General features: G+C 44.4%; 2 protein-coding genes across 2 annotated transcripts; both read left to right on the forward strand.

The window, feature by feature from the left end:
- The first annotated feature begins 8,866 nt into the window (after window positions 1-8,866).
- Window positions 8,867-120,267, forward strand: LOC147692921 (uncharacterized). Its single transcript, XM_086939175.1, has 7 exons — window positions 8,867-8,986; window positions 30,772-30,949; window positions 36,067-36,106; window positions 69,630-69,780; window positions 89,941-90,617; window positions 115,768-115,876; window positions 119,872-120,267. Exons 1-7 carry the CDS (start codon window positions 8,965-8,967, stop codon window positions 119,907-119,909), a joined length of 1,215 nt encoding a protein of 404 aa, XP_086795301.1. The 5' UTR covers window positions 8,867-8,964; the 3' UTR covers window positions 119,910-120,267.
- Window positions 80,401-83,097, forward strand: LOC147692922 (uncharacterized). Its single transcript, XM_086937604.1, has 3 exons — window positions 80,401-80,430; window positions 81,487-81,736; window positions 82,075-83,097. The coding sequence occupies exons 1-3, from the start codon at window positions 80,401-80,403 to the stop codon at window positions 82,962-82,964; spliced, it is 1,170 nt and encodes a 389-aa protein (XP_086793730.1). The 3' UTR covers window positions 82,965-83,097.
- Window positions 120,268-121,896: the final 1,629 nt, after the last annotated feature.

The raw sequence follows: 121,896 nt of genomic DNA on the forward strand, positions 1-121,896 counted from the left end.
GGGGGCTGACAACATTACAGCGATACACTCACCGAAAACACACAGGCAGTCGAATATGTGGGGTTCCCTAGACATCTACCTATCATCGCATAAGCCCCCATAGGCGGCGAAGCTAGACAAATAGCGAAGCGGTACACCTCGCCAGTCTCTGTGCATACAACAGGAATGTAACCTGCAACGCTCCTTTCTGTTTTCATCTTCGACCTTTCTCTATCCTTTCTCTATCCTCCGGGGCATGGGACAAAGGATGTCAACCGAGCAACGCAAGGGGGCGGCAGAAGACATTGACAAGCAGAACTTGAAAGACTGGCAATCGGACTAACCCCAATAAGACTGGAAGCTGGCAGCGAACCCCCCTCCGGGCGTTTTTTCTTTTCCCTTTCCCTTTTCCACCACCCATGTATATTCTATGCTCCATGTAAATATATATTTTTCTACAATAAAAAATTACAGAAATAAAAAAATATATATATTTTATTAACCTTTTCAATATGAAAATGAATGTAACATTTATATGTATTAAAATAAATACAATACTGTTAAAAAAATTTTTTTTAAAAGAAACTAGCTTGACTCTTCCCAGGAAACCTCAGGCAACCTCAGGCTCCCACACTTCTACTTAACAGTAAATAGTATGGGTGGGAATTTGGGTAGTTAGTAGCTTGTTGTACAAGCAAACGTGCAGCACGACTGACTGCTGTATTGTAGCGAGGCGGTGTAATGTTCACACATGCATAGTTGGAGGCTGGGGCCCTAAAACTAAAATACACTTCCCAGCTTCCTAAACAGCGCATGTTTAAATGGGACCTAAAATCTGGAACTAAAACATAACAGGCAATCTGGAGGATAAAGAAACAAAGAAAGTTGCCAAATACTAAATAAGCCAATTAATATCACCATAGTATATTTACAGTTAATGCTCCGTTTGGAATTCCCTGCAGGGTAATTTTAGCATAAGTTTCTCCCACTACTTGTCATAATGTTGCACTAAAGTTGCAATCGTTTTCTCACTCTGCCACCGTTTTGTATTGACAGAATTTACTTGCGCTTCCCTAAAAGGTCACTAGATGGCGACACATGAAAAGGAAAGTAATTTCGAACACAGAGCACTGGACAAAATGAAATGTCCTTGAAATAATGTGTGTTATGAGGTAGGCAGAACGTTTCTATTAGATGACAGAAGTAAAAATATAACATTTTCTTCCCTAAGAGTGAATACTTAAGCACAGTCATTCGTCAAAGAGTATCTTAGAGTTTTACTAAAGCAAAAACGGGCTGCTCTGCGAATGGCGACTTAAGTTATTGGTGATATGAAGAGTGGGAAGCTGTCGCTCACTTCAGATCAAACCTTGACATTCCATTAAAAAAATAATGTTTATTGAAAATCGTTAGTCCATGTAAACAGCTGATTTTTATAGACCTCATATATGCTAAGGAAGGGTCTTCTGAGGCACCAGCCTGCTCAGTAACATGACATGTATTTGTAAAGCGCACGTTCACCCGTGGGCATCTTGCCGGTGAATAACATATGTTTATTATTTTCAAACTCAATGGTACTCATTTTATCTACCTCAGTTGGATGAAAGGCTGAGTAGACATGCAAGAATTTGAACCTGTGACCATGAGTTCGGACATAAGCCCGTCTAGTGGACATTTGTGCAATTGAGCCACCAGAACCTGCTCAGTCTGTGCATCTGGCCAAGTATAATCTTTCAACACAACACAGGTCATCTTCAAACAGCATAAACCGAAGAGCATCTTGTGCAGTTTGACTTTGCATTTTGTGTCTGATTCGATTTTTGTTCTGAGCTCATTAACGTTTCATCATCAAAAATCCTTATTTAGGCTAAAAGCCATAAAAGTACATTTAAACATAAATATAACATGTTTTAACATTGGGATTTAGACAAGCGAGCACCAACAATCCTTTCCCTTCTGAGATTGGCCTAAGACCCATATTGAGCCTGAGGGGCAGCAGAGGGGTACTAACATATAGGACTCTCAATTGCCGCAGGAATCGATTTTCAACTGTAGGGAGAGTCACTACATCCCTAAACATCTATACCATAAATGCCTACCCCCAAGGACTACTGTTTATAAATTTGAAGCGCTGGAGAGATTGGACATGATTGAGAGCCACCATGCACTATTGCCAACCCCACCCATCCCAGTGTGTTGTTCTAGTTTGAGCCTGCACCTGTCCAGTGGAGTGGTGTGGCTCACTCGTTAGAGACGGCAGACCCAGAAGCAGAGAACGGCCTGGGACCAGGGTTCAATTCCCGAGGCGGCAGGGTCGTGGACCAGGGTCAGCGGACTTGAAAATTCTCACCTTGGTGCCTACTCTAACCAGGGATCACACTCGGCAACTCTGGGCATTAGCTTGCCTAATCTCCACAATGGCCCCCCACATTCGCCAGGGATGCCTGGTTTCACCTTGGAGATACCCAGTAGGGACCATCTCACAGGGATAGCCAGGACGGGTTCCCCAGCGGTCTACAGCGCCACGATGCCTAAGGGCAGCAGTGCGCTTTACAAGACCACTTACATTACATATGACTTTGCCAGTCCAACTGCTCTATGAGAGTCAGTCCTAGATATTCAAATGTGTGCACACGCTCCGATGGGAAGCCTTTGAGCCTCGGGTTGAGTTTAGTGGTGAGGCAAGGATTGAGGACCACATATTTTGGTTTTGCAACATAAACTTACAGACCCCCTGACTGCAGAAGATTTGGATATTAATAAAGTGTCATCTGCAAATGTCGAGGAGGAAACCCTGATGCCTGCCAGACTTGGTGGATAACCCACACAGTGGTTTAAATGATCATAATTTGTAAAAAGAGTGGCGGCTAGAACACAACCCTGTCTAACCCCTCTAGTGGAGGGGAAGTTGTCTGTTGATCACCCAATTAATGTTTCAAACATATATGATTCTCAAAAATACAAGTAAAAACCATAGTTGCGAGGTTGCCCAATGTCGCTTGGGGAATACTTACCAATAATCTTCATTAGTCAGAGTCTAATTCTTCATCATCAGTGTTATCAATAATGACGTCTCACCCTCCCCACGGACAGGCACTGGTAAGATGAAACTAACTATAGCAAACCACACAGAGCAATACAAACTGACATGTTTTAATACAGACAAATTATTCATTGGTACTCTGAAACAGAAACAACCATCCCTTTAGACCTATTAGATGCTATGGACTCCTGAAGGTCCTGAGGAAAGTCCTGGACCTCTTGCCCCCCAGCTCCAGAAAAACTATGGTACATGCCTTGGTCACCTCCCACCTAGACTATGGGAACTCCCTTCTATGCGGACTTAGCAAAAAAGGCCTAGCACAGTTACAACGCGTCCAGAACGCAGCTGCTAGGCTGGTCCTTAACCTCCCTAGGAGAGCCTCTGGGAAACATGCATTACGCTCCCTCCACTGGCTCCCAATAAAGGAACGAATCAAATTTAAAACTATGTGTATAACCCACCGTATAGCTCACAAAAAAGCACCTCCATACCTCCAGGACCTGCTTCCTGTCTATCGTCCCTCACGTCCCCTGAGGTCGATGGGCAGCATGCTTTTAGTGGCGCCACGGATACATAGAGCTAGGATGGGAGGTCGTTCCTTTAGACACCTTGCCAGCAAAGACTGGAATAACCTACCCATCGATTTGAGGATGGAGCTGTCTGAAACCAGGTTCAGACAGAGGTTGAAAACCCACCTTTTCCCCAAGCTAACTTCAGCATAGGCGGCCAGGCACCCCCTCTGTGATTCAGCTGATGAGATGTAGATAGGGCTGTCAGCGCGGGGACGCACTGTTCTCTGTGCAACCATGCGCTTAACAAATGTCATTAACCTAACCTAACCTAACCTAACCTATTGAAGGGAGACAGAAAATAAAAGAAACCATCTGGAAAGGGGGGTAGAAGGAACTGTAATAGTATCTGTAACAGACCCCACCACAGCATTATGAACAGTAGAACCAAAATAAATTGAACCAACCTGAAGCTTGTAATGAGTAACAAAAGTGTCAGGAGGTGCCCCGGTAGCTGTCCTGAAATTTCCAACAAGGAAACTCCATGCTTTTGACCCATGTGACTGCAAACCCCCTTGCGGGGATGGGTTTAAGGGGTTAGAAACCCAGTACTTTTACCCAAAAGTGCCCTTGGTGTATGGGGGGCTTCAAAGCGGCTCTCTGGAGTACACAAAGATCCCATATAGCCTGTCTGCCAGGCTAACCCTGTGGGGTAAATCAGTGCTTTGTGTGCGGGCAGGACACTTCTTATTGAAGGGTAAGTGTCAGCCCCTCCCATTCCTCCCTGCCCAGAAAGACCCATCAGAATGCAGATGAGTACTCCGAATGCAGAGGGGCCTCACCTTCTTATGTTTGTGGCTGTCTAGAGGGAATACACAAAGTGTAGCTATCGCCTAGCCCAGACGTGTATTGGAGACAGGCTGTCGTGCTCATGGAGCAGTAAGTGTAGAGAAATGTCCATTTTCTAAAAGTAGCATTTCTAAGACAGTAATGCTAAATCCAACTCCAAGTAGTTTTGAATGCTATGTCGAAGTGGCAGTAAACTGCACACACAGGCACTTCAGTGGCAGGCCTGTGACAGGATTGAAAGACTACTTGTGTGGGTGGCACAATTAATGCTGCAGGCCCACCTAATAGCATTTGAAGTACAAACCCTGGGTATATGGTGTACGACTTTACAAGAGACTTACCAGTACAACAAATATTCCAATCAGGCATACAACGATGTCATCATGTTTAGGGGAGATGCTCACACAACCTTTGAACTGGTTAGCAGTGGTAAAGGGCTCAGAGTGCTATGGCCAACAAAACGAAACAGCAAAAATGTGAGACAAAAGGCAAAAAGTCCACCCTAAGGATAACAGATCTAAAAATGCCCACTATAGAAGTTGAAAAGTATCCCCTTGGAAGCAGTGTGTAATATTGCAGAGCATAAATCAGTAATTTTGAGAACATACAAAGTGTGAAGACTGAAGCATTGTGGAAAATTGCGCTAAATAACTAGAGTAAAAATGTTTTTATTCTCCCAGCCTTTCACAATATTACTGACCAGCTGTGCTATAAAATACATCTCATAGCACAGACCTTCCAACAAAATCCTTGGGGTCAACCCCAGCCGTTCTTCATATTCTGAAATACGTTGACCAAATGTACTAGCCTATCATATTGTTAATAGACTAATATATTGTTATCCTCTAGATTTACCTGCCATTTCTTAATGAGAAATCCCAGCTTCCTGCTCTTTCAATTCTACTAATGTATGGTCAACTTTGGAGGTATAATGTATTTGATATTTACTCTCTGCAACTATTTTTTTCAAATTGGTAGAATCTCTAAACCACCTTGTAAAATGGCATTAAATTACAGCAAGATTTTTTTAATGTCTTCACCATGCACTTTCTGTCAGTATTTATCAAAAATGTATGGGGAAACACCATATCCTTGTAAAATGGTCTTTAATTCCATGAAATTGTGACTGTTTTTTGCAGGGCCATGTAGTTTAAAATTCTTTGTTTGCTATTGTTTTTTAGATATTCATTGAGAAGAACCCACTCCTGCTCTAAATCGGTCTTTAAATTCTATCAGTTTTAAGCAGCTATCCCTGACCTAAATTGTACTTTGAAACTCACAATTTTACCACTTCAAATACTGTTACTCACAGCTTTATTACATATGATCTGTTTACTTGTTTCCGGTCCAGGGAGGACCTGGCCTGGCAGTTCGAGCTGGGCTGTTCCCATTGCAGGGTCAAGACTGATTTGCATATGGTTGGGTCCAAACTGGAAAGGCATGGTGAGCAATAAAACGATGGATTTAGGCCCAGATCTCTGTACTGGGGTGAATGTATGACATTGTTCTGCATTCTGTCCATAAATTGTTCTTTTTGCATTTCCCTTGGTAGTAAGGCTTTTAAGGTTTTTTGCTTAAGAGACCTCGGTTTCATTCTCCCTTACCTGCTTGGGATCTTCCTTTGTCGTTTGAGCATTTGGAGGTATTAGAGCTTAAATGATTACCGTTTATGGGGATTTTTTGGTGGCCATTTCATGTGCTAGAAGGGTGGGGGATTTGGAATCTTTTTTGTTTTCTTATCCTTTTTTGAGATTTTTCCAGACAAAGTCATTTTCTGTCCTAGCCCCGTCTTTATCCCGAAGGTGGTTTCTCAATTCAATTGTTCAGAAGATTTGGTGCTTCCAGTCCTTTGTCTGAATCCAGTCTCTGGGGAGACTAAGGCTCTGCATTTGCTGGATGTCAGTAAGGCATTATTGATTTTACAGGACAGGACAAAGATTTTCAGGAAGTCTGATTCCCTTATTGTGATGTTTGTTCTTGCCGGTCAGGGCCTGAAGCCTTCTACTGCTAATTAGGTAGATGGTTAAAGTTGGCTGTTATTTCAGCATATGGCTCAAAAGGAGAAAGTGTTTCAGGAGATGTCCATGGTCGGTCCACCAGAGGTATTGGGGCTTCCTCAGAGCAGTCAAGAGAGCTTCAGTGCAGGATAGCTGGAAGGCAGCCATGGGGGCGACCCCAAAAACGTTAGTAAATCACTATAGATTACTACTGGGAGGAAGTTCTTCAGCAGCATTTGGGGCTTCAGTTCTCGGCTAAGTACCTGATCATGATTAATTTTGTCATCATCATCATCAAAGCTTTATTTCGATATATATAATATCATAAAAGCACATTTCAAGTATAAAACACAATTCATTGACAATACATTTTCCTTAAAAAGTTGCTTATAAAAACCTTTGATATTACAATAAATATTTTAAAAAGTATTAAACGTTATCAACTTTGTGGATATTTGAGCATATAAAAAAGATACAGCTAAAATGTATTTCATCAAATAGCCTTCAGCCTAATCATCCAAGCCCAACTAAGAAATTTGGCCACCCCACACACTAAGGTTGTGCTAGCATCAGCCTTAAGTATTCTAAGTGCAATGGAGTGGTCCCTGGTTCCAAGCAACAGGCACACAGGTTTGAGCCATTTCTGCCTAGGTTTTATATAGGCTGGGCATACAAAAAGGACATGAGCAATATTTTCAGAAACACCTTCACAAATTGGGCAATCAGGAGAAGTTTGATGCGGTGGATTAATTTTGCATTTATATCTGGTTGATCATGCAAGCATTGAATAAAAGTAGCATTGTTCATATCTATTTTGCTCGTTCTGCTTGCTATATGGTGTATGATCACGGAGTAAGGACAATAACAGTGAAAAGGCACAAGGAAGTAATAGGCAGCTACTTACTGGTAATTTTAATTACTGCAAGTTCTACTCTTGGACGTCAAAGTACAAGTTTCCCATCGTCACTATCTTTGGGATTTGTTAGACTGAATTGAACTTGGTATGACAGGATGAGGTAGGCATTGCCTCTTTATATATCATGTGATGAGATGTGTGTATGGCACGAAGGCGGGATGGGAAACATTTCCTCTTTTGTTTGGTGGTACATCTGGTGGTAGGAGTTCTTTCTCACAGAGTTAGTACTGTGACCGGGAGAAGTAGAACTCGGAGTAATGAAGATTACTGGTAAGTAACTGGTCATTTCCTTTCACATACAAATATTACTCTGGGTCACTTGCACAAGAGCGACTCTGTACTAGTTTGCTTTGGAACAATAATCGTCCATGTTTAAAGTGTTTTTTTACCTTTCTGCTGCCAGATATGTCTAGTAAAGAAAGGGTGTGATCTTCCCCTCTGTGTCATAATCAAATCTAAAGCTTGTGTCATGCTAGTGCGAGAGATTTTTAAATGTCAATGATCGAAAATGTGTAGTTTGTATATATTTTTTTGGGTTATGCTAAATTTTCCAGAACGAACGTTTCCAATGTTCCCAGTCCTGGGCTTTCCTTTTGCAAATCTTTGTTTTCGAGTGTGTTTGGCCAATCAGTTCAATTTGAAGGAGTCATGACCAAAACTGATTTGTTAATTGCTAGACTATCACTGTAAACATGGTGCCCCGGGTGATGTGAAATCCTCTCTTGGCCTGAGGATCTTGCCAGGTCTTATGTGTTTTTTTAATGTAGGTATTCATGCTAGATGTCTTATATACGACTACATGTAACATAGAAACAACTAGGCTTAGATACACCATGGGTATCTGCATAGCTGCTCAATGGGACATATCAACTAGTACTGTGTTTTTTTATAACCAAAAGCACTAAGCTTGCCTGGACTTACATAGCTGCCAAGTTTCCCTATGTTTATGCATGAATGTCTATTCCAGTCGCCTTTTTTGCTTCTTGTGATTTGATAGTACTGGTTTATAATGGAATAAACAAGACTACAAGTCCCAGAATGCAAAGAAAAAAGCAGAAGTAGAGCAGCTTGGCAGGACTGGAGTTATATGCACTATAACAGACCAGTGGAAGCAGAAAAGCAGGTCTGACTCAAAATCATGCGTATGGCTAGTTGACATCTATGCTGTTCGTTAAGCACAGAGAAAGCATATAATAAAACGAAAAACACTCTATGATGTCACATTTCACCCTACAAGTACCAAAATGAATTTTATGACTGAAATGAGAACAGTCTTCCTTGTGCTCTGTGGTCAGTCTTGCAATATAATGTGGTCGAAAGAAAACCTGACGAATGCGAAAAGACACAGAGCCTGACATTTATTCGTGGCCCTTATTTCCAAGCAACCCCCAAGTGCCCTGCCATAATTGTCGAGCTTTTTCTTAAACTACCATGGAACCAAACATAGGTGTTAAAAAAAATCCGTGCAAGCCCATTGGGTAGCAGGAATCCATTTGGACCAATCAGAAATGACTATTCTTTGAGCGTTTGGTGATTGTGCCTTGCTACCCAGGTGTGCTCCATCTTGAACCGAGAACTAGGAGGGGTGTTTTTTTCTTCTTCTTCTTATGTGAAAAGAGTTAGGATACCCTCCGAGCAGAACATTTCTTTTAGCGGTGGTTTGCTTTAAAGATGGCGATTTTTCAACGTATTGGTAGGTACCCAAGTGAGAAGAGGCGGTCGAATCGCGTGTTTAGTGACATAGGCAAAGTAATTTATTTGATTCAAGAACATTGCACTGGTCTTCATCCCGAAAGTACTCCCTGTCCCCGCTTTCGGAGTTTTGTGTGGCCGCCCTAAAACGTTTCTCGAACGATCCCCCAACTACTGGCTTTTTGATGCCTGTCGTCTGCTTTGTTTTTTAGACGTAGTCGCGTACATCCGCTGGCTTCTGTAGAACAATGATTAGCAGATGAGAAGGTCAGGGCTGGTTACGGCGCCGTAATGGTGTGTAGTGAGGGGGTGGCTTATATTTTGGGCATGGGTATCAGGGCCGGACTGGGAACCAGAACCGGCCCTGGCAAAGTGCTCGGCCGGCCGGCCCCTCCCCCGGTGGGGGGGGTGAGTTTAGGGGTGTGACCGCACTCATTGCCAATGCCGGTTTTCGGCCGTTTTTGTTACAGGGCCGTTTTTGCAGCATAACGGCCCTGTAACAAAAACGGCCCCAGGGGCCCAAAACCGGCCCCCAACCATGCGGCCCACGGGGGAATTGCCCGGTGCCTTCAACGGCCAGTCCGGGCCTGATGGGTATCCGTATCAAACCATTTAGTACTTGACTGATAGAAAGCAGGCATTCCTTCGATCTTCTGGAGGTGTCTGACGACGAGACGAGTTTTGCGAAAAGGGTGCAAAGTGTGTCTTGCTCTCCTCGGTCATCATGGAGTTTCTAACGTTCAAACCAAGTTAATTTTTATTTTATCTCATGATTAGTATTCTACTCTGGGTGCGTCACTGGTACACGTGTGTCCTGACCATGCTTTGCTTTAACAAAATTGCGCATTCTGGGGGTTGTAGTCTTGGTTTCATGAAACTGAACTAATACAGTTGAAAATTTAAGGGTTGTGGTTGAGGCAAGGGTGACTTGCAAGTCTTGTGCATGTTTTTGATACTTAAATGCACCAATTTGAGTTTGAGAAATGGGTTCACATTTATAGGCACAGTAAGGAGTTCTAGGCGCATCTGGAGAAGACTCTATGCTAGGTAGCCAGTTTAGGGGTATGTGCTACCGCCAGAAACTACTGCAGTTGGACCCCCAGGCCATTGCAGCAAATGCCTAGCTCAGAGAATCTATGAAGCCTGATTCGCATTAAGCAGCATCCCCAATCAAGCATCAGCTGAAACGTTAGCAGTGTGCTGCAGCAGCAATCTACTCCTGAAGCTCATGCTTGCGTTGCTCACTCGACCAATTCAACACAGTCAGTGCAACTAGCCACACTGCATGCCCCTTTCTAAAGGAGGGGTTGCCACTGACATCTGACTGGGGCTGTGCCTCTCCTCACAATAAGCTGTGTCCACCACCTGTAATGTATGTGTCTGAAACCAGGTCAGGGAAAGGCAGGGACTTGTGCACTACAAAGTCTTTCCTTTTGAAGTTTGCCTACTTCATAGGCAAACACTGGTACTGGAGCTGTGACACCGTACGTTCAGAACAATTCTGGCTTAATGACTCTGGGGTGACACAACTCCTTGGGGGTCTTCTGACATCTGCCAAGAAAAAGAGCTGGATAAGCTGTATGAGGCGGAATTGCTTCTCTGCTTGTTGCTGTGTGGTGCTGGCCTACTGTCTACTGTTTTTTTCTTGGGCACTGAAAGGACTGGGCTTTATTTATTTATTTATTTATTTATTTATTTATTTATTTATTTATGAAACTTGTAGAGCGCACGGCTACCCCCAACGGGGGTGTCCCGGCGCTAAGACTGTAAGCTGTAAAAGAAAAGGAGTCTAACTACGCAGATGAGAACAACCAGGTCTTGAGACGGTTGCGAAAGAGTGCTTCAGAGGGGGTGAATCTGAGATCTAACGGTAGGCTGTTCCATAGTTTGGACGTGATGACTGCAAAGGCTCTGCCACCCATTCTAGAGAGGCGGAACCGTGGGACAACAATGAGGCGAAGATTGTTAGATCGTAAGGTTCTGACAGAGTGGGATAGAACTAGTCTCTTTCTTAAGTATTCTGGTCCTGCTCCATTAAGGGCCCGAAAAGCAAGAGTAAGTAGCTTGAACTTAATGCGACTGGCTATTGGGAGCCAGTGGAGCTTCTTGCGATAAATTGAGACCGAGTGCCTATAGGGAATATTGCCAATCAACCTCACAGCCGCGTTCTGAACGATTTGTAAGCGTTCAATCTGATATTGAGGGGCCCCTGCGTAGAGACTGTTGGCATAGTCCAGGTGTGAGGTGATCAGAGCCTGAGTAACAGATCTACGAGCATCTAGAGGCAGAAAGGGGAAGACCTTTCTCATCATCCGTAGTTTCCAGAAGCAGGCTGCAGTGACTTTATTAATTTGGGGGCCGCAGGAGAGGGTATCGTCAAACTGGAAGCCTAAGTTGCGAGCGGTATGAACAGGGGTAGGGGGGGGGGTCAAGTACCGTAGGCCACCACAAAGGGGATGGTATGCTCTGTTTTTGATTGAAAAACAAAACCTCAGTTTTGTCGGTATTGAGACGAAGATGGTTAGAAGCCATCCAGGAGCATATTTCACCCCGACAGTGTCGGAAGTTGGTGAGGCCGGAGTCAGAGTGATCTCTAAAAGAAAATATAAGCTGTGTATCATCAGCATAAGAGATCACCCTGACCCCAAAAGATTCCACCACCTTGGCCAACGGGGCCAGGTAGACATTAAAGAACAATGGGCTCAAGGCCGAGCCCTGCGGGACTCCGCATACAAGTGGTTTGCCTTCAGATTGAAACGGTTTAAGAAGAACCCTCTGAGTTCGTCCTTGAAGAAAGGAGCTAATCCATGACAGGGCAACACCGCCCAGTCCAATCTGCTCCAATCGATCTAGAAGTCTCTTATGTGACACCGTATCGAAAGCGGCGGATAGGTCGAGGAGGACCAACATGGCCTCCTCTCCCCTATCCACACATTCTCGAATGGTCTCAGAGACTTCCAGGAGCGCCGTGGGCTTTGCTTTCTGTATCCTGCTTGTCCATGTTCTCCAAGGGATTGTGTGTACTTGCCTCCTGTTAAGAAATCTCAAGACCATCAAAAGCTTCACCAGCAGCCCTGAACTCCTCTGCTGGGAGTTCTGACTTGCCAAGTGGTGCCAATTCCAGTTCTGGGTCAATGGAGGTGGTTTTGCTGAAAAGGACTGAAGAAAATCCACACATCGACCATTAGCACTTGTTTTCCCATTGCAGCAACACCGTACAGTTGAAAAATCAACGCATCACGCAGTGCAGGTGAAGAAGTGACGCAGCTGCCTGCTGTGCAGCTGAAAGACCACCGCAGCCCCAATCCAGAGCTCAGTGTCACAGAAGTCAGTGGCACCTGCTCCGATACTAACACAGGCGCTAAAGAAATTGTGGCTGAAGAAATTGACGCAACACCTGTTTCACGGCTGGAAAATCGATGCAGCGCCTGTTTTTCCAAATCAACCAAACTCATCCAGATTTTCGACGCATCGCACCTCGTGCCAAGTTCTTCGTTGTTGTCCAGCAGTAAGGAATCAAGGTAGCGCGCCTGGAAACCGACGCATCACCTCCCCTCGCAGTAAGGAGCCGACGCATCACCTCCCCTCGCAGTAAGGAGCCGACGCATCACCTCCCCTCGCAGTAAGGAGCCGACGCATCACCTCCCCTCGCAGTAAGGAGCCGACGCATCACCTCCCCTCGCAGTAAGGAGCTGACGCATCACCTCCCCTCGCAGTAAGGAGCCGACGCATCACCTCCCCTCGCAGTAAGGAGCCGACGCATCACCTCCCCTCGCAGTAAGGAGCCGACGCATCACCCCCCTTGCAGTAAGGAACTGACGCATCTCCTCCCCGCGCAATAAGGTACCAAAGCATCACTTTGCTTTTACGGCACCTCAACTCCCCTGTGCCCGTTTTTGTCTTTGATTTTGATGCATCCCAGTTACTTTGTGATAAAAATTACATGTCCGTAGTTTCCTATGGACTGAACTGTTTTAAACCTTTTTTTAAAGTAATATCTTGATTTCTGTATGTTGGATATTTTGTCCTTTTGGTCTTGTTTTACTCCAGCTAGATTGGTTATTTTTCTAAACTGGTGTGGGGTTCACTGTTCGGTGTGTTTTTATGTGCAAAAGCTTTTCACAGTGCCTCTGTGGTAAGCCTGACTGCTCATGCCAAGCTACCAAGGGGATCAGCATTGGATTATCTTGGGTGTATAACTCCCTTATCCTGACTAGAATAAGGGTCCTACTTGGACAGGGTGCAATCTACTGCTAACTAGAGATCCCCATTTCTTCAATATGACACAATAAGCAATGTGAACTATCTAGCCTGACTTCTTGCCTGATAGTATCACTTCTGATAAACTAGCTATGTGATTATTTTTTTTTCTTTTATATAGTATACAGCACTGTTTACAGACCAGATTAAGACTACATGCTCTTTGGGGTGATTAATCACTTAATATGCATTTACTTGTACTGTTTCAACATTGCTCTCTGGGGGTTATTTGTTATGCCAGGGCCACTAGAATTATGTGGCTGGAGAGGGCCAAATTATGCATCAGGGTTCAGTAAATTATTCAGCAAGAAAAGCCAAATTATGTGGCACATTTTGTAATAGTATTACGTTATTTCACTTTGTTTTCTTTGGAACACTGTAGGAGCATTGGATTCACCTCATTAGTACCAGTTTAATACCCAAATAGCAATAAGCAACGAAAAGGTGATCAGTCCAGCCTTGCAAAGGGCCTTTCACTGTGCGGCAACACGTGTCGCTACATTTTTAGTATCTTTTGAACCATTTGAGGTAGAAATTTTTGTTGTTAAAATGTGCAGATTATGCAGCAAATCTGTTGTGATAATCGCCGCAGCCGCACAATCGCATATTTCCAGTGTCACTTGCTATGACTGTTCTGCGGGGTGGGAGCAGAGGCATAGCTTACTCAATGTTCAGAGGGTTCGAGTCTGAGATTTTTCAATAACGAGTACCAAACTAAAAAGGATGGGGCTGGCTGGTGCCACTGGGTGGTAATAGACGGGGTTATGGGTTTAGGTTTTCAGTTATTAGTAAAGTAAGGTCAGCTAGTGTAGGGACTATGTAGGATAGTCTGAACCGAATATGAGATGTTATTTCGTAAGCCATTGCTTCGCATGCTATTACTACGCGGTTATTACTTAGCAATAACCTTTACTACGCAAGTTTTTACTTCACATACCATTACTTTGAAAGTGTTAATGTATGCTAAGTAAAAACTTGCCTAGTAATAAAAATGGTATGCGGAATAACATGTCATATATATTTTTTTAAAGTCTAAAACACAACACTATTTAAAATGCACTACCCTACACATCTAAAACAGTACTCTACCCTACACTACTGAAACACCACTACACTACCCCCTGCACTAACATACACATTCCCCTACTCCGCTCCCTACACTCATTCACTACCCATCCCAACCCCCGACACTACACTAAACACTAAAACCGTAAACTACACTACCCTAGACCCTAAAACACTACCCCCAGCACAACCCTGCCCCTAGCACCAGTGCTGTCCCTACCCCCAAATACTACCCTGCAAAACCCTGGACACTACCCTAAAACCCTACACTACACTAACCCCAAAACACTACCCCCAGCACGACACTGCCCCTACCCCCAGTCCTGTCCCTCCTCCCTAACACTACCCTTCACGACCCCCTACACTACTCTGCACAACCCCAGTCCTGTCCCTACACCGAAACACTACCCTGCACAACATCCCGACACTACCCAAAACCCTATAAAACTACCCTGCACTATACTATCCCCGCAACACTACCCTAAACTCTAACCTTACACTACCCCCTACACTACCTTACACCTTTGTACACTATTCAACACCTACACAACCGTCCCTACTCCCAAACACTACCCTGCACGACACCACCCTAAAACAGTACAACCCTTCACATGTACACAACCCTGCACGACCCTACACAGCCCCTACACGACTCTACACAGCCCCACTTACCTCTTTCCATGTGTGGTTCCAATCTTCTCCCCCTTCCTGCTTCCTACGTCCTCAGCAGCAGCAGCAGACCCTGGGAGCAAATGGCTGCAGTGACGACCTCCAAAAGCGGGACCCACCCGCTACGCATGCGTTGTTAGTACGCATGCGATGTAACAGCACGGGTACTAAAGGCGACGCGTTGTTACATCGCATGTGTACTGACGCGTGCGAAGTAATGGTACGCGAAGAAATGTCCGCGTACTAATGGATGTTTCCCGTCTGAACTATATTGTCAACATTTGTCCTGTTCTTTCTCAGCAATGTTGGGCAGACTAGTCCAGGAGAGCAGATTAGTATAACCCCATATCGAAATTCAGAAGACTAGGTTTAGGAGTGGCAGCGAAAGCAGGCTATTTAGTAGGCCAAGTTGTGCAGCAGGCCATACATGGAAGAGGAGGGGACAGTAGGTTATGTGAAAGCTGCAAAATAGTAGAAAAATGCTGCAAAGTACCTACCATAGGTTGAGGAAAGATACCTAAAACATCAGGGAAAGTAAGTTTGATGTGCCTAGACCATAAAACACTAGCACAGTGGTGAGCTGCACAGCAATGAATTGGTGATAACTCATTCTTTCTCCTTTTTAATAGAAATGGTATCACAGAATTAAAGATGTAAATATTGTGTGTAGATCTGAGTACTGAAGGACACTGCAGTTTTAGCTCTGCTGAGGTGTATAGTTGTCCATTGCTTGACTTCAAGTGGGCGGGGTTTTGGTTAGCTTTCCTACTTGTATGGATTGGATGCTATTCTAAGTGTGTGTGGGTGTAGTAGGTTTACTCAAACTGTTTCACAATGGATGTGCCAAATAAGGATGGGATATTTTATGTCAGTAGAACGTGAAAGGATGTACTACTGAAAGAGAAAACACTTGGAGACCGGTATGCCTCGGAGCTGTATTGTGCGTATGATGGTGACAAGAATTGTGACCAATGTGTACTGTTGTTGTAGAGTGGTGTCTCGTGTCTTGAGCTGGATGCACTACTGATCTAGCAAACACCGAACTATTTGAATGGCTTGTAGCTAATTGATTGTTCCAGGAGTTGTCTCTTCACCAGTTGGAATGTGGTGGGGCACCACGATTGATTAGACTGAACTACTCTGAGGAAGGAAGAGTATGGTAGAGTCAAACTCAACACCCTACTTCTACCCCGGTGCAGCAGAGGAGGGGCCTTCAGGTGAACGCAAAAGAAAGGGAGTCAGTGGGGCGAACACAGGATATCTGAAACAAAAGCACTTATCCACAAAACTATCTTAACTAGACTAAACATGTGGGATCAAACCTTACAAGCTGTGTTGCAGGTAAACCTTAATCGTTGAGGCCATTTTAAGAAAACAAACTGTGATAATTAGTTAGGCCCGTGTTTTTATGCCAAGTCAGACAAAATCGCTACAATCCCAGTATTTTTCCTCTTTGAATGTAACCATAAAAGACCAATTACAAGTCAAATATGATTCAAAAGTATTTTAGAGCTTAGACTATTCCTAAATAGTTAGCCAGATGCACCTCATGGCACCAAAGACAGGTACACATCAGTGGTGTGATTAATACTTCTGAAACTGGAGTATGAAGCTTTCCTCCCTCACAGAATAGGTACAGCACACAATCGGCAGTGCAAGCGTCGGGCATTGGCAGTGCTTGGTCATAGTGCCAACATCGGCCCATACCCCAAACCGCTCACAACAGTTTCCCAAATAACAGACACCACACAATGTTTTTGTTGGAGAAAGTTGTTGCAGCTTTATTTGCATAAACATTATGCCAACATGTTGTGTTATCTTACGGGCGATCCAGGGTCAGGCCGCCCCTCGCGACCTGCCCACCTGATGAGCCATAAACCCCCTGTGGTATTAACCCCGGGGGTGTTGTCAATATTGGGGGGGGAGGTCTTGCACCCTTACTGTGCTCCTGTAGAGTGTACCCTTCTGTACCTTCCAGCGTTGGATCGCCCTGTAACTCCGCCTGCAACACAAAGCAAAATAGTATTAGATAACTCCCCCCCCCCCCCCCCCTGCTGCCCGACAGCCGGGTTAGTGGTAGGGAGGGAAAACAGCGTCCGGGCAGCGCAGCTCGTCCGGGTCAAGGGGTGGAGAGGGTCCATCCATGCGGCTGGTCCGGGGTCAAAGGGAGCGCCAGGCCCGCAACCCCAGGCCATATACCTTCGGCCCAGCCCCTCCCCCGCCGGAAGTGACATCACTGGGGACTCTGAGTCCCAAACACTAGACCGCTCTTTGGGGTCTGTGCCATTATGTGTCACTAAGGGTGGCTGCCCTCTTAGGTGGCCCCCTTCGGTGGCCCGGGGCAGCCTGTCATAGTGCCAACATCGGCCCATACCCCAAACCGCTCACAACAGTTTCCCAAATAACAGACACCACACAATGTTTTGTTGGAGAAAGTTGTTGCAGCTTTATTTGCATAAACATTATGCCAACATGTTGGGTTTTCTTACGGGCGATCCAGGGTCAGGCCACCCCTAGCGACCTGCCCACCTGATGAGCCATAAACCCCCTGTGGTATTAACCCCGGGGGGTTTTGTCAACATTGGGGGGAGGTCTAACCCCCCTCCCCTCGGCGTACCTCCATTCCACACCTTACTCATGCTCCTCCCCTACGGGGGGCAGAGCGTTGCAGGCAACCCCCGGTTGCTCAGGTCCACAACCGCCCGAAGGACTAACAGGGCGCCGTCACTCCTCCAGGATCCCACCGAGGATATCCCTGGGGATATTTGGCTCTCGCACCCTTACTGTGCTCCTGTAGAGGATACCCTTTCGTATCTTCCAGCGTTGGATCGCCCTGTAACTCCGCCATGGCTTTGGGTGTGGCCGCCACTGCCCCAGAGTCCCCCCCACCTTCTAGTGTTCTTTTATTTACCACCTGCTGCTACTAGTGCTTCTGCTAAATCTAGCAGGAAGAGGGCCATCCCCACTTCTGATAGGTGTATACCATCTTCGTCAAAACACCCTCAACCCCTGTCTTATAACCAAATCCACGTTGCTCGGTGCATTTGCGCATAGCACTGTTGACCCGCCTGCGAGAGGTCTCTCTCGCCTCCCCTGACCTTGCGCCCGCCACTAACGCCTCGGGGTAATATCGGACCACCATAACTCACAAGTCCCCAGCAAGTTGCTCAATTTGCACAAGTGCTCCTCATCATGTGCAGCAGGCCCCTGCGCCCCAGGCAGATGTTTTCCACATTGTGTAAAACCAAATTCTTCAAACACTATAAAACATGACTACACCGACTCCTGGTCGCACAACAACGGCACATCAAAATTCGAGGTCTGTGCCTAAATCTGCCTCTTAAGGACGTATGTAATTCTTGTAGCAACTTGACTCTCAACGCCCCACTTGTTTTCTGAGTTCCACTGGCAAGCCTGTCTGGAAAGCTGTGGTTGCTACCCCTAATCCAAAGGAGTGGCTGCAAAAGCGCTTGCCCTGGACTTTGTTGCTTGCGAATTCCAAACACACCTCCATTATGCGCTGTACTTGGTGTTCGGTCAAAGGTTCCCATCAGCATGCATCAGGAGGCCCCTCGCTTGGGGGCGCGCAGCGCCGGGTATCTCGCAACTAGGCGCACTGGACAGTATTTGGCACTTCCAACCTGTTTAACAATATCACTTTTCTTGCCCCTTCCTGGTCCGTTTTAGATCTCCTCAACCTTGGAGTCATGACCTCGCCAATCAGGACAGCATCCCATCTGCACAAGGCTACTCCTGATGTTTCCTGTCTGGAACTCGCCACTAGCTCCCCCATTCTAAATGCACCACAGAAAGCCAGCGAAAAAGTTGCTGAAAAGAGAGCTGCTTCCATTTCAGCAGTGTCAAGACCAATTACACCCTCCTGGGAATGGCTCACTCGCGCCCCTTGCACACAGAAAGGCCCATTTATGTGTGGCCCATAACCTTGCATTTATTCCCAACAGTGTAACCGGGGTTTGTTGACACATAGTTTGCTTGACTGCCGAGTGCACATTGCTCCGTCCCGGATAAGATTCCTCTACTCAGTTTCCGGCTGCCAAGCTGCTGACCCTGGGCGAACTAAAAGAGGCTATACTGTTATTCATATAAGCAGCTGCTGTTGCTAATGATGGTCTTAGACAGAACCGGTAAACTGGATTCAGGACTATCTCATTTACACATGGTGCAGCACCCCTTGGTGCAGCACCCCTTGGCCCATCACATCAACTTTACACCCAGGAGCAAGCCTGAGCTGGGTACCCCAGGTCCATGCTGCACATGCCTTACTCTAAGGGGCTCTACCCAATGTAGCATACATCCCAACAGAACTGACCCATGTGTATCCCACAGCAGTGGGTCAAAAGAAGCGAACCAGGCCCCCTTACGCTAAAAGGATTCCCTGGGCCAAAGGCAATTGTCCCTCATGATCCTGGCGGGCCCTAGCCGTGCTTACGGAAGTCCAGACTTGACAATACCATTGCCCCTGACCACCAGGACAGGCCCTCTCCCCTGCTGTGTGCAACCCTATAGTGTGACACAAGTACTGACCTTCAGGTAAGTTCTGGAGAAGACCCCCCGGGCAGCCCCCTATTGAAAACCATACCAGTCTTCTGCCCATCTCCCCTTGTGATTACCCCTCCTGTCACCTATGACCGGAGGGGTAACCAGCAGTTGCATAACGTACTTGAGCACAACTGGGGCATGTGTAAGCGGGCATGGTAAATGCACAACCGCTACACTTAACCCTGCTTCTACTCTCCCCTACAGGACGTCAGAACCGGGTTGTCACCTTTCCCCCCCAAGAGCACTTAACCAGGAACAGCATTCAGGCACCGAGCCCGGAGCACCCCTGTCCATTACTGCTCCCGTACACACCAGTCCTTCTCAGAGTGGTGCCTGTGTACCTGATCCGATTGTCCTGAAATTAGAAAACAGGTTACACTCCAATCCTGGATGTGCTGATCCAGAACCTCCCATTCCCCTATTGCACATGAGATGCATGATATGCCCAGATACACCAGTATGTTTAAAAGAAAACTCATTTCATTTTTGGCACCGGGAATGCATGCTTTGCCCACATACTGCCACTGCTTACAGAGAGGCACCCCAATTATTGCCCAGTAAAACAACAAATTTCCCAGCCGCATCAGTTGTTTTTACAACAGATAACATCCAATTATTGCACAGGGGCAACCTACTCTGCACAGACTCGCCAGTTAACTACCAATGTATTACTTCCATGGGGTGTAACTTGAGCGCCCCACAGCGGTGATCGTAATGACACCTGGGGAGAACCTTGGAATCCCAGACCATAGCACACTGCCCCCAGTGTTTAAGATATGCCCAGACCCATCAGTCTCCCACCCCAATTATTGCCCGGTAAATCAACAAATTGCCCAGGCTCATCCAATGTTTTTACAAGAGAAAACATCCAATTATTTTACAGGAGCTACCTGCTACACTTGGATTCACCAGTTGACTATGAATGTAATACTTCCATGGGGTGTGACCTGTGTGTCCACAACAGGGACAGTCCTGACACCTGGGGAGAACCTGGGTGTCCCAGATCGAGCACACTGCCCCCAATGTGCTATGACCCTTATACCTGTTGACATTCCAGGTGAACCCCCCTGTGAGTAGGGTGGTTCTCCAACGCGGTTCTTGCATTTGAGACATAAAACATCCATTAAAAGCCCTGCCCCCCCCCCCATATACCAATATGGATTCTCAGCAAGAGACAGGGGCCAACATTGCCACCCACGCTATCAAGGCCAAGCTTGTTTGTCAGTTACGAGGACTAGTTTGTCCACATTACATTTTCGTAAGGAGTTGGGTGGGGCAAATACTTATGTACCTCCCGCGCCTGATGCAGTATTATAGTGTCTTGAAACTAAGTCAAATATTCAAATGCTAAGTCTTGATCATGACCATTGCACTTTGGTGTGTGTGATTTATCGTCACTTCTTAACTCTTTCCCTTACTATTCTTCCCTGTAGTGCATCACAAGATCTAACCTAGATATTATTGGACACGCTGACTCTGGCATTTTCCAGAGGTCCTGCCTACCTAGCCTCGCACAGAGATCCCTTATGTGGGAAAGCCACGGTATTGTCTAGTTGGTTGGGATAGAAAGGATCTCCCTGAGCTTGGCCCTGTAGCAGGACAGCTCTGGGGTCACCCATACCCTGCGCCAAAATGCAATGGGCCTAAAGGCAATCTCTTCATCGATGGGCCGCAGGACCAGGTCCATACGGAGGGGAACTAAGGGGGTGCTACTAGGAACACCCAGAAGTTGCCTCATGAAGTTGTTCTCTGTTTTCAGCAGATTAGAGGAAGAGCATTGTCCCCCACAGTTCAGCCCCATATAAAGTGCCCCCCTTGATGTTGGCTTTATATATTTCAACAAACAGGCAGCTGGCTTGAACGCGGAGGTTCTGTACATTTTCATGATTTCCCCCCCCCCCCCCTACCCCCCACCCCCACCCCCACCCACCCACTGTCTGCGTTAGCTTGAGATTTGCCTTTGCCAGTTGGGGGATCCCACTCAAGATGTTCTGCTAGTGTGATGCCCTGTTACTCAAATACCCAGACTCTTTCCAAGGGAGTACTATCTAGGGAGGGATTTGGGCGGGTGGTTTTGGGGGGTTTGAAGACCATACATTTGGTCTTGGTTAAATTGATCTCCAAGCCCCTTATTTTACAAATATCCGCAAAGCCGTCCAGGGTACATTGTATACCCGTTTATGTTTTGGCCAACAAGGTGTCATCTGCAAACATCAACGCGGGCACCTTCCCCGAGACTAGCCTTGGTGCATTGTTGTCTTTGGTGTTATTGAGATGGTCAATGAGCCCATTGATGTAAAGGCAAAATAGGATGAGGGCAAGCACACATCCCTAGTGTACCCCCTTTTTGACCGGAAAGCGTGCAGAAAGTTCTCCATATTTTCCACATCTTACTTGTGCATAATTCCCTGCGTGTAGCCTCACTAACACGTCAAGGAGGTATGGTGGAATCCTGAGGTCGTGAAGTACTTTCCAGAGTTTCTCCCTGGGGACTAGGTTAAAGGCCGACTTCAGATCAACAAATATAAGATAGAGGCTGCCACCCTCTATACTCACCGTTTTCCAGAAAAGTTGTTGTAATCTGAATATCTGGTCAACGGTTGATGTACTCTTTCTGAAGCTGGCCTGACACAGACTTAGTATCTCCTTCTCCTCTAAACCACCCTGCACTCTGTCCAAGAGGACCTGTCCCATCAGATTTTGGGTAGTGTCAATTAGACTGATGGGTCTATAATTTGCAGGTAGGAGAGGACAACCTTTTTTATGTATGGGGACTATCTCTGCCTGCGACAGGTTTCCGGGGATCCATACCATTCAGGATGGTATTAAATAGGGCACACAGGTAGATAATGTGCAAACGTATCAAGCTGGCCACATGGGGGGACCTGTTCCTCAAGGGTACATTCCGTACTAAAGACCAGATATTTCAAGGGGTGCAACCCTCTCCATTAGAAATCTTTTACTACATCAGACTCCGACCGGGGTTGCGTGAAGTACTGCCCCACTTTCCAGATGAACCGGGGGTGGTTTTGCCGCTGCACGCTATGCTAGTGTCCGATGGCCGGCACCTAGTGTTGAAACTATACAATACCATTAGAACGCAGCGAGAGGCTCCCGATAGCCACGCACGAGGGCAATGGAGTCTGGATCTGGGCACTGACATCACAGACGAACAGTGGAAATACAGCTGTAACATCACGGCCAACATATCATCTAGTTGCAGGCTTAAAATCCTACATTATAAATTTGTGCAGAGATTCTATTACACGCCGGCTAGGAAACTGAGGCTTCAATTGGCGGACAACGACAGGTGCGTCCGATGTCGAGCGGAGGGAGCGGGATTTCTTCACCTGGCTTGGGACTGCATGGGAGTGCATGAATATTGGACCCAGGTTCATGAGGCGCTGCAGGTCATGACTGAAGGAGCAGTACCGTTGGACCCCCTGGTCATGCTATTAGGATACACGATGGACATACCCAAACCTTTCCGCAGATTTGCAGATATTGCATTATTGCTTGCGAAGAGGAGAGTAGCATGCAGATGGGGGAGGGGAAGGGCTCCGAAATTCAAGTAATGGATGGATGATGTGATATACTGCCAGGAGCAACATAACATGTATGCCGACTTGTTGCCTGTAAGCTGTAGGCCAAAAGACATTTGGAGTCCGTTGCAATTATACTGGTTGTCTAAGGCGACACAACAGGGAGAATCGGAAAGTGATAGCCAGGACGGTGGGGTGTGAGTGGAACACTGCTATGGGATTACATACTGATGATGCAAGGGGAATGACTCACGAACACTAGCCTTTGACACCCTGGTGTGACGTATACACTGATAGCCAGGCACTCTATAATGGCCTATGGCGGGCTCACTGCTGATATCACTCTCTGTAATTATAGTATTGTGTGAACCACTGGGAGTGTTGATGAATAATATGAACAGGTGGCAAAACATTGTGCTGAAAACTGCGAAGATATTTTTTGCTGATTTACTCGCCCTTTGTAGTATAAGGTCCGATATGCACTGTACATTGTACATTGTATACTGTATTGAGATATAACGCTATGCCATCCGTGACATGCCCGCTGTGAGGTACAACCTCACCTGCCAGAGGATAGAGGAACTGTAACTTGTATGTATGTGACCAATCTGCATGTAATGTGATATACCAGACTGTTAAATAAAGGTTTAAAAAAAAAAAGAAAAATAGGGCACACAGGTAGGGAACCCAAATTTTTGGTTCCATCCGGAAGAGATGCCCAGGTAATTTATCTAAGCCTGGCGCTTTGTTGGACTGCAATTTGGTGATGGCATTTTCCTCTTTGACCATGGTAATCTGCCACAGCCCCTCTAGTTGAAACTACTGGAAAGGTCTCAGCGAGTTAGTAGTACCACCCTCTTCTTTCTGCTCAACATACAGTGCCCCGAAGTGTGATTCCCAAACTTCGGGCGCTATGTTCGGCTCTAAGGCAGATCTCCCATCCCTATCCTCGGAACTCACTATTGCCCAGAAAGTTTTCAAGTCTTTGTCGTTTACACAGTCCTAAGGGCTTCCCACTAATCCGCTTCCCAGTTTTTCTTTTCTGTTTGAATAGCCCCTTTGTACCTGGCTCTGAGCTGTTTGATTAATGGCCTATCATTTGCCTTCACTGCATCTAAAAGATCCTGTTTGGCTTTCCGGCAGCTTGCGTTAAACCAGGAACAGTTGGGGCATTTATTTTCCCTTGGTTTTATTACTGGGTAAAAGGCATCAAACAATGTTGCCGTTAGGTGCTCGTGGATTTTGCGTGGATTTTGCGTGCCCTATCTTGTGACCCTCCATGAGGCTCGCCCCATCCTACCTCCCACATTTCGGCTTAAGATGGTAGTACAAGCTGATATACATTGGCCAGTTTAGGAGGAGATTGCTGTATAAGGCTCCATCTAACTCTCCGTGTGTTGTTGAATAGCTCTAGTTCATTGGACTCTCTGGTTGGGGGTTAGACAAGCCCATATTCCCTATTTTCAGGGTCATTATCAGGGCATTATGGTCGCTATCCTGTCTCTGGTGTGCATAAAAATCTAGGACCTTGTCCCAAGATCTGGTTTCCACCAGGATATAATCAAACACGGTGGCCTGCCCCTCTCTATTAAACGTATGCTGTCCCGGCTGATCAGATTTGGTACTCCCATTTCATGCCCTCAATGGGAGGGCCAAGGTGAGCGAGTGGAGTTGCATAGCCAGTGGTGACCAAGCTTTAATCGGTGTCATCTGTGGGTCGAGTATCGACCAGTGCTGGTCTTCTTCAGTGGGCGCGCCTAAGTGTGGGTCAGTAAGAGGCTCAAATTGATAATTAAAATCGCTTCCTACGATCAGCAAGATTGCTGGGTCCAGGGTTGGTATAAAGCACCCTAACTGATCTATGACACCCGAATAACTGTCTGTTATTCACAGGTCTGGAGTATGCGTTAATACAGGCTCTTTGTACCTTTTGTGGGGAGTGTCAGCAGGACACATTGAATATCATTGGTAGGAGATGTCATATGCTCGGCTTTAGCGCCTAGGTGTGTGCCCACCCAGATGGTTAAACCACCTGACGGTCTTCCCCTGCCCCTCGTAGTGGCCATGGTGTTGAAAGAGGCAAAGCCTACTCTCTGATATTCATCCCTGGCCCATGTCTCTTGGAATAAGCAGATGTCATGGTTGTCCACAAAACTTCCCCCATCTGGCAGGATAATTTGTTTTTAAGTCCAGCCAGGTTCCAGAACAGGATCCGCATGCTGTCACCCTGTTCTCTTGACCTGCACTGTGCCTCAGTGTTGGTGGCGCATAGGGCAGAAGAATCCTTTGTATAAGCTCCGGGTAAGCTATCAGAAGCCGCCCTGAGTTCTCCTTTATTAGTTAGGCCCCTCCGAGCTACTAGGGGCGGAGAAACCTGAGGCCTCCCTCGCTATGTGCTCACTGGTGGCAAGCTAGTGCATATGGCACTAACCGGGCTACTCCCCCCTGCCGCAGGGGACCCACTAGACTCCAATGCTGCCCTTTGTGCCTGCTGCAGAGTTGAAGGGTTATCCCCTTCCTGAGGCCCCACCCCCAGTCAGTCCACCTCCTCTAGACCTTCATATCTATTCTTCACCATGATGTTAAATTGGGGTGCCTGTTGTACATGTCCCATCTCCTCTCCTCTGCAAACCCAGGACCTGTCGTATGTACAATAAGTACTGCACTATCTATTAGAGTTGTGTGTTGTTGAGAATAGAAGAAGTCTAAAGAGCGGAGACTAATTCCTGTTGGAGCGTTCTGGCAATTAGTAGAAGTGTGAAGTAGGTTTCTAACGGTGTTGGGGTTTTTAAAATTGATAACACACTCCCCAGCGTCTGGTTTCCTGCCTATTCCCAGCCACCCTACTCTTCGGACCATTACGATCTCCCCTGCTCTGGCGTTCTCAGTGTTTGTATCTAGCAAGCCAGAACAGGCATTTGTTTCTTAATTCGAGTTGGGTCTCATTTGCGTTGGGTAGAATTGACTGGGTTCCTGTCAATATGACTACGTATGAAGCACATTTCGGGGGAAGATTTATGAGGTAGGTGGGTTTCGTCAGTCACACTCCTTGCTACTTTATGATCATGTTCTGGTCGCCTACTCTTGTTACTATTGGCACCCAAAATTGAGGGATGGAGATTGTCGCTCCAACTGGCACTGATAGGAGTACTCTCCTCTCTGGGGCCGCTGCTGGGGGTGTTATTTCTCTTCTTTCTGCCACTCACTGCCCCTCCCTCTTGCAACGTGGACAGTCTCTCCATAGTGTGCTCTCCCTCTATTGTGTGTGTTATAGATGGAGTGTCCCCATTGGAGACTATTTTAATCTCTCCCCTCGCTTTCTTGGTGGTGGGATTAGGATGTACGGTAGGCCCTGCATCCCCACCTGCCATTGCTTGTTCGAGTTTTTCTAGTCTAATGTAGAGGGGCTAGTTCTTCTCGGAGTGTGGCGCTCACTTTATCATGGAGCGCCTCCATCAAATTGCGTGCCTATGGTGGATAAGGAGTGTATACAATAGCAGATTGATGGCTAACCTGATCGGATTCTAACTCTGTGCTCTTCCCGGCTTCCACCATGATCTCCCCACAGGTTTTTTTTTTCCTGGGGCCAACCTCAGAGGTTAGCTTACATTTGCAGGTTTTGGGGATGTTTGTGCAGGTCTGCCCTTGCGCAGAACCTTCTTTAATGGAATGTCCCGAGTAGGTGTTGTGCTTGGTTCGGCCGACTGTGTTTGGGACTTATATCCCGAAGATAGTGGATCTGGTGTTTGAATTAATATATCTGGTGAAAGTAACAGCCTCCGCTCCGTTAGCTCAATTTCAGTATTCACCACCCCAATGGCCCTCTGCAGCATTTTGTCTATTGATGTTTGGGGTGGTGGAGGGCCACTAGTTGTTTTGTTCCTACACGGACCTACATTTTTCCACTACCTGGCACTTGGTTCATACACCCAGTTAGGCCTGGGGGAGGACGGGGGGAGAGAGAACACCAACCAACACAATTACAGCCAATTATCACTGTACCCAGCAGGCTCTTATTTAATCATGCTCTCCCACAGACCTGGGTATTTGGTTGCTTTGTGGGGCTGGCCCACTTCAGTCCAGACAATAGATGAAGCAGTACTATAGTTGCTTATCACCAACTCCGTCTCGCAGCACTGTGTCTGGTCTAGCTAATTACTGTCTGAGAGTGTAGAACACCAGGTCCTTAGAGCAGAAGGTGGTATTAAGAGGCTTACTCACTATCTTCTTTGCCTCGCTGGAGCCAGTGGAATCTGCCAAAGGGGGTGGCCCAGCCTCCTCCGGCCTCTGACTGGCACAGGTGGGCCCACCCTTGGCACGGGCTTCGACCGCACGCGTCCCGCGGTGCGGGAGTGCAGCAGCACACTTATCGTGCCTCCAGTCACGGGCGATGATGCCACGGGTGGTGCCCCGGCTGAGGGGCCTCTGGAGTTCCCTGTTTCACATGCTGGATGATGCCAAAGTGGGAATATCGATGGCCGTTCCCCTCACGGCAAGGCAGTGTCCCTGAGAGCCCAGAGAACTCTGGAGTAGAGAGTCGACAAGCCTTTGCCATGGCAAGTCGACGCGGTGCACAGGGTTTCTGTTACAGCAGTTCCGACGAGTGATACTGGCCTCAAACTCAGTATGAAGTCAGTGCAGGCCTCGAGGGATTTGCAAAACCACCACCTGTGCTTCTGAACCTTTGGGAGTCCGTGGGAGCCCAGGATCAACAGACAGGTTAGCTGTGTTTGGTGTCCGCAGATGCAGGGGAGTGGCTCCTTCTCTCTAAGGGAGATTCCTTCAGGTGTCTTGGGTGTCCATATGCCTGGTGAAGAAGATGTATGGAGCACGGGCACAGATCCTGCAGAAAACCAGCAGGACAACAAGACCAGGAGCAGTAGAAATATTCCCTGTTACAGTCTCCGTTCCCAAAACGAAGTCCAGAGTGTCCAGACAGTCGAAGTTGAAGTGGTATGTGATCTTAAACTTGTCCCATGAGGAATCTAGGGACCCACCTGACCCACCCACAGATAAACCCTTAAGTACCCCTAGGAAAGGGTTGGGACAATTCAGGGGTCCCTCTCAGAGGAGGGACTGGACAGTGGAGAGGATACAGTCCTTTGTCTTGTTGCACGCCACAGCGGGAGCTAATGGCTCCCTGAACTCGTTTGAACTGGAGTATGCAAGAAGGGCTCCAAATGTGCCCTTCAAGCAGTCTCGGGGGTGCTGGCAAGTGCCCCACCCTGCCCCAATACACTAAATCCTGTCTGGGGAGTGGTCACACCACCCTGTGACAGGATATCCGTTGTAATGCCTTCCTCTGCTTGCGCTTGGCTCTGCAGCAGGAGGGCTGAAACGGGTCTCTAGTCGGCAACAGACATAGCTTGCTGTCTAGTTCAGGAAGTCTGGTACAAGGAGCACTGAGGGCCTCCTGGAGGATCTTTACAGTGCATGGAATCATAAGGGTATGATTCCAACATGTTTGATACCAAATATGACCGAGTTCGTTACAGCCAGTTTAGAGATGGTCATTGTGTAATGATGCATGGCCACTCTAAATGTCGTAATGGCTGATTCACTTACAACTTGGGAGAATGGGCTCTGAAGGATTTTAGGGATGCCCCACTCATGCAGGGGTACCCTCACACTTGGGACCCATCACCCTACCTTCAGGATTGAAAGGCCTGCCTTAGGGGTGACTTATAGGTTTTAAGTGTAGTGACCTCAGATATAGGGAAGCCTATATATCTATCGTACGTGGTGCTTGGACCAGCTTAGACAGGCTGCAATGGCAGGTCTGTAGTCACAATTGGAGTTTTCTCTCATGGGTGGCATAAATCATGCTTCAGCCCATGGGAGAACCTTGGTGTACCTAAACCCTGGGTACCTTAGTACCATATCCTAGGAACTTACAAGGGTACACCAGTAGCCAATCTGGATTGTACCTAGGTACTCGCCATGTCCAATTGAGGGAAGAAGCACAGAGACTGGGTTCCTAATTCGCAGCATCCCAGTAAGAGTAGTCAAAAAAACAGAATGACACCAGCAGAAAGTGGGGTTGACCATGAAAGCAGAACCTACTTTCCAACAATTCCACCCCCCCCCCCCTTAACGTAAGGAGATGAGACTAACCTTGCCCAAATGAGTCGTTATTTTCTATGTGGAAATACATGGAGAGTCCATCTGTTTTCCCCTGTAGGGAAATGGACCACCTCAAAAGTTTGGGATTTTCACCCTTCATTTGTATAAGCCATAAGATGGGCTTATAGTCTGTCTGAACAATTAATTGAGTGCCAAATAGGTATGTTCTCAACTTCAATGCCCAGACCACAGAAAAGGCTTCTCTCCCTATAGCTGACCAATGTTTCTCCCTGGGGGTCAACACTCTGCTTCTAAAAGCTACTGGTTGGTCCTGGCCCTCTGCTTTAGTTGTGACAAAACCACTCCTACCTCTATATCTGATGCATCTGTCTAGGCGATTACTGTTTTGGAATAGTCAGGATTTTGCAGAAGGAGAGCAGTGCACATATCCAGCTCCAGGTCGTCAAATACCTTTTGACAGCGGGCTGTCAACTGAACTTTATTTGGCCTTCTATTGGAGGTAAGATCATTAAAGCTAGTCACCCTTAACAAACCACCTGTAATACCCAGTCAGGCCCCAGAAAGCTCTGATCAGAGTCTGGATAGTGGGAGCAACCCAGTCCATGATGATCTGGATTGTGCTCTCCAATGGCTGAACTTGGCCTCCACCTACCAGGTGCCCTATCTAGCACTTGGTGGCCTTAATAGTGAGGCCTGCATTTTACAGGGCTTCCAGAACATCCATGGGATGGACCAGGTGATCCTCCGAGGTGGAGCTGAAGACCGCAATATCCTCTAGATATTTCACCAGCAAAAAGTGGGGGGGACATGAAAGCAGATCCTACACATGGGCTCTGCTCAGCTGATCAGGTAGGTTGTGCATGCTGAGAGTATTTGCAACTGTTAAGTAGACCAATAGATTGTATGTATTTATTTATAAAGTTGGCCCTCCATCCACAAATCTCTGGAAACTGCCACCTCAAAGAACCGGTCTAGGTCCTCCCACAAGACTCTCAGTTCTATCTACCTGGGTGTACAATTTGTTTCTCTCCACTTTAGAAGATTGTTTGTAAAATTGTCTGCTCGAGTCCACCTAATGTGCACATAAGCTTCTCCCTGTATCTCTCTTAAAGGGAACTCTGTCTTCTGCACTGTTGGTACTCCCCGACACAGGATGCTTTTAACACACCATCACAGGAGCAGCCTGCGACCGACCGTTAGCACTGTAGCGACTGTGATATAGGAAATATAAATGGATCAATGTAGAAATTGCTGCGTATTTAATTGGTTACTTTGTTCATTCTTCATTGTACGAATGGTGTGACTACTGCTATATGGGTATTGTATTTGTGCACCTGGATATTTTTGACCACGTAGATTCTGTTTTGTTCTTGATCTTCCTGATTCTACACTGCAACGCAGAGCTACTTTTTTGTTATCCATTGTTGTAACTGTAAACTCAATAACAAAAATAAAGGTTTGGTAGAGTTTGTCATAGCAGCTGGTTATCCCGATGCAGTTTAATGTTGGTAAATAGGCTACATCAAAAGGTGAATCTGAATAAAGTATGATTTAAATTGCTGTTTTGGGCAGATCTAGTGATGAGGTCTCTTCGTTTCCATTCTAGGTTCAATGTTTCAAACCCATTCTCAATTTCCTGATAATGCTATGGCTCAGGGCAAACATGCGTCCCTTCCTGGAGGAAAACTTCGATCTGGGCCCAGTACCGGAGCACTGGTGGTTGATGGAAGAACTGGTGGGACCAAGATCAGCAAGGGGGACATTGGAGCTCCATGCAACTTCAAGTGAGTGAACAAGCTTCAGTTGAATTGTCTTTCAGAATGAGTGCCTTGAATTATAGCCATTGACCTTCTAATACCTGCCAGTCTGGGGCTGTTCAGTGCTGAATAAGCACTATGTCTATATATATATATATATATATATATATATATATATATATATGTGTGTTTTAAACCTTACATCTTGGAGACTACAAGTAAACCGTGGCATAAAGTAGCATTGTGCTAAATCAATTTTTGGCACCACATGCTTGGTTAGTAAAGAGCGAAGAATGGTACGGAAGAGAGAAATATTGTGACCAAAGGAAGCACATTCTACTGCCAAAGTGGTAAAATCAAAGGTCCCTGTCACTCGAGGGGGCTCTAGCCCTCCTCCCTTCACAAAACCCTATACTTGAGGGATTCCCCCTCACACCCCCAGCTGGCTGCGATGAACAAAAACCATGAAACCTGGCGGCCCATAGCATGGATTACCCGAAAAGACTGGGGTGGCATAAAGAACCGTTCAGTGGAGACTAGTCTGGGCTTCCATGGTAGGAGGCGCAGTAGATCTGGGAAAAGACCAGGGTCATGCCGTGAGGAGTGGCACCTTTTGGTGATAAGGTCGCTAAACGTTTTGCATGATATGATGCAAGTAGGTGCCTGCAAGCGTACAGGTCCTCATTTAATTTAAAACTTGTAGGTTTTCCATTGATTCTGTCTTGAACAGGGGGACAGTGCAGAAAATTTACAATATTCCTTTTTTTCTCTTGGAAGGTAATGGTGGGGGCCGGATTGAACTTGCATTTCTTATCTCAGCAAATATGATTCCTTTATTAGGAACCGCTAGGGTTGTGATGCCAGCTACATCGTAGCTCATACCAACCCTGCGGGCTCCCTCAGACTGGTCGATTGGTGCTGAAACTCCTTGTAAATCTTCCTAGACCGTTTCCAGGTGTTCTTGGGTATGCTTGAGGCTGGTCTTTTTCCCACTGCCATTTTGCTGATAGCTGAGCTGCTGTTAGATGGTGTGGGGGAGGTGGAGGTGGACCGAGGCTGAGTCATGCTGACAACCGACTCCACCAGCTCCTTTAGAGCACGCAGCTGCACTACTTGTGGGGGGAGCTGCATGGCTGAGATGTTATCACTCTGATTCTAAACAAAAATGAGAGCGAGGAGGAACAACAAGACTCCTCTGTCTCAGCAAAGCGCTTAAAAAAATAGCTAAATATAGTCCCAAAAGATCAGCATCCTGTTGGTCATTAAAGCTATCTCCCTTAAGGAAAACCCATTACGTTTTTAAAAGAACCCCCACCCACCAACCTAGTTGGTGGCATGCTTCATCATTGGGTTCCCATCTAGGGGACAGAGTGCCTCATAGGTGTGCTTCAATGCCTGATTACCGCGGAGAGGGATTTTATTTGGGTGAAAGGTGAATAAAGTGAGTGTAAACCTTAAAACCGCCTCCAGGAAACTTATTCCAATCAAAGAAACCCTTTTTTATTAGAGTTCTTGGGGCAAGATTAAAATAAAGGGTGGATGAGGAAGAGAGAAAAAGATTTCACAGGTCCCAAGAAGGTGAAATGATCTACGTGTTTCAGCCAATCAAACCAGTGTCAGGTGGCTTTCTTCAAGGGCGGAGCAGACCCTAAGGAGGAGTAGTGTATGTGGACACACTAAGATGTGCGTAAGTGAAAGTATCTTCGTACCTTGCGGTTTCCACCTTCAAAGAAAATACCTGGAAAAGAGAAATGGAGACAAAACCTACATGAAATCATGACTTGCATCAAACAGTTTTTGTTGGATGCACAGTTAGGCGTGATGTGCGAAATGTCCTGCACCAACAACCTAGTGTCATTGGTTAAAAGGTCTGTCATTCATGCATGCTATATATACAGTCTTTAGTGTGATCTGATCATTTACATTATCTGACTTCAAAGCTAAAATTGAGGAAATGTGGAACAATGTTTGCTATTGTTTATGAACCCTTTGGTTTCTGACGACGAGCTAGCTGCAGTCCAGCCTACTGCAGTACTTGATTTGTTAAAATGAATAACAATAAAAAAAAGTGCCAGGGCTCTAGTCAGGAGGCCACTGCAGTTTACATCACCAGTTGCCTAAGCCAGCACTGCCATTGATTGTACCATCACAACTAGCCATCACAATCATACAAGTGTGACCATTCAGACTTTAAATATACATTAAAATCAGTAATGCATGTCGCCCATGCTATTTTTATAGGTTTAGGTGGCAGGATTGGTGATTTTAATGCATATTTAATTATTAACCAACTGTGTTTCTCGCAAAATTATACAAGCAGCACCACCATGTGGCAGGCTGTTATAAGAGCCAGTGCAGAGCCCTGAAAGTCACCGGCTCAAATTAATCATTGGCCTACTGATTCAACTCTAGTTTTGGCACTACTATTAGAGCATCCAGAACAGGCCACAAGTAAATTCAGTAACTCTAAGGACTCCTTCCTTGGAACCGGTGACAGTTTCCCATAAAGCTCAAGTTTTATCTGCTTAGTCTTCGGCTGCTGCAGTATCACTGTGCAGGTTGCCCATCACAAGGAATGCACGGAAATGGGACATTAAAAAATCAAAAAGAAAATTTGCTCAGCCAATGGTTCAGGTATATTGAAAGTGGGTCCTAAATTACAGGTGCAGCCTAAGGCTGAAGACGGCTGATAGCCAGAAACCGGTCCTAGGATACTTGATTCTGGTCCAGGAAAGACATGGCTTGGCAGTTCAGGCTGGACTGTTCCCATGAGGCACAGGGTCAAGACTGGTTTGTATATGGCCATGTCTGAACTGGGGTGGCTTGGTGAGCAAAATAACGATGGATTAAACTCAGATCTGTGACTGGGGGTGAATGTTTTGCCATTGTGCAACATTCCGTCCATCGTCTTGTGTTTTGCTGTAGAAGTATGAACGCAGGAATTAAAATGTACCACACTGGCTGGGATTGGTTTTACTAATAAGAATATATTTCATAGGTACCCTTTTTAGCAACATTAGGATAATGAAAGACTGGGGTTTCTAACCCAAAAGCTAATCTGCATCCAGCTCTTTGAAACTTCATAGGTCACTGGCTATATTAGAAAGTAACTTATGAACTGCAAGTACCAAAGCAATCTTACAAGAACATTAACTCACTGAGCTTTCCACATAAAATAAACGTCTGTGATCTGCATGGTACGCTTTCTTTGCAGCAGGCACATTATCCCTCTGCACAACTTTCTGAAACTTCAAAACTGCCATTGACGAAACGCTGATCTCTTTTCTGCAGGAACATTAATTGTCAGAGTAAACTTGACATTTTTAGTGTTGCCTAAAAACTTCTGGACACACAAGTAACACTGCAGCAGGTGCTTTCAAACCAATATGCTATTTCTAAATACAACAAACCACCCTCCCAGCTCCGCACCAGGTGCGGCTGCACTGTTCGCACTACCCAAGAGCCAGCCCAGTGTGCCTTTTATATACATGCATCTTTACTAACTTGTTTTGATCTCGAATGTCACTGACAGATTAAACTTTTACTTGATCTAATTTGCGAAATGTTGTCCTTCACATATAAGCTAGTGCTTTTGAATAATTAAACCAAAGGTGGCAATTGTCACTTAGGGGGGACCTTTGGCAGTCCAAGAAAATATACCCCAACTGAAAGCATATAGAGCAGTTTAAGGCTAGAGTATTGGACAGTGTCACGCTAAAATGTAGGTGTGTCGGGAAATTGCGTAACTTCCTAGTGTTAACTAAAATTTTAGAAAAATACTTAATGCAAATGTAGAATTTAGCACGATTTCACCATGAAATGCGCACTTGTGTCCATTTTGGGCACCAGGACTCAGTTTGCTCTATAAATTGATTCAAAGACACTACTGTCACAAACAGCCACTTAAGTACTGATCGTTCTCATTCTTCCTGTGCTCCTATTGGACTTCAAATTACTTGACCTGGGCCATATTGCAAAATATGGCACGCTCTTTTTTTGCACCACGCACACCTTTTCAAAAGGTGCACCCTGCTCCAACCAGGTGAGTGCACTGTATTATACTGAACGTGCTGCACCCATTTGTCGCGAATTCTTGCTGCTCTGGGGGCAGGCATTCAACTGAAATCGGAGCAGCTTTGAAGCAGTCGCTCTCTGTTTTCACAGTGCAGGTAGCAACCCACCTGCAATTTTAAAGGGGATTAGAGATCCCCTTGCAGGCGGGTGCGGTGAGTGACTGCACCTGCCTGCAAGGGAATGTCTGGGGGGGTCCATAGGACCCCCTTTCCTTACCCTCTAGAGGGTTATCAGGGGGTGCACTGACAGTGCGCCTCCTGGCATCTCCTTTACCTCTGCCCCCTCGTCCATAATACGCCATGGGCATAGGTAGAGATTCCCTAATTTGTACAAGCATCTGCAGCCCTTTCTGTAATACCAAAGTGCCCCTGGGGCATGCAAAGTAGCAGTAACTGCTCCTGGAACGAAACTAATTACATTGCGCACGCTGCAACGCCAAATGGTGTTGTAGCTTACGCAATGTAATTCTATTTATTTATGTAATTACCTTGGTTCGGCCGTGTGCCGTAGTTTACTACCCCCCCACCGTGCCTCTAGTCTGCCCCGCAGCACTCCCTCCAGGAGCCCCTACTGCAAAGCGGGCTCACATGCCCGTTACACCCAGGGGCACTTTCCATGATACGGTCCATAGTGTTTAGGAATTTTTGTGCAATGTCAAATTATACAAGATTACACCAGTCTATAAGATTTCACCTAGACCTAATTTCAATTATACCCCATAACAAAAATCCAGGTTTTCCTGGTTATTTTATTTTGAAAATGATACAATTAGTTATGAGGACCGAAGGCTCTGAGGCATCTCCTGAGTTAATTAGATAATCAGTAACTTGACTTTTTCTTGTGATCGTCTCTGCAACGAGGCATGTCAATTAACCAGCAGTTATCAGTGTTTTAATTTGTGCAGGAACCTACATCTGTGCTTGTACGGTACATATGATGCCTGCTGGCTGACTTGTTTTGGGTTTTGTGCACAGCAAAGTACATTTGTGGTTATTTTCCGTATACTACTGTAAACAAAATGTGGCTGTAGTTACTGCTTTTAACTTGTTGACATATTTTTTCCCCCCCAGACATGTCGCTCACGTTCCATGGGAATCTCGTTTTGCAACGGTAGGTGCTTCTCAACTAGTTAATTCATTGCTTTCAGAATGCAACAATTGTATTTGACCTTCTTATTTAAGAAGTTTTTATTGGATTTTCAAATACATAAGATTAAAGAGAAAATGGAAACAATAAAATGGAGAAGGGGTTGAAGCCATAATAAAACATACATAAGTAAATAGGCAAATAACATATGATTAAACAGCAATGTTATAAGTAAAGGAGGTAGAGAAAGTAAAGGAAAGGAGGAAGGAGAAAGAGGAAGAAGAAAGACAGAGAAAAAGAAAGGAAGAGTGTAGGAAAATTATTATAGAAAAAGAGAGGAAAAGAGTTAATGTATAGGAGAGTGAGAGGAAAGATACATAGTGAAAGGAAGCCAAAGAAGATCAGATTTAATTTTTTGAGAAAGAGAAGAGGAGGAAACAGTAGCAATCTTGTGTTCATCACAAATAAAACTCCACCAAGTTAGTATAGATATTTTAGAGTTGTCTTTCCAGGATGATAGAACAACTTTAAAAGCTAATGCAATAAAAAGATCAAATGATCTAGAAACGGAAGATACAACATCCACATCAGATAATAAGGAACCCAAAGACATTCTGTAGTGTCAAAGTAACATTAAATTTAAATATTGACATGCAAATATTCCAAACAGAGTTCCAAAAGGATAAAACATTAGAACACTCATAAAGTTGATGTTTTAACGTGCCCGTTTAAATGGAACATGACCAACATAATAGAGAAGAAGCTGGTGAAAATTTGCAAATACTAACAGGAGTAATAATAGCTTTATGATGAATAAAATACAAAGATTGGGTTATACGAGCAGCAGCAGAAACTTTGAATAACTTGGACCACAGTGTATCCCAGGTTGTAATAGGAAAAGAAACAGACAAATCAGTTTCCCATGCAATCTCAATATGGGACTTAGGTCTGTCAATAACATTTGATAACAATAACGTATATACAAGAGCAGCTTTATGTCTGTGAGTTGAAAATAAGGGGTATAGAGGAGTAGAATTGGATATAGACGGTGTGTGAGGTGGAAGGGAAAAAGTGGTTAGGTGGGATTGTACAGCATTAACAATATTGTATTCAGTGAGAAAAGAGTCTGGTAATTGATAGCGTGTTTGTAAGGCATAAAAGTGAAACAATGGAGTAGTTGTGGAGTATTTCCAGAATTTGTAATAAAATGATTTACCTTTATATTTATGTTTACGAAATGTATTATACCATACAGTGGAGGACAAAAAACATTGAAGTGGAGTAAAATCCTTAGAAAATTTATTGTATAATAATGATTGGGAGTATTTTAAAACTGGGTTAGTGGACAGAAATGTGCAATTTGACATAAAGATTACATGTTGAAAGGAAAAATCTTATAATAAGGAACGTTCAAAAAGGATCCATCTTGGGACCAGAATATCTACAAAATCATAAGCTAGCGCAAAAGATTGTTTAATCAAAAACGGTGAATGATAAGCCTTAAAGTTTGGAAAACGCACACCCCCTTCCTCCGTAGGACAAATTAGTTTGTTGAAAGCAATTCTAGGATGTTTATTATTCCACAGAAATTTTGTACAAGCAGAGTTAATTCGGGGAAAATATACATTGGTAATTCTTATAGGGAGCATAGACAATGTATATAAAACATGAGATACAATAATCATTTTAATGGTATCTAACCTGCCTCACCAGGAAAGATACAGGGGGGACCAAGTAAGGAGGAGGGATTGGATTGTATTCAATAATGTGTGGAATGTGAATTTCAATTAGGGACGAAGAGAGCCAAATGCCGAGGTATTTGATTTTTGAAGGACACCAAGCAAAATGAGTATCACTAAACATAAATTGATAGCATATAGAGTTTAAGGGCAAGACTTCTCTTTGAGAGGTTGAGTTTGTAACCAGAAATACTAGAGTATAATCTACCTTCATTCATAAAATGTGGAAGAGATTCAACAGGATTAGACAGATAGATCAATATATCATCTGCATAAGCAGATATCTTCGTTTCTGTGGAGTTACGCTTGAATCCAGCAATCTGAGAGTTAATACCAATACGCTCTAGAAAAGGTTCAAGGCATAGGATAAATAAAGGGTAAAGAGGACATCCCTGCCTTGTGCCTCTGGACAGAGGAAAACATTTAGAAAAATTATTATTGACAAAAATACTGGCTCGAGGAAGAGTACAAAAGCTTAATATAAGAGATAAAAGAAGGCCCAAACCATTGGAGAGTGTGAAACATAAATTGCCAATTAATGTGGTCAAAAGCCTTTTCAGCTGTGGTAAATATTTGATTTACCGTCCTAATTTCTATGCAGGTAAGTACTTAATCAATAATAACTCAATCGGAAAGAAAGAGGCAGAGTCCGTGGTGTTAGAGTTCTTAGGGGTTTTATTCCTTAAAAATGAATGGTCAGACCGGATATCATGTTCCTACCACCACTGGGGTGTAGGAAGGGATAGAGCAATATTTTATTGACAATACATAGCTTATATACTTAAGTCACATTATAGAAACCAATACAGTAGGCGTAACAGCTGAGAGAAACAAGATAAAACACACACATGGTAGTGATACGTAATTAGAAGGCGTGAACTAGGCGTGAACATAGAGGTGTGTGCTAGAAACGTCACAGGTAGGTGTCACAAGTGGGTGGCACAAAGCAGAATCTTGTAATGTCAGCAGAAATCTGAGGTCTGGATGCGCGCGCAGCTGCATGACGTGTGATTGACGTGGAACTGGAGGGTGCAGGGGACTTGACATTTACACTGGCGGAAAGAGACAGAAGTCTGGCATGTCAGATCAACTCGTACCTCTATCATATCTGATATCTGATGTTTGGGAACCATATTATCTAAACGGAAAAGGTCTCTGGGGCAGAAGCTATTCTATACTGACTGTGAGTGCGTGTATAAGCGTCTAAGTGTCTGCATGAGAATGCGAGGGGCATGGGCCTACCATGGTAACAGAGGCTATGAATTACTTGCACGGAGACAGTGAGGCCGGGCCCTTTGCTCTGCAGCTGGGGGGATGTTTACTTAAACTAGTAGGCAGGAATGCATTTTCGAGGAGCGGAACAGATAATTCGAAGGTTGAATACAGTCTTGGCAGGCAGCAGGCTGAGCTAAGCGCCGTGAGCCGCACAGGGAGTAAGGCAGAGGTCACGGGTACAGAGACAGCCTGGGCTGAGGCTTTCGGAGTCAGAAGGCAGGAAAAAGGGCTCGATGGCAGAATTCAGGGCCTACTTCGCCAGAGCTGAAAAACGTGTAAAGTACACCACAAAAAGACGTTGGCATAGCATACTTAGAAACGGAGTATTCAACCCATTCAGGGTGGATCTGAAAGAGGACATGTTAACGTTGGACGCAAATGTATTTGCGTCTTCATAGCTGGCACAGGAGGGAAGTTACATGCACTTTAAGCTGGTACATGGAGACGGTGGGGTACACGTTAGGGAACATTACTTGACCATAAAATTTATATTTCCTCATTCCCTCCTTGTTCCCTACGGACCCTTCATGATATATCGATCCTCATAAATCGATCAGTCTGTTCTTGTAACATCATTTGTTCTTCTTTCTTCCTTTTACGTTTTGAGAGAACTGGAATGTTCAATGCACGATGTGGCACACAGTCCACAAATCGCTGGCCCACACTGTAGGCACAGGCAGCAACTGAATACTATGACAAGGGCAATGCCTAGGAAGGATAGGACCTTCCATCCCCAAGCGGTTAACGTTGTCCAGAACCAACCGGACCAAGTCCAGGTGCCTGGATTCTGATGTATCTGATTTGCAATTTTATGAAGACGTGTAATAGCTTGGTATACCGTTGGCCCGTTTTCTGGAATGAAAACACAGCAACTTGACCCGATGACCTTACAAGCTCCGCCTCTATCTGCCAAGATGACGTCAATAACAAGACGATTTTGAAGAACAACAACCCGCATGGCGGACTGCTCCTCTGTTAAGTTACCTAGGGCGGAGGCCGTTTCATTCACTACTGCTTCAAGTGTTCTAGTTAATCTGCGTATTAGTTTACTGTTTTGGACGGGGCCTGTGAAAAAAAAGAATCCTTTATTGAAATCTGTGTATTGCTCCCATGCCGTTTCAGTGTAGTCGACAATCGGGAGATCTCTTCGGAGTCTATTCTTTACTAGATTTGTATTTCTGTGATAATCAGGAGGCGCTAGAAAAACAGGTGGCAGAAGGAATGCAATGTAACAGGTACCATCCCAATCTGGAGGTAGGCGTATGTATGCGGTATGGCCACAAACAAAGTAGGAATGACGGGTAGCTTTAAAGGAAGATTTGCCTTGATCACTGAATTCGACCACAGTAGTACATTTGCTATGACCTAAGTGTACGGAACCCTTCTTACTGACACATAAATCGCCAGTGACTGGTAATACTGACATAGCAGGGAGAACTGGTGCAGCTTCGGATTCAACAGTAAGAATCATAAGGTTAATTGTATAATTACCTAATCCATATACTTCATTTTCTAGATCAGTTCCTATTCTAATGGGAAGTCCCTTCTTGTCAGGGTAACAGGCATTAAGCAGAACTAAGTTCAAGTTTCCCCAAACCCAGCTCCCTTTAAAAACAGCGACATCAGGATCTAAGGAATTGATTATTCTAAACCATGCACCACAGGAGCCATTGTGAGTGAACGGGTACGGAAAGAGGGGCAGAACTCCCTTGTATTTCTGATAGGGAGGGAGTCGGCCACATATCCAGCAGTTTGTAGCATTGTTAGTCTGATGAGAGTGGTGTAACATACTAATGAATGTGTTGTTGCGCAGCGCGAGTCTGTAAGATAGTTCGTGGGGAGGTAATTCACTAAAAGAATGTTCGGCAGAGACATTGTAAGCAGATTGTTCACGCTTGAAGATAAGGTAATATATGGGAAGCAATATACTCGCTACAATAATCAGAAGACTTAGAAAAAACATAATCAATAACGTCACTATACAGTGACTGCGCAGTGATTTACAATATGTACGTTTCTTGAGTTGTCTCTCTCTCTCTCTATCTCGATCTAGGGGATACATGTCAGAAACTATTTAACCGATTCACCTAGGGGAGGACTTAAACAATTAAACTGTCTGACTTGCTAGATCGAAGTTTCATGCGGTACTCCTCTTGGGGAGTTTTCTCTTGTTTCGGAACTTTAAAGTCACTAGGTTCGATGCAGTCTTTGGAGGGGGTGGACGAGTCTGTTTCTGGCATCAGTTCATTGCATTTTTTTATATGACTCGTATGGATCCACCCCTTTCGGCCTTCCACCTTGATAGCGGTCCGTGTTGTAAGGAGGACGGTCTTCGGCTCTTTCCTGCGGGGCTCCAGCGGACTTTTCCTGTCGAAATTCCTAATTAGCACTGTATCACCGGGACGGACATCGTGCGGCTTTACATCAGTGTTGTCGGGAAAGGCTGCGGCAACCTGTGAACGACATGATTGGAGTGCAGACATCAAGGAGGCAAGGTAATCTGTCAGCATATTACAATCAACATCGGTAATTTTCTTAGGTATGGGCGTCCCCCACATATTCGGTGGTCTCCCAAAGACCACTTCATACGGGAATAGTCCTGATCTCGAATGGGCGACCATTCTCATATAGAACAATGCAACTGGCAGGGCGACTATCCAGTCGACCCCTTTCTCTTTACAAACTTTAGCAAGGCGGGTCTTTAGTGTCTGGTTATGCCTTTCTACAAGGCCAGCGGCTTCGGGATGTCGGACACAATGGAATCTCCACTGATATCCTAGCAGCAGGGAAACCTGTTTCATGAGTTCGGATGAGAATGGCTGTCCGTTATCTGAGTACACGACACGAGGCAAGCCGTATCGTGGGAAGAATTCTCGAACCAGCTGCCTGGCAGTGGTCGGAGCAGTGTAATCTGGGACTGGATATGCTTCGGTCCAACGGGAAAGTGCACAAACAATTACGAGGACATATTTGAATCCTCGACAACGGTCCATCTGGATATAATCCATCTGGAGGACTTCAAAAGGGTGATCGGGAGGATGGAATCCACCTTGCTCTACAGGGACGCTTTTACCTGGATTGAACTGACAACAGATCATGCAAGTACGCACTTTCTGTTTTGCTGCTGCTCGTAAGTGTTTGTTGTACCAGAGATTCTGTAAACTGTCTAACATCGCTTTCTCTCCTAGATGTGCTGGACTATGTGCTGTATTGATTATGACTTGAACCATAGAGTCGGGGAGAAACCATGTAGATTTTCCTTTCGTCATCCAACCTTGATCTGTCTGGATCCCTCCTAGTTCAGTCCATTTCTTTATTTCATCTGTAGTAGCATGTGTCTGAATATCGATTACATCTAGTGTGGGATCCCTGACTGTCATACAATGTGTCGGTACTATTGTCTTTGTCACGTCAGTTGTCTGGGTGTGAGTCAATGCTGTATGTTTTGCTGTCTGGTCTGCCAGGTCGTTACCCTGGGAAACAGAATCTGTAACTTTAGTATGTGCTTTACACTTCATGACGGATATGCCTGAAGGCAGATGTATTGCTTCTAACAGTGCTTGAATGAGGGGACCGTGTTGGATCTTGGCACCGTGAGAGGTCAAGAAACCTCGTTCTTGCCATAACACTCCGAAGTCGTGTACGACTCCGAAAGCATAACGGGAATCAGTGTATATGTTAACATTTTTGTTCTTGGCTAGTATACAGGCTCGGGTCAGAGCAATGAGCTCTGCCGCTTGAGCAGACAGTGTGTCAATACGATATGTTTCTTTAACTTCAGTTTCAGTGGTCACTGCATACGCGGCCACTAATTCTCCTGTACTTGTTCTCATACATGAACCATCCACGTAAAGTGTCAGGTCTGGATTTGTCAATGGAACATCGGTTAAGTCTCGTCGGGGCTTTGTTACTGCATTAATGATCTCTATACAATCATGCGGGGCTGGATCTGTCATAATTGAAGGTAACAATGTTGCGGGGTTTAGAATGCTGCAGCGTCTGATTTCTATGTGTGGCTGGAACAGCGTCAATTCATAACCTGTCAGTCGTGCTATAGTCAAGTGTTGAGTCTGAGTTCTGTTTAAAAGAACCTCTACAGAATGTGGAACTTGTACTGTTAATTGATGTCCTAAAACAATTGAGTCGCTCTGTCTGATTGCTAGTGCTGTTGCTGCTACTGACTTTAAGCACGCAGGGAGTGCCTGGGCTACTGAATCCAATGTACTTGAAAAATAAGCGCATGGCTTATGTGAACCTGCTTGGTCTTGAGTGAGGACAGACAATGCTGTACCATCACGTTCTGTGACAAAAAGTGTAAAAGGTTTGCTGTAACATGGTGTTGTTAAGACTGGTGCTTGGCATAAAGCTTTCTTTAATTCCTCAAAGGCCTGTGTATGTTCCTGAGTCCAAGGAAGGGCAGTCGAAGTCGCTGCCTCCTGTGTTGTCAACTGAATGAGTGGTTTAGCTAGAAATGCATACTGAGGAATCCATTGTCTGCAGTACGAGGTGAGGCCTATAAAGGCCCGCACTTCCTTTTGTGTCTGGGGTTGTGGCATATTTACAATTAACTGGATACGGTCAGGAGTGAGCTGTCTCCCCACTTTGGACAGCAAGTGACCCAAGTACACAACTTGCTGAACACAGAATTGTAGCTTCGAAGGAGACACCTTGTGTCCCTTGTCGGCCAGAAAATGTAAAACTGTCAGTGATGCTTGTTCACATTCGGGTTCACTTCGTGCGGTGATCAGCAGATCATCGACGTATTGCAGTAAGGCGGTATTAACTGGCATTTGAATACAATCAAGTTGTCTTTTCAGTGCTTGACTATAGATGCTGGGGCTTTCTGTGAATCCTTGAGGTGCGCGTGAAAATTTGAAACTTCGTCCATTTAAACTGAATCCGAAGAGGTATTGGCTCCCTGGGTCAATAGGTACACTGAAGAAGGCGTTCTTGAGGTCAATTACAGTAAAGAACGTTGCTTCAGAATCAATAGCAGTCAATAGGGATGAGATGTCGGGAACCACAGGGTACTGTGGTACAATGCATTTATTCAGTTCTCGTAAATCAATCACCAGCCGATATACTGGCGGTGCATTGGGATCAGTACGTTTAAGAATCGGAATGATAGGGGAATTACAGATATTGGAGTCGGTCTCTTCGACCACTCCTTGGGCAATGAGCTCTTCAATGATTTCCAGTAAAGCCACTACAGCATCGGGTGGTAACTTGTATTGTCTGATTCGTGGTAAAACAACACCTGGCTTTAATGTAACACGGTATGGTGTAATGTGCATGCAGCCTACATCGGTTGGGCCTTGTGCCCACAGGTGTTCTGGTACATTTTTCAATCTGACATCAAACTCTCGTAATACATAGTGACCCTTAAAGTCACGTAAGAAAAGTCTAACTCCTTCCGGAGAACAACATATCACTGCTCCTAGAGCCTTCAATGTTTTTATTCCTAACAAGTTTTCTGGACATGATTTCGTAAGTATCAAGTCTGTAACACGTGATAATGGACCCACAGCCAAGGGGACTGGTTCTGATACCTCATTTACAATAGGCTGTCCTGAAAAACCAAGGGAAACATTCTGTGAGCCAGAGAGGGGTGCCCCTGGGACTTCATTATGGCTTATTGTTGTGCGGCTTGCCCCTGTGTCAATTAAGAACTTTCTGTCTTTTCCCAATACTTGACTGTGTACATAAGGACCCTCTTGATCTACAGGAATCTCAATAAGAGGCAAGCCAAATTCCCTCTCTAGGCTGTTTCATGTGTAACGCTGATAATCAGGATAATCAGATTGGGCATACTGGCACATCTGCCGTGAAACTTGCTGCGTTGCGGCAATGGGCTGTGGCTGTGACTGCGACTGTGATACCGCAGCGGTCTGTCCTGTATGTGATGAAGCATGCATAGGTTGTGAATTCTGTGAGGTCTGTATATTCTGTGAAGTCTGTTGCTGGACCTGGTCTTGTCTAGGTGGACGCGGTCTTTCTTTAGTTTTACCTGTTGATATATTATGTTTCAAGACTGGGCATTCATGTACGTAGTGACCTGGCTGTTTGCAATAGTTGCATGTCCCTTTAACGGGAGCTGCTGCATTACCTGTCTGGGTCGTACCCTTTCTCTGGCCGTCGGCTGGAACCGACTGGGCCACTAACATTTTCATTTTCGTGTCTTTCATACGTTTCTGTTCATGATCCTGTTCTTCTGATTCTATTCTGATGGTATTGTAACATTTGTAACATCTGGGATGGCGTATTTGCTTGCCATGTACTTTCAACTTTATATACACGGTTCTTGACTGATGTCAGGGAATTCTCTACTAACTTTGATACAAAAAGATGCGGGTACGATTCGCTACTTGGTTTAAGACCACTATTAATAATGAAACATTTCTCGAATCTGGAATAGAAGTCACTACTATCTTCGTCGGGTTTCTGTTTACAGGCTGAGATTGCGTCCCAGTCCTCCTTTCTAGTTGTCAGTAATCTTGGCAGAACCTGTACTATCAAACCTGTTAATGCTTTAGTTTTCTCCCCAAGGCCTAGCCCTGGGGTACGAAGTTTCTCCTCGTCTTCTATTTCTTCCCATACAATCTTTTTGTCTCCCACCTCCCATTCTCGTTCCTTAAGTTTCTCGTAGATGCCGGTGGGCAGCAGTACCTTTAACATTTTCATGATATCTGCATATGTGTAATCTCCCATCAGTAACATGTCTTTAAGTTCTCTGTGAAAACCTGCAGGGTCTTTATCATGACAGGGTACTAGTTTCTTCATTTCCAATAGTTCTAACTTGGTCAGAGGTGTGTGTACATACACACGTTTCAAGGTATTATCGGTACCCATAACTGGATGTACTTCTCGTAAAGGGTTCTGTCTTTCAAGACGCTCCATATGATACATTTTTCTGTCTGGGGGCGGAGCGGGAACATATTCGGAGCTTAAGAAAGTGTTATATCTGTGCCGTTCTAGAATTATCTGTATTAACTTGGTACTTAGGCCTCTCCATCTGTCCATGAGTAGTGCTTCTAATGTATCGTGTAAGGGACCTGGATCAGAATGTTGATTTCTGTATAACTTGAGGAGGTGCTGAATCATATATGTACCTGCTAATTTCTGCTCGTCTGGAGATAGGTTCAGAAATGTCTGCGCTACTGTGTCATCATTATATATATTAGGATTGTCAGCCCATAATACTGCTGACCGGGCTAGTTCTTGTTCATCCATAGAATTGAGTACATGGTACCCCATTCGTTCTCGAAGCATTTTATCAGTGTCTTGAAACTGATGTTCAGGAGAATTCGGTTTTGTTATGCCAGAGAGAAAAACTCTCTTGCTTTCTGGACGAATGCCTTTCCTAAGGTAAGTTCCCTTACCTACATATGCTATCGTATCAGTAGTCTTTTCTGGTTCTTCAGGTGCTTCCCCCTCCTCGGAGGAGGAGTTTTCTTTTTCTTTTTCGTGTATTTCTATTACTGCTTTTCTTATTTTCTTGTACATACTAGATATACAATTCACTTTATCATGTTTTCCTTCTGCTATATTTTGACCCCACTTGTTTAGTGCTTCCATGTCATCATATTCTGTTTCTGGCCTGTCTCGTTCTCTTATTAGACAATTTATGAAAAAACGTAATATATATATGCTTTAGTTTCAACTTTCTGATGTTCCAGGGCCTCCTTAATACTTTCAGGATTTTCCCCAGTCTGGACAAAATGATATATTTTATCTAGATGATCAGTCATCCCTGAGAATAACGTTAGGTAATCTGTAGCTTGTCGTAAGCGTAGTGATGCTAATAACATTCTATCGTCTTTACCTGGTACTGGATCATATCTGCAAGCTGAAAGCGGTGCTTTGAGTATGTCAAGACGGGGTGATTGGAGCGTAAGGTGGTTCTGCATGTCCCTAAGGTGTAATCTGTGTGTTGCTGGCGGGGTCTGATGACCCCCGGTCGCACCTCCTGAGGCAGAGGCTTGGGCAATGTCCCTCTGTGGAGTCTGTATATGTACTTGAGCTTGTCTCTTAGTAGGATCAGGTAAAAACGGATTTGGCATCTTAACCTTAGGTGTGAGAAGTGGTGGAGCTGGAGGAGGAACGACAGGCTGTCGGATGGGGGAACTTTGTTGCGGTAATGGCGGGATATGGTCTGGAGGCGGGTTGCCACCTCCGTCCCCGTCACCGTCGGTAGGCGGGGCGCGTGAATTGGAGTAAGCGGGTGCTACATCATCTAGATAGGAATTCAGAAATATGTCTTTAGTAGTCCTGTGAGTTACTTTAGTTGGGACCAACGGTGGTGGCAGATCTTTCGGTATTTCTGAAGTGGCCTCAGGCGATTCCTCGGCCACTAAGTACATGCCATTTACAAGATTGTTTCGTGCGCGGTCTACTTGTTCTGATTTTACTCGGATCCCTTCAGTAACTAATTCGTTTTCTCGGGCTTTATCTGATTCTTCTCTATGTCTGTCTTCTCTACGGAGTGCTTTTTCAGCACGTTTATGTGATTCCTTACGCCAAAATTCTATGGCGTCTTTCTGAGATTGTCTGGCTTTCTTTTTCCATAGTGCTTCTTCTACCTTCATGATGCACTCGGCATCCCATGTTCCGGTAACAGGCCATCTGTGTCTCTCGTCTAGATGCTTAGTATAATCGGCCCATAAATCTAGATACAATATGGCATCTAAGCCATGTTTCTGATACATGAAATTTCCAGGAGTGTCCCTAGAGGGGATAGGAATTTCTTCCTCTAGTATCCCTTTCCTAGTTCCTATCTGCTTTAACTTATTGAAAAACGGCATCTTGTTTACTTAGTACTGAATGCTCAATCCTTGCTACTTACTCTGAACACAGCTAGTTACACAAAAACACAATAATGCACATTAAAACAGTCACTCATACCACGACATTAATCACATGAAAGACATTTGAGACATATATGACTACCCCCCTATACTGGATGTACTGCTAAACAGCACAGATACACTGCTAAGAACAGTGCAAGAACTAGAATAACTGATATACTGCTAAACAGTACAGATACACTGTCTAAAACAGTGCAGACCGAATTTGTGTACCCAAACCCGTCTTTACCGGATACATAATAATGCACCCGTCTAGATACGTCCCAGCAATGGTACTCACCGGGAAGCACGGAAACAGAAGGCCTCGGAAAACTCGACTGGACTGGACCGGACTCGACTCGACTCGACACGTGGATACTTCGGAAACTGGTGGGCCTCTTGACACCTCGGACCTTGCTTCTTTCGGCTAGGCTCTGGTCGGGATCCTCCGCACTCCTCACCGCCTCGTCTGGGTGCTGATCGCAGTCTTCGTCACCTCCGTGGGCCAGAGGGAGATACAGGAAATCCTGCCAGTACGCGTAGTTCCGTCTAACTGATGGCAGGGGACAGAGCTTGCAACGCACCAACCGGCGCTTGGGGTGGGGGAGGGGTCCCTATTCGGGCGCCAGAATAATGTGGTAAATATTTGATTTACCGTCCTAATTTCTATGCAGGTAAGTACTTAATCAATAATAACTCAATCGGAAAGAAAGAGGCAGAGTCCGTGGTGTTAGAGTTCTTAGGGGTTTTATTCCTTAAAAATGAATGGTCAGACCGGATATCATGTTCCTACCACCACTGGGGTGTAGGAAGGGATAGAGCAATATTTTATTGACAATACATAGCTTATATACTTAAGTCACATTATAGAAACCAATACAGTAGGCGTAACAGCTGAGAGTAACAAGATAAAACACACACGTGGTAGTGATACGTAATTAGAAGGCGTGAACTAGGCGTGAACATAGAGGTGTGTGCTAGAAACGTCACAGGTAGGTGTCACAAGTGGGTGGCACAAAGCAGAATCTTGTAATGTCAGCAGAAATCTGAGGCCTGGATGCGCGCGCAGCTGCATGACGTGTGATTGACGTGGAACTGGAGGGTGCAGGGGACTTGACATTTACACTGGCGGAAAGAGACAGAAGTCTGGCATGTCAGATCAACTCGTACCTCTATCATATCTGATATCTGATGTTTGGGAACCATATTATCTAAACAGAAAAGGTCTCTGGGGCAGAAGCTATTCTATACTGACTGTGAGTGCGTGTATAAGCGTCTAAGTGTCTGCATGAGAATGCGAGGGGCATGGGCCTACCATGGTAACAGAGGCTATGAATTACTTGCACGGAGACCGTGAGGCCGGGCCCTTTGCTCTGCAGCTGGGGGGATGTTTACTTAAACTAGTAGGCAAGAATGCATTTTCGAGGAGCGGAACAGATAATTCGAAGGTTGAATACAGTCTTGGCAGGCAGCAGGCTGAGCTAAGCGCCGTGAGCCGCACAGGGAGTAAGGCAGAGGTCACGGGTACAGAGACAGCCTGGGCTGAGGCTTTCGGAGTCAGAAGGCAGGAAAAAGGGCTCGATGGCAGAATTCAGGGCCTACTTCGCCAGAGCTGAAAAACGTGTAAAGTACACCACAAAAAGACGTTGGCATAGCATACTTAGAAACGGAGTATTCAACCCCTTCAGGGTGGATCTGAAAGAGGACATGTTAACGTTGGACGCAAATGTATTTGCGTCTTCATAGCTGGCACAGGAGGGAAGTTACATGCACTTTAAGCTGGTACATGGAGACGGTGGGGTACACGTTAGGGAACATTACTTGACCATAAAATTTATATTTCCTCACAGCACCTAAAGGCAAGGCTGCAAGGGGAGAGTTATATTTTTTGCCATCCAAAATAATAGTAGCAAACATCCGAGCATTGTCAGATGCCAATCTGCCTTCCACAAACCCGACTTGATCAGTTTTGATCAACAGAGTAGTGAAAGTTTCAAGTAGGGATGCGAGAATTTTGGCAAACAATTTGCAATCCTAGTTGACTAACGATATGGGATGGTAATTTTTACAATAAGAATGGTCTTTGTCAGGTTTAGGAATTATAACAATTAAGGCATCCATAAAAGAACCAGATGCTTTAGCATCTGCAATAAGAGTTAGAAAGTGTCAGGAGCTGGGGGACAAAAATGGAGTTAAAGGTGTTGTAAAATTCTATAGATCGGGTCCTTGGGCTTTTGACCTCTTTTAGAGATTTAATAGCATTGGTTATCTCCTGAAGAGTAATGTCTTTCTCTAATGCGTTAAATTTATCAGGGAAATATGATGGGGAAGGTAGACCCAAGAAGAAAGTGTTTACATTTTGGTTAGTGGGAAAAGTATCATCAGAGTAAAGAGATTTATAGTATTCATGAAAGACATTGGCAATGTCCTCATCTGATGAGACTAGTGTTTTAGTAGATTCATTAAGGATAGGGCCAATATTTTTACGTTCAGATTTAATTTTTAAATAGTTCGCTTGATTCTGACCTTCATAATATTTAGATTTAATTTCAAGCAAAATGTTACATGCTTCAGTTGTTGCTAATTTCAGCTTTTGCCTTAATCAAATCATGAAGGGCAGAAGACGATCGAGAAGTAAAGTACGTATGTTCTAAGCCTTTGAGTTTTTGAAGCTGATCTACATATTTCTTCCTGATGGTTTCCTTTTTTTTCGATACATAGGAAATGGTGAAGGCACGAAAAGTAGCCTTAAAAGCATCCTAGTTATTAGGAACTGATGTATCAAATGGGTTATTAACCCCTTTACTGCTAAGGCAAATATTAGGATTCTCATATAATTTCCATTTAAATCAATGGAAAGTCCATGACGAGTTACCCTTGTCATTAGCAGCGAAGAGGTTAATACTAAAAAATTCATTAATAAAGTGGTAGCTTCTTTGATAAAAATTGTGTCTGATAATAAAGTATTAAGTTTCCATCAGCTAAATTGGGAGGAGGTAAGTGAAGGGTCTAAAACAGCGTGAACAGGAGCATGATCCGAGATAAAAATTGATCCAATTTCAGAGTTTTGGCTAGAGGGAAGCAAGGATTTACTGAGCAAAATATAATCAATCCTAGAACAGGTGTAATGTACATTAGAAAAAAAAGTAAACGCAAATAAACCTGGATTACAAGTTTTCGAAACATCATACAATGAACGAGAAGTAATGGCCGAATGAAAAGCTTTGAGATTTGTCAGGTTGAAATTTACATTTGGACGATCTATCGGAAAATGGGTCCAACCATTGATTGAAGTCTCCAGCAACAATAATATTAGGGCAGTCAACTGAAGAGAGTAGAATTTGAATATCATTCCAAAATGTAGGATGTGGCTTAACAGGACCATAAATATTTAACAGAACTAACGTTTATATTTTGAACCACAATCTTTGCCATTACCCATCGTCCATCATCCTCATTCTGTGTGGATAGAATTTGGACTGCCAAAGCTTTATGAAACAATATAGCAACACCCCCCCCCCTTTTTGTTGGATGCAGGAGAAAAAACAACTTGACCCACCCATTACCTTTTCAACTAAAGAGACTCCACATCAGAACAATGAGTTTCCTGAAGAAAAGAAATCTGAGAATGGAGTTTTGATAAATGAGACCATGCCTTTTGCTGGACTCCCAAGACCACGGATGTTCCACGTGACAAAGTTACTCATAATGGAGGGATGGGAGGGTATAACATGATTGGAGTTGCACTAGCAGGCAGATTACTTGCCGAACAGTCCTCCTTGTTAGAGCGCGTGGGTAAGGCTTGGGGATATTCGAAAAAGGAATATTTTTAAACCGTGCCGCATTGTACATTTTAAATTGCACATACCTCTGACCTTTTCTTCACTTTCCCGGTCCACCGCTGTGAATACAGTTTGTGTGGAGGGAAGCTCTTCCTGTCTCTCAACGGCAGCGATACACTTCTGGTTTCTTGCAGAGCACCGAGGTCAGCAGGCTAGTGTCCCTGTCCTCACTATTTAAACACATGACTCTCATGACGCGCAGCGGATGCGCGCAGCAGGCGCGCCGGCGGCGCGCCAAAGGCAGACCCGTCTGCACACACGATGCTCGCCTGAATTGTGACCTAAGCCCTTTACACTGCTATGGCTGTGGCTTTCCCCTTTCTCCTTCCACACCTAAAATAAATAAGTGTGTTGTAGATCATGCACAAACCTCCCATTGTAATAAAAAAGTGATAAAACTCCCAGAATTTACCTTCTTTAGCCTAAACTGCAGATCACTTCCAAGACATAAAACAGATATCTACGACCTGCTCTCTGTCTCTCAACCAGATGCTGTCTTTCCCACCATCAGGATTCAAGCAAGGCGGGCTGAAGACGGCTGTAATGCCAGAAACCGGTCCCCGGAATCTTGTTTCCTTTCCAGTAAAGGAATTGGCTTGGTAGTTTGGTCTGCCCTATTTCCATGATGCACTGGGCCAGGGACAGACTAATTTGCATATAGCCAGGTTCTGAGCTGGGATGGTGCAGTGAGCTAAAAAACAGTGATGGATCAAGCCCTGATCTGTTGACTGGGTACGAGTGTTCTGCTTAATTCAGATACTTTGTCCATCACCACCCCCTTTTCTGAATAGTCTTTCTCACTGAGACATGGCTGAGCGATAGTTCTGGCCCGGATATCTCAATTGCTCTCCCCCCAAACTATACCTTCCTGGGTAGAAACCGTGTTGGCAAAGAAGGAGGAGGGATAGCAATTATTTTTTTAAATAACTACAAATGCAAATGGGATGACCTTGACTTCCAGGACTGCGAAGCCGGTCTTTTCAAACTTTTGCTCTCACCGAATTTCACTCTCTCAGGAACTCTAATCTATCGCCCCCCCAGGACGAGCCAGTTCCTGGGCCGCCTCTTTCCCTGATCGCATTGCCTTGCTCTTACTTCAGGCTACCAATTTCTTGTTCGTGGGCGATCTTTACATACACCTTAACGATACCTCCCAACCCACTAGTGTCAATCTCATTGCTGATTTAGCTGCTTTGAATATCACTCTCAATAACTCCGGCCCCACCCATAAAGCAGGCAATCTACTTGATCCTATCCTCTCTAACCTCACCACCGTCTTATGCAAACCCGCCATCCCCATTCTCTGGTCCGACCATTTCTTGGTCGAATTCCAAATTAAATGTGAGCAACCTTCGAAAAATCCTTTATACCCACCTGGGTCTAGAAATGGTAGAAACTGGAAAAACCTGGATGTAAACAAATTTAACCTCTTTCTTGAAAACACCAGACCGGTAGCCTCCATTGCTACCCTGGATGAAGATGCGGTCATCTATCACTGGCTTAGCTCATCTATTGACACTTGCCTACACTCGTTCAAAAAGCAATATACCCACCACTACCCTAACCCCCCGTGGTTCTCTGAAGCACTCCAGCACTCAAACAAGAAAAACCCAAATGCAAAAACTTAGAGACGTTGGCACAAATACTACGATCCCAGAATTAAATCACTATACAAATCAGCTCTTAGCAAATATCGCCTACTAGGCAACAACGCTTGGGCAGAGCATGCTAATCTAACCATTTTAGAGGCACAAAACTGCCCCAAAGTACTTTTTAAAGTTGTCAAAGAACTCTCAGGTGCCTCCTGTCAGCCTAAACCCCTCTGCCTTGACTCTAAACACTGTGATGATCTTTGTCAACAACATTGCTACTATCTATGATGACTTTGATAAAATGACGCGTACTTCAACAATTCCACAAACCGATGGTCTCCCATATCCACATCCCCCTCAGGAAACCACCCTAGCCAACAATGGCACCGGCTTAGATAAATGGACTCTACTTGACATCACTACATTTCGCAACATCCTTAGCAGCATCAAATTGGGGTCCCCTAATGATCCACTTCCCCCCTCAGTCCTTCAAACTTTGAACCTTTCCACACTTAATCTAATTATGGAGTTACTGAATACTTCTTTACTTGAAGCTAAAGTCCCTGCAGCCTGGAAACATGCCATGATTGTGCCCCTGTTGAAAAAATCTAATGCTGATCCAGAAGTACCATCAAACATCCGCCCCATCTCCCTTCTTCCAGTCTTCTCAAATTCTAGAAAAACATATCTACGTCCAGCTTACCAACTTTGCGGAAACCCATAATTCCCTTCACACTTCTCAGTCCGGCTTCAGGGCAGGATTTTCCACGGAATCAACACTGCTGGGTGTCACTGAAAACATCTGTCTACAGGTTGACAAAAGAGAAACTGTGGCACTTATTCTTCTTGATTTAAGTGCCGAGTTCGACACCGTCTCCCATACCATCCTCCTTAACACCCTCCACTCCTGTGGTATCACCGGCCTTGCACTCAAGTGGCTATCCAGCTTCCTATCGAACAGGACTTTCCAAGTCTTTTCCCCTACTTCTAACTCCAAAGTTCATGCATCTCAGTATGGAGTCTCTCAAGGCTCCATACTGAGTCCCTTGCTCTTCAACATATATGTCAGCCCTTCGCTGGGCTCACGGTATATTCCTACTCCGATGACACCCAGATCATTTTCTCACTCTCTTCCAAAACAAATTACAATACCTCAATGCTCCGATCTGGGCTAATAAACATTGCCGACTGGATGCATGCCAATAAATTAAAACTTAGTGGTGGAAAAACCGAACTCCTACTCTTCAGCAACAATAAAACCCTCTGGGGCCCCCAACACTGGCCGTCACAGATGGGCTCTCCCCCGCTTCCTGTGCAATCCGCCCGAAACCTCTGCGCCATTTTGGATGACCAAATGACAATGAGACAACAAGTGGTCAAAGTAGCCTCCACTTGCTTTGTCATCTTAAAATGGCTGAGAAAAATCCTGTGGATGCTTCCGTTGCCCACCCAAAAAACTTTAATCCATGCCCTCATAACATCGCGACTGGATTATGGAGATGTTCTGTATTTGGGTGCAAGCAAGGAAGTGCTGCATAGGCTACAGGTTGTACAGAACTCCGCTGCTAGATTACTCTGCAAACTCCCTAACAGAACTGCTACCTCAGTTTCAGTACATGACCTCCACTGGCTCCGGATTGACAATCGTGCCAAACTTAAAGCATTTTGCTACATGCATAAGATTAACTCTGGTGAAGCACCTCAGTATCTAAAGGAAGTAGTACACCAATATCGCCCCCGATCTTCTTCGATCCTCCAACCAACACAAATTCTAAATCCCTAGGATCAGACAAGTCAAAATGGGTGGACGCTCCTTCTCCCATCTGGCTCCCTCACTATGGAACTCTCTCCCTCATCATCTACGCACTGAACAACACTACCCAAAATTCCGTAAAGATGTAAAAACATGGCTCTTCTATAAATAGTCCCCTTTCTTTTTACTGCCTAGCCTTTCCTTTCCATCCTTCTGCGTTCTCTAGCGCCGGGAAACCTTCGGGTAGCTGTGCACTGTACAAATGTAATTAATATTAATAATAATAATACACTTTAAGGACTAAGCTACAAGAAAAAATTACAAATGGAGATTACTACAGAAAAAATCACAATACCAAGGTATATTAACAATAAATCAATGACAAAGGACAATGGTGAACAAATAGAGACAATTTTAAGAAAAAAGCATGTAGAAAAGGATAGAGCAGAAGACGAGATAAGATGAAGAAAAAGAGAGGATAAAGAGAAAAAAACAAAGAAACAAATCAAAGGAAAAGAAAAGATAAAGAGAAGAAGAAGCAAGTGAACAGATCAAGGCATAGCAGCCAGGTCTGTAAAGAGAAGAGAAGTCGGAGCATAGTGACGCCAAAAGGACACGGACCTCAATGGTAGGTATAAAGAAGAAGAAAAAGAAGAACCTCATAAGGTGAAAGGAGAACCAAATAATATGAAATCATGAACCAGACATATGAATTGGATTTAAGAAAATGTTCCTAGAAAACAAGAAAGAAAGTCAAGTATTAGTGTCCATTCCAGTAGATGAAACATTCTGTAGGTATAATCTAAGTTTCCCCGGATCATCAAAGGAGCGTGAACAACCATAGTGGGTAATCTTGCAGAGACAAGGATGGAGGATTCTATATTGAATATTAAGATGTCTCATTTGAGGACGGAGAGCCAGAAATTCTTTGCGACGTGTGTTGGTTGCATTTGAAACATCCTGAGAGATGAAAATGTTATGGCCAGACCACATGAGACGTCGTTTAAGCTTGACAGTCTTCAGAACATGTATCAACCCTGTAAATTCAAGAAAGAGCATTATGATGCCCCGTGGTTTGGTAGCATTGGGGTTTAGACGACCCAAACGGTGAGCTCTTTGTATGTTGGAGATTTGTCGGTGGTTGAAGCTCTAAAAGTTCTGGAAGGAATTTTTTTAAGAATACCATATCGGAGCCTTCAATATTTTTCGGAATACCATAAAGGCGTAGGTTATTTCTACGATTTCGATTTTCAAGGTCCTCCGTATGAAGCTTTAGGTTACGTATTTCTTGCTCTAGTAGAGTCCTGTAGGCCACTAACACGCTGTTCCAACTCCAGAACTTTGCCTTCCATAATAACCCATCTTTCCTCAATTTGTTTCAGCTTTTTGTTGGTCACCGACATAAAAGGTTGGAGACCCTGGACTTCATCCAAAATAAAGTCTAAGACCGGATTTTGAGAGGAATGAATAGGAGAAGACGGGTCATTTTTGTGTCTCTTAGGCTTTGTTCCAGATACAGACTATCTTGCATTATGAACATCACTGGCAATGTTAGAATGCACAAAAAATCACTTATTGTAGTAAAAGCGAAAATCCGTAGAACAAACCAGACCAAGTTACTAATAAACATCGTTGTGGTCAGAGTATGACGGAAATTTAAAGGATCCTCCAAAATTGAAGAAAAAAAACGTAAAACTGCAAGAAAGTTCCTCAGAAATTAAGTGTTAACACTAGTCCATAATATAGCTGTTTCACGACTCCACAGTTATTGGCATGAGTATTAAGAAAGAGCCAAAAAAATGAGGAGCAAAAACAGCAATACGTTGGCAGCATATTTGATGTACAGGCGTAATTGCCCATAAGAGAAACAGACTATTACCGCCTGAATAAAAGAGCACTGTTGTATTGAAAGCCAAAACGTAATAAAAGATGAAGGCAGTATAGTAGGAACATCAATTCAAGTATTTATATTGGCAAGAAAAAAGAGAAACCTGGCATAGCAATTGAAAATTAGTCATGTGGAGGTGGTTCTGGTAGGTAAAAACCGAAGTAAGAACATGCAGGAAGAATATTCAGATTTCAATGACCTCCAGCACATATGAAAGTGAGAAATAACATGTGGCTCTAAAAACAGTAAGGCAAGAAGAGTAAACGGTGTTAATAATTGCAAAGTATGCACAACACTAGCGCAGAGACCTAAAATGGCGGCCGCTCACGTCAGTGCGAAGAAAAGAAAACACTGACTAAAATGAGGGGAAAAAGCAAAGCCACCACATAAAAATCAGAAAATGAGGGGGGCAGAGCATCAAATCATTGTTGAAGGCTGAGGAAACGTACCACGTATCTGGATAATATGTTGCGGTGAGAACGCGAGCGTGGTGACCTGAAATGGCGGCCGCTCGCGTCTCCGATGAGCAGAAGGAGCACCACCTTGGAAAGACGTCAGTAAAGGTAGCAGCAGTTTGGAAGTTTTTCTATCAGGTGCCCTGTGATAACATAAGGTTGTCGTCGCCTCACGATCTTAAAATCGGCATTTGAGGTGTCAAAAAAACGGCGAGTCATGCGTTGTTGCGGAGCTCAGGCAGGGTCTGCCATCATTCTTCAGCGCGCAAGCCACGCATTTGACTTTCAATAAAACCAAAAACAATCCTTGCAAAAAAAATTCTTGCCCACCCAGTTTTCGGGTTTGTGGCTTTTTGTTTTCTTCTCTACCCGCCTCTCCCAGCTGTGCTTGGTGTCATAAGCCCTGGGGAGCTAGTAAGTAACTCGGCCTAAAGCATGGACCTCACCCTTGCTCCAGGCCCCCAGGGAAATGCCCAATGGTATGAATGGCCATTCCGATCCTGGAGCAGGTATGAACCTAGTAGTCTTTAAATGGACTTCTTTAAGGGTGGGTGCTTATTTATTTGAAAGGTTTTATATTGCGCTGGCTAGACCCGGAGGTATCTGAGCGCTTTACATGACTATCAGACCATAGTTACAAGTTACATTGTTACAAAGGGGACACAGTTATTAGAGCATAGCTACATAGTTACATGTTAGGTCGAGGCAAGCAATAAGGATATTATGCGTAAGGGGAAAAGGCAGGCAAGGGGAGAGATTCAGGGTAGAGGGGATAGGAGCAGGGGAAGTAGACGGCGAATGAAGGAGGGAAAGGGGAGGGGAGGGTGACTGGGGCACAAACTGGTAGACGAGTAATAGCTGCGTCCAAAGTCCAGTAAGCTGTGATCCCAGGGGAAGTGGTATCATTCCCCCAACTCGGTTGTGAGAGGCTCCCTTTATGCTGTGGACTCTCTCCGAGGGGTCTCTGAGACTGCAAGGCCTACCTACTGGATCCTTCCCCCAAAAAGGGGAGAGGGAGTACTTTGGCAAGGGCTGCCATACAATACCTCAACTGTGAGTGGCTCGCTTGGCGCTGTGGACTCTCTCAAAGGGATGCTTAGTTAAAGGGCACAAGGGACGGGGGGCTAGGCGGCGTAGCAGGCAAGGGGAGAAATTAAGGTGAGAGAGTATAGGGGCAGAGAAGGTAGACAAAGTATGAAAGAGGGAAAGCGGTAGGGGAGGGTCAGAGAGCCTGAAAGGGGGAGGGAGAAGGGGGCCCAAACCGGTAAACAAGTAAAAGCCTCGTTCTAAGGTCCGGTAAGCTGTGATTCCAGAGGAAGTGGTATCGTTTGTACTGCTCAGTCTTCCAAGTCTGAAGTACGGCCCACCACATTGTCCAGTCTCTTGTTGTGGTGGTCGATGTGCTCACCCATTCCATTAAATCGCTTGTCAAGGGAGTCAAATCTCTTGAGTTGTTCGGAGGTACAGAGCTGAAGGTTGCGCTAGCTGCAGATTACGCCGGCATTGAGGTGGGTTGCCAGGCGGTCGTCTTTGAAATGGGGTCGAAGTGGAGTTGTTTTTTTCTTGGGATCTTTACGCACCATTCCAGCAGGCATAGTATGTTCTGGTCGGGTGGCTTTTTGTGATGCAATAGATGTCTCAAAGAGTAGAGTAGTGTGTGCTTATTTTGTAGCAGGCATGTTGATCTACTTTCTGGCTCCTCCAGTGACTGGTCCTGCTGGTCAAAGGACTCCTTGCCCCGGAGTTTCTCTGGCGGTGCCCCTTGAGTTGATTTGCGGCGCTCTGACTTATCACCAGGGGGGCGCCCCAGTGCAATGTGCCAGTGTCTGTAAGCCCCGGGCTGAACTCCAGCTTAGTGTCACGTTATGGGCCTTTGCCACCCTCAAGATAGCCTGCTCAACATTTGTTGCAAGTTATGGGGCGAGTCACCTCAATTCTAGTAGTGCAGCAAAATTAGTGAATTATGACTCTGCCCAGAGGAGTGCGGGCAAGTCCGTCGTGAACCCACCGTCCCTTACAGCACTCTTTTCACATAGCAGAAGGGCACCCAGGCTCTGGCAGTTGCAGAAGCAGCAGCTCGATTTTTCATACCCGCGCTGCCCTCTCAATAGTCACCGCCATATAAGCGCCCCGCAGGTCTCTCACCTTCATCGAGACCTCCGCAGCTCAGCATGTCCAGGCTCTGCCGCGCTGCCCAGCGCAGAGCACAGACTTGAGTCCAATTCCTGTGGGGGGGGGGGGCTGTTGTGCTGTAAGTTCAGGGGCCCAAAATGGTTTTCGGAAGCCTGTGGCAACGCTTTTCTGAGCTCTGGGTGCTAGATGCCGATGCTTTGTAGTTTTGATGCCAACCCAAGACTTTGTTCCACTACCACACACCCTGCCTCCTTATCTCACACTTGCAGGTTTTTTCATCTGTTTTCTCCTATTGTCGCTGTTTTTCTACCTTTCTCTTTTTCCATTTGTCCCCTATGTGTGTGCTTCTCTCATGCTTTGGATCAAAGTTTATTGAAGGAACAATTGGGTGTGGACCCCGCTGGCTCAAATTAACTGAAGAAATGGTCCTCTCTGGTTCTTCAAGCAGAACAATAGTGTCTAGTTATTACGCTTGTATTTCAGTTGCATGCAGGATTCAATCTTCTCCTTAGAAAGTCTGTGTTCAACACTGCTTTAATTAAATTGGGAAAATCAAAACTGTCCTCATGAGAGCCAAAAATTCAGAATCTCTTATAATGCATTGTTTGAATTGAGATAGTTAAAGTTGTAGTGTAAGAGGATACAGTGTCATGCTTGGTGGCATTCTAGTGGACTGTACAGCACACAATCCTAGTCCAATATGGTGCTACATTACAGTACAATGCTGCAAATCCCTCTTCCTTCCCTACCTAATGGTGGCCGCACGCATCAGGCGTGCCTAAGGCAAGCCCGACCAATGCCAGGAACACTGGATCTCCAATCATCCATGCTACGACTCCACCACCATCCTTGTCCTCCACCCCGGAAGAAATGACAACTGGTAGGTGTCCATGCCAAGCACCACCCATGAACAGTTCTCCTGCTGCCACTGCCGCCGAACTTTCACCTCTGCCCACACCCCCACAACCACTGCCCCTGCACCAACCACCAACACTTCCGATGTCCTGAAGTGCATCCTCCTCAACGTTCGCTCCCTGCACGCCATAGAGATCTGGGACCTCCTCAACACCTTCTTCCCCAGACACCTGGACCAACGCCTCCTTCACCCTGACATCGCCACTGTCATCCCTGATGGATACAAGATCCAAAGGAAGGACTGCCCCGGAGGCGGACTCTGCATCGCACACAAGAGCTCCCTCCAGCTCTCCACCCACACCACGAGTGACCCCTTTTCCACCACCGAAAACCTCCATTTCCAGATCAGATTTAGAACCACGCTTCGCGGCACCCTCGCCTACAGACCCCCGCTGACCTCACCCCATCACCTCCATTAACTACATACTCATTGGAGACCTGAACTTCCACCTAGAACACACCAATGACCCCAACTCTACCACCCTCCTGCACAACCCTGCCAATATTGGACTGTAACAGCTCGTCACCACGCCTACCCACATGCCAGGACATACCCTCGACCCCATTTTCGCAGGAGGTGACAACACCCACTCTAGCCACAACACCCATGGATGGACCACCACTGGGTACACTTCCACGTCCTCAATAGCCTCCGTGGGTATACACCCGTTACAACGCATCTTTTACTCCGCACTACCATTACAACGCGACTTTTACAACGCATACCATTACAACGCATTGCGCTGGGGGGCGCTCTAGGATAGGGAATAAGTATAATTTACTATCCAACACCTTCCCTAGGGTCCACGGGGACTGGAGTTAGAATAGTAAATTATACTTACCACTATCCAGCACCTCAAAGCGCTATGCGTTGTAATGGTATGCGTTGTAATGGTCGCGTTGTAACGGTAGGTAGTTGTAATAGTATGCGTTGTAACATGGTACATCCGCCTCCGTGCTGGGACCAGCGGTAAATGTGCGCCAAAGTGTGGACAACATTGCTGATTTTGCTCTGTATGTGTGTGTATGCATGTAGTTCTAGTTAGGTACACATTTACATAAGGAAAGCATTTTATAGTTTTCTAATAACTTTGGCACCATTTTATAAAACTTCTGCTCTTCTTGAAAAGTGATTTCCAGTATGGGCTGAAAAATGGGGGGCCCAAAACATGTTTGCCCCATCCATTTGTCCATGTGAAAAATAGATACAGCTACAGCCAAAACCGCTGAATGGATTTACATCAAATTTGGCAGAAAGCAAGATCATTGTCCAGAAAGTGTGCTTTCTGGCATTTGGTGTAAATCCATTGAGTGGTTTTTGAAAAATTAAGGCTAAAAACCAAAATAAAGATGTCGATCTTTCAAAATGAGATCGGATTGGCTGCTACCACATCAATAACTATCTGGATGGAAGCAATCTTGAGGACTCCATCCAGAGTCCCAGCAAAAACATTTAAAAAAGAGGAGGATAGAGACCCCGTAGCATCTTACCTCTGTTGGGGGAGGGGGTGACTGGGGGCAAAAACTATTTTTAATTTTTTTTCCTGCAAACTTTGCTCTAGTTCCGTGAATCTGCAGTGCAATAAAACAGAAAAGTGCAGATTCCATGCTTTAAATAAATTCACCTGGGGGTGGGCCAGGCCCCTGGGAGTGCGGCACAAATTGGTTATAGGGACCCCCCCCCCCCCCAGTACCTGAAAAGTTCCCGTGGACCCCATTCACAGGGGCATAATTCTTGAAAGAGGAAGAGGACATGCGGTTCCCGTCCCAGACCCTCGACCAGGCCTCGGGGACCCCATTCCCCACGGTCAGCTCCAGTAACATGTCCCAGGAAACCCACACCCAGGACACAGTTTCCTTGCCTGCAAGTCAGCAGGCTGGAAAAAAATATGCTTCCACTTAGCGGAAGCTGCACAAATGCTCCTGCCTGGTGGAAACTGACATTTGTTTCCGTGACCATGCTCCTGCAAGCAGGAAAAATGAGATTGCTCCTGTCTGATGGAGCAGAGAAAAAAATACTGCTCCCACCACTCAAAGCTAACTCCCTCTGCACCCAGCATAGGTGCATGCAGGGGAGCCAGTGAGTGTGGGGGCCCTAAGGCTTTCCCTTTGGACCCAGTATTGGCTTGGGCTGGAGTTGGGGGTGAGGGGGAACATGCACCTCCCCCCAATAATTTAAAACAAAAAAAGAGAAAATTAAGAATTGCAAGCACCCAGGATGTGTGCAGTTAAGGGAGCTGACATGGCACGAGGGCCCCTGGGGTTGGTCCCACAGTCCCCAGCACAAATAAGGATCCAGGTGTCCCAGGTTGGGACTGGAACATTGCTTCTTGAAGGACCGCCCCTTAATGCCCTGCGAGGGTCTCTGAAACTTTAAAAAAAATGTTTTAGATTTCAATTTGTTTTAATTTATTTACTGCCACATGCTTTTTAATGGGTGGCTGGATGCAATTTAGTCTCCTGGGTTATTAAACCCGTGGCCTAGGGACAGCCTATCAATTCAATTATTATTTTATTATGATTTGGAATTTCATGGAATTCCACGTAAAATACAGAATAAAAACAGCTTTTTCATACAAAGCAAAAAGATAAACAATTTCACAATTACACCTGTTGATACAATATAGTTAGCCTCGTAAATCTGGTTTACTAAGAACATCAGTTGTTAAAATACAAAAATTAATACCTCATTTTCACTAAATTTCAACTGCGAGGGTAAGTAATCTAATAAGTCACATTGCAGGGCAAAAGTATCATATCAATCGGCTTTTAGTCTAAAAATCATCGGTTATCAGCAAAGATAAACATTTCGAAAGACAAAGGGTGTTAAAAAAAGTTTTTGGTTTTTTTTTGTGTTTTTTTTTAATTAGGAGATCTTGTCAAGAAGAAAATCGAAAATAGCAGCAATTATTTTCAACAGTACTAACTAAAGTGCTAATGCATTAATTAGAGTGCAAATGCTTTACTAGTACTTTGTAATGCAACATACATAGTTAATTAACATTCATACAAATATGATCTGAAGCAGTAAGAGTTGAATGGTATTATTATTTTTAACGGTCTATCAAAGTGCCAATAGTGCTTCAGTAAAATACTGATACAAAAAATGATTACACACAATATTTTTTAAAATATCAACAATTCACCCATACCCATTCATTTTTCTTTTAATAAACATTTAAAAATTCTTTAAAAAAGCAGAAAATTTTAAAACACATCAGTTCGGATGGGGGAAACATAAGAAAATTGCGGGCCTGTTCTGCCGTTGCAATGCTATACTTTAAAAAACCATGCCTTAAATATTTACGGCGAATTAGATGGAGTGCTGGACACACTATCAGAACATGATTACGGTCTTGTACACCGTCATTGCATAGATTACAGCGTCTTTCATTTTTGGGGATACCCTCCCAAGCACCTGTCACAATCCTCAAAGGCAGCATGTTCAATCTCAGTAATAAGAGCACTCGGCGTGCTCCATGATGCAGGTTCCAAAGTACATATGGCTGAGGTTTTTTGACAATAAAGCTCCCCATAATGCAATCTAGCCTTCCATTCGCATTACTTGTTTGCTGATCTCTTCTACTTGAGATCATATATATAGATTTTTTAATAATAAGCTTTAGAGCTGATTTATCTAAACGGAGTACTTCTTCAAAATCAAGATCAAAAATACTTAAAGATTTTAAATAATTTCTAAAAATTACACTTTTCTTTAGCAGATTAACAAAAATTTCCTTATACAATGCAGCCCTTAATAGGTTCTCCTGCCCATTCAGCAAAGCCTTACAACACCGCAAACACGCTGCCATCGAAAGCACATATGTAGAAAGAAGGCCAAATTCAAGTCTAAGAGCTGCAATGGGCGCGGAATAATTTAGATTACATATTTGGCGCCAGATTTTTCCTTCCACCTTCTCAAACATTGCCCACTCACCTTCATCTATTGTTTCAATTGCATAGTTTAGAGTCGGAGGAATCTTTATTTTATATACTGCAATAGTGTGAGAAAAATGTCTTTTTCCACATTGCAAGTAAAGGCGATTAATACCAGATGCTTGCGAGATGGCTTTACTTTTGCAATGGTCCAAATGTCTCTTAGCAGAGCACCTATTTGTAAAAAAAAATCCTAAGTAATGATAAAATTTTACTATTTCCATTCTTTCATCTCCTAAGAACCATTTCAAGTTTGGTCTAACCTTACAGCCACTATGACTAAAAATCATCACTTTGCTCTTCGAAATGTTTATCTTTAAAAAATAATCTGCCTATCATATTTTTTTAAAGCACTCCTAGCTGGAGGTTTGTTATTCAGCAGGAGTATAGACCCCATTGTGGTGTGTGCTTGGCTTCACTTTGCAGCTTGAAAAAACATTTTTACTTAAGCTTTATTACTTTTTTTCTATAATGTTTTAAAAATTGCTCTGTGAATTATTGAATTGTTGAAATTTGTCATTGTAATTATTGGTCATTTTTTAACTAAGATGATACATATGCTTCATATATATGTTGCTATCCTGATCGCTTCATAAAGCCAATGGACCCATTTATTATTAAACTGTGGTGTTCTGTTCCTTTAACAAATTCAGTAGGTCTGCCTTACTTGTAAGAACACTCGGGCCCTATGCTCCACCATCCCACCCACCTCCCTCTTTCTGCCCATGGCTCAGGTGAAGGGGGTTGGGCAGCAGTGGTGGGGGATGGGAATAAGACCTGGCCTGTGGCAACCCCATACCGCGCACTGTCAAAGGCCGAGTGCACTCAGCCACACGGTGTTGGGTTCCAGCGAGGTTTTGGAAGCACAGCCTTTGCAGCCAGGCCCTGCAGCCAACCCCACACAGTGCACAGCATTACGTATGATAATAAAATATTTGTTAAAAAAAAAAACTAGAAATTCACTGGGGAAAAAAACAAGAAAAAAGATGTTCTGCTTAAGTATGGTAATATCTTGCTTTGCATTTAAAAAAACCAAAGTGCAGAAATGTTCTGGGAAAAACAACTAAAGGTTCAAGTGACATAGTTGGGTGAACAGTCAAAACATACTGTTTTAAATAACAAAACCACTGAAATTCACTTTGAGTCTTAAATGAACTAACTAGTCCACCAGCTAGCACTGCTAATTACCTCATTACAAAGAAAGCGATACTGGGTATGGACTCCCAACAGTGAGGCCAAGCCACTGACCAATAATAAACAAAACAATTGCCAATACTGTTAACCTCAATCTGTTATTCATCACAGCACATTTAGAATAAAGGAATAATTCAGTTCCATCTCGGCCGAACAGGGTCCAGATCACAACCTGCCCCTCTACCTCGCTTGCGGCGGGGTAGGGGTAGTCCAGCTGCTGGGGCTCACTTCAGTTCCTTCTATTATACACATAGAATTAGGTGACTATTTTCATACACTCTTTTCCAAACAGAAATGTGGCCCTCCAACTTCAATCCGGATATCAAATTAATTAGTAGGTGTTTGTTGCAAAACACACGTGAATAACTACAATTCCGAGCATGACTTGCGCAATAGGAGGCATGCTCAAAATGACTACCGGCGCATCCATGGAAGTAGCTGTCTGAACGCTAGTGCACCCCGCGGCCAGAGAAGCACGTCAAGACCAACCCTCGAAAGGTAAGAAATTGGGGCAGCTATGTCAGAGTAGCAGCACACAATTTGCAGCCCACGCTGCCTTCAGCCTCACGCGACCGTCATCTCCTTGTTTCCATACAGGGCTCACTGCGAGTGTGATTGATTCAACTATTAAGAGGTATTGCGTCTTCCAACACTGAAGTCTCCAGACAGGTACACTGTCTCTTGGGCATACACTTATTCGTGCTTTCACCAGAAAGAATTGGTTTCTACAAATGCTTCCCTTATGTCTCACACATGTAGGAAGTTAGTGTAGTATCAAATATCCTGCATCACATATAGATGGATGAAACAGAACGCGTCAATTAATAACGCAACTATCTTCAGCATCCAGTCATATGCTGCCACGGTTTTCCACAGTTAAGGAAAACCCACCTTGGCATTATCAAGAAAACGGTGGCTCCCTCAATTCTTTAAATAAGAGAATATATTTTTATTCAACAAGAAATTCATTCTGTATTACATAGAACATAGGAACCCCTTGTTCTCATAATGAAAAACTCCTCGAATTGAATACAGAGGATTTTAATTCAGTCTTTTAGACTTTAAGAGCTTTTGTCCTGATGAAGGTGATATAATAAAACCGAAACTCTGCGTCAACAACTTTTTACCTGAAAAGTTTTTTACTTGCTCTTCATGTGATTTTTAACACTGTACTGTCAAGGCACTAAAATTGTTTAATGAATGTATTGTTTTTATATTGAATAAATTGTATAATTTTTTAAAGAAAATAATCACTGTTGGATATTGTTATTTGAGCATCTCATCTAACTGAATGTGTTTGTAAAACTTTGTGGTTTTTACTCTATCTTTGAGGGTGTGATTGTTCGCTAAAGATGGTACGGTCATGACATTTCCAAATTTTGGATCATAGGGACTCCCTCCCCCCACCCCCTCCCCTTTTTGCTCACACATGCAGGAAACACTAAGAGTTTTTACCAAAGGCATTTACAAGACTGAGATCCAGTTTGTTTTTCATGTTCCGCAAGGCCTGGGCTAATTGTGAGTATATTGGATGCAATCACGACGGAGTGGCAAATTGGAACAATTGGTATGGCTTGGTGAAGTAATGGTGGTTTATTGGTTTGTTATGCCACAGTGTCCCACATCGGGCTGATTATTGAGGCTTCTCTTCGGTAGGAGGTAGGAAGTGGCAGCTTAAGGTTTGGGCAGTCTAAGGATATATAAGTTAAGGGTAGCTAAAATAAGATTTTTCTGTTTCCTCCACAGCTATGAGGTCTTGATGAGAACTCCCAACACACTTGGAGTTCGAAACGCTTAGACCGTTTGTTTATACGCCATAATATCTCAAAATATTTTGCATTTTTGTTTGAAAATATAAACACAAAAAAAGTTTTGTTCATGGTGTTTTGAAGAAAGATATGTAAATAAATAATTGTTTGCTATTAGTGTGAGACTGACCGGTTGAATGTGGAATGTGTGGATTGATTGGGAATAATGAATGCTTTGGAATATTTCGGAATGTGTACAGTTTTATTGATTGATTTTTGTATTTATTGTCTTTGACCGTAGGGATTCAAAAATGTGTACAAGTTGCATAAAATAATTGACAAATGCACTCTAAATGAATGAAATAAATAATGATTTATTCAGACTGAACTAGTAGTCTTTTGAACCCACGTTTGGTTTCATTCCAATGTGCTGTGACGAATAACAGAGATTGAGGTTAACAGTATTGGCAATTGTTTTGTTTATTATAATTACCTCATTACATCGCTCATGACATGTCCAATCGCATCATTGATAACATCACTGGAACATCTGAAATGGCATCATTCAGGACAACCCTGTGCATGTCAGGACGAGAGTTCTAGTTAGTTGAAATAACTGGTGACTTTCCGTGGTTTTGTTAATTTAAAATGGTATGTTTTAACTAACCCTTTACCTAACTATGTCACTTTATCAATTCTTTTTACTCCGTGAATACAAAAGTAAACACACAAAGGTTTTAGTGACACTATTGTTGGGAATTGTATTAATCATACTTTATAATTAAAAGAAAACTAAAAACTAGAAATTGTCTGGAAAAAAAACAAAGGTTAAACATACGTTCTAGATGGGTGACCATGTCAGTTAAAACATACCATTTTAAAGAAGACCACTGAATTTCACCAGTTATCTCTAGAAACTAGCTTACGCCCTAAGGTAACTATATTTCACACCTGCTATGTTCAGTGTTATCTCAATTGTCATTTCAGATGTCATTAGTTATGTTAGCAATGCGGCCATTTAACATGCCATGAGTGATGTAATATGGTAGGGTAGAAACAGTGCATAGGGAGGGCAATCATTCTAATTACTTTGAGGCCCCTTTTAGAAAAAGGCCATCTTTGTTCTTCTCCCGCACGGTATGTTAATTATTATTCCAGAATAGTACAGGATCTGCAATTTATATTATAGAATGATCTTGAAATGGGTGCCTAATAGTATGCGGATGTTTTCTTCTGCGTAGGGCAATGATGGCTAATTTTAATCATGCTTTTCATTAAATCTAACTCTACTGGATGGTGCAGGGGAGTAGACGGGGAGAAACTTGCTGAAAGGAAACTTGTAAGACCGGATCACGAGAGAGCCCTACAAGGACTACCACAGAAGAGCACAATCTGTCTGCACTAGTCTTAATGTAGGTCTTCTGTGCCCCTACTTCGGTTAAGTCTACATTGCCCGTGCCCAGATACTGACGGCACACTCCCTGTTGATGGGCTGTTTCTGTGCATGATCATCATGGCCTCTGTAGAAGCGAAGATCCTCCACAAGGGAGAGGTATTTAAGTATCTTATGGCACATCCACCAATGGAAGTGAACCCATATATGTGTCAAGTTCTTCCTGAAGTGTTACACTAAATGCATGCTTTCTCCGTGGTGGTACATATACGACTCCTCTCCCTTACTTCTCCACTGGATCCCTAGCTTTTCACTTTAATTCGAGCATCTCACGTGTACGTGGGACCATGACCCAATGTATATGCCACGCATTTGTTTCACTTGAGGTGTGCATTTAGTATTCCAGAAACCGCCTTGCGACTCCTGTTTGCATGTAAGGTCTAGAATGTCTAATCATGCCATGATGGTCTTTCATTGAATGCCAGCACAAAATATGTGCATGTTTTCTCAATTATGTTTTTTGTGCCATGCAAAAAAAAATGATGCGCACAAATTTTGTGGTTACGCTGGAGAAACTTTTGTGAGCGGAGCACAATCCAACATACCGGATTTAACCCTATTGGCATAAAAGAATCTACTTTGTTAAAATATACAACCCAATTGTACATTCAGTGCAGCCGGAGTGTATTTATCCAATGGTAAGTAAAGTTTGCTTGAAAGAGATCTTAAATGGATTCCACGAAGGAAGAATGTTAACTTTGTTTAATAATGAGCTTGTTCTTTGACTACGTTCTATTGCTGAAGGAATGGTCAATAAATGTGATTTCTATTTTTCCAATAGTATATTGTGAATCCAGATCTGAAGATTCTCTTCAGCAGAGCTGGCGTTCGAGAAGAGCATCTGAAGGATCGAAGAACTACCAAAAGGATTTTTGAGATTCTTGAACGCAAAGGAGGGATGGAAGCTGTGCGACAGGAGGCCTTGAGCTTAGGTAGGGCTTTCAACAAAAGGCTGAGTTTACGTTGAGCTGCTTGAATTATCTGTTAGTTTCTAATAAATGTATCTTGAAAGGGCACGGTTTATTATCTAAAAATGCCATGTTCTTAGTAAACTGTAGTATGTGTATTTATGTGGAGGTGCGTAGACATAAGGTGAATAATGCAGACTGCCTTAGACTGAGGTTGACCTTGCAGGGAAAGGGATCCAAGACCTGGGGTTCGTTGATGGAGCTGGGTAATGTACATGCAGTTGCTTCCATTATAGTTCTATTCCCTAGAGTGGGAGTTTGGTTCATCCCACTCTAGAACAGGCAATAGCAAGCCTGAGCGTTAAGGGGGTTGGCAAAGTGGACGGGGCCCTGATGAGCGAAATGGACACACCGGTCCTAGAACAGGAAGGTCCAATGCTGCACTTTAAAACAACATTTTACTTCTAGTAAATGCTACTCCCTCCCCTTTGTAAACCATGTTGGAGGTGTATTAGATGGACAGCACACAATACTCTGCATCAATAAATCAGGGGCTAATAAAGCGCTCTACTCACCCGTGAGGATCTCAAGGCACTGGGGGGGGGGAAGTTGGCATCTCGGCTCAGTCGAAGAGCAAGGTCATGAGGTCCTTCCTCCAGATGGGCAGGTCAGGGGAGCTTGTGAAACTGACCGGGATCTCATTTCATCACATATGTACACGTAATCCCTACATTCAGGCATCTGTTCCTGCAGTCTGGCTGAAATTGAACACTGTTCCTGGTATTTTGAAATGCTGCCACCGCCAAGTCTGTATTCTGGAAAATTATTTTCAATGCTCGGGCGCATTGGAGAACTTGCTTGACTGCTGGAGTTGGTTGTAAATACTTAGGACCTCATAGTGTGGCCATCCGCTGTCCACCAGGGTGGCAGAGCAAACTACCTCCGCCACCCTGGTATGCTACTGCCCACCATCTTTGGTGAACTCCGCCAGTCCGGTGCAGCTCTGTTGCTTCAATGAGCAGCTGTCACAGCAACGCCTCTGAAGGCACCAAGTTTGCTGAGCAGCCACCAAGTTTCATGAACCCCATAGGCAACTTTTCTTTTTTTTTTTTTTTACACAAACTCTGAAAGTAAAAGTTGTTTAAGTAAAAGCAAAATACTAATGATCCTGAAGATTTTAATCAAGGGTTGGTGGTGGTGGGGGTTGGCGGGAGGGGGGGGAGGAGGGTGGGTAAGGGTTTTGTCAAGAACAGAAGGTCCCATTTAAAAGACATTCTGATGTGCCTACACTGGCCCCAACCTTGTCGGCCCAATGGGGTAAGGTTTCCGCCATCTGAGCCACTGGAAGCACCACTGGGGGAGCCGTGCCCTGCCAGGCTGTAAATGGAGTGGGCTGACCGTCCGTTTGGTGAACAGGGTACACCACTGAATCTGTGGGTTAGTACCATTTCCACTAAACCATAAATGAGGCCCTTAATACCGAAGGGAAGCTGTACTGCTGTTCTTGGTCGGATGCCAGGTTCTACACACGAAGGATGTAAACTTACACATCTGCCTTGATGGCAGTTTGTTGATGCTTGGCTGGTTCGAGAACTGACCTGGGTAAGACTTCGTCAGAGCTGGATATTTTAAGCTATGTGGGGACTGCAAAACGAGCCTTGCGCACACCAGTCAACCTCTTTGACCTTGGGAGCAGGGGCCAGGCCTGATGGCGGTCAGACCCTATTGGTAGCCTGCATGGTTCGAAGAAGCATGCCCAAAACTGAAGTCTTTTCTGTGACTGGGACTCAAGAAACTGCCCAGGAGGCTTAAAACCCTCCATCCACAAACTTCCCCTTTCTTTGCCCCCTTCTACGTGGAGATGGCTGACTACCCCAGCCACCCAAACCTGTCCAGCTAGGAATCCTTACCCTGTGGATCTTCCCATGTAGCCCACAAGGAGTTAAAATTACAGGTGGTGAAAGGATAGACTGGTCATCCAGGTAAAGTTCAACAGTAGCGCAGCTTCTGATAGAAGACAGTCAGTAGGGTCTCTAGATGTAGCCTTCGTTGGCGAGGCAATACCGGTCAATGGCTACTCACGCAGCATTGAGGGGGGACTGCTTGCAGTGAGTTGTTCCACTATAGGACCATGTGCCATCCTTTCTCTGGGCCCCCTGCAGGGCAGTGGCAGCAAGACCTGCACTGAACAGCAGCAGTATGGCAGCTGGTATATAATCACCAAGGTCTCCTCTCAAAGGTGCAGAGCCCAGTTAGCAGGCTCCTTTATACCCTCATTAGTAGGACTAAAAAGATCTACCCAGTTCCAAAGGGCAGGCATGTGCAAGCTGTGCACCTGCACAGGACAGCCAAACCCAGGGGCCGCCATGCCAATATATATTCTTAATATAATAATCCTCTGAGGATGGATACATATTTGCGTGGCGGCCCCAGTGGCAGGGATTTGGTGGCCTCCAGCTCAGTTTCACTTCAAAACACCCTGACCCCCTTCCTGATCTCTGGGGGGCTCCGCCCCTCTCGGACCCCATCTTCCAGGGCCCCCTACCTACGCTCCCTGCCCAGGGCCGCCATGAGCCTAGGGCCGCCCCCGCAAAGGAGGAAGAAAATTGAACTTTTGTATGACTGTTTCTTCCCAAGGAGCGCACCTCTAATAGAATGTAACTCAAACCACAGAACCAGTGGATGTACCACTGTCTAAATTAGTCCGCCCTTTCAGGTGCCCATACTAGTGAATTGGAAGATGGTTCCTTCCCTTGGGGACAAACCAGCAGTGCCCGTCATTGAGTGCATCCAAAATAAATTACTTATTTCCCCCAGGCTTGAACGAGATGTTTGGGGGGAGTCCACACAACTGGACTCACCAGCCATGGTGACCATCATCTGGTGGGAACATCGGCGCCCACCATCCATAGACCACTAAAACCTGCAAATGTAATTAGGCCTACCAGACCCTAAGGGGTACCAATAAACTGGGGTCTGACTTTGGTGTGTTGCTGATCGGTCATGGTGTACAAGGACCCTGGTGTGTTACCTATGGGCTCCAGGTGTGCTCTTGTTCCAGGGAGCAGAGTCCCACTTCCTAACCCCCCCACCCACAAAATATCTGTGCAGTGTACAAATAGGGGCTAGGATCTGGGGGTCTGGTGGGAAACACTATTGGTAACTTTTGTGTCTCCAAGTTTCTAAGCTCACTCACAGTGGATGACGGCGGACAGCAGTTACAGATCATGGGGCAAATGCACTTTTATTAGAATATTCACATCCAATTTTATATACCTGGCCAACAGATCTCCAGGTGAAATGTAACCACCATTCTCGGGGTTCATGGGTTCTGCCTGTAGGTACCTTTGCCCAGTCTGGGCAGTTGCACCTGCACAAAACATCCCTAGCAGGTGCTAGGAAAATTAGTAGGTTGTCTCGGAGAGAATAACTTTAAAATGCTGTGTGGGAAGAGGTGGAGGGAAATTGCACCGGGTTTGGCATCGAAATACACTACCAAATTCTCTGCATGCATCTGCATTCCATTGTCTCCCTTTGAAGATTGCAACAAATACTTCCACAGTAGGTGAAAAACATACAATAGCCCTTCGCATCAGCCTCTTGTGAAGTAATTTGGAATTGTTTCTTGCGCCCTAAGAAGACATACACCCAGGCAGGGCAGTTGGTGTGTGGGTACTCAAAGTCCCCACTGAGAAATGCAGCTGGCTGAGCAGACATCAGGCGACCTGTCTGCAGAGCAGCTTGGATGCTTCCCTTACTTTAAGGCCATCCATAAAAGCAATGGAAAGACCTCTACACTCTCCCCTCCTGACACTTGCTCTGTCCAATCCCAATCAGCAGTGGACGGTCTTGCTCCTCCGCCCACTGCTGGACTATAAGCATGCGTTAAATTGTTCTGACTTTATTCCATGGTCTGGACCAGTGGTGATAGAGGCGAATACTCTTGAATTGTCAGAGCCCGATTCAGCTGCTTCTAAGGAAGACCAATACTGATTTTCTAGACAGTGGCACGGCTAGTGTTACGGGCCCTAGTGGAAGGAAAAGGGCTCCCTGGCCACTGTCGGAACTGTGAAATACAGCAATAATCTGGGTTCAGTTAGCGCCTCAGGCCCCTGAGCCCCAGTGCCACTGCACCTGCTGACCAATGGAAGATACACCCTTGGCTTTAGAACAGGGCTCCTTGCTTGGCTAGGATTATGTTTATGGGGACATTGTTGTGGTTTATGCTACAGGTGTCCAAGTTCTGGCACTAACCTATACAAGGGACCCTCTCTTGAATACTTTTGGCCAGGGAACAGAGAGGAAAACAACACTACAGCAAAAGAAGATTCCCTCATGGCCTAAATACTTCATCTTGTCACATAGTTTACATACTTTTTAAAGAGTCCTTCAAAATATGGCAATAACACTTTTAATTGTATTTACATTGATGTATTTGTTTTTTAATTTATATGAAAATTAATTTATACTTTTTTTGATTTCATTGTGATCTTTTTCAATCTTTTCAATAAATAGTAAAAATTAGATCATCATATTTAAACTTTTCAAATTACATATACAAATTCAAGAACAAAGGACACCCTACAGAACACAAACCTAAACATACTCACACATGTATTCATACATACACTAACACATGCATCACTCCTCATCCAATACACTCTCTTTCTTCTGTGGCTAAGGTATCACAGATTGTCATGTGAACTATCACGCCAGGTCCAAGCTCTGGCAGCCACATCTTATTTTTCTGGTCCAAGCTATAGCTGGACACATTCTATGACCCTATTATCATTAAACACTTTTGGGTGTCATTTTTGACTGCAGATTAATACTGCAAATGGAGAGAACCTAAAAACTGCTTTTATCGCCTACATAAAGCGTGCATGTCTCTAGACCACTAGTATCCTCGTTAACGCCAAAGGAAAGGTAGCTTGATGTTCTCCCAAACATGAGGCCGTATTCAATTAAACCAATCTCAGTTGAGTTGTAAACCAGCCACAGGGTCTTCATTTTGTTTGTAGTGAGACATCATCCTGCCCAGCAGGTCACTCATGTTCAAGTTGACAGCCTGGCTCTTGTTCAGGTACAACTGGCAGTATTGGCTTGTCTGGGGCCATTCTGGAACAAGTTCACAGAGCCAACTATCATCGGATCCTCAACAGACCTGCTTAATCTTCAACACAGACTGGGTAGAGGCTCACATCCTAAAATACCTCCAGGACTTTTTCAACAAAGGCCTGGCGACTCAACCCAATTTAAATTGATGGCCAGCAAGGTTTTTGAGCAATGGATAGCCTGAAGAATATAGATACTGATGTATCAAATGGTTTTACCTATTCTAGGTCTCTGTGGAAGATGTTGGTACAGAAGGGCTGTAGAGTCCTAGCAAGTTTAGTTCTAAAAGGCTGTGTCTGGCCTATTCGTAAACTCAGAGTGTCCACTCTGTGCTGTAGTGCCGGCTTCAAAACTCTGGGGTCAGTTCATAAAAGTATTATTTACAACAGTGACTTAAAATCCAATGCCGACGAGAATAGGGAGCAGAAACCAGCAGCAGGAAATTGTAGGTGTATCCTTATCCATTGTTTTTTTGTAAAACATTTTTATTGGCATTTGAAATGGTTACATACATCACATCTATCATTGCTGATGGTATTGGCGCACAAGTGATATCGCAAGGGTTTATCATACACTGACTTAAGAGCGTATAATGTCAATGGTTATATATGCCCCCCCCCCGCTCAGTCTATTGATTGGTAATGTCCCTTAGAGGCAGATGTCAGGATATATTTAACGTTCATGCAGTGTGATCGTTGTGCTGCGCTAGGGATGTGAGGTGTATGTTCCCCCTGGCACGTATTCTCGTAGGGGTTATGGAAAGTCAGCCATATTCTAACTTTGACATCCTGATCCATTGTTACCAGAACAGTCTGCTCTGTTTTCGACCTCCCATGGCAAGTTTAATCTACTTGTGTTTTGGATCCAAGGATGTGTCTATAGTCACTTATGGTAGAGGATGGTATTGAAATGTTACAGCAGAATCACTTTTTTCTTTCTGACCTCTAGCTTTTCTAGATTATCGTATAAAACAAGGGGCACAGGAGATGCATTGCTGGTACTATTCACTCCACCTGGGCTCATCTTCAGCCTTGCCTTCTGCCTTCCTTTTCAACTCGATACCCTTTGAGTTTGGGGCTTGGTTATCACAGAACGTGGAAGGGAATGTCAGCCTATTTGTGTCTCCTCTGCCTTGGCCTTTACCCTTTATTTATTTAGAAGGTTTTGTATAGCGCGGACAAGACCCTTGTGAGTATCGGAGCGCTTTACAAGGCAGATACAGGTGATAGACTTCTACATAAAAATACAGTAACTTATGTGAATAAAGTGGTGGTAACTATTACAGACAGACACATATCTACAATACTGCATAAAATAGGTGAATTTGGATCAGGTGAATTTAGATAAGAGAATCGAATTCAGTTGTTTTTTTGTTTTTTTTAAATGCTGCGGACGGTTCAGTCTCGTTTCTGGGGGCAAGGTGTTCCAAATCCTGGGAGCCATTCCTGAGAAGGTACGGTTGTAAGTTTTCTTCTTGGAAAATCGTTGTGGTTTCAGTATTAGATTATCTGAACTCCTAGTAGTTCTGTTGCCACCCCCCATAGTACTAGTTTCTCCGCTAGGTATCTTGGGGTTTTGTGATGCAATGCCTTGTGTGCCATACAGGCGATTTTTTTTTTTAATGGATTCTGGCCTCAAAAGGTAGCCAGTTGAGGGCACGAAGGTCAGGGGAAATGTGACCATTTCGTTTGGAGCCTGGGATGAGTCTAGCGGCTGCATTGATTGAGGCTCTTAGAGGGGCGGTCGTTGATCTGGGAAGGCCACAGAGCGACACTCCCATAGTCCACTCTAGGGATTACTAGAGTCTGAACTGCCCGTTTGAGGTCATTTGCAGGTAAGACTGGTTTCAGTCTTCTCAGTGTGTTTATGTGAAGATTTGATCCTTTAAGTGCAGCACTGATGGGATTCTGCATATTTAGCTTATTCTCCAAAGTTGATCCTAGCGATTTATTCAGAATCAATAATGAGAGGTTGACCATCGAGAGCTGTTAGGTGCTTCATCCACTCACGGATGATGGTAGTTTGGCTGGGGAGAGCGATCAGTAGGAATTCTGTTTTGAAGGTGTTTAGTTTTAAGTGTTTTTTTGCCAGTTAGGTCTGTGTTTTTTGGAGTGTTGAGTTAAAGGACTTGATGTCTTCAAGTGAGTGGAGCTTAATGTAGAGTTGGGTGCCTGCGTACATGTGAAAATGGATATTTGAGAAGCTCGGTGAGTGGTCCATAATCAAATTGAAGAGTGTCGGGGAGACAGAGGATCCTTGGGGTACTCCCAAAGTGACTGGAGTGGGCTTGGATAATGATTGATTGATCTTGAATCTTTGTGTTCTGTTTTGGAGGAAGGAGGTGAATCAGTTAAGAACCGTTCCAGATAGTCCCATTCTGTGTTTCAAGAGGTCTAGTAAGTTGTCGAGTTTAATCTTGTCGAAGGCTGAGGATAAATCCAGCAGAATTAGTAAACCGGCTTTGTTATGATCCTTACCCTTTGACCTCAGGCCTTGGTCATTTACGATGTATCTTTTGTAATGCTTTGATGAAAGATGCATGTTTTTGTTTTTTGTTGGGGGGGGGGCAAACCCTTTATGGTTTTATATTCACAGACCTAAAATAAACACATATCTGGATTGAAATAGTCTTGCAATTTCGGTACGTTTGCAGATATAACATTAGTCGCGTAGCCCTCTAGGCAGATGCCAGAGATGCACAAACCTTAAAATAATCGTCCTCTATCTGCAGTTCCATTTCCCTCAGGTCTATGGATGTGAAAAAATTATCTTCATCTGTTTCAGATTCTGCCACTATTAGTCCCAAGAATCATGCATCCCCTGCCCTTTTTCATAAATTCTCATGAACTGAGGATCTGCCTATGCCAGGTCATCTAACCAGCCAAGATTCTGGACCCTCTAACCAGGGAATCAAGATAGCTTTCTGTCTGAATCAAACACATATATTCTGCAGTGATTTTTGCATCTTGAATTCTGACACCACACATGCTGTCTCTGTAAGGGGTATTTTTCTGTCTTCTTTTTATTGTTAACAAAAAAAATAACTTTGAGCCTTAGGATAGCTTGCCATTAATTGGCTTCATTGTCACTTTTTTTTACTGCCTCTTAATTGGCTAGCACTTGCTTGCTGGGCATCACTTCCTTTTCTTTCGTTGGAGCATTGGCCAAGCACAGATTGCTTCCCCTTGATTAGTGTCTGTCCACTGCTTGTGCTGTGATAGAGGAACTATTTGTTCTTGCCCTTCTTTGTGTCTCCTGCCCTACATCCCTTCTTCGTGTTGCTTCTTCCCCCCTGTACCCCTCTTCAGTGGTGCTGCCCCTCCACCCTTCCCTGTCCTCGTTGTTTGACCTTACCCACACTACCTCCCGCCCCCAGCCCCCCTCCCCCCCCCCCCCCCCCCCACCTCTCCCCTCTTATGCTTGGCCATCACACCCCAAAAATGAGCTAGGATGCGGAGCCAGCACTCGCCGTGTCCTAACGCTTTTTTCTAACTTTACTTTTATCCATGCTGCTCAGCCACACTGCTGTACAACCTGGCTAAAAGACATTCGCACAACCAATAGCTTTCGCATCGGCAAGAATTATTGTTTTTGCTAATGTTTGTTGCATTAAATGTTGGCTACAGTTCAAGCATAGTGTTTTTTTTAAATGTACAGTTAAGCAGACTATTTATATTATATTTATGTCTTCTTTTTAGGGCAATTATTTCGGGATTAATCTTGCATTAATTAAATTCAGATACTGCTTGTTTCTATGTATTTGGGAAGTGATAGGTTGAAATATCGTCTTCGTCCAGTGTAAATTTATTTTTTGTCTGTAGATGGCAGTGTTCTGCTATCTACAATTCTACATTTGCGTGTGTTTATGCTTTTAGTGCCGCATTTACTTTACGTCTGGCTTGATAGCGTTGGTGTCTGCTTACCTGTTCCCCCAGTTCATTAATCTATGTAGTGGGTTTGGGCTCCACCCAGAAGAGCACCTCTTCACCGCATGCTCTTTGCTGTATCACTCTGCCTCCTATGAGAGGCTGCCTTGAAGTTTACATCTAAGGAGTGCATTAAATGATGTCCTATTCTAGTCTTTATCTAATAGATGCATTATATTCGAAAGCAATACTTTATATCCTTCTGCCAATGCGGCCCGCCTAAAAAAAAAAACCTTCTCTACTCCCCTTTTTATTTTAAACAATTTTCATTAATTTTCCACCCTGTTTTTCCTTGGTTTTGTCTTCAAAAATTTAGATTGTTTTACTCGAGATAATTGGATCGGAAATATAACACGTTGCCCTTAAACTTTACCCTCTACTTCCCCTCAAACTCATACTATAGGGCATGTTGACATCCCAGGCAGTAAATCTGCTTTTTTAAAACCCCATCTAGTGAAGTAAATGCATGATGTGTGGGGTAGCCATTAGCCAATGTCTTGCAGGCGCAGACTTTCTCTAAATTGGTGTTTGCACTCCAAGTTTAAATCACGATCTAACCAGTCTGAGTGCGCGTGCCCACTACCTATCAAACAGTGGTATTCAGTATGTGTTTGCCATCACCACTGATGTGTGGGTGGGCCACGTGGCTCTGCAGAGCGCTATGTAACACGAGTAAAAGCAATGACCCCACCTCTGATCATTGCAAGGCCCTCAGGAGTGCCTCAGGCTTCAGAGTCCTACAAGGAAAGCTATCTTATATGGTTCTGGCAAAAAACAAAGTGTTCCAGCTCCCCCCCCAGAACCTTTAATAATCTGATAATTCTCTGCCAAATCCCTCCTCAGTTTTCAGCCTCTTGGCACCCACCCCGTTAACAGCTTTTCTGCACAGGCCTAAACCAGCCTGTGCACCCTATGAAGGTGCATTTTGATGAAATGTGATTTTCTTCAGTATCTTTACTATGACCTATTACCATATTTGTGACATTCTAGGCACAAACGAGACACGAGGATCTATTTTTTATCTTTATTCTCAAGGATGCATAGTGCCAAGTTTTCATTGCAGCCACCAGTCTGTTCATAATTTTGGATCTTCATCGCACTTCTGTACCAAATGCTGCATCCGCGTTGCCAAATCCAAGTCTGGCACTTCTAACCCTGTCCTCTCACTCCAGAGCCAGAGCATTGAGCTGCACTCTTGTTCATTCTGACCCTCTGCAGAGTCAGTAAACCGACCCAATTCCCTGAAGAAGACCCTGGGCATCTGGCACGCCACGCACTGAAACGTATGTAAGGACCTCGAGGGCACAGACGTCTTCCCCTGCACTATCCTGCGCGTTGTTTTCAGCTGTGGAGAGGACCAAAGGACCTCAGATTTCCTGATTCAACAATTACTTTCCTTCTATGCACCTTAACTGTTTGCTCATAGAGGACCACTTTAATATCCCAACATGTATTCCCTAGTGTGCCATTCTGTTCCCAGTTTTTGTAGGTAAACTTCCTGAGCCCGAATGAGATGTCTCATGGGGGCAAACATGAGTTGGATGCGCTCACACGAAGGCCTGACACCCGAAAAACTTCTCAAGGAGGGTCTCAACAATGGAAAATGGCCTCCTGGTTCTTCAAGTGGACCAATGTATCCTCCCCATGAAGTGACAAATAGTGTGTTGTCGCTCATCACTGTCTCCTGTTCAAATGAGTCTTTGTGAGAGATGGGACTCCAGAGTGAACCGCTTGGGTACAAGGGCAGCTGGTGGAAACAGCGGATACCTTGTTGAGCGCTCTTCTCCAAGACCCGGTCACATGCAATCTCCTGCACTGTCCTGATCCTTGCCACATCGGTACAATTGTGCCCAACCCAGAAAGGAAGGACGAACACTGAACTTCGCTCCCATGTCACACCTTCTCAATGTTTAAGGCCACCACTGCATCATCTTCTGTTCAAATCTGAAATATTTTAAATGGCCTGACCTATGGAAGTTGAGTAATAACCCTCCCTGTACAGCACAAACCTGAGCTTGTTTGCCGGAACTGATCTTTGCTCGATCCTTAATAGCAGCAGAAAGCTTGGAAAGAAAAAGAAGCCGATTCATGCCTTTTCCATGGGGTAAAGTTTGCACCACTCACTCCCCCACATGCATCATTGTGTCATTTTGCGAATTCTTATTTGCGAAAAATAAGGAATCGCAAATAAGAATTCGCAAAATGGGATGCATCAATTAATTCGCATTTTTTTAGCGATTCGGTAAAAATCGCAATTTTTACCGAATCGCAAGGAAAATGCGATTCCTTATGTGCGAAATCGCATTGTGCGACTTCGCAAATAAGGAAAAGACGCACATGATGAATACTCAAGTGATTGCAGTGTGGCTGCCTCTGAAACTAATGACAGACACCTGTGGGCTACTTCGAACTTGAATTTGGCAGTTTGGGGAGTGTGTGGAAGCTGCTGGACAGGTTACTGATTTCTCTTGAGATTATGGAGGCAAGCAATGTGGTTTTGGAGCCCCAGCAGCAGCAGCAGCAGCAGCAGCAACAGCAGCAGCAGCCCAGGAAAAGGAAAGTCAAATTTAGTGACAAAGAACTTGAGGTTCTAATTGAAGAAGTCACAGCTAAGCATGACCAACTTTTTGGAAAAAGTTCACTGAAAATACCTGAGGCAACGAAATGAAAAATTTGGCTAACAATACAGGCAAAGGTCAATGCTGTAGGTGTCGCCCACAGAGACATCAGTAATCTCCAGAAGAGATGGTACGATTTGCGCAGCAGAGCAAAGGAGAAGATTGCGACACGCATCAAATCTGGAAGGAAAACTGGTGGGGGTACACCAAAAGACATACCAACTACCCCTTGGGATGAACTAGTAGAGGGGACTTTACCTACTGAAGCAGTTGTTGGAGTGTATGACATTGACACCTCAGAGCAGCCTGGAACAAGTCAAGGTAATTTTTTTTAAAAACAGGATAATGTCATTGAGTGCATGACTTGTGAATAGATCTGTAAAGTTACAAATGTCAAAAGTACATGTTTTGCCAAAGTGCATAATAAATATTGTAAATTTAAGATGAAAGAATGGCATCATGGGACATGTAGTTTTCATCACAAATATTCTTTTATTGCTGTCCAGACAACAGGATCACTGTTAGCAATAGGTACATTCACTTCCACGATAATTTGTCATCCATGCCTCAATATAGCAGTGTCATATGTTAATCTGTGAAAGAAAAACAGGCATTGGGAATATTTTTCTAACAGGTTACTCCCACTGTCTCATTTTTAGATGCTGATTTGGATGCAGAATTTATTCAATTTGCAGAGTCTTTCACACAAGACTTATTAAATGAGGCAGAAAATAACTTTGACCCACCACCTTCACCCACTGTGGAACCACAAAATCAAAGACGCAGACTGCGTCGACTGGTAGACACTGAATCTGAGGCAGAGGAAAATGTGGACACTGCAGTTCAAAATACAACACTGAATGCAGAGCCTGCACAAAGGGTCCCAGGCAGGCGTCAAAGACTGCGACAATTCTTCCGGCGTCGCAGAGCTCCTTCACAAACTCATGAATCAATGGATGACTTTGTAAATGGCAGTGTCCTTGAGAGGAAGTTATTAAAAGTACAGCGCCTGCAAGGCAAGGACATAAGGGTTATCAAGGGGAAAATCACCAATATAGCCAAAGACATGCACAATATTAGTTCTGCACTTGTCAACATGGTCAATGTCTCTTCAGACAAAATGGAACGAATGACCTCTGCAATAGAGACACTAAGTCAAGCAATGCATGGTGACCAGGGTGCAGTTTTGCAAAGAGCAGTTGTGAGTACGCAGTCAAGCACAAGAGCCATGCACAGAATGTGCAGTAATACTTCTAAATTGATTGAAACAACAATTGGCTTCCAAAAGGAAATGATGAAATGTTATGGTGAGCTGGCATGTGGCATGAAATCAATGCAAGGCCCCATTTCAGACCACCATCAAGGCCCAAGTACAATCTATCAACCAGTGTCTGCATTCCCTGCATCTTCTTCAGACAATGCAAATGTAAATATCAAACCACCTTCAGAAAGAAGAAGTGTCAGAAATGTAGCCAAAGACACCTGCAAAAACAAAAATTCAAACCCTGTGAAGGTTAAGGCATTGGGGTTAAGAGCAAGGAAAAAGTGATTCATATGTGAATATTTTGTGAACCTTTATTTTAACAGTTAATGGTTGACAATATTAATACATTTGAAGATTTTATTCAAATGAAATTTTTGTTTCAAAATACCACATACGTTGGAATGGAAGCACACATTCACTTTCATTTGAAAAACAATAAATACCTAAGTTACAGCACATGCATGTTTGTCCTGTCTCATACCTTTATTTAAAAGTAATGCTGAGTTATCTCTGCTCTTCTTCTCCTTCCCTCTGCAGCATCAGGACCATTGATTCTAGGTTGGGGTTGGTTTGGTTGATTGTGGTTATTTGGGATGTTGTCTTCAAATTCCAATCCAAGCCCTCTTTTCATGGCAACATTGTGCAGCATGGCACAAGTGGCAACAATTTTACAGCAAACATCAGGCCGATACTGCAATGCACCTCCAGTTTTATGAAGTATTCTGAATCTGGATTTCATTATTCCAAATGTCCTCTCTATCACATTTCTGGTAGACATATGAGCTTGGTTATAATTTTGCTCTTTGCGGGTTGTTGGATTCAGATAAGGAGTCAAGATAAATGTTCTCACACCATAAGCACTGTCACCTATGGAAACATTATCAACATTTCAGTGGTTTGAAAACCTGTCAAAACATTTCTCTGTACAGTTTTAAAAAAAAAAAATGATCACTTACCCAGTAAATACCCATCTCCAAAATGTCCAGCTTCCAACTTTGTAAATATGGCACTCTGTTTAAATATGTAGGAGTCATGAGCACTTCCAGGGAAACTAGCAACTAGGTCTGTGATTATGGTTTTTGAATTACAAATGGCTTGAATGTTCAATGAATGATACAATTTTCTATTCCTAAAAATGTACTCATTGTGAGAAGGTGGGCATATGGGAATATGAGTACCATCTATGCAGCCTATTACATGAGGAAAATGAGCCATATTATAGAAGTCCAACTTTGTCTGTAAAAGTTCCTGCTGAGTACTTGGAAAAACTATGTAATGCCTGATCCTCAACAACATAGCATTTAAAAAATTTCTGAAAAACCTTGAAAGGGAACTCTGTGACACCCCCCCAGCAATGGCAATCACACCTTGAAATGAACCAGAAGCCAGAAGATGTAGGCAACAAAGTACTTGGACATGAGTAGGAATGGCTTGTGTTCTTAGGGTGGGCCTCTGTAGTATAGGATCCAAATCATCAATTAATTCCAGTATGGAATCAACATTTAACCTGTACTTGTCATAAATTTCTGCCTCAGTCTGACCAAATAAATTAATGCGCACCCTAAATATCCTTTCACTCACTACCCTGCGCCTCAATGCAGCTCTCAATCTCCGCCTGCGTGCCAAGACTATGACTGCAGCCATGGTGAAAGGAAATGTAATGGTCAGAGTGTGCCTTATATACTAAGAGGGATGGAAATCACATGAGACTTTGGTTAGGAAAAAAATAACACCAAGTCTGAGCTCTTCTTATTTTAGGTAATGCTATTTGCGATTTTTTACAGAATCGCAAATAGCATTTTTTCATGCATACCATTTTTCCATGCAAAAATGCGATTCCTTATCTTTGCGAATGATATGCGAATTCGCAAACGATATGCGAATTCTTAAAATGCGATTTCTCGCAATTTTGATGATGCATCCCAGAATTGAATTTTGCATTCGCAAACGGTCAAAATTACCGATTCGCACCGTTTGCGAATACAAAACACAATGATGCATGTGGGGGTTCATGCGCTACAGACATAGCAACCCCACTGCCTCAGACCTTGCATGCAGCAACTCCCTGCCCCTAATATCCCAGCTGGCTGGTCTATGTCCTGAATGAGCAGCACAGGACACATATTGCTTTATAGATTAAGATGCTTTTCAGAATTATATTGGCAATTTACCCTATTTTGCTGTGTTTCCTTTACCAGATTGGGACCACAACTCAAATAATCAGCCTTCTCTTTACTTTGTGTACTTTGTTGTGCATATTCGTTCTTTTTTAAAAGAAATTTCAGTACTAAGTGACCACTTCTGACTGCACAACATACTGTGCGTGCCCAGAGTTCTTGTCCTGTATACCCCGGGCTTGTGCGCGCTTCATGTAAAGCACAGACGCCAGCTCTCTCCCTGCCTGCCCTCTGCACAGGTGGAAGTCTCCATATGTGATCATGAGCCCTGCGCACGCGGCATAATTCAGTGGTTGAGACTTTGGCTTGTAGTAATAACTGTTATCTATTGTAACAAAGCTCTTATTTTTTTAAGTTATGGGAATGTTATTGCAGATTCCAATTACAATAACTCGAGTCCTATGTACGCCTATTGCCCTCTCCTCCTCAAGCGGCCTCCATCAAACCCCTCAGAAGTACTTGGCTGCTAAATGGACCCATAGCAATTGCGACCTTTGCCTGTTTGTGCATTTTAATCCAAGGCACCTTGTTGGGCAGTGCCCTGCGCCGCTTCAGAAGGAAGGTTCCACCACTCTGCCCCATTGAAAACAGGCTACGGCTGGGAACCGTATCCCACCCTTTCATCACAACTTAAACCAGAGTTTACCACTATGGTCTGTGAACGTTGTGTTCTCCCCACGCGATCTGGGAAAAGGACAACACTTTGCTGTATGCACAGCGATGCTTTTTGCATGAACTTGCTAGAGAGCTCGCATTAAGTGTGCCCTGTCCCTTAACATATCCGTACAGATTAATATCCACCCTCACCAGAAAGCGTATCCATTTTGATATTATGCCCTCAAACACATTTTTCTGCAGCTTTGAGAATCTCCCTTGCACCCAGGGCCCACGTGCAGTTTATTCAGCAGCATTGTAAGCTTACTGAAGCGAGATTCCCTTCTTCCCTACCCCCCCCCCCCCCCACCCCCACCCCCACCACCATCACCACCATACACATGGATTTCCTTGTATGCCCTGGGGCGTAATTAAACCTCTGGGAAAAATCCTTCAATGCATGTGACTCCCCAACACACCTTCCCAGTGGTTCAGGGTGATGATACAAAGTGACTGATTCCCTCACCCCCCGTCCCCCCCACCCCCCGTCCCCCCATACACACGCCCATTCTATTCATATCCCTCTCCTCCCCTAACTTATGCCCTGCAGGGGTCCTCTTGTGCCCCTGAGAATCCCCATATTTTTATTTGTCACAGCCTACATTTCCACAAAAGTTAAAACTGCTTGCTCTGTTAAAATCTTCAGTACTACTTTTGTTCATACAAACTAACTTACCATGGACAGATGTCAAAGTGGAGGGGTGCTTTGCCAACAAATGTGGTATTTGGCAGCTTACATGAGCCGAGCCAATGTTTGTAAGTACCAGTTTACTTCATGACTCTATCAAAGTTGCTACCCCTGTTCTGCACATTGTTTCTTTGGGCAGGTGGCAAAGGTGGAGAAACGTAAGCAGAGCCAGACTGAGGGGTGAGTTCACAAACTATCCTAGGAAGGCCTCTGCCTACAAAGTAGACTGAAACCATAAGCCCTGTTTCCCGGCTATGACCGAGGGATCTGGTGGGAAACTGACCGCCCCAAACGACTTACCACAGCTTTTCCAGAATTGTTCGCAATAAGCAGGACAGGCATTGACCCCCAAAGAACAAACCGTTCCCCCAGGCACATATCCTGGTGGAGGGCATCTCAGTTACTCCTGGTCACCTGGCCGACATCCCAAATTAATTCAATGTAATGCTGCGCTGCTATACAGCTGTTTTGAGTGCACAAAATTAAGCCAACGCTCAGAGTTAAATATTAAGAGAGAAAATAAAAGCTTCTTGCACAGATTGGGAAAAGCTGGAAGCCAAAGGAGAGTGGTGGAGAACTATTCATGCAATCTTGTCTCCATCCAGTTGTTCCCCAACACGTGAGCGTAGAAGTACAGATGATACTGTTCCTCCAGTGGTAGAGGAAACAGATTTTGTGTTGTGCACGATGCCAATACAGCTTGGCCATACAATGACTAGGTAAGGGATAAATGAGTGAAAGGAAGGATGGATGGATGGATGGATGGATTGGTGAGGGTGGATGAAAAGATGAATGGGAGAGAGGGTGGATGAAAGGATGGATAGATGAGTGACTGAAGGATGCATAACTGAGTTAGAGGATGGATAGAATGAATGAGGATGGATGGATTGGATGGGAGAAAGGATTGATTCATGAAAGGATAGATTGATTCATGAAAGGATGGATGGAGTGAAAGGGTAAGCGAGTAGGTGAGTAGAGGGGCGATGAGCTAGTGGCTGGCTGGCTTGATGGGTGGGTGGATGGCTTAGTGAAAGTGGATGGATGGATGGGTGGATGGAAGGATGTATGAGTAAAATGATGGATAGATAGGTGGATGGATCGGTTTTGAGAAGGATGAGTGGACGGAAGGAATGGTGAATGATTGGATGATGGAATGCTAAAGGTGAACTGGTAGGTGGAAGGATGAAGGAATGAATGGATAGATGCTTGGATGGAAGAGATAAGAGAGCTCTTCGGGGAACGGTTGTGATGTCTTGCTTTGTTTGCTTGGTGCCAGACGAGCTTTGGCTCAAAGTAGGAGGTATTTTAGTTTTCGGACTACTCCCTCGTTAGAAGAACCAAGATGTAAGCAAAATTTATGTGACAATAGATATTTATCGATAAACAGACTTTCATGTACTTACTAAGCACACACGCGGTTTCCTGTCATTGTACCTTCTCCCACGAATGGACATGCCAGGACCATGCGTTATATGCTTCCTCATTCACAAAATACTGTTGGATGAGAAACTTTTGATGTAGTATTCGCAAGAGCCAGAGAATTTAACAAACATAACTTTGAGACTTGCTTCATGGAAGAAACGACGATTATCAAAATATCTGGAGTTTACAAGATTATTTTTCAACATGAAAATGTGAACCTAAGATTAAGATTGCCACAGGTTAGTGCTAATCGGTTCTTTGATCAGAGGAACTCAAACTGCCAGAAATCACCAGGCGGCAGGAAATGTCAATTACACCCATCAAGCAGGTAGAGGCAGTAGAAGGACTTGACTAAATCAGATGTATTGCACCAACCACCGGGGGACTTGTGTATAATTGAGTATGTAATGCAAATAAGTGAGTGCCTATAGATTGAGTCATCAGCGTAGCAGGGCTATGGAAGTGGCAATGCGACATCAGCAAACTGAGGAGCAGTGGTAATGGACCATTTTTGGAAGAGCGGGATAAAGCACTCCCCATACACAGAAGGAATCAAAAGAAGCTGCCAGGGTGTTGACTGGGACAGAGTCCATAAGGAATATGAGGCAAAGGTACACGTGTTACTTTAGTAGAGGGTGGGGCCAGTGGCAATTGTAGATTTCGACACGGCTATTGAGTTTTCGAATTGGGGAAATATCTGGGGCTAGGAGGACTGAGAATGAGTGATCCTGGAAAGTGAAACTGTTTAAACAGATTAAGGGATGGATCAACTTCTTTTTTTCACCGGAAAATGTTGGTCCGGTTAAGATTTACATATAAGGTAGTATCCTTACTAAGATGAAAAGATGTCTATTCCACCATAGCTTTTGACTTTCTATCTAGAGTAACCACAGAGCACCAACAGGTAATGCAAGGGTTCATCAAACAAGGAGATTCGCCATCCCATAAAACACCAGCCGAAAGCCTCTACTTTCCAGACAGGAGCTCGCCCCGCCATTATAACTCTATTGTCTTCACTGCAGACTGTTTAAATGTAGTTGCGTAACCTGGATAAGTCTCTCCATCCTTGGTTCAAGTTCGAATGGATGCTGGAAATGCCACTGGGTCAAGTGACTCACTGTACAACCCATGCACATTGACAAAAGACAAGTATACACAGACTTGCCAAACGACTTGGGGAATACTGGTTCTTTATCAGTTAGTTGGGCCCAGCACCCTCTATGTAGCTACAGGTAAGTTCTCTACTCCCCAAGCACTCTTAACTTGGCTGTCTTCACTTAAGAATCAAACACCAGTTTCCAACATTCGAAATAGTCATTGCCTTGATTCCAAAATCCACACAAGCTTAATGTGATTAATACTACCAATCGATTTAGAGTTACAGTCCCTTCAGAGTCGATTCTGCAGGTCTGATTTTTTGCTGCATTATAAGGGTAGGGCTTCACTTCTTTGTATTGCTGACACCTTATTCTTCAATTAATCTACCCTTGGTACCTATGTGAATCCTAGCCGGACCAGCAGACTCCATTTCTCTCATATACCCCAATCCACTTAGCTGCAAGCTTTTCACGAATAACTCTGTATTTGAGGTCCTTCTTAGTGGGCCTGCACCCTGTTCTGGGTACCAAACCTGCCCCACAATGAATCGGTAAATCCATGTAGTGACACTCCAACACAAACTTTCTCACACATTTATCTAATGACTTAAAAGCTGGCTTTTCCCATGCTCTGAGTAAGCCAATGGACCCGCTGTAGATCCTTCACGGAAATATCCCTTTTCTTGGAATGTAGGTTGGTTCCTCTTCACAATCTGCAAACGGGACTGGCTCTACTATTCTACATAGTCTACACTACAGCAAGTCTTGCATGGCTCTTTGAAGGGTGTATTTGACTTGCTCTAGCCTGGGTTATGGCGTTGATGGGTTGCTCACTTTCAATTATTCAACCGAGGGGTCCTGCCTCCCACCGCTGAGGTACACCATACATTCAAGAACAGCTTAAGTTGTACACAAATCACTTGCAGGACTTGTGCATTCATTTATAAAATGTCTCCTTTCACTTAAATTTCAAAAAGCCCTGACAAAATTATCTTGTTTTACCCGAGCCTTCATTAATGAATGTAATATAGTACATGACACAGCATCCTTTGCAGACACTTCACATATTGTACTAGCTCAAATGTGTCCAGTAAGGGTAAAGTATTGAACATAAATGATCAATGTGGTTCAAAACCTACTTGCTGTAAGAGTTGTTTTACAAATTAAGAATTATTTCTCCACTTTGGCTGTCGACCAAAAGCATGTTTTTCATTTCTCTACAGCTTTATCAGATGACTCGAGATCAAGTCATTCTCCATCGGAAACCTCATCTGCAGACCATTTGCGAGATCCTAGGAGTGCACAGATGCTGCCACATCTACCGTTCAATCATCGCCCTTCAATTAACTTCCCTCCCCCACCGTCATCATTACCTTCCTTTGATAATTCTGAGGTTGCTTCTAATCCTATCCCCCCACCACCACCACAGGCTTTGGGATGGCACACCTCAAATTCTGCCCGGTCTTTAACAGCCCCTCCCTGTAGTAACTGCAATGCCGTTGAATCGGTACACATTCCTCCACCACCACCGCTTCCAACTTCTTTTAATTGTGTGGCTGATGGTTCGGTCTCTGTGATGCCTCCACCGCCACCACCTCCACCACTTCCATTTGTAAAAAATCAGACATTTGATTCTCTTGCTCCATCACATCCTCCCTCTTTCGATATTTGTCCACCGGTTGAGCACCCCAGTCTCCTACCACTTCCATCAACCGATCGCAATGCTTCCACCATTGATAAATGCTGCAACGAGGTGTTGAATGTAGGGATTAAACTTTCACCACCATCCTCTCCTCCTTGCATTCGTGAGACAGCCAGTGAAAAGCAAATGGAGCAGCCTGGATTACTAGAACAGATCCGGAGAGGCATTCCGCTGAAAGCTGTGCATGTGGATGTACAGGTAAGACTAAACCAGCTTGCAGATGGGCATGTGTATTAGTCAGGCAAAGTTACAGAACAAAAAGCTCCTCTAGTTAATGAATGAGCTAACTGAAGACACTACAGTGATTAAGGAACCACAGTCACAACTATGTGTGCACATCAAAAATTTCCACCTCCTGGACAAACACCAATTTGGCTTTCGTAGTGGGCACAGCACTGAATCTGCTCTCACTCACATGATAGATGACATCTTAATAATGCTTGATCGAAATGAATCCTGCCTCCTTATCCTACTTGACCTTTTTTCCGCATTTGACACTGTCAATCATGACTATCTCCTGTTCATTCTGGAGCATAGGATGGGCCTTTCGGGTCAGGTGCTGCATTGGTTTTCATCTTTCCTGAAGCACAGAACCCAAAGAGTGAAAGCAAACCACTCCATCTCCCAGCCATCCCCAGTCAGCATGGGGGTTCTCCAAGGATCCTCCTTATCTCCCATTCTCTTCAATTTGTTCCTGGAACCATTAGATAATGTTCTAAAATCCTTGGACATTCGCTTCCATATGTATGCAGACGACACCCAACTCTATCTGAAAATCTCCTCTCCGGATGACATCACTTCACTCAACGCTACCCTACTGACTACCCAAAATTGGTTAACTTCGAACCACCTCCTGTTAAACACCTCTAAAACAGAATTCCTACTAATTTCTCCCCCGAAACATACTACTAAAATCGACCTATGAATGAACCAACTCGCCGCCTTCAACTGCTCCCTCCGCGAAATCTCTCGGAATTACCCTGGACAAGCATCTAAATAGGAAGTCTCACATTACCATGTGTGCAAGGGAGCTAACAACCTTCTGAGAACACTCCAATCTCAAACCTTTCCTACCGCAGGCAGATTTCAAGCAAGTGGTCCTAGCACTCGTTTTGCTGAGGCTTGACTATGGCAGTGCTACACTGTGGCCTCCCCAAATACTCTTTGGCCCCCCCCAAAGGCTTCGCTGAACGCAGCGGCCATATTGATCACGGGCACCAAGCGAAATGCACACATCTCCCCGGTTTTAAAATCGCTAAGTTGGCTACCCTACGAAGCTAGAACTCAACTGAAGATGGCCTGCCTTTCACACAAAGCCCTCCACTTCAAAACCCTCATCTACCTTGCACAAAAACAAGAACTATCAGCAGGAGGTAGACTGTCAAGGAGTGCCAATTCCCTCCTCCTGAAACCACAGATCTTCGGCAAAAAGAACATGCCAACAAGCCTTCTCTGGCTCTGCTCTTAAAATCTGGAACTCTCTTCCACCAGAAAGTCGGAGGATCTCTTCCAAGACTGCTTTCAAATTGGATGCAAAAAGATTCCTCATGAATAAGTTCTTACCTTAACAGGAGGGGATTTTTTAACTCTAAGCGCATCGGACATATTACAGTATCGGCCTTTATTCCAGTATATGATTATTATTTTGTATTTGGTTATTCCTGTACATGATTATTGTATTTACTCCCCTTAAGTCATTATGCTACATCGTCTTGCCCATTCTTCGTTCACCCAGGTGTATAAATGATCAGTTAGATGTTCACCACTTGATTCAATGACTATTAGATGCCCCATTTGACTCATGTTTAGATTATTATTTTGGTATTGGTTATTCCTGTATATGATTATTTTACTTACTCCCCTTACATCACTATGCTCCCTCGTATAGCCCATTCCTCATTCACTCAGGTCTTATAAATGAGCTGGTATGTGTGCACTATTTGATTCAATGCCTATTGTATTCCCCATGTTAGACTCCTGTTTTAATTTGTTATCTTACCCTCTAATTGTAAAGCTCTCTGATATCCTTCGGCATCAAGTTCGCGCTATATAAAACTTTATAAATAAATTTTAAAAAAGCATGCACATTGGATGGACCCAGTACATTGCAGAAGTGCTGCAGACTTCACCCATCAATGTGACTCTACACAGGCTATTTGAGAGGCTAGTAATTGAGCCATCCATTGCAGACCAGATTATCTCCGCTTTGTGATGCCTTCCTTGCGTTTGTTGTAATTGAACTGCTGTGTGTTGTGGCTGGAAAAAAAATGAATTGTACCAACACACATTGGAACATTCACTTCTCTGCAATATTGCAATCCCACCATCACCAAGAGACTTCAAGAGCTACTCACATTTACCCAGAGATGTCTTGGGTGGGGAAGGCAAAAATCAGACGCAGCAGAGTAGGTATATCCTATTTATTGGCTGTAGGTTTATTCAAGCTTGAAGGATTATAGTTCCCCACTTTGTGCATAGACTCTATCTCTTTTCATTATACCTTCCTCTCATAACTTCTCTGAATGGAGACGCTGGTACGAGCAGTACTGGTGCGGAAGAAGCTGGAGCTTGGAAAAGGCCCTTACTATAAAATTAGCAAATTATGATCTCTCATCAATAGGTGGGCCCTGCCCTGAAATTGTTAGGAGATTTTTGCCCAGGTATCCATAATTATGTTAGCTAACATAAAAGGGGAGGCAGCAGTGGTGGCTATACGCCAACGCTGAGGGGATGCACTCCTGCACAACTGGAGTGAGCGCGAACTAAAATGGTTGAATACACCTATGTTTCACTGGGTAGAGATAACTTGGGAGCTAGAGCTATGAAACAGCAATTAACTAGTAACGTGGAAAAGGACAACTCCAAGCAAGCTCACGATTCTTCTAAAACGAAACCATAAACAATAAAAAAATTCGCAGAATGCATCAGGATTACAGGGTGAGTCTCCTAAACAGGAACCCTTTGAAAAACGATATAACCATAGAAACCGTGACAATATTAAAAAACCCGACCGGTATCAGGATGCTCATACACGTTCCTCTCTTTCCTTTCAGAGTTCATCCAAAAGGGAAGGATGGTTAGAACACAAATCGGAAGAGCAAGTCAGCCAAGAGAGGCACATCAGACTACATTTTCAAAAAAGAAGATAAACCTCAGTTTAATAAGAAAAAAGTATTTTTAGGTATGCCCAAGCTACTGAGGACTCCACTATTGAACGGGGAATGGGCCCGGACGATGCTTGACAGCACAGCAGAAGTAACAGTAACTCACTAGAACCTGATGGAATTGCAGGTGACAGCAGCTTTGGATGAACAAATCCTGGTGGAAACATCTGATACAAGGTTAAGTGTCCCGCATCAGTTAGCAAAATTATGCTTCAAATGGAGGGGCACATACCGAGGAAGGTAAAAGGTCTCTTTTGGGAGAACCTGACTTTTGGATACGATATCATTTTGGCCGAAAGAGATTGGCCGCCTGAGTTTGTCATTGATTGCCCAAAGGTGGAAGAGGTAATTTTACAGGCTTTCCCTGACTTCGTTTCAGAATCACTAAAACATACATATGCGCAGTAGTGGGCGGTAACACTAGCCCCTGCATTATCCCCCATGTAGGAAGGGATGTTGAATCGCCTCCCCATGAAATCCCAGTTAAAACTACTACATTACAGAGGCAATACCCAATTAAAACATGACGCAAAGAAACCAGTAAGGGAGATCTTAGATCAACTTGAATAATACCATGAGAATTGCACCTCATCCATGAATAATCCTTTATTTCCCGTAATCAAACCCAACAACGTCAAATCCGGTCTGTAGGGGGAAGTGATGTGTTGATTCCAAGACGGTTCTGGTCCGCGAGTGATGCATTGGGAAAACTTGCCACACATGTACGATGCATTGAAATCTGGGATGCGTCTACGATCGATGCAGCGGTGTTGAGTGGCGCAGCATCTCTTTCTTCAGCCGCGATCCCTCAATGTGTCTGTTCTTGCTGCGGTGATAGGCACTGCGTCTGTTTCTGCAGCGGCTGGAAATGCATGGAGTCTCATCTCACACAGCGGTGCTGTGTCGGAAAAACAGCCGCAAAAAGAGCGATGCGTCAATTTTCTGGCAGTTGTGTTGCTTTTCCAGCTCCCAACAGCAGGAATAACCTCCAGAGGCCCAATACAGTCACAGGCACACCTTGGCAGGTCTGAACTTCCAGCAAGGATGTTCAGGGGAGCAGAGGTGAAGTTGTTGTGTCCTTGAGACTTCAGAACAAGAGGCAATCTCTACTCAAGCCTTTGGAGATCTTATCCAAGCAGGGGGGACACAGCACTCGGCAAAGTCATTTCCTTTCCTTGACAGAAACAGCTACTGCGGCAGGCCATTGCCAGACAGCACACAGCAAAGGAGCAGTACTTCTCAGTTTCTCCAGCTGTTCTCCTTGGCAAAGGTTCCTCTTGATTCCAGAAGTAGTCTAATGTTCTGGGGTTTCAGGTGTAATGCTTATACCCAAAAGTGTCTTTGTTCTCTTTGTGCAAGGGTCTCTGAGCCAGTCCAAACCAGTTCTGTCCTCACTGGTGCAGTATGACCACAGGGGGTGGAGACACCATTGTGCAAGGGAGACAGGCCCTATTTATGTGCAAGGAAATCTCCTCCCACTACTCTAAATTCAGCCAGGGTCTATTCAGCTCAGCTCTGAGTCAAGGAAGGGCCAGGCACACCTCAACGCCCCCCAGTGGCTATCTACAGTGAATGCACATCCCCAGCCCCCATCACTCCAAAACCAGGCAGTCTATACACAAACAGGCAGAGGCAAGCAGAATGGTTAAAGAAGATAATGCTAAAAGTGACATTTTCAAACACACAATTTAAAAGCCATCTTTACTAAAAGATGTGTTATTAAATTCTGAGTTCAGAGAGCCTAAACTTTATTTCTCGATCTTGTCCCACTGGGAAGTTATACTTGTAAGATGTTACAAAGCATTCCCCATTCTCCCCTATGGTGCAAGATAGCCTTTCCATAGTGAAAAACTAAATCGGCAGTATTTCACTATCAGGACTTGTCAAATACATCAGTACATGTCATACCTTTTGCATACACTGCACCCTGCCCGGGGGTTCCTTGGGCCTTACATGTAAGAACATGGAAAGTTGAGGCCTGGCAAGTGGGTGCACTTGCCAAGTCGACATGGCAGGTAAAAATTGTGCACAGACACTACATTGGCAGGTCTGAGAAACCTTTTCAGTGCTCCTTATGTGGTTGCACAATTAGTGCTGCAGGCCCACTAGTAGCATTTGATTTACAGGCCTTGGCACGCTTCAGTGCAATATACTAGGGACTTACCAGAAAAATCAAATTTGCCAATCTGGGATAATCAATCATGCTCACAATTTAGAGCGCATATACACTTTATCACTGATCAGCAGTGGTAAAGTGCCCAGAGACCTAAAACCACCAACAACACGAGGTCAGGAAAAAATAGGAGGAAGAATCAAACATTTTGGGGATAACCCTGCAAACGAGGCCAAGTCCAACATCTCAAATGGATTCTTCTGCCAAAATATAGCGCCTGAAAGTAAACATTTGACAGCATTTTCAGTGCTAGGCTCCTAGCGCCAATTCTGTACACTGCCCCAAGGGTATAAGATTAGCCCGGGGTTGTTCTCAGCAAGGGTAACAGAGTAACTTCAAAATTGTGATAAGAAGGCATTGTCCTATGTAGATAATATTTATCTGATGGACTATGAATTATTGAATTTTTTTTAACAGGGTGAACAACATAATGTTGGAGTTTGCCAAAGAGAGCTACAAATGTAACTTTTAAAAATCGAAAATTGCCCACCTCAATGACCTATTTGTGGCATATGAATTATCAAGTAAAGGGAAAAGCCTAGCAGCAAATTCTCTTGAGAAATGGGTGGTGCTCCTACCTCCAAAGACTCTGAAGAATCTACAATCCATTTTAGGATTCCAAACTTTTGGCAGAACATACTTTGGTGATGGAACTTTCTGAAGTAAGTAGTGACTTCACCAAAGTATGTGCAAGGGTCTCTGAGCCAGTCCAAACCAGTAAAAAGAGAAAGCACTGATAAGCTAGAAAAGCCACATTATGATGTCATGATTGGAAAATCTATAGTAAGGGTCCTAGTTGATTCTGGAAGTTTATTCACTATCAGTAAAACAGTTTTCATAGAACAACTTAAAGACGAATGAATGATCTTCTACGTTCTGATATAAGGGCAGTTGGCTATGGAGGAAAAACTATCAATATCATTGGTATGTTGTGGAATGATATTTCGTTTAAAGGGAATGCTGTTCATGGAAGAGTATACATATCTGAAGATGGTTCTAACTTATTAGGTTGGCGACATTAAAAAGACCTAAATATAATTCTCAATCCCAATAGCCAAGAGCTGGTTATGGTTGTGGAGAGAGTGGGTGAGATTGAGACGGAGTGGAGTGAGAGATTCATGTCTGGATTTCCAAATGTTTTTACGGACAAATTGTGTCTGCTGAAGGGCTTCACACATCGCATAATCTTGAAGAATAATGCGGTGCCGGTGGTACATAAAGTTAGGCTCATTCCTTTACTTACGAGGGAACCTCTTCAACAAGAACTGAATAAATTGTTGGAAAGTAAGATCATTGAACCAATAGAAGCATCAGAGTGGCTTGCCCCATTGTTGTCTCCCCCAAGGAGGGTAACAAGATTCTTTTGTGCATCGATCTTAGAGATCTGAACAAAAATATCTGGGTGGATCGGCAGCCTCTGCTCAATATTGGGGAAATGTTGAGTGGAATGAGTGGTGGTAAAGTATTTTCAGTTTTGGATATGTCGGCTGCCTACCACCAAGTAAACTTGCATCCAGAGTCGAGAGCCTTAACATCCTTTGTTACTCCGCTTGGCGCCTTCAGATATTGTTGCATGCCTTTCGGTTTAGCTTCTGCTTCTGCAGTTTTCCAAAGGATTATGCACAATATTTTTAAAGGGATGGATAAGATCTTGTGTTTTCAAGATATTCTGGTGGTGGGCGAATCTTATGAGAAACATGATGAGCTTTTAAACGAAGTGTTGAAAAGGATTGATGAACATGGCATGACTATGAAAAAGGAAAAGTGTCAATTGAGGAAGGAACAAGTAAACTATTTAGGACACAAAATATCTGGTAAGGGCATCAAACCAAAGAATAGCACTGTAAAACTATTGTTGAAGCTCAGAGGCCTGTAGACAAGGATTTGTTAAGGTCATTTCTAGGTTTGGCAGAGTACTGCTCAAAATTTGTGTCTAATTTTTCGGATCTGGTTGAGCCAATGAGGGCGCTGTTGAAAAAAGGTATTGAATTTGAGTGGAATCAAGCCTGTGAAGAGGCGTTTAAGGTCAAAGACTCTTTGATTTGTGCTCCTGTGCTGAGCCATTTCGATATTAATAGAAAAACTGTACTGATGACGGATGCTAGCAATGTAGGTCTGGGTGACATTTTGACACAGTATGTTGATGGTGAGGAAAAAATACTAGGTTATGCATCGGGTCGTCTACAAGGTGCTGAGAAATCTTATTCGGCAATAGAAAAGGAAGCATTAGGTTGTTGTTGGGCAATGCATCATTTCAAGTTTTATCTTTTTGGGTTGCCTTTCATGCTTAGAACAGATCATAAGCCACTATTGTATATCTTTAAAGGTGGTAAAGGTCTAGAAGGAAACGTGACTCCTCGAATTTCTAGATGGCTTTTGTAGATCATGGACATGAGTTTTACAATTGATTTTGTGACAGGCAAGAAAAATATTGTGGCAGACTGTTTGTCACGTATGCCAATTGTGGAAGAGGAAAAGATTTCTTCTTTTGTTGAAGGAGATGTCATGTCAGATTTTTCTGGAGATGGTTTAGCCTTGAGAAGTGAGGACTGGAGTGTGCCCTTGGAAGGTGATGTGTTGTATGAGAATTTAAACAGTGCCATAACAAATGGATAGAGACATATGTCAGATTTGGATGAAGAATTGAAACAATATGTTAAGGTGAAGGATCAGTTAAGTATCCACTCTGGAAAGGTTTTAAGATGCAATAAGGTTGTACCACCAAAGATGTTGAGACCAAGCGTGATTAGACTAGTACACAAGGGTCTTCTTGGCAGAAGTATGTGTAAGAAAAGATTGAGGCAAAGATTCTGGTGGCCAGAAATGGACAGAGAGGTAGAAATGGTGATTAAAGACTGTTATGCTTGTAGTAACAGTGACAAATGCAAAGTTATACGTGAACCACCTTTGGAGTGTATGAAGGTTCCTGACCGTCCATGGGAAAAGTTAGCTTTAGATTTTTTGGGTCCTGTGGAGAGGTTGGGTACTAGGAGCAGATTCTTGATTGTCTTAGTAGACTATCATAGTAAGTGGTTCACCATAAAGCCGGTTGAGAATATCACGGCAACAAAGGGATTCCTAGAACACTGGTTACTGACAATGGAGTGCAATTGGTGTCTAGCATGATGAAAAGATTCCTTGAAGATTTCGAAATTGAACATGTCCAAGTAGCATTGTTTAGACCACAAGCTAATGATCTTGTTGAAAGGGTCAATAGGATAATTATGGACAATATCCAATTACCGTTGGCAAATAGTCTAGCTTGGAGAGAGGAATTAAACAAGATGATGTGGGCTCATCGAGTAACTTCCCATTCTGTTACAGGGATTTCTCCTTTCATTGCATGGAAAGGAAGAAAACCTGCTACTAAAGAATCACCTATTTTGGTTAAAAAAGAAAAATCAGGTTTGGGTGGATCGTGAGTGCATGGCAAAAAGGATGGAAGATTCTCATGCACGGAATAAAGAAAGGTATGATAAGTAAAAAGGTGTGAAAGTTGTGGGTGTAGAGAATGGTGATTGGGTTGTCGTGAGGAAGGCTGGATTTGTTAAAAAAGGAGAAAGCAAATACTCCCAGCCTCGGAAAGTGATAAAGGTCATGGGATCAGTTGTAAAGTTAGATAATGGAAAAATCTGGAGTTTGGGAAATATATGTAAAATCATTCCTCATTTTCCTGATGTTGTAGCTTGAACAATTGTAGCGTTTTTATTTTTTTTTAATCTGTTAATTAATTTGAATGTATCTTACAACATTTTTTCTTTATGTATTGTAAATTATTTCATTGTAATATGTTATTATTATTTTAGAAACTTGTGTTATTTATTTTATATTTTGTTATGAGGGGGAGATGTGTGGTGATGTCTTCTTTAAGATGGAACTTTCTGAAGTAAGTAGTGACATCACCAAAGATTCTTATGCAAGCAGTTGTTGCTGAGGGTCACTGATAGCTGTATCTTAATAAACAAGCTCTTCAACTTTACTGAATTTAAAGTGTGATTACTACACATACATTTTGGATTACGTAGAAAAAGTGAAATCTTTCTACGACTTAGACCTGATTTTTCAGTTAAAAATTGGACAAATGAACCCACGAGGTTCTCCATTCCTCACAAGCAGACATGATAACTTCTAAACACTTACACACTTGTGAACATTACGAACTTGGTGACCGGGTCTACCAGGATACAAGTACCTAACCTTCAATAAAGGTGAAACTGTACCTATTGCATACAAATCTCATTTGTACACAAACGCTGAAATGCGTTTTGCATCCACAGAAAAAATTCTGACAGTAGTACAAACTGATGTAGTGAGAGAGAACACTGGCTCAGGGGAAACGCATAACAGTTGTGACTATGGTACCAACCTTGGAGGCTGTTACCAAAGCGAGGGTCCCAAATGCAAAAGTACTGCATATACGATGGGCTAATTCTCACTGCAACAGATGTAGACTACAAATTTGACTCTACATTAAAAGCACTAGCATTTTTACAGTACGAACAAGAATATCCTCTTCCGAATGAAATGATGCCTCTAGATCAGTATGAATACATTTATACAGGGGGGTCTGCCCTGCCTGCCTTAGGAAGTAAACTGCGTTATATCACAGCATGTACAAATGTGAAGGGACATATGCAGGATGGCAAGTGCTGTCCTAGCACGACGCAGTCTCTAGGAGACTGCATGGTACAGCTGGCAGAACTTAAAGCCCTGATACTGGCACTGACAAATACGGATCGAGAATTTCGCACACATTTTGTGCCATTCGTTTTGTGTCCAGTCGTACAATGAATATCTTCACTATTGGAGCCAAAATGGGTTTTGAGATTCCAAGGATTCCACAATAAAGCACAAGTTGCTTTGGGAATAAGCAGCAGAGATGAAAGGCTTGCCACGGGCTCATGTAATTCACACACTGAGTCAACAGCGTGTTGATGTGGATGTTGAAGGGAATTCACTGGCTGACGAAGCTGCCAAGGCGACAGTGTGAACTGCTGCCGTTGCTGCAAACACTTGTTCTAGTAAAAAGATAGACAGACCGACAATGATAGCTGTGAATGCTGCACGCAACAGCTCAGCCTTACCAAAAGTTATTCAACTGGAGTACTCCTACAAGTTAGATGAGCCAAACATTCTGTATGCTCAAATTCCAGGAGTGGGGGATAGAGTAATACCAAACCTAGATCGCAGATTAGATTTACTCCTAGCTGCACACAAGGGTCAGGGTTCAGCACACACAGGTACTACTGCAACAGTTTCACTACTGAAACATTATTGGTGGCCAGGTCTGACCAAACAGACCAAAGGCTTGGTCCTTAAGTGCATCATCTGTCAGCAGTGAAAGGTTCCACCATAGCATGTCTGCCACAAACGCCACTACTGACAGAGCACTTGCATGTGTCTATTTGGACCACTGTGGCCCCTTACATTCTGAGGGGGCTTACAGGTACATCCTGGTGCCAGTGGATTCATGCTCTAGATTCCTGTTGGTTTGGCCACAGCGCTTGGCTGATGCTCAAACTGTTCTAAAGGATTTGCGAGTCTTTATAGGGACATACACAATTAGCACATAAGATTCTGACTGTGGCCCTGCGTTTAGCTCACGGGCTTACAAAGAAGCAATGGGAAGTTTGGGTGTGGTCTTGCGGTACTCCTCTCAATATCATCCCAAGGGAAATTTGATTGTGGAGATTAAAAACCGGGACTTAAAGCAATCCTTAACAGCAAGGGCATTAGATTCTGGTTGCAGTTTGGTCAATCACCTATATGGGGTCCAGAGGGCACTTAATAACATGACAAGATGTTCTCTAGGAGGCCATACTCCATATGAAGTCTTGTTTGGGACTAGAATGTGGGTTCCCGACCTGGATTGTGGCAGTGGTGGATGATAAACCATTTGACATGAATGATCGTTTGGCTGTTTTACAGGAACTCCGTGAGTTCCAGGCATTACAAAGCAACGTCTAAGTAAAACATGCCACCACTGGGGAAGTGAAAGCAGTGTCGGCAAGACCTGCTGCCCCCTGCCCCCCCTTCTTCCCCCAAAGGCGCCTTGAGACCCTCACGGGTGAGTAGCGTGCTTTATAAAACCCTGATTGAGCGCCTGTATTTGACATGAATGATCGTTTTGCTGTTTTACAGGAGCTCCGTGAGTTCTAGGCATTACAAAGCAACGTCCAAGTAAAACATGCCACCACTGGGGAAGTGAAAGCGGTGTCGGCAAGACCTACTGCCCCCTGCCCTCATTCTTCCCCCCGCGCCTTGAGACCCTCATGGGTGAGTAGCATGCTTTATAAAACCCTGATTGAGCGCCTGTACCTGTCCTGGCTGTCGAAGGAACAGTACTTCTTCCTCCACTTGCCGGCAAGAAAAAAAGGAGATTAGTCTGAATTGATCTGATCAAATCGCACCGTGTGGCCAATACTCAATAGTAGATCGCGTGGGCTCCTGGGTAGCCGCCGATCTCCTCTCACTACCATACAGGCAATTCAGACAAAGATAAATAACATTTGAAAATTATACTCTACTACGTGGAGTTACCAACAAAGGAATAGAACTTGTGCCGGTTGAAATTGAACAGCTACAGAATACAAATGAAACGCAGGTCTCAATTCGGCCTAATACTGACATTTATGTGAATATGTCTCAAAACGAGTCATCTGCCAGTTCTACAAAACCTGCTGAGCTACAAAAGATAGATCGAACTGCGTCTGGCTAGTTCATCGATTTTTGAAACTTTCTCCTTAGAATCAAGTGAACCCAAGTTACCACCACTGCCTGGTTCACACAAACCACAAATTTGTGATCTACACCTCTGGCTAAAAAAGACTTACCTTGTGTTTCCCTGACTACAGCTCAGGATTGCTATAGGTCTACTGTTCCTAGTCCTTTGGATGGGTGTAGTGATTGTCATTTTCTTGCTCCTGAATGGACATTACCTCCCAGAACACTCCACAGTACAGAATGTGAACTTCGTCCTGAAACTGCATGCATCATCATCATCACCGTGAAAAGAGACCGGTCCTTAGTGAACATTACAGCAGTTCCAGAAGGAATATGTTGAGAACAGGTTTCATATGATGTATTTGGTCCAACTGAACTTAAAAAATACTAAACCGGTTTAACATTTCTTTAAGTGATATTGTCACCTCCAGTACTTTCTCTGTTAAGGACTTTGAAACTGTAAAAATTATGCTGTATGATTTGGAACAATCTGCTACATTTTCGAGTAATGAATTGTATGATGCATCTGATTTTGACCCCATGTATTTTTACCAACACTATGGTCATAGTTTCTTACACCGAGCTAGTATCCCACGTAATTTTTTCTCTTGCCATCAATGCAACATTGCCCAACCCCACCAAAAGGTAGTTAAACCATGTTCGCTCACTTTCCTGGGTTTTACACTTCCGACCCGAGATCTTATTATAAGCTTGTACCTACACCTGCAAAGGAAAATATGCTCAACAATACGAAACAGATATACTCTGCTTCATTTATTTCACAACTGTCTTTACAAGGTTTCAACTTTTAGAGGAAAACTATAGACCCAAAATCTGTCTTTGAGAGTAAAGATTGGCACGTTCAGGGAACTGAGGCCTTATTTAGACCATGCCTCATACCACAGCAAATTATCTTCCTGAACGACAGTGCAACAAACTTCCTGTCTTGATCTAGCCAAGATCAAGGACCTGAACACACTTAAAGGGATGGCAACATTTTACACAGAATAGTGAGGATACATTAGAGGACTTTGTACATGAGGACTTTGTACAATTTATCAGACCCCAATTTTGAGGGTTAGTTTGGCATATCGACACAAATCTGTCAGTTAAGATTCAGGGGTACCACTTAAGGGTTTAGTATCCATAGGCCTGACCAAGGTTACATTCGAGAACACTCTGTGGGTGGTGACGTCTTAGTGTGTTGGGAAGTTATGGTGACGTCTTAGTGTGTTGGGAAGTTATGCCAAGAGTGGCTAAAGGCCTTCAACACTGTTACAGGTGAAACAGCACTTGTCCTTACTCTCAGATGACACAGATCTCAGATTTTTTGTCAGGTCCTTGGAAGCCAGGCCAGAAATGCTTCCTTTATGCCATTTACAACAAAGTTTGGAAAATTTCTCAACAGGAGGCTGCTGAGAGATTGTCTGAGACCCCATCACCACCAAAGCCAACCTCCACGAAGGAATGAAGGCCGTCGCCGATTGGATGAAGACCAGCCGTCTGAAGCTGAACTTGGACAAGACGGAGGTCCTCATCCTCCGCTCCAACTCTTCAGCCTGGGACGACTCCTGGTGGCCGACTGCACTTGGGACAGCCCTGACACCCACCGACCACGCACACAACCTGGGAATCATCCTCGACTCAACGCTCTCAATGACCAAGCAAGTCAACGCCATCCCCTCCTCCTACTTCAACAACCTCTGCATGCTCCGCAAGATCTACAGATAGATCCTGACAGATACAAGAAAGACAGTCGCCCAGGCCCTCATCAGCAGCAGACTAGACTAAGGAAACACCCTCTACGCGGGAGCCCCGATCAAGCTCATCAAACGACTACAACGCATCCAAAACGCCTTGGCACGACTGATCCTCGATGTACCACGCCACAGCCACAACACCCCCCACCTGAGAAACCTGCACTGGCTCCCCGTCAACAAGAGGATATCCTTCAAGCTCCTCACACTAGGCACTCCAGAAGACCAGACCAGCCTACCTCAACAGATGGCTCTCCTACAACATCCCCAACCACCAGCTACGCTCTGCCGACCTCACTTGCCACCGTCCCGCGCATCCGTAGAACAACCACCGGTGGGAGATCATTCTCCCACCTCGCCACCAAGACATGGAACACCCTCCCACTGAGCCTACGACAGACCCAAGACCTGCTGACCTTCAGGAGGATACTCAAGACCTGGCTGTTCGATCAGTAGCGCCCTCCCCCCCCCCCCCCCCCCCCCCCCCAACCAGCACCTTGAGACCCTCGCGGGTATGTAGTGCGCTTTACAAATGATTGATTGATGTGATTGACAGGGTTAACCTAGAAAACGCTTTGGCAGTGGTCAATGGCATGGCCACACTAACATCCAAGATTAATCACTGGGCCACGTTGTGTCTTCTGCAATAGATATAATAGAGCTATTCTTCAACCTGGGCAATTGCAACTGCGATCCATTCTATTTTTGAGCTGGACGCTGCAATCACTGCGTTCTGGTCCTGTGCCCTGGTGATATGTCAACAGTAGGTCTGTTTTCTGCATACAGTCCAACAAACACCGACCAAAATGGCACAAAGATCTAATAAATATACAATGCTGCACATTCACAAATTGGACCAATTACCGTGGCTAAGTCACCTTCCACAGAATGGTTAATCCATGGCTACATTACACTGCCAAAGCAAACACAAAGAGATGATGGACGGAGCACTGAAACTTTTCAGACCCTCTTCCCCCAGTCAAAGATCTGGTTTGAATCCATCATCGTTCTATAGTTCACTTCGCCACCCAAGTTCAGACCCAGCCATATGCAAATCACATGGAACAGTCCAGCCTGAACTGCCAGTCCAGGTGTTCCCTGGACTGGAAACAAGCATCCTGGGACCGGTTGGCTGGGGCTGAACTGGGGTGGCGAAGTGAGCTAAAGAACGATGATGGATTCAACCCAGATCTGTGACTGGAGGTGAGAGTCTGAATTTTCTAAGAGTCCAACGCTCAACCTCTGCCACTCCCATCTACTATAAGCAAATGTCACAAAAAATAACCCTACTTCAAAAAGTGGCACCTAGGAAGTCTAATGCACCACATGGAAGGGGTGGGAATGGCCACCTCAGATTGGAAAGAGTACAATAATCTAAAGACTGGAATTTTTTTTTTGCTATACTCCGATTATAGAACAATAGTCTAGCACAGAGGAGGCTGGCTTCACTAAACTATTCCAGAAGCTAAAAAATGGACTACTGTCCATGGGATTGCTAAAGACCCGGCCCCCACAAACACACTCTTGTTATTGAACCGGATTATTTCATCACCTGCCATCTAGAGCAGTGGTTCTTAACCTAGTGACTTCTGTGAACCCCATTTAGTCAGTATAGGAACCCGTAACCCCCACTGAACCATTATTGGAATCTGAGGAACCGCACTGACACATTACTCAAAGCCTTGGATCGAGACCTAAGTATTTTGGATGATTTGATCCTCAAAACAATGCACTAAAAATACAGAAACAAGCATTTATCAAAAACACCAAATGATGACATTTCCCTTAATTCACAAACAAATATAAAAAAGCTATTTTAATTGAAAGTTGGAACTGGCACTGCTCCCAAAAATCAATCTGATACTAAGTACAATTTTAGCCTCCGATTCAAATTCCTTCACGTTTACAGAGCATTTTAAAATGTTCACATTTTGTTTCTTGAATTTTATACTACAGTTTATTACTCTGTTAATATTTAATTTTCTATGCAGTCAAGCCCCCTCTGTGTTGGCTTTGCATCACCCCCAGGTATCCCCAGACCACAAGTTAAGAACCACTGATCCAGAGCTCTCGGATTGCATGCTATCTAAATCCTAATATCTACATGCTTGAGGTTGTTCAACCTCTGGTGATTATTGCGCTATAATGTGTATGGTATGGATAATATACCTTCCGATTTAGTCAGTCCAAATCTGCAGAGTTAAAACATTTGGGCCAAACCAATTTCGTTTTCTCCCATCCCCTGCAGATTCTGATATTTTGGAAATGTTATGCAGATCATTGAACACGTAAAGTGCTGGTATTTTTTTTTCTTCCGGAAATTCTTATAGTATCATTTCAGAATATCGTAAAGTAAGAAGCACTTTTTGTGGGTTTTTTTTTGTCCTTTTGGTGACCATCTTCTTTGGGCATGTTTTAAATAAACTTTGAGCTGTGGGTTTCTGTAGAGGAAGTAACTGGGAAAGTCCATGGGTTATTTCGACTTGTGGATTTGGGGTTTGCGGGTTACTAGCTTTGCTTGAGTCTTTTTCCATTTGATCCGCGGATGCATTCCCTTGAACAGCCGCTAATTTGTGCACGCTCTTTCCTATCTTGCATAAGGGTGCCTTTTCTTACCTCTTGGGGTGCAAATGGGGTACCTTACTATGTAGTGTCTCTTCATCTACCTCTGGATTGTGCACCGCATGTTCTTCCAAAGTCCTACCTTGTGTGTGTTCGCAGGCCAATACATGGGCAGTCCATGATGAGGTCTGTTAACCCCGCCCTCCACCACCCCGGGGTGTCAGTCCTTTACAAAAATCTGGCTACCCAGCACAGACCATGGAAACAATCACCAATGCCCATACGTAAGGGATGGCCACAGTGTGTGAACATATCATGGTACAGAACTGCAAGATTAACCTCAATGGAGGCCCTTGGGGAAATGAATACAGTTGTTGGAAACAATTTGGTTCATAAGAATGAGGTGAAGGAAAACGAGGAGAATCAACTCTTTCCATGTAAGGAGGTTGTTTGGCCCTGGCCAACACTCCATATGCTAAGAACTGAACTGATACTAATGAATGCACCTGGTTATGTAGTTAAAATGTAGGCATTGATTAATCTGTACAGTAAACCCTGCGGATGTACCCCTCAACCCTAGCCAAGAAAAACTAAAATGCCTACTAGCTTCTTGTGCCAATATGTTTACGTAAATACATGTAGTTGAGGAAACTATTAAAAACACATCTTTTCCCCTAGCCCTTATGCTCCTCCCGTTAACTCAGTCCTCAGTCATGTCTCTTAGGTTCCTCAGCGCTGGGATACTTCCGGGTGACTATGCGCTTTATAAAAATAAATAATAATAATAATAATAATAATAATAATAGTTGAGGGACCAGAGACTGATCAATATTTGACTCCCTCAGTAATTACTCTTCAAGGTGACAGAAAATATTCAGTATTAACTCACCTTCAAAGTAATCAGCCTATTAAATGATGAGTAAGCATCTCTCTAATCTAAGACCACAAAAGGCTTCATGTATTTCCTGAATGCATGTGTTTGTTACGTTTATAAAAATAAATAAAGTTGTTAACATAGGCAGATCTACCTGTATCTGAGGATGGATGATATAGAATGTGAACATCAAAAGTTGATGGATGCATTAAATGGCCTTCAATATGGGAAGCATCCAAATAAACTTCTGCAAACTGCCGAGCTGGTCTTCCAGCCATTGACACAGTTGCAGTTGATATGCTGCCACCCACCCTTGCACATAGTTGAAGTAATCTTTGATTCTGACTTGCCTTTATGCCCAAATCCGTGTTGCCACAAGCTTGATTATGCTGCTTCGAACCCCCGATTGGCATCTCCCTTTCCTTCAAAAGATTGCACTGATCCCTGTTTGTTAGGGCTTCTCAGCTAGTGCTCTAACATCTACACCAGGCTCCCTGCCAAATGCTTAATCTGAGTCCAGTTCTATGCTGCCTGCCTGCTTGTTTGATTTATAGAGCTGCGGGCTTCCCAGCACTCATGAACCTGCTCAGTTTCATACCTGACCCGACATTGAATCACAAAAGCCAGGTTTGGAGCTGGTTTTTAAATGCTGACTCATTCGGGCTTCTACTTAGTCGAAGGAGGAGGGAGATCCATAGTTCAGCACTAGGTGCTGGAACAAGCCCCTCCCACTCGAGCACTTCTGATCCTGGGCACATGTGCAAGACCTGAGTTGGCCGATCTAAGACCTCTTGATGGATTATAATTCTGATTCGACTTGCTGAGAGAACCATGACCTGTGATTTGGAATGTGTGGAACACAACAGTTATGAAGTTTATTCGTTCCACTGGCAGCCAGGCTAGAGGCTTGATGCTAAATGAAGAGGCTGGTTGATGTTGGGCAATACAAATTAAAAAAATGAGCAGCCACATTCTGGATGGTCTGCAGTAGTTTCTCAAATGCTGTGCTATGCCGAAATATAACGTATTCCTGTAGGCCAATCGAGAAATGGTGATGGCCTGGACCACGGTTTTTAGGATCTGGAGAAGTGAGTCATAGACTACTTATTTTTTCCGAGGCCAAGGCAGCATGGTGACAATTCCTTTACCTGAAGATTCATCTCCTTGAGCCAAACCACTCTGTTTTTGAATGTCTGTTTTGGGACAGGTAGTGGAACTAAAGTATCAGGCTGCCAGTCCGGCATCCAAAGATTGGGCTGGACCCCCAAGATTCGCGACTGTGGAAGCGGCTGGCCAGAACTGCGAGGAGCAGAAGGCTGCAGGACATCGCCAGACAGCTTGCCCCTCCCCCTAGCCACCAGGGGCTACAAGGATCTCTCGCACCTCCTGCTCCGTGGGAGACGCTCGCGACTGTGGAAGCGGCTGGCCAGAACTGCGAGGCCCAGAAGGCTGCGGGATGTCGCCGGACAGCTTGCCCCTCCCCCTAGCCACCGAGGGCTACAAGGACCTCTCGCGACTGTGGAAGCGGCTGGCCAGAACTGCGAGGCCCAGAAGGCTGCGGGATATCGCCGGACAGCTTGCCCGTCCCCCTAGCCACCAGAGGCTACAAGGACCTCTCGTACCTCCCGCTCCATGGGAGATGCTCGTGACTGTGGAAGCGACTGGCCAGAACTGCGAGGCCTAGAAGGCTGCGGGACGTCGCCGGACAGCTTTCCCCTCCCCCTAGCCACCGGGGGCTACAAGGACCTCTCGCGCCTCCCGCTCCGCAGGAGACGCTCGCGACTATGGAAGCGGCTGGCCAGAACTGCAAGCCCCAGAAGGCTGCGGGACATCGCCGGACAGCTTGGCCCTCCCCCTAACCACCGGAAGGTCAAAAACGATTGGTCCTTCCCGCGGCTCGGGACGCGCACGGGTGGGCGCCGGGCTATGCCCGGGCAAATGGCGGGCATTCTGTGGCCGTCGGGGGCTAGAAGAGTCCGGGACGGGACATCCCATTTCTCTTGTCGTCTGGCTTAGCAAGCACCCAAAGGTACTGTAAACACACCGCTGATACCAGCTGGGCCTTCCGAACTCTATTTGCGTGTATTCAGACCCACCCCATTGTAAGAGTGTGACTTGACCTGTAAGTGGGGTCTTTCCTTGTTACCCTATTGGAATGGGAAAAAGGAAGGCTATGGAGGGTGGGGGTGTACCCATAAACAAAAAAGGTTAAAAAAAGCCAAGAAAGTGCCCCATGCAGCGACCAATTGTGTGCTGACTAGAGTAGAAGCAATAGTCAATGAGTGTGAAGAAGTTCTGGGTCACTATAGCACAAAACCTACATGTCAACTTGACAAGGCTTTGTCCCTGACCCAAGGAAGAGTAATCCCTTCCATGTTTACCAAACAAACCCCCCATAGGCATCCTACTTCTGAAGAGCATAATACATCAGCTTTGGTCAAAGAGGGTTCCGATCGAAACCTTACCCTAATACAGCATTATTAGTTGAAACCCCGATCATGTTACAACCACCCAGTTGCCCTGTTCAAATCGGTTCGCAGCCCTCGAACATGCAAATGGAGACATGACCTCAATACGACTGAGGGGACATGTTGATATTGAAACTACTGAGAATGTGGCTAGTTGTGATTTGTGTGGGTCTACAAAGAAGGAGCTATTAGAGCGGATTAAAGAGCTGGAAAGGGACTTGGCATCCCTAAGGGACAAGGTTGAGGTTCTTATTGTCGGACGTGATCGTCCCCCTGTTGGACTTACTCCATCCCTGCCTCTTGTGCCCATTAGGTTGGCTAAAAGGGCTGGACCAGAGCACCTTAGGGGACCTCCTTCCAGTCTACCTCCAACAGTAGGTCGATGACCACAGGGCTCCTTGGGCACCAACACTACACCCACCAACACTAGAACATATGCCGATTCCGTGAGAGCCAGGAATCCCAAGGGGAGACCTTCGGGCCAGGCCACCCTTACTGCAAGCAACCATTGTTTGCCCCCCCTCCCATACCAGCCCTGAGCAAGCAAGGTGCTAGCTCAAGAATACAAGGCAACATTACCTGTCGCAACAACCACATGCCAACAATATACATGACCCAGGTACCAAGACTCAACACTGCTGGGGAGTACGAAAGTAGCGAGTCCGTACACAACAAAGCAATACATTGGTTGAGGTACACAAGGGGCTGTAGATTCATCACACGGGAGGACATGGCAAAAGTGAGGCGGGTTACACTGGCCGATTCCAAGACCGATTGCGTTCCGTTCTCAACATTCCATGACTGCTTAAGAGAGACGGCCAGATGGCTACATAGTAACTCCCTCCAGTTCAACGCCGCGAAAACGGAGGTCCTGTTCTGCTCCGGCACTAAGATACCCCGTCAGTTCCCACATGAATTCTGGCCCCCGGAGTTCAGTGTCAAACCTCTACCAGTGCCTTCCGTGCGCAACCTGGGAGCCATGTTGAACAACAACCTAAGCATGGAAACCCAGGTGACAAAAACTGTGGGGATCTGCACTGCCCTGCTCCGATCACTGCGGAAAATCTTGCCTCTTCTCCCGGCACAAGCCAGGGCGTCGATAGTCAGGTGCACGATACTCAGTCGCCTTGATTATTGTAACGCCCTGCTCCTGGAGTCTCCAGTTACGATACTGGATCGACTTCAGCGAATCCAATCTGCCGCAGCCAAGCTGGCTCTTGGCTGGACGAGGAGGGCCTCAGCCACAGCTGCTCTGGCAGAGCTCCACTGGCTGCCCCTGAAACAAAGAGTGGCATTCAAGTCCCTCTGCATTGTCTTCAAGGCTCTGCACGGACTTGGACCCAAACCTCTGCAAGCCCTGTTCCAATGGTACACACCTGCGAGAAACCTACGTTCTTCTTCTGCTTGCCTGGTAAAGGTACCCAGATTTAACAGAACTAGAACAGGGGGCCGATCGTTCAGCGTAGCCGCGGCCAAGCTTTGGAACACCCTACCCACTGACATACGTCAGACTCCACAGCTCCTCCCTTTTAGGAGACGCATTAAAACTTGGCTCTTCCCCAAATAAATTGTCAGCCCAACTGTTCTCCCGGTCTACCGTCAACAGAGTATTTTCCAGCGCCAGGAAGCCTGCAAGGTGTCAGTTCGCGCTTTACAAATTCTCTAAATAAAACATTGAGATACAGCTTATGACTCTAAGATCACAGAGAACCTACTGGCACTTGAGTTCAGAATGTCCCCCCACCCGAGAACTCTTCTATCCAGATCCGGCGCTTCCCGCTTTGGTCAGTGGCCCGGGAGGTGAGGGATTCTGGGCTGAGTCTAGTCTGTTGACTAGAGAACGTGTGGCCACCTGATATTCCCCCTGTCCCTGAGGGGTTCACACCTAGAGAAAATGTTTTTGGTCCTGGTTCCTTTGAGCCAGGAGGTAATGCAAGTGAGACAAAAAAAGATAATATCGATCCACCAGTGCCAGGGGAGGCTAGACATGTCGATCTAACCAACAAAAGTGTAGGGGTGATCCAATTCTCTCCTGAAACATAGCAGGGTTACAAAAAAAACTATCTCTTCCCGAGTGGAATGAATTTATTGGCAAATATGATATCTGTTTTTTTTCCAGGTGACATGGAGTTGGTCCCCCTACATAAGCCAGGGTTCTCCACATACTTCATCCCGGCGATCAGCTCAGGCAAGGGACGTCCTTCGGGGGCCTTCACATTTGGATCAATATTGGGCTAAATTGGTCTGTTACTAAACACAATACCTCTTCCCAGGAAATCTTGCATTTGACAATTAGAGGGGATAAAAATGCTGCCCATATGGAGATTTTCAATGTGTATGCTAGAGGGTCTCCAGGGGCCTTATTGTCAGCCACTTTATCAATTTTAGACCGAGAATTGTCTTCCATTGCTCCTAACTCGGGTATCCTCATTGCAGGTATTTTAACTGCACTTTCGAACCCTTGAGTGGAGAAGACATCCTGGGTATCGGAGATGAGGACACCAAATGGGCCATTCCAACACTTAATATAGCGCCAATAAAGAAATAGACCCAAATAGCCATACAAATTAACGCCCTGACCCTAGAGCACAATTTAAGAGCAGTGAATGGCAGGACCTGTTCTGATCCTTGTGGATCAAACACATACAATAAGATCAGTTCCCCCTCTCGGATCAACTTCATCCTGTTGGACATACATTTATGGGCTGACCTCAGTGACATGGAGGTTATTCCAAGCATCAATAGCGATCACAACCCTCTGTCCATGCAATTTACACGAAGGGAGGATACCACATCCATTGCAACGGCTAGTACTCCGATGCTGTCGACAAGGGAGGTGGTACCGTCCAATTGCAACAGGCGTCTTAGGTGGCACAAGGTCGCTAATCAGGCTGAGACACTTGCGAACATCAGGGTCCTCCTAGAGCAGAGGATCTTGGAATTCGAACTATTCAACACCACCCCCGAAGACACGCAAGATTCCAAGTTCCCCGGGCTCTATCAGGACACTATAGGAAGGCTGGGTGAGTTTTTTCCGCATAAAAGGCAACAGGGATCAGAAAGCCCACACCCCACAATCAACTAATCTGTGGTACTATGCTTTATGTAGGGGAAAAATACAGGATCTATCCACAGCACTTAGGGCAAAAGATCATGTAAAAATAATATTAGCTAGAAAGATCTATGCAAGTATAATAGAACAAGGGAAGCGCTCGTGGGAAGAATCACACCGGCAGGAGCTCAAATCGGCCGCACAGTTGAAGGATTCTACTGTATTTTCGGAGCTCATTAATATAAGTACCAGGAGGGGAACAGATCTGCTTCCCTATCACATAACAGGTCGTCAATGGTATGACCCCTTTCTCAGCTTGTACTCTGGAGATGTAGGGAGTAAATCCTCTGGACAGGGGACTCGGCTATCCATCATTGAGGTCCCTACACCAGTGGAAATAATTGGGCTTAATGAGGTGACTTCGGCCATTGCAAGCATAGCGCCAGGTAAGGCAGCGGGCCCTGATGGCCTCCCTGGCGATCTGTTACTGCATGACCAAAAGCTTTGGGCCCTTTTTATCCTTCATGTAATGAACCTCATTGCCAGAGGACATGCTGTTCCAGATTCTTGGAAAGGCGCTGAGGTAGTGACCATCTATAAGAAGTGCGGTGGTAGACCATTTGAGGGAGGACCCAGCTGATGCCCCAACCCTGGCAGGTGAAAAATCCCCCATGCTGCTCTACGCCGATGATACCCTCTTGATTTCAAAAAGCCCGATGGGACTACAAAAACTATTAGACCTGTTTAGTCAGTTTTGCGATTCCAGGGGCCTATGTATTAATACATCTGAAACTAAGTTAATGGCACTGGCACCATCTAAATGGTTTAGGAACACCAAGTTGAATGGCTCTCCACTAGAACTAGTCGAAGCTTTCGACTATTTGGGCACACGGGTCAACAACTCGATGAGGTGGAATTCCCATTTGTCAAAAATGTTGCTCAACCACAAAAGGGTCTCGGGGGCTATTGCAAGACATCAGCGACTTTCCCTTAGTAGACCAGTAGCCCCGGTCATCAAGGTGTATGAGGGCAAAGCCTTGCCTTCGACCCTATACAGGGCGGAACTTAGGGGATTCGAGAACATCATGGACATAGTGAGATCAGAGAACAAGTTCTACAGAGATCCGGTCTTACTTCCCCCATCGACCCCATTAGTTCTGCTCCGTTATGACTATGGGAAACATCCAATTAACGAAATAGCAAGGCTACGCCCCCTACTATTATGGGTGCGCCTGAGAAGGACCCCAGAATTGCTCAATTGTGCTACCGCCTTTAGCGAGATAGTCCGACTTGACACGGGCCACATGATTAAATGGATATCCAAACTGAAACAGCTTGTTGGGGATATCGGATTGGCAGAGGCTTGGGAAAGCCAGACCCCGCCTCCTAAACAAGCAGTAAAGAAAGCTTATTGGGAGTGGGTCCTTGCAGAAGCCACACTGAATTCCAAACAGGGCACCTTGACGGAGCAGTTACTAGACCATAAGACCACTTCTAAATTGGAAGCCTTTCTCGACTTTATTCAATCTCCGAGAGAAAAGTCATTATACCTGAAGTTGAGGTTTGGAACACTCCCACTTACTACCTTTCACAGTGTTTTATTTCCACCCTACTGTGAAGTCATTATGTGGCCCGGCTGCGCCTCTCCCACTGAATCTATCCCTCACTTTCTATTTGCTTGTCCGGCATACAGACACGCGAGTAGAAAATGGCTGAAACACGTTTGTACCAACCTGGGAGCTAAGAGCTTTAGGGATGTCTTACGCATTATAAAAACCTACACATCCTCCCTTAGTACAATCTGTGGGACAGCAAAATATTTGGGTTGTGCCTGGATAACCAGTAACAAGTTACTGAGGGATAACCACATTAAGAACCATGAATATGTCAGGTCCCCCTCCCACACTGCGGTTTTCATTGTATATGAATTGTTTTTATCCCTGTATTGATTTTATGGAATATTTGTACTTTTTTATAACTTTACTTTTAAACAAGATGATTGTCGTTTTTGTACTGGATGTATGACAATGAAATATCGTTCTCTTTTTATTTAACATTGGCTTGTCCTAAAGTGATGAAATTGGGTTATTCATACTTTTATGATATTTTATACCGAATAAAGTCCTACAACAACAACAGCTTGGCAAGATTTCTCCAGATCTCAAAGGCCCATAGGACCGGACATTGAGCAGTTGATTTTCATTAACTAATTTAACTTAATTAAATTAATTAATTAATTTAACTAATTTAATTTAATTTAACCCATACAATTTTACCCTTGATCCAATTTCTAAGGTGAACTTTCCATCCAAAATTGCTGCCCAGTTAGTGTGTTTTTCTCCTCTGGAATGCCTTCCTTCTGCTCACCATCCTTCCTTTTGAAACTATTGTTTTGCAAGTGGTCTACAACCTCACCAGCTTTCGTTTGTGCACACAACAGTATTACTCCGATTAGTCTGTAAACTAGGTTGCCCTCCTGCTGCCTCAAAGCAATTTCTGGTTTCATTTAAGCATGCCAAGGCTAATAATCCATGTTATACTGAAGTCTAACCTGCTGTTTCATTGTTTCCCATAGGTAACCGGAGTGACAGATTCAAGGTCTCGCCCTCCCTCTGAAAATGAAGGGATTGTATCCGCACTTATGGATGTGATTCAGAAGAGGCATTTGGCCTTTAAGTTGTCATGTAGGTATTTGAAATTATACAGTAATACAACTTTGAGTATTACTTGTACGATATTTGTATTTTAGTACGTTTTTATTTGCATTACCATAATAATTTGTGACGTGTGCCTTGCTCTATATTGAACTGTATGCACTGGTGCAGCCTTTTGTGATTAGCAGAAGCACTCCACGATGCCGGGCCAACATTCCTCAACAAACGAGAAACCTTTTACACTCCCCACCGCCAGCTTCAATTCGCTGACCTCTCCCTTGCCACCGTCCCTCGCATCCACCGAACTACCACCCCCCTTAGTGCCTTGAGACCCTCGCGGGTGAGTAGGTCACTTTACAAATGTCTGATTGATGGTAACAATGGCCACACATTTTGAGGGACATATCCTGGATGTGGTAATCTCCAATGATCCCAATATTAAAGTTGCATCTCCAATACCGGTACCTTGGTGTGATCCTCACATCATTCCCTTTAATTTAGGGAAGACCGGAAAAGAGTATTGGGGAGATCCCCCTAAGGCCAAGATAAGGAACAGACGCTGGGCCAAGAATAATTGAGGCATGGGGGGATATCTTAACAGACACATCTATCTCGAACACTGAGAATCCGAGATCAGTAGTGGAAGAATACTCTAGGTGGAAATGCTGTATTACTCAATCTTTGGATGTAGTAGCCCCGAAGGTCACCTCCAAACCTAAATCCAGACCCAGAGCAGATGGATAGTTTAATCCCCAGCTGCTAGCGGTAAAGAAAAACTGTAAAAAATAAATAAAAAGGGATTGGAGTAAAAATGATGACCCACAATTCGAAACTGAGTATAAAGTAGCCATCAGAAACAACCATAATAGTATCAAAACAACTCCAGCAAAGTTCTTTGAGGAACAAAAATTAATGGAGCTCCGAATTCTTCAAGGGAACTGTTTGCGATAATCAAGGCTTTGACTAATCCAGCCCTTGACACCTATCCTTCAGAAACTTCAAAGGAGAGATGCAATGACCTAGCCGCCTACTTCTCGAAAGTAACTGACATCTATAGCTCCTTTAAAACGAATGCGGAACCAATCGCAAGGTGTGAAGAGGAACAGGGAAAAAGTTACTCCACAACAAACTATTACCAAACCCCCGCCTATGGAACAGAGAGGTGTAGAAACCTTGATGGACAAGGTGAAGTCTGGTTCGCCTTTAGACCCAGCTCCTCCCCAGATCCTCAAAACAGTAACAGCAACACCTGTCATTCTACCGACCTTACTGAGGGTCATGAACCAGTTCCTAGAGATGGGAATAGTCCCAGTTGCATTGAAACATACTATCATTAAACCCCTGTTAAAAAAGCAAATGCAGATACATCGCAACCATGTAACTACCGCTGCTGTTTGTGGGCAAGCTATTAGAAAAACACGTCAACCGATCACTGTCAGAATTTCTAGAAACTAACCAGTGCCTCCACCCCACTGAGATGGGCTTCAGGGCTCAACACAGCACAGAGCCTGCTCTGTTGGTGGAGGAACTCAGAAGATTGTTAGACCAGGGAAAATCAGCTGCCTTGCTCCTTTTGGATCGGAGTGCCTCCTTCGATACGGTAGACACCATCATATATATTACATAAAAGGCTCTCTGACATTGGGATACAGGGCATTATGCTTACATGGTTGACATCGTTCTTGGAAAATAGAACGTTTCAAGTACAGGAGAACACTACCCTTTCCAAGACTATGTCACTGAGGTGTGGGGTACCACAGGGTTCCCTTATTGACGCCTATGCTTTTAAATGTGTGCATGGAACAACTGGCTAAGATTGTCCTGGTGTTTGATATCTCTACGACATCCTATGCTGAGGACACTCAGTTGGTGATATCCTTAGACCCAAGAAATAGCAAGGACGATGAGATATTGTTTGGAAAAAGTCAAGGAATGGATGACCAAAAGCTGTCTAAAATTAAATGGGGACAAAAAAACAGAGTTACTGTTCCTCGAGAGTAAGGCAATACCCAGGCCACCATAGGCTGGCCTGCTTGCTTAGGCAATCCAACTATCCCCAAAGAAATAATAACAAATCTAGGCTTCTGGCTAGTAATGGATCTCTCCATGGTGACACCGGCTACGAAAGTGGCAGCTACCTGTTTTAGACTACTCGGAAGTCTTTGGGAAATTCTAGACTAAGTTCCTACACAGCTCAGGAAGGCAGTGGTCCATTTTTTAGTCACCTCGTGGTTAGATTATGGAAACTCCTTTTTTTCTGGGGACACCTAAATTTGTGACCCACAGATTGGAGGTGGTCCAGAATGCAGCTGCAAGGATGCTATGCAATGTTCTGATGCAGGAGTCGGCGAAAAAGCACCTAACAACTTCATTGGCTCCCAGTAGAGGCCGGAATAAAGTTCAAAATGCTGGCCATCACCCACAGAGCTTGCCATAATAGGGGTCCCAGAAAAATCAAGTCTAGTATCCCCTTACATTCCAAACAGTCGTTTGCGTTCAAGCACAGAGGATCTTCTAAAATCAACGAAGGTCAGGAGGGAGAGATGAGAGGAAGATCCTTCTCCCACCTTGCTCCTAAACTTTGGAATTCTTTACCACTGGAATATCGGTTGATAAAAATAAAGAATTACAATTTCGCAAAGCGATCAAAACATGGCTGTTTAAGCAATCCCTTTAAGGCCCGCCCGACTCCCATCCGCTACGTTAACACTAGTGAACCTGGGACTGTGTCAAACTGCTACGCCTTTCCGGGGGAGGCGGTATACGGAGAAATAGGTTTCTTTTGCCATGTTTCCTCTTTCTACGTGCAATACATACTACAGCATACCTAGAACCTTGGAGGACTGTTTTGTGCAGGAAAGTTTCACTTATGCACAAAACCCATCCTGGCTGCATTGCAGGCACCATGGTGCAAGGGTGCCTTCATTGGCGCTTGACAGCTACTAGTACGCCAGCACAGATGGAGAGCAGGAGCGCACCACATCTCGGTACATAAGGTGTATTCCTGCCCTCTCCATTTTGTTCAGCCCAGCAACTTGTCTCACTGTGTTGTGTCAAATGTTAGTAAGTCTGCCCCAGTTTTCTCCACAGGCCATACACCATGGTATCACTCTTGCTGAAATTTCCAATATTGCACCACTCAGGTCTGAGAACAATAAACTTGAGTGACTTCAGTTTTCAGGCTTCAGCGCTTCAGACCACATTGCTTCGACTTTGAACCCATAGCAGCTACAAATATTTAAACCGGAAAATTGCCAATTTGGGAGATCTGAAGGAGACACAGCTGTCTGTCTGCTACTTGGCTGTCCTACTATAACCACTCAACCACTTAACATGTTTGGCTGGGGGAGAATTTTCTTTAACCTGATAACGTACACATAAGTAACTGGTCTGGTATGTCCCAGATCTACTGCATTTTGCTTATAAAGTCACACTCGAATACTTGACAGATGTCATCCTGATGGCCTTAAACAATTTCTGGATGCCACTAGTGAATAAAAATGTACAGAAAGCATCTGGGGACTGAGACCTGATCACCAGGCATTTCACCACAGCCGAGGTCAAATCTAGAGGACGAAGGAAAACCCCAGGCCACCATCAATATATTTAACTTTTCACAGGAATGTTTTGGTTTGAGTGCTGGGATCACAAGCCAGTCCAGTAAGCAGGCTAACTAGAATGGCAGACCAAGATTAGGCCTGTTAAAGTTACATTTGCCTTTTGGAGTTCAGTTCAGGATGTACACTTGTCTGAAGGGGGGGGTCATGCCTCTAGTCTGCTTGAGAGCTTTAGCTGAATTGGAGCTTCATGCAGAAGAAAGCCCTGCAAGAGGTTGAGCCTGAACTGGCTTTTAGAGGAAGTCTATGGTCTCTGGGAGTGTCCAGCAGTGTCACATCCATGATGGGTGAATAAGTGCTTAACTCCATGATGTAATTGCTCTTTTTGTACCCATTTTCTTCTTTTGCCACTTATTGCATTTGCCACATCATTAAATATTTATTTTACCATTTTATTTTATCCAATAGGTGACGAGTTCGAAGATCAAGAAGGCTGGGACGATTAAACAAAACTGAAATGTGAATGTCAACAGCAACTAGAAATGGAATTTGGGTGATGGGAGCTTCACAGTGTTTATAAACTCCACAGTATGGCCCAGTGCACAATTGTCTTCACCAGTGTTTATAGGAAACCATACTTTAGAGTGGTGTTCTAGCAAATGCGTACAGTGAAGATGAATTTGCTGCCAATAAAATAAATATTTTAGATTTTGTAAAAGGTTTTCAAATATCTATGCTAAATTTTTTCTACACGACTTCAGCACTTTTGATTAGATTTTTTCTAATGAACTGTCAAGTATGTAACCTTTTTGCCATGTTATTTATTTAAAATTATGCATTAAACAATAGAAGTATTTCACGTTGTCGATTGGCTTGTATCTTTCAATGGGAGTAAAGCGTGTTGATTTTCATAAGGTTTGTGCAAAATGCCTGCAACTTTGCAGCCAATTGTTATAATAGTTTCACTCAACAATAGGCAGTGGCGGCTCCTCTGCTAAGATGGAGGAGCGTCGACCCACTTCTTTTCGCAGTGAAAAAATGGAAAAATAAAATAACACAACATTATTATCATTTTATGCGTTCCTGCTGCAACATCTTGGCTGTGCAGATCTGCTCGACTCTCAGAACAAGGGGGGTGTGGTGGGCACTATGTAAGTGCGCATGACGCTTCGGCCAGCTCTCTCGACTGGCCGAGCAGTCATGCTCACTTTGCATGTTCTCTACCCAGGCATCATAACATCCTGGGTGGAGACCATGCCCAGACTCCCATTCCCTGAATGAGCGCCAAACCACACTGCTCAGACCAATTGCAGCATTGTGATTGGCTATGCGGAGCCAGGGTGCTTTCTGCATCGGGGGAGAGGGGGAGTTGGGGACATGTTTATTGGAATATTACTACCAAGTATAGCCGAGAACTGAAATGAATATTGTGACAAAAGGACTATGGACATTTGTAATAATACAAGACTGATTGTCTATTCCAAAGGGTTTGGATATGATAGGATGATACCATGTACCTATTTATTGTAAAAAGTAATGGCTATATATGATGCGTAACATGAAGATGTGATATATATACAAAATCAATAAAAGTATGTTTACTTGCAGTGAAGATGCCAGGAAGAGGACGGAGGAGAGGAGTTAGTAGGCCGGCCGGCCGGTAAGTGTCCCACTGCTACTTCCCGGGAGCGGCCGCCACTGGCAATAGGTAAAAGGTTGAGCTCGTTGTGGAAACAGGTTGTAAGCATTCCAGCAGCAGGTGTAACACTTTGGGCAGTCCTCAGCTGGCGCAAAAACAAATCTTACTCTTGCCTTGTTTTAGTACAAATATTTCTCTAACTTGTAAATAGTATTTATAGACAGCAGAACCGAGGTAACACAAATGACTCCATCTTGTAATCGCTCACGTGATTTTTTCTTTTTCATTTCTCTTCGGTCTGCACGTATTCAAAATGTGCAGGAGTGAAATGCTGAAAAAGTAATAAATATGCTGTTCTTGGTGACCTAACTTTTCGTGAATGTATTTAATACGGGGCTCTTCTGCTTCTACTTACTGGGCCTACTCATTGGATGAATTCACCTTTGCTTTGTCTGTAGGAAGGCTTATCCTGTCGCACCCTTTGATCTAAAGACCTACATTGGTTTTATTGTGTATTTGGTCAGGTTGTGTTTATTCTGTATTGTGAAGGGTTTAACCTGTAAACCCTGCTGCTTCTATTCTGCAGAATTGATGGTTGTGCTCTGTATTTTCCTATACAAATACGCTCATTTAGGGGTGGGTGTAGGCGTGGCTGCTCTGACGTTTGAGTGCAGTTACATGCAGGTCTGCTCTATGCTCTGGACTTACAATTATTTTGAGGTTGATTCTCAATGTCCGACCTGATGCTGCATTGGACTGAGGCTTAAGCTAATTCCTTTGAAATTTTTTTATTATCTGTGCGTGATTTGACTATATTTATGTCGTCTGTTATATTTGTACTTTAATATTTTTAT

Source organism: Lissotriton vulgaris, chromosome 9, assembly GCF_964263255.1.
Source record: "Lissotriton vulgaris chromosome 9, aLisVul1.2, whole genome shotgun sequence".
NCBI classification, from domain to species: domain Eukaryota; kingdom Metazoa; phylum Chordata; class Amphibia; order Caudata; family Salamandridae; genus Lissotriton; species Lissotriton vulgaris.

What these genes read in the sequence shown, in the direction of transcription:
- LOC147692922 (XM_086937604.1), top strand. Translation starts at nt 80,401, where the DNA reads ATGGCCTCCTGGTTCTTCAAGTGGACCAAT. An exon ending in GGTTCTTCAAGTGGACCAAT is followed by an intron (nt 80,431 to 81,486) that starts GTATCCTCCCCA and finishes CTAACAATACAG; the next exon opens with GCAAAGGTCAATGCTGTAGG. An exon ending in GCAGCCTGGAACAAGTCAAG is followed by an intron (nt 81,737 to 82,074) that starts GTAATTTTTTTT and finishes TCTCATTTTTAG; the next exon opens with ATGCTGATTTGGATGCAGAA.
- LOC147692921 (XM_086939175.1), top strand. Translation starts at nt 8,965, where the DNA reads ATGGCGATTTTTCAACGTATTG. An exon ending in GGCGATTTTTCAACGTATTG is followed by an intron (nt 8,987 to 30,771) that starts GTAGGTACCCAA and finishes TTTCCATTCTAG; the next exon opens with GTTCAATGTTTCAAACCCAT. An exon ending in GGGAATCTCGTTTTGCAACG is followed by an intron (nt 36,107 to 69,629) that starts GTAGGTGCTTCT and finishes TTTTTCCAATAG; the next exon opens with TATATTGTGAATCCAGATCT.